General features: G+C 33.2%; 1 protein-coding gene across 1 annotated transcript in view; it reads left to right on the top strand.

Annotated features, from left to right (window-relative positions):
* Positions 1–134,940: 134,940 nt before the first annotated feature.
* Positions 134,941–144,179, top strand: part of LOC118203641 (uncharacterized) — a 32,558-nt gene continuing 23,319 nt past the window's right edge. Inside the window, exon 1 of the mRNA XM_035375922.2 lies at positions 134,941–135,097. Coding sequence (XP_035231813.1) covers positions 135,083–135,097 — 15 coding nt within the window. The 5' untranslated portion in view covers positions 134,941–135,082. The remainder of the gene's footprint in view (positions 135,098–144,179) is intronic.

The raw sequence follows: 144,179 nt of genomic DNA, 5'->3' as shown, positions 1-144,179 counted from the left end.
TTTATTAGTCCAAAGGGACGTATTAGTATTTAAAACAATAGTCCGTGAGAGACTATTGTTTTAAATACTAATACAGTTTTCGTTTTTGCGATTTTGCGTTGAATCACTAGAAACGGCGAATCACTTTTCAGACTGTTGCCACCAAATGTTATTAGTCCCGCATTACATTTGAAGTAATTAAATAATGAAAATCTGCGTAAATGTATGTATATTTCTCGCATTGTGATAAAAAAAAGGTTTGAAGAAAGGCCATCCAAGTTTGAATGACGTAATCCTCCTACGAATATGGGCATGTGGAAGACCAAATTTGAAATTTGGAATTTGTTTTATTATCTATTTCATATTTCGTGAAGCTTTAACGAATTTTTGAGTAACAATCTCAAAGATTTCAAACCAAGCAATAGCAACACTCTACGGGAGTGGAAACCTTTTTATCTCTAGCGCGCGGAATTGTGTACCGGAAATTCTAAATATATGCTCATTTTAAAATTATCGACATTGCTATTGAACTGAATTTTATGGTGTAAGTGCAAAGAACATTGTATTTAATAAATAAAGGTAGCACACAAAACGTTAAAGAAATGTCCTTTTGAACGTATTTTTTTTTATTTTTTTATTTTTATTGTTTTTTTTGAATATATGTTGTTGGCGAATGACGCAGTAGTCGTGTATAATCTGAATATTTAATAATAATTTTTTTATTTGAAATGCATAGAATTCTCTAAAATAGTAGCATTCTTAGATTGAATATTGTCTAAGCAGGTGCAATGATATTTTAACTTCATTACCATATCAAATACAGTTTCTTTTTAATTTAAAAACTTCGGTCTGAAGCACCTTTTTGAATCATAGTATGAGTTTTAATAAAATTTGTAGTAGTCCGAATTTTTAAAAGTATTTAGAATTACTGAAATAAAAAAAGCTAACATTTTTAGAATTTCTTTATCAAAGTATTACATCTTAGGCCAGCAAGACTTGATTAGTAAAATCTGGGAAAGGATCTATGATTGTTTAATAAGAAGTAAAAAAAAAAGTACTCTAGGTCTAAGCAGTAAAAAAAAGCTTGTCCCTCTATAGAAAATTGTCACGTATGTTAGAAAAGATTTTGCAAGACATTAATATTTTAGCTTAAACATGATTTTTTTTTAAATTTAGTCTCTTGTTTTGGAGATGGTGTTCAAGCATTTTACCATAATTTTATTTTCAGATGTGCAGAATTTTTATATTTTTTATTGATTGCTGTATTTTTAACTTCCATAGCATAAATTAAAGAAATACACATAGCAACTTCAGCCATAAACAGATGACTTAAGAGAAATTTGTTTTGACATATTATGTGAAAGACTAAATAAATATTAAATGCTTTTGCATTTATGTTACATGACAGTAATTAGAAAACAATAACTGTAGATGCGCAAAAAACCTGTACTTATAACCTTCTGCATTTTTAAAGAAAGTACAAAATAGTTCAGAATAGCAGATGGCTTTCAGATCATTCAGTAATGTCATCGTAAGTATATTCTCTTCACGTTTCGGAAGAACTGCAGTAGTTCAGATTTGTCGTAAAAGACTAATTACACCCCTGGGGATTGGCGTACTTAGGGAACGGAAAAACAAGCTTTGAAACATACTCATACAAAAGTCCTACCTTTTCTTCGACAGATAAATGACAGATGTGATATTTGAACACATGCTTTCAATTAGTTGTTTCCTTCTAACAAAGCGTCTTGCGCGGCTAGCAGGATCCTAGCAAAGTCTTGTAATAGTCTCTTGGTTTAAATATGCTGTGTTCGAACTCAGACTCAAAGACAGGCATTTAAAGATTTTATTAATGCTTTCTTTTACATTCGGCGATTCAATATTTATTAAAAAAATAAACACATAAATAAACTTGCATAGCTGATCAAAATTATGTTGCTGTGGAAATGTTTCATCAACAGTTATTAGTAGTTATAACAGCATAACTAAATAAGCCCATTTCGAAATATGGATGATATTGCATTCATTATTTTTAATCTGAAACAATATCATGTTGTTATTACAAGATAAAATGGCTTAAAATAAGCTGACACATTATAAGAAAATTTTTTAAAATGAAAATTGGATTCACTTTCTTTCACATAATTTATGACCAGTTCTTCCAAAATATTTTAAAGCTTTACTTTACTACATAATAGAAATGTCTCCACGTTCGTTGTTTTTAGTTAGTTAGCAATTTGAATTGGGGCTGTTATATAAGAAGGCTATTTATCGTTGTTGTTGTGTTACAGTATTTATTTTATTGTATAATGCAAATTTTGATCAATTGGTTAATTTTATAATGTATAGAGGAACTTCAAAAAGAAAAAAAGTAATTTCCACCGTTATAATATGTCCTTAAATGGTTCCCCCAATAAAAACATAGTTAACTAAGTAGTATACTACATTATATTAATTAATTTACTAACCAAATAGCAAAAACATTTCAAATTCGAAATCCATCTTTTTACTAAGTACTTTTTGCAAAGTAACAAAAATTCTAATCCATTTGCTGTTTAAATTAAAGATAAACAAAAAAAAAAATTTTTTTTTCCCATGAAATGCTAATTTTATGTTATTTGATAAAAACTGGGAAGTGCAAAATCAAAATCCTGGCGAAATACATATATTTATGAATGAACACAGCACACAAACATTTCTTCACCCTAAGCACGAACACAAATAATATTTTAAACAGCTTAAAATGAATCCAATTTCAAGGTATTTAATTTGTGATAGATAATGACAGCTGAAAACATTTTCCAATATTAGAAGATAAAATTAGGTTATTTCACACATAGTTTCACAAATAAACTCACAAAATAAAGAACGCTTTTTTAAATTTTTAATTTGCAGTATGTTAAATGCTTTATTGAAGAATTTGCAATAATATCGTTCCGATTTTCATTTTATCCAAGATTGCCATTATTTTTTCCTGATGAGCAACTTGCTAATTATTAGTCCAATGTAGAGTCCTCCTTCTGTTTTCTCATAAAATCGCCTTTGTAAATTTAGAGTTTAATTTAGCAAAACATTTTCCACCTAAGTGGTAAAATGTCTTCGTAAAGGATTCCCTAAAGAAATGCCTTGTATTTATGTTGCATTTAGGGATATTTTCAAAAACAAACGCTGCTAATTGTTATTTTTAATAGGTGAACAAAAGAAATATATTTTTAAGAAAGAATATAACTTAACTGCAGCGCTATATCTTATTCCTAGATAGCGAAGCTTGATTACAAACTCAATTTTTAAAATACATTTAATTATCTTTATGCTTTAAAAAATGCCTTGTCTGGTAATTGTAAATGCATAAATCACGTGTTTTTTAAAACTAAGTGATCCACTCTAAGTTGAATAATTACAAATAGCATAATGTGAACGATTATTGAAGCTAGAACCGCCAGTTTATTCTTATGTAATTAATAAAAATTTCATTGTTTCAGCATCCTAGTATCTTTCTTGTTCCATACTAAAGCTCACATTTAATCTTTAGAAAATAATCATATTTCTTTCAATTACCATCCCTCAGTGGAAACTGATGAATAATAGTTTTCATGCATAACAAAGGTGTTTTACTGGGTATTCGGATAGAAAAAAAAAATTCTCGAATAATCTGAGTTGTTAATATATTTTTGGATAACATCCTGAGTGGAATTCATTAATAATAGTAAAGCGATGAAACATGTAAACTCAAAACGTCCTTGGAAGGATCAAAATCACGATCGATTCAGTTATTTAAATAACGCAAAGCTGCGAGGGCTACCTGCCTATGAGGAAGGATGCCTTCGTGGAGGACATTTTGAGAGAAACTAGCATATTATACAGGGGGGAAACCACAAGAACCAAACATGCAGCCGGTCAGTTCGCTTATGATCGAACCCAAAACAGGTCGAACTGCCAATATTCAGAGGTGTATCTTAACCACTGATGAGGCTTGGATCACAATCATGAATCTTCAAAATTATTCATCTAGACGTGCTGTCAATTTAACTTACAAGGGCACCCCCCCCAAAAAAAAGATCATTCCTTATATTCTCCTCCCTTAAGGACCGGGATTCGAACCACAGATCTTCCAATTTTACTAGCTGGATCTGCTACTACTTGCACCACCACAGGACGCAAGGTAAACCAGTAAGTCTTTATAAATGTACTAGCACGACAGCATTAATTATATGAATTGTTGAGCATTTTAACTTCGAAAATTAGATAGAATAGTATTTGAAAATGAATATTATGTTCAATTATTTTTAAGTTTGTTTGTAAACTGATCGTTGCCTTTCCAATTCAAAAAAATTTCGAATCATACTAGATGCTAGATATATCATTAAAACATTTACTTGATTTGGCCACCCACTTAACTTACACGTTGACCATTTAAATAGAGCACTACCAATTGGCACATTCGCATCTCTTTTCTGTTTCGCATCTCTTTCTCGGAAACAAATCTACCTCTGTAGTAGATTAATGTATAGGTAGCAGACATTCTGTCACTGTCAGCTGAGCGGTAAAGTCGCTGAATAGTCGCAGAATACCGAGTTCTGACTTAAGTTCGATTCTAGGAGAACGGGCTGGCTGCATGGGCGTTTTCATAGTTTTCCGCATATATAACATATATACGAGCAGTTTTTTTAAAAAGTCCTGGGGCCCACCAGCGGCCGAGCGGTAAAGTCGCTGAACAACACTGGTAGTTCGGTCCGAGGTTCGAATCCCGCGAACGGGTTGGCTGCATGGCTGTTTTCGTGGTTTTCACTATGTGTAACGTGTATACGAGCCAGTTTCCCTTAGAAAGTCCTCCACGAAGCCATCCTTCCCCTTAGGCAGATAGCCCTCGAGGCTTTGCCCTAATTAAATAACCTAACCTTTAAAAAGTCCTCCACGAAGAGACCCTCCTCTTAGGCAAACAGCTCTAGCATGCTTTGATGTAGTCAAATAAGCCAAAACATTCTGTTGGCGAAAAAGCAAGATTGCATTTATCGTGAATAATTTCTAATGCAAAAGTTATACTTGTTACTAAGGAAAGAATTTATTTTTGTGTAAAATTCAGATTGCCTGAATTTTAACAATTCTCAGAAACGAAACGCAAATAACAAAAAACTAAAAAAATATTTATAATTAATTAGGATATATAAACAATGTAATCATTAAGCATATTTTTAGTAAGAAAGAATATTTTGTAATAAATAAATGAAAAATATATTTAATATTAAAGAATCCTCTATATATCTCTACAAAGTATAAAAATTACAAATATTTTTCAAGGTGCATGTGTATATGTACCTGATAAAATGATTTACATTGTTTATTATTCTAGCGATATTTTTAACCAGATGCATATTTTCCGTGAGGCATTTTCCGGAGATTTTTTTCACCGATATACATTTTCAGGATATTTTCTTGGCATTCGTTTTACTCATGTGGTTATATTAAAGTGTTATTTTGTATGCTGTGAAACCTAACTAGAATTTATTTTCATTCCATAGTCGCTTCACATAAATTTTCGATTTCATGTAATATTCAGTTTCATAATGGCATTTTGAGATTTACTATACTTTTCAGTTTTTTTTTTTTTTTATTAAATGTCGTCTACAACTACTTTCAATAAAATACTGATATATAATAGGGAAATATAACATACACGCGCACTCATGCTCACAAACATACATCACCATATGTATACACAGTGTTTTGTTCTGTGTGTTTACATATATATATATAGTTTACATACAAAACCGTTTTAATAATTCCTACGAAAAATGTGATAAATTTTCACGAAATAAACTGCTTGCGCTTTCTATAGTTTAACATAGATGAAGATTTTAAAGTCTGAATTTAAATAATGATATTGTGTTTATATGTACTGTAATTACTGATGAAAGGATGTTTCTGAATTTAAAGCCAGGGTAGCTTAAATTACTAACAGACGGCAAATACACAACTTGAAATCAGTCTTTGGAAGAAGCAATAAATTTAGAATTTACGGCAGCTCCATTTCTCGTCATAGTTAGCAAAAGGAACAAACTGAGAAAGATCAGAATTATAGATTGTCCTTGCACAAAGGTAATGATCTCCCATACAAAGTAGAAAATGTACAAAGGTGGTAAGCTTTTAGTTCAGTACCCCCTGGAGGTATATTTACGTTGAAGTCAACTTGAAGATTCCGCTATTAGGTGTTTTTTTTTGAAAAGGGTAATATCTTTTTCAGCACATAACCAGAAATAAGAGTTTATGTTTTCATTACTTAATCTTCAAAACTGTATAATTTGGAGCATCTGCTCGGAAAACTGTTAACTTATTCTTCATCATTTATGAAAAGAATACACACCTGCGTAAATGTCTTGGAGAAATAATATCGTTAACAACTTTGCTACAAAGAATTTTTTTTTGGTTTCTATTAACATCTCGATAATGCACGTAGTATATAAATACTTGCATTGTAACTCTTATATAGTTAATTACAAGGAAACTGCATTGTAATTCAAACTGTAAAATTCAGTTCAACAGCAATATCTCAAATTACATATCTTTAGAATTTCCGATACAGAGCCTCGCTCTGGAGATAATTTTTTTCCCCGTACAGTGTTGCTAGTGCTCGCTTTAAAATCGTTTCGTTTTTTTAATCAAAAATTCGTTGAAGGGTTGCAAAATCTGAAATCGATAATAAAATAAATTTCAAATTCAAATTAGGGCTTCCACGTGCCCATATTCTATGGAAAATTATGTTATTCAAATTTGGGTGGCTCTAGGTACCGTTGTTTTATCACAATGCGAGAAACATACGTACATTTATTGAGATTCTTCATTATTTAATTTCTTTAAATATAAGACAGAGCGATAATACATTGTGGCAACGATTTCAAAAGTGATTCAGCCTCTTAGCAAAATGCCAAAACGAAATTAATAGTCCTTCAGAGCCAACCTGTACTTTTGGACTTAAAAAAAAAAAAAAAAAAAAAAGACCGAATGGATGTAAAATGCACAATTTAAGGGAAATTTCCTTGCGTGACAAGGTATTCCTATTACCTAAGCTTTACCTAAGCTTAAAGGTAATAATTTTATCAGATTTTAAATAATGAGAAGAGGCAATTTAGACTCCCAGGTATATGATATACTGATGAGACAAATAATATGTACGTATGTCTGATCTGTAACAGAACTGCTATAGGCAAATATTAAAGTTAAAGTTATAGGCAAATATTAAAGTTAAATTAAAGTTGCATTATACATAAAGTTTTGCTTAATTTAATAACATATATAGTGAGACATCAGATAAATAAACAGCTAATCGAACAACTAAGCAGTGAAGAAAATCACGTCATATCATATACTCCTTTTTAGAAGGTGGCTGAAAAACCGGCAAAAATATTTTGTAATTATGTTATTACATTAAAATTGCATAATTGAAATGGCGATAACCGAAGAATCGAATTATCGCAGTTAATTTTATATACAGTTTTAATTTAGCTGTATTAAAATTTTTAATACTTATAAATTTCATTACATTATAAGGTATTTCTCCCGCCTTCGTGGTATGGTGGTCTGCACGCTCAGAGCGTAATTGAGAGGTCCGGGGTTCGATTCCCGGCAAAGGCGTTGCATATTTTTCATCACTCCTGCTTTCCAAAAATTACCTAATTTCTCTACAGTGGCGCCCGAACTAAAAGGGTGTTGGATGATGATTCTCCTTCCCCTGGATTAGGCGACCTAAAAACCCAGTTCCCAAATCCCACCTTCTTGGTATGCCTTCGTGGTGTGGTAGTCTGCACGCTCAGCGCATAATTGAAAGGTCCATGGTTCGCTTCCCGGCATTGCTTATTTTTCTTTTTTCTGCTTCCAAAATACCTAATGTCTCTAGAACGTAAAAAATAACAAAAATTGTGTTTATGATTTCTCATTCATGAATAAGTTTTTTGATAAAATTATTCAAGCTAATTTGTTTTAAGTGCATTCTGCACTCTGATTTATCCCAGTTTGGAAAGTGTGTCTAGAAGCAAAATATTGTTTGCATTTTATTCTCCTTCGAAAAAAGTTTCAACACTTCAAATGTATTTACTGCCTTTTTTTATGTCATACTTTCTCTGTGTATGTATATCGTACTTCCTCAGAACGATATATGTATATAGAGGACTGTCGTACTTCGTCGGTCCTACTTTTACATCGCACTTTATCGGAAGCTCATTTGATTTAACTGTAAGCGATGAAAAATACTAAGGTTATCTGCCTAAAGAGCGTAATGCTTTCGTGAAGGATTCTGTAAGGAAACCTACCTCACATTTGTACTCTCTATGGAGAAATCCACAAATGCAGCCAGGCATTTGCCATGATTCTGGCCCAGGTCGAAAACTCAAATTCTTTGGGCTTATCCAATCGGCCACCAGAAGGCCCAGTTTTATAGAAAATTACTTGAATCAAGTCATTGAGAATTTAGTAATTTGTTGTTACATAGTATCTGCTAAATAACTTAAAGATGACATAGATTTAAAATTCTAGCATAGTACAGCGGTAATATCTCTGAACACTAGTACTTCGAGCCAGTGTCTAGTTCTGGCGAACAGGCTGACTCCATGGAGGCTTTCATGGTTTTCCTTATGTGTTAACGTCAGTGCCAACCAGTTTTCCTTAAGCAGTTCTCCACGAAAGCATGCCTTCATTAGGCAGATAATACTTACGAATACTTGTTTTGCCGCAATCAAATAAATAAAACTAAACTTAAAACACTTATGTGTTTTTGCCACCTTTTAAAGGACGTTTTACACACAACATCCTCCTGTAACAGCAATGAGATAATTTTACTTGATCGCATATTTCATATTGATATATTTTACCCGTTCCAATATTCAAAAGGATAATTATAACACTATTTTGGCTGATTATAGAGTTAGAAATAGATTATAGAACAGATGGACATAGATGATAGAAATCGATCTTTACACAGAGCTTGTATCATTGTTACATTGTAGTTGAACTGACTGCTTATATTATATACAGGTAGATAACACAAATTTAAGCATACCAAATTTATGAGTAAAAATATTACTTTAGAATGAATATTACACAAATATTTTTCAGAAAAACAATTTAAGGTGGAAATATTGTGCGATATGCATTCTAAAACAATATTTTCCTCCTTAAATTGTCTTTCTGAAAACCGTAACTGGTTTTATATGTAATATTTTATAAAAGGATTTAAAGAAAATTTAATCAGTTATTCTTTCAAATTTCAACTTTCCTTGAAAAGAAAATGTATTTAATGTGTTTCTTCTCAAGGTATGCTATTTAGATTATTTCTTGACTTCCTTGTAGACTATTTACAAACAAATAAAGCTGATACATTTGAGATCATTTGATATTCAAACCATATATTTATTTATTTTGAAACATCTTAAAAAATCTGATGCGGACACCACATGACTTCCTTGTACGACAAATAAATGAAACGTAATTTTTGCTAACCTATTTCGTTTGAAAATGAGATATGATCTTCCATTTCAAAATGCCCCTTTGGCACTGCCGAAAGCAATAAAAAAGGGAGGTGCACAATTAGATGTTATACAGATGCCCCATACAGAAACTTTCAACATTCTACGGTTAACCGTTTTTGAGTTATGCGATATACATGCATACATACGTACAGACATACGTCGCGCTAAAACTAGTCATAAGTCCCAAACATAAAATTTCAACATTTTATGTTAAGTTATGCGTCATACGTACGTGTAAACGTCATGATGGAACTATTCAAAATGGAAATTTCCTTTGAAATATGAAAATCGAAATGTTTCGCGATTACAATACTTTATTTATTTCTCACAAGTCAAAACGGTGTCATAAATAACTAACTACTAATAAATTTATGATGCAATCTAAAGAATCATTTAAATCTAACACTTTAAACTGGAATAAACTTATAATATTTGAAAATTAAATATAAACATAATACTAAAATAAGTTGCGAATAATTTGTATTCGAAAAATTGGAACACGAGAGAAAAAAATTCTCACAAACTCCCTTTGTATATTAAAAAGTATTTCCTCAGAAAATAAGGATAAAAAAAAATGCAAGATTAATTTTTCACCATTATCGAAGCAATTCCTTAAAGAAACTGAAAATTTAAAGCATTTTACGTAGTTTCTCTTACTGATGTATATTGACTAACTTTCTGTATTCGGCACACATCTTGATTTAAGGTACGAGTAATATATAGCATATGTGTTAGTGTGCAAATTATAAAGTAGCCAAATAGGAGATAAAATACTATTTTAGCAACCAGTCTCGTGACGAAGATACCATAGGGAGAAAAACTAATTTCACTCGCTAAATTCAACGGAGGGGAGAATTAGCTTAATTATATCCACATGGTAAGGGGGGCCCGCTTTTGAAGCAGTTTGAGTAAAAATGCTTGCCGCTTTTGCGACAGTCCTGGTAAGAAAACACGATTATTTTTACGTCGTTTTCTGAAAAAACCCGTAACGCTCGGGGGGGGGGTTAAACCAGTGCTACCAGAATCTCGTTTCTCAGAAAAGTCCTGTCTAGCAGGGACTGTAGCCATGTGTGGTAACCGCTTGAGACAACAAGTGTTTGGCAAAGTTGTTAGAACAGTTACTGCTGTTGAAATGACAGTTTTTCAAGATTTAAGTGAGTTTCTTATAATCGGTGCTCGAGAGATGGAACATAGCATCTAACGAGGTAGCGATAAAATTTGGATTTGCGCGTACGACCATTTCACAAGTGTACCGTGAATATCAGGAAGCCAAAAAAAACATCAAATCTTCGACATCGCCATGAAATCTTTCCTCAAACTCTTGCAGATTCCAACGCTGGGGCATCAACTATTCAAACGAACGTCATTGATATGAGCCTTTGGAGCCGAAGGCCCACTCTTGTGCAGTTGTTGAAATGCATGACACAACAGCTTTGTGCTTCGCCTGGGCCTTCAACACCGCCATTGGTCTACTAATGACTGTATACACGTTTCCTACTCTAACAAATCTCGTTTCCAACTGTATCGAGCAGAAGGAATATGTATGGACAACCTTATAAATCTATGGACCCTACACGTCAACAGGGGACTGTAGGAGCTGTTTCCGGAGGCTCTGAAATGGTATAGGGGCTGTGCGGTTGGCCTGATATGGGACCCCTGATACGTCAAATACTACTCAGTCAGGTGACAGATACGTAAGCATGCTGTTCGATCAACCTCATCCATTCATGTTCATTGTGCATTCCGACAGACTTGGAAATTTCCAGCAGGACAATGCGACAATCTGCACATCGAGAGCTGATATCAAGTGATACAAAGAGCACTCATATGACAATTTAGACATGTCCACTAGCCACCTAGGTACCCAGACATGAACATTATTGAGCATATCTGGCAACGTGCTGTTCAGAAGAGATTTCTACCACTTCGGATTCCTATGGATTTGTGGTTTGCTCTGCAGTATTTATAGTGTGAATTACCTCGAGCACATCTTTAGACATTAATCCAGTTCATGCCACATCGTGTTGCGGCACTTATGCGTGTTGGCGGAAGCCCTACTCGATATTAAACAGGTGTTCCAGTTTTTCTGGTGCTTCATACATTACTTGCTTGGTGTTTTAGACTATTTGAATCGACTATTTGTTTTATAAGTACGTGGATACGTTACAGAGGGCTCATAGCCTGACCCTCAGGCCATATATGACATCGTTTTAACCACCGAGGAGATGTTTTATCAGCTGTGCAGGGGAAGGCAATGTCTCCATAGGAGGACAGCAGCTAAGTGCTTTGTCATAATCAAAATAATATAAACTAAATATTCATTCTCCCAGCAGAAAAGTTACAGCAGCGTCAAACTGCAAATTTTTTATATGATGTATCAAGGACATTTCAAGTATAGGTGACCTTCAAATTTTTGTAAAAAAAAACGACTGTTCATCGCTTGAGAAATTTTTTTTTCAAGTTGAATAGGATTATTTGTGTTATACAATACTTTTTAGTTTGAATATGCTAAATTATTGATTATCCGTAATGATATGTGATCGAGTACATGTGCATGGATAACCGAATTTTTTAAAAAATCTAGAAATTCCTCTGAAAAAAAAAGTAATTAATACAAGAGTTACGAAAATGAACAGAACTCTTCAGAAATTTTAAATAAACGACTTAACAGTGTGCTGTTTAAAATCAGATTTGATTAAATTAATACTTTGTTTCATAATTATAGTACAGTGGATTAATTTATTTTCTGGATTTTGCAATAATTTCGTTAGTGCATTTTAAACTTCTAGGTAGGATACCTAGGCTCAGAACCTGTGCTTTCCCTATATGTGTAAGCTTAAAATCATTAGGGCCATCGTTCTTCATTCCTTCCAGCATATCTTGTTGAAGTGACTAAACGTATTATCCAGTGTTTCTGGGTTTAATTTAAATCATCTACTCATATAATTATTATAACAACCATACTGCAAATTGCAACAACCCATATTTTCAGCCGTGTTATTTGACTTTCTTCCTTACCTTCCTCCAACATTCTCCCTCTTTTTAAGTCACTGCAAAAAGAATGTCTTGATCTAATAAAGTGCTATAAGCATTCTCAAATTTTGTGTTTCTCTAACCGCACTTCTATATCTCCTTCGCTAATAAATCACTTAATCTAAATAATCTTAATTTTATACCCTTGAATACCTTACATGATTTCAGCGAGAATCCCCGTTACGTCCTTACTTCACGATGTGGCGTATCCATTTTTCCCAACCGTCAGTGAATTAACATTACATTTATGACTTCATTTCAAATCTTAACAATAAACATTCGGTACCTAGAGCCATGGAATTTTGAATAACGCACGTATGCACCCGAATATGAGCACCTGGAAGCCGAAATTTGAAATCTGGAATTTGTTTTATTATCTATTTCATATTTTCTAAGACGTTAACGAATGTTTTATTAACAAACTCGACGTTTTCAAAGCGAGTAATGCAACACTATACGGGGGGTGGTGGAAGCTATCTCCATCGCGCGAGACTGTGTATCGGAAATTCTAAAGATATGCTCATTTTAAAATTATTTTGTAATATTGCTGTTGAACTGAATTTTATGGTTTAAGTGCGAAGAACATGATATTTAATAAATAAAGGTAACACACAAAACGTTAAAATAAACGCCACTTTGGGGTAATGTAAAATATGATAGCTTTCTGATTTTTATATATATTTTTTTTCTCTTTTTCATCTGAATTCCGTAATTGCACTTTCTGTGCTATATGTTTAAGTAGAACATCCATACGAAATACGAGGAAACTCCTGATAAATTTACTAATGTTTTGAAGAGATTTGATTTAGTTTTTCAGCAAAAAGAATTCATTTATGTAAATCATTAGTTATATAAATAATTAGCTTGAAAAAGTTACTTTTGTCTTAAAGAAGATTTATTTTCTCACGAGTCCTTGGTTGCCTTGACGAAACGTATTCTGCATTTTTCCTCATAAAAAACAAAAACAAAGGATTTTTATATATATGAAAGACGATTTTAGTTTAACGATCATCAACTAGTATACAAGTATGTCAATATTCTATGTCTAGGACTTATTGTGATAGAATGTCAAAACAAGCTACATAATGTTTTTTACTTAAATATAATTTTTCCCTCCGCGTACTCACCATCATAATTGGAGGGGGGGGAGGCGGAAATGAAGAAAAATAGTACTGTCACCTGTATGATGCTCAAGGCTCTTGCCAACAACAGGAGCAATCTTGCACTCCTTGCCACGCTGAATTTCGTGTTCTTGACCTGATGCTGCTGTCAGAAAGTGTGAAAAAGTCACAACAACAACATATCATGTGTATATGCTATTTTACCTTTCTTCTTATTATTATTAAAAAAACAAGTTTTTAATAACATAATTCCTATTAAAAATAAGTTTCAGTGTCAAAAAGGTTTCAATTGTAAATGCTAAAATCTAATTAACTACATTGTATTTTTTATTTATTAATATGAATTAATTATTAGAGCAAAGGGGCGGTAGCCCGAAATAGCTACTAGTCTCAAATTTTCATTTTTTGCCGTTTCACTGCAAACGGCGAATCGCTTTTTAAATTATTGCCACCAAATATTATCGCCCTGTACTATATTAAAAAAAATTAAATAATGAAGAATCTGCGTATGTATGTTTCGTGCATTGTGAAAAACGAGGGAACCTAGAGCCATCAAGGTTTGAATAACATAATCCTCCACCCGAACATGAGCACCTGGAAGCCCGAATTTTGAATTTTGAATTTATTTTATTATCAGTTTCATATTTTGTAAAGCTTTAACAAATTTTTGACGATTTCTAAGCTATCAACGGCAACACTATTCGGGGGGGGGGGTATTATTTCTAGTCCGCAGGCAGTTTTTAAATATAGTTGCTATCCACCTATATCTGCTATACGCTATTCTTACCTGGAATATATTACTTGATAAACAAATAATAAAAAGAAAAGAATTCTGAAAGTTTTCAGATTTTATATTACGCGGGAATGGGCATTTTTTTAAACTTTTTATATGTTACATATTTTGTGATATTGCTGTTGGATTTAAATTTATGTGGTTTAAGTGCTAAGAACATGATGTTTAATAAACAGATGTAACACATAAAAAGTTTAAAAAAATGCCCATTCCCGCGTAATATAAAATCTGAAAACTTTCAGATTTTTTTCTTTTTATTATTTGTTTATTAAGTAATATATTCCAGGTAACAATAGCGTATAGCAGATATAGGTAGATAGCAATTATACACATCTGCTCTTGATAAAGAAGGACTTGTGTCAGACTTCCCCAAACGGGAAAAACTTTTCATCGATGTAATGTTGAATTACGAGCTGTTTTAACGCAGTGTTGATTTCATCATAACATAGTCTGCCAATAACGAAGTATGCATTAGTTAAGAAAGAATTGTATCACGTATTACGCCTAGAAATAATTAAAAGTGATAAATGAATGTTTGCTACCATTTCTGTAACAAACTTCTCTTTTTTCTCCTTGATATTCAGTTTTTTGTATTATCTATTTTTAAGAAGTGGTTAATAATTTTAAAGTATAGTTTTATACTATATCAAGATAAACCCACATTTTTCTATTAGTATAACGGGAACGTTACCAGAATCTAAATGTTATCCCTCCTTTACATTAATTTATATTATTATTTACTTCTTTAGATATTTTTAGCTTTTCTTCTTCAAAATTTTTAAAGCTTCGTTTTATTTAATTTTTTAAGATCCTTTTAGTTGCGTTACCTTCGAGAAAATTCACATAAGTGGTGCTAGATAGCGCCTCTAGTTAATGCACTAGCATCATTCATGTACAATTGTAGCATTTACGTTTCTTTCGATTGGAGATCGGTAGATGGCGCCATTAGAAATTATTACTAGCAACCGTAGAGCAGACTTGAACAAAGCCGTAAAGAAAAACAACTTTATAACCGAGGAAAAGGCAGCTCCTATAACATTTTAAAAATTAGTTTTTATTGCTTACTCTCTAGAATCATATATTATGCATATATTTTACTACACCAGTGTTCCAATATTCAAAACAATTTATTAATTTCATGCTTTTTATGCTAGCTGGAAATTCATCTAAATTCTTAACGCAATTATTAACTTCGAATTATCGCATAATTCTCCAATTTTTTTCATTGAATATTGTTTTTTTTTTTAAAAAATTTATTTACACCAATGATGCCACAAAGTGAAATACGAGCTTTCCTTTTTGGGGGGCGGGGGGGGGACTAGAGAGTGTAAATGTTGTGAAGTGTTCTATAATTTATGCATAAAGATAAACATAACTATAAGTTAATGCATAAATTATCAAGTAATCATTAATAGTTATGCAAATTTATTATTACCGTTTATTTGCTCTGTTTTCTTTGTAGGAATTTCTTTTATTTTTTGCCTTTTTTTCTTTTCACTTCAATTATATGCGTACAACTCATGGAACTAAAACCTGGAAGATATTGCTATATGCTGTGCAAGTTGCCTCACTATATTTCTTTTATGCAAGATCATGGACTATGCATAGTGTTGGCGCATGATTTAATTTCTGTAAAATATCAACGATGATGAGTGTTTTACGTGATTAAAATTTGTATTGTGCTAAGAGAATTTCCTGAAAGTGCATAAGGTATTATAAACGGAGGCATCAGATGTTTCAATAACTTATGAAAACACCTTAAATGAATTTTGTATTCGTACAGTTTTTACTGCTAATGTATAACAAAACAGAAAGGAATTTCTAAAACTGTAAATTTCTATTATTTAGCGGACATTCAAAAAGAGTTTATTAACTGCACGCATTTTTATTCTCAAGTTGCATGCAACTTACACAGACTAATGAGGTTATATTAGCTGAACAATTCTCAAGAAGTGAAAATTCTTAGTCTTCAATATTCGAAGAATCTAAGATGAAGTAGATAAGAATTCCGAGATGATCTTCAGTATTCTAAGAATTTGATTGCAATACTAATGAATTATTACGTTGAAGCAAATTTTTCAGTATCTTTGAAAATTAAATTTTTTGCTCATTAATAAGTAATCATTAATGGTTTTAGTGCATCTGAATTTGCATTCACAAATGCTTTCACAACATTGACCCTCTACTAATGCATTAGCTTGATGCTCAGCTTATTAAGATTCATTTTTTGACCAAAGTACAATTATACGGATTTAATTTTTTTTCTCCAAAGTAAAAACAAACCTCGGTGACAACTCTTCCTTTATATAAAATGTTATCCAAGGAGTATGTAATTAATGCCTAAAATTGCCCCTTAACTTTTTTTATATACCCTTGATATGTAACATTTTAGGACTCAAACATTATGATGTTATCGAATATTTCTAGAATTCCATTTCAAACTAAGAGCATAAACAAGCGCATTTATAAAATTTTGCAATAATTTTCTCAGTCACATTGAATGATTAAATAAAAGAAGTAATTTTAAACAAAAATAATTATATTTTAAATTTCTAAATAAAAATTACTTCTGAGAGCCTTCTAGGATGATGTCGTATTACAAGGTATTTTCTCCTTCCTTTCCGCATGCCTTCGTTGTGTAACAATAACGGCGCGTATTCGAGAGGACAGGTTTGAGTTCGGGAGAGGGCATTGCTAATTTTTCACGTCTCCAGCACCAAATAACCTAATGACTCTAGTGGCGCCTGAACAAAAAAGGTGGTGGATGATGATTCTTCACCATCAGGATTTGGCGATCGGGTCTCCTAATTCCCAGTCGCCCTTTAAAAGGGGGTATATAAGGTGTTTTCTCCCCTTTCTGCATACTTTCATGGTGTAATGGTAGAACACTCGACGCGTATTCCAGAGGTCCTGGTTCGAGTCCCGACGACATTTTTCACGTCTCCAGCATCAAAATAACCTAATGACAGTATTACGTAAAACCATAAATATTGTAGAATGTGAGAAAATAAGTGGACTCCCTGATATAAATGTAAAATATGAGCGTTTCTGGTACAGTTGTTAAAAAACATTACTTTTCTATACCGAAAGCAATACGAAGATTTATAAATTTTGTATAAAATCAAAGGTTCTATTCAAGTTCTTCAAATTTCTTTCAATTCAAATTTTTCTTAGTAGCTTACTTATCATATTTTTAGAATGGAGCTAATTATATGATAGTTCTCATATAATTTATACTTAACTTTTTGAGTATATTTTAGTCTTACACACTGTTTCAAATTAATAGTAAAAATCGACTTTTGATATCGATTTAAATAAAACGTGTTCACACAATTCGAACAAAACGTCTTTCACCTTTAAGCGCAAATTATTTTATGCTTTATGTAGATTTCCAAGGAAAGGTTGAGATCCACTAGAAAGATCGTGTAGCATTTATTCAGAGGCTCAAAACTGTTCATACATTAGTTGTTACGAATGACAGCATACTAAAAATAAATATATATTGATAAAGATTTTATCTACATCAATGTTAATGAACTTCATCGTTTGCTCATACAACCTTCCGAAGAATCAACAAAGCTTTAATTTCCTATCATTAACTATCCAGAACATGAAGTTTTACAGAGAGTTGGAAATACAGCAGAAATATCGCATACAGCTTTTTGGAGGCCTCGAAAACGTTTCATAAGTTGGGTGCAGTGAATGATTAAAAACACTGGAGATCTTATCTACATTCAATGATGACAAAACTAACAGAGAAACCCCAACATCATAAATGTTACCACCACTACGCAAAATCTGTAATTTTATTACAATTAATTATTAGAATTCAATGTTAATAATATATGTGTTATCCTCTAATTAGAACATTATTCTAACTAGTTTAATAATATTCGAATCTGGCAAAAAGTTGTTTCGAGAAATACGCGTTTAAATGTTTAGTATGAGCTTAGATTTGAGAACATCTGAGTTTTGATTTCTGCACAATACATCTCATGTATTGGTTTCGTATGAAAGTGCGAAATACTGAAAAATAGCATCGAAAATAGATGTAAGAGAAAACAGGAAATAATACAGTTTCGCGAATGTCATTGAGAGAAGAGCGAAATAAGGAGAACGTAATGCAAGAATTTCCCTCAGATGCACATCTAAGGAGGCAAGAGTCTGTATAAAACAAGAAAATAATTTTAAACAATAAACTATAGTACCCTAGCAAATTATTAAAATTTGATTTAGTCGATTTACATTAAATACGTTGGAAGCCAAAATCTGAATAAAATGCGAATTTGCTATGTAAAAATTAAATTAAAATAAATAATAAACTATTTAACTCTTTCGCATCCAGAGAAGCCAAAATCTGTTCCCCTGAAAATCTAAATGTCTATGTATATGAATTTCTGATGAAATTGATTTCCTTTTCTGATTCTGACTGCTACAACGTTAACAATAACCTGCTTAACTCTTTCACAATCAATTCGCCCCACACGTCCCTACATTGAAACCACCAGAACCGCCCCAAAACGGCCTAGATTGTAATCTTGTTTTCTTCCCTTCCCCTAATGTATGCAGTAGCAGGTACAGTTTCCCCAAATGCATTGTATCAGTTTGCTGCAGGCAGCTTGTCCTAAGAGGTTTATTATCTTTTGGTTGCTCGTGACATTTCATTGTTGATTCTTTTGTGGTACAGTGTGCTTTTAAGCTTTAAACAGCAATAAAAGTGCACTTTAAAAATTTAAGGATTATATTTATTTTTAATCAATTTATTCCTTCCTATAAAATTAACAGAAATAAACAAAATCTCAGTCGTGATCATAACAAAGCCAGAAAGCCTTGTTGGTCTGACCTTCACAATAGTTTTATAAAGAACGGGGTCAAAGGCTAATGGAATCTTAGTTAGAAAGTACAAAGGATGTCATTCGAAATTTTCACACCTATCTTCTGCATTAATGGACAGGGAAGGGAGGAAATTGCTGTGAAACTGGAAAAGTATTTCGGGCGCTTCAGTATTTTGAGGATACAGGTTAGCGAAGGGTTAAAGATTTCAAAGAGTTAAAGGAAGTGTTTACTTTTCTCTTGGGGATCTTTGTGCAGTTTTCCCTTAGAACAGGATTGCAACTGCGATCATCATGTGCTGAACGTTGACGCTAAGCCAAGGAGAGGGGAAGTGCATTCAAATAAAAGAGTTACTTAAGTAGCTTGGAACGAAAGGCTGCATGTCATTTAGAAACCTCCAAAACAATGAACCATGCACTAATGTGATGGAGAAAAGCACCAGGTAGAAAATGAATGTAGGCGTTTGAGCGATCTGCCGATGTCTAAATCCACGGGCGTTAAGCAACTTCATTGTGAAAGAGTTAAATTTATTTCATTAATTTACGATAATGGGGCACCAAACATCTAGAAAAATTAAGAAATTAATCCGAAACTAATAGCAAGAAAATTATTTTAATAATAGTTTAGAAAGGCAAGCAATAATGCAAATTTAATCAATTTGCATTATTGCTTGCCTTTCTAAACTACGTAAACTGCATTGCTTAATTATAATAATCCTAATATTTAGCTGTGGCCAGAGAAATAATCAACTGCCAATTTTTACAAGCATAGCAGATGTACAACCTCATAAGTTAATATAAAAAGAGCGTTGCCATTTCACACTCAGTAATAATAAATTGCACTCATTGTTTTTAATTAATGTAAGCTGCACTTTGCTAAAGGTCAAACAGAAACGAAATAACAAAAAATAACTGGTTAATTAAATGAAACTCTAAACTTCTATGTGATATCCATATTAAATTTCGTATGAATTAATTTGTCTCGCAGTCAAACATATAAGCTTGATATTGATTTGCTTTCTAGCAGTTATTAAATCTTAATACTGTAAATAAATTGCATGTTATTCGTACCAGATTATTAATTAAATTTTCAAATATCTCCGTTTTTTTCCTACTTACAAGATAGTCATAAACTTATTTTCGTAAAAGAAATCAAATTACTTTGCACTGTAACACAAGTAAAAGATTTTATTTAGAAGGTAGATTCCTGAAGTGATCCATACATCTGCCATATTTAAATAAGACATTCAAGAGAAGTAAAAAATTCAAAATTCATGATCGTTGCTAGAATTTATTTAACTCTTGAAAATTTAACTCTTGACTCAAATGAACTATTATTCTACAGGTTACATAATTTTTTCCTTGACATCTTTTGTCATCATATTTATCATTTTTTAACATCATCTTTATCTTGACATCAATAGCTGTATAATGTGTGTGGGCTTTCTATTTATAATTTATATTTCTTTTAGGCGTTGACGAAATATTATGAATTGCAAGCATGGTTTGAAAGTCTGGAAGAGATTCAGCCGCTGTTTACCAAATTACAAAACCGGTATACCATGGAAAACTTCTGAAAACTAAATTAATTTTCTCATCCTCTTAACTTTAAAGAAGCCTATTTTAATTCCATTATTTAAAAAATATGCAAGGCTTAGTACTATGGGTGGGTGAGTTTAATATTATTCATGAAAAATATACTCATTAGTTTAATATGTATGCTGTGAATGTACAAAAATAGATTTAATGTTACTAAAGCATCCTTTCTTGAATTTCAGAATAAGTAAAATATGTTTAGTAACATAAGCGCTACTGTTAACTACAATGTAATAAGTATTTAACAAAAACTTATTAATATTAAATTCATAATATTATTGCTTAATGGCAATTGAAGAAATTACTTATTCTTTTTCTGCTGTTGTGGCACATTATCGTAAGACAAAATTTACATTATAGGTAATGATTACATATTGACAATTAATGCTTAATTAATATAGAAAAGACTTAAACCTTTATAACGATATTACGAATCTAAAAACATTTTCCAAAATATCTTTAAAATAATAAATTTACCACTGTGAATTAAAAGGATTTACCGTGTAGATGACTTTTTTAACCTTGCTTAGACAAGAGGGTGGTAACATGTAAATAGCAGAAAGCATTTTATGTTCTTTCCGTTTGCTCAAGGTATAAACCTCTTTTTATTCTTGATTTAGCAAAGAAGTACAGGTGGTCGGGAAACTAGTTTATGTATATTTGAAATAATAAATATTGAATGCGCGATTTTTTATGCTCAGTGTGATATCTAGCATTGTGTCTAGGATGTATACTTTTCAAAAGAAAATAATATGTATGTATATATATCCTCTGCAACTCGACTGCAGGAATTATTTAATTACATTTCTACTTTCTTTACCTGATATACAGTCCATCAAATCAAAATGATGGCTTGTTTATCTATTTACTCATTAAAGTCACAGTCAGGTGGCGCTGTCGCTTATTTATCAGAAGACAATGGAAATATAATCAGAGGCATATTCAATAGCGATGAGCTGTAACAAGCAGCAATTGTAACTGAATTAAATCTATCTGGAAATATGAATTCAAAATTTAAGTCCCCTGCAACTTCCAAAGGGACAGTGAAAGAGACTTATCCTCAACAATAATCCATAACCTTTACCATTCAAACTCAGCAATTTGAATTAAAGGCCCCATAATACGGGCGGGTAGACGGTTAATGTACAGCAAAGCTACCTATGCGATCCGCGGTGAAGAATCTAATGTCCCACTTACTTCTATTTACTTACCTATCTACCTTATCTCATTGAACGATGTGACTTAAAAGCAATCAACGCCCTCCTTAATTATGGCTATCATATTTTTAATACTTAATTTAAATGGTTTATGATATGTTTAATTTATTTGATTCATAAAATATACAAATGAATTTTTATAAAGGTAAAGCTGTTAATCTAATTAACAATAGACATTTCTAACGTCTTATATTATTATGCATATCAGGAGAAAATAACTGTTTAGAGGCCACCTCACAAAGAGCTTTCATGCAGTAGAGTCGCTCATTGGGTATTCTTACGAAAATGGAGATATGCAAATAATTTTAGTGAAATTGGAGTATTTTGGGGGCTATAATCTAAAGTGAGAATCTAAAGAAGCGAAATTTTCGTGGAAAAGTGCGTACACAGGGACAAATCTATTTAAAATTGAGTAAATGGCTATCTTGCGACGATTTTGGCGACTAATTTTCGTCACCAAATTTGGAGAGAAATCTCCAAAAGTTGTCAAAATTGGCGACCTATTGGTCCGGTCTCTATATAACTGTAATGAGAATCGTAACGGAACAACTGTACTTGATACCATATGTAGCTGGTCCTCATACGCCTTTTATTAATTTTGGGAAGTGGAAAGTACTAGAGATTTCTCGGAGGCTGAGGGGAAATTATATAAGACTTAAGAGAACATCAGTTTATCAGTATTAGCTGTTTAGATCAGCGAACTACCTGATCTGCTGCTGTTGATTGTTGCTGAGTTGATCTGCCGTATTGTGTCGGAATCTGCCGGATTGTGCCGCATCTACCGATTGTACCGGATCTGCCGGAATACCGGAAAACTGCCGATATTATTCCGGGGTCGAAGTGAAATACGACCTGGTTAATCCAGTCGCACGCAAGTTATAACTTCAGCATCGGCTTATCGAGACCCATGGAATCACAAAGTCAAGAAAGATTATGTTGGCAAACAGTGACATTAAACCCATAATTCATTTAATGGAGTCTTAAACAGGAAACATACCTGGCAGGACATTTTGATCTATAGACCTACAAGAAAGCAATATTGGGCTCTCTGGGATTCATTCCATATTCGAAACAGCGTCTTGAACCGGAATTTCGAATCGATTGATGGAAAGACATTCCAATGCCAGCTGATATTTTCGAGATACCGAATCCCGGACGTCCTTAAAGAAATACATAGCAGTCGAACATAAAGCCACTTCGGAATAATGAAAACATTGCATAGAGTTCCAAACCGCTTCTGCTGGAGTAATCTAAGGGCTGACGTACAAAACTGAGGCCAATCATGCGATGCTTGTGCAAGTCAGAAAGAGCCAAAGAAACGCAGCTAGAGGAAGCTACAGCGTTACAATGTAAAAGCGTTTACAATGTTAAATGTTTACTGCCCAGGACGTGCAGCCCTTGGGAAAGGGGCACCGTTACGAACTTTCTGCAATTTTAGTGAAATTATATGGTGTTTTTTTGTTTTGTTTTGTTTTGTTGTATAATCTAATATGAAAATCTAAAAAAGCGAAGCTTCTCGGAGAAGCAGGAATATGGGGGGGGGCAAGTCTGTTTAACTTTGATTTAATAGCTATCTTGCTAATCTGGCAAGATATTGCTCGGCTGGTGACAATTTTGGCGGCTAATTGTTTTTAGTCAAATTTAGCAAGTAATAGCAAAAAGTCTAGAAAACTTAGCAAACATTTGGCGACATTTTTAGTCCGGTCCTTGTATAACTGTAATAGGTATTGTAATTTAATATTTGTAATTTACCCTATATGTAGTTGTAACTGTATACAATCCTCGTGTGACAGAGATTTCTCAGCGGCCGGGGGAAAATTATATTCAGTTCTGCTTGCGTCCGGAGTATTGCGATATCTTCCCGTTAGCTTCGCACTTTAGATGCGCTTTGCCTTACGTTGTGTTTAACGTTGTTCGTAATTTAAAGTATAACTACTAATTGTACTCCGCGATACTGTGAAGAGCTGTACAAGTCTTTTTGAGGAAATTTCCAGAATTGTTAAGTTTTGGTTTTGGTAAAGATTAATTTTATTAAGCTGTCATCGGTTTTGGGTCATTCAATCTGTTACGAAGCTGCAGGCACGCAAAATTATTTTAAACTAATACAGTAATGAAGTTATTTAAAGCAGAAGCACACTTTTAACAACAAAGATATGAAATATTGTGTTTGCTCGTGCATAACAAATTCACAATGAGAAAGCTCATGTCGACAGATAATATTCTAATGTTATGATTTTCCATTTCTGCAAAAAAAATTGTGCGCATAATTTTAAGGAAAATATTTCTATTAAAGAAACATTTGCAAGATAAATCTGTGTGGTGTCCGCCGAAAACGTCGCTGCAGAAACATCGCGGGCGAAAATGTCGCAGAGAAAACAACATAAGGAGAAAACATCGTGGTACGAAACATCGTGAGAGAACACATAGCAAAGAGAAAACATCGCAGTTCTAAAACATCGTAGTACAGAATATCGTGATCATAAATAAAACGGTTCAAACAAACAAAGTTTAAAAACATCGTCGTCGAAAATATCCTGGTAAAAATAAAGTATCTACAAATTATCGTATGACAATAACATCGCACACATGCGTTTTCAGGTTTTGATAGTTGTAAATGCATGTTCGTATAAAGATCGTAGAGTACAAGAAAGAAAGAGGGATTCTTTTACTTCTAAATTTCATATATTTGAAGAAACTAATAAATTTTTGCTGAAAAAATAAGAAGGAAACTTAAGCATTTAAAACTTGAAAATGAGTAGAAAATTAATGCAACTTAAAAAGCTTAATAGAATTTTTAATTAACAAAGGTCATTAATAAATTAAGCTTTTTTTAATAAACTCATAACTTTTCATGAAAAATACAGTCAAATGCTTAGAAAAAGAAAGATAGACAACTGCAAGAGGTTACCTCTATAAAACTTGCTTAGTTAATGATCAAATTATTTGCTTTCACATTTGTTAATCTGATACTTTTTTATGAAAATTACGTATTGATTTGTTTTCGTCTATTATTAAAGTGTCGTTAACATTTTAATGTATGGTGTGCAGTAAATGTTTTGGAGGTCGATTTGTTAGTTATGACGAAAAGTCAATTACATATTATGTCACTTTGCGATTTGAAAAACGCATGTATGCCGTGTTATCGACATGCAATGATTTGTAGGTACTTTATTTTTTACCACGATATTTTTGAAGACAATTTTTTTAAACTGTAAATGTTTTTAAACTGTTTCTAAACTGAAGTTTTTGAACCGCTTTATTTTGTACCATGATATTTTAGAACAGAGATGTTTTCTCCCACGATATTTTGTACTACGACGATTTCTCCTTGCGTTGTTTTCTCTGCGACGTTTTCGTCCGCGATGTCTTCGCTGTAACCATCTGTCTGCATCATTTTAAAGAAAATATTTCTGTTAAAGATAAATATTTTTATTATAGGTTTTTTAACTTTTATTTAAAATCAAAAACTGAAAGCAAACAAAATTACTTGCAACTCGAAGAAAGTTACTAGTATTTTATTGGCTTTTTTTTTGTGTGTGTGTATTTAATTATGGAAAAGCACACGAGGGCTATCTGCCTAAGGGGAGGGAGGCCTTCGCGGAGGACATTCTAAGCGAAACTGGCTCGTATACACATGGGGAAATCCACGAAAACGCCCATGCAGCCAGCTCGTTCGTTATTGGCTTTTTGAAACGCCTTTGTTATTATCAACATTAAAACAATCAAATAACAAATTTTAAAATTTGAAACGCAAGTAGTACTGGTACAAAAGCCTGCTGGTCACGTATAGTAACTTCAGAACTTTGTTAAAATTTAACTTTATTAATATTCAGAATTTAACTTTGTCAATATTGAACATAAATTTACCAATAACCCAGCATTTCTAACGCAATAGTAGTTTTAAACTATAATTAAGACTTGTGTTAGTTTCAGTAACATTTGGGAAATATCTTTATGACAGGTCTTATGCGTCAGTGAGAGTTTGCATGGAAGATTAAGATTTTACATTTTGAAACTCAAGAACACACATCTCTGGTTTCTTTACGATATGCTTGAATATTCCGAACGATATCGCTGTACAAATTCAAAGTTTGAACAAAATGTTTATAGATTATATAACATGATAAAAGGGGAAATGAAGTTATTTTCTTTTTATCTAGCCTTAAAGGGTGAATTAGTTTGTACAGGGTGATTCTTTTAAAATTGATATAACAAGTATCCGATTTTAATGCTTTTTGCGGCAAAAGATTCAGGAAGAAGAACAATTTAGTGGTTTTTCTTTTTTTTTTTTTTTTTTTTTTTATGTGCAAGAAGAAATAAGAAATAACGAAAACAGTGAAATGCCTATACAAGAAAGGAGGGCTTGTGTTTATAAAACGTTATTAAAAACTCTGGTTGCCATGTAGCCATACCAAACGTTACTATTAATAGTTTGTAGAAGTTATAAAAGTTTATAATTACTTACCTACAGTAGGTGTTAAAAATGGCCGCCTTCCTGGCGTAGGCATAACCGAACTCGCCGCTCCATGTTGGCTGTAATACTCGGCAATGTGTCGGCAATGATGTTTGGAATTTCTCTAGAAATGTTAGCTTTTAATTCTTCCAGTGTTCGTGGTTTATCGCCATAGACACGCCCGTCCAGAAAATCCCATAAGACGAAATCTGGTGACCGCGGAGGCCAAAAACCTTTAGAAATAATGTGGTCCCCAAAGAAACTCCTAATCAAATCCATACCTTGTTTTGGCGTGGGGCATGTGGTGAAATGTCTGACTGTTCTGACTTCAACAATACGCAATCCCTCTTCTGTGGAATTTCGCTTCCGTTATTTCTTCTTTTTTTTTTTTTTTTTTTTTTTTTTTTTTTTTTTTTTGGCGGGACATCAAAAAACAGGACGAATCACTAAATTTTACTCCTTCTTTAATCTTTTGCCGCAAACCGTATTAAAACCGGATACATTTTAATAAAACTACAGCCCAATGAAATGCGTCTATTCTAAACAAATCACCCTGTATGATAATGTTTCATTTTAATAAGCATAATTGAATTCAGTAGCAGTTCTATGGAACAAATTGAAGTTTATAATACCGAAACACCCATGCAATAAAAACTCGTGCATTCTGCAGTAAAGCTCAAAAAGCAGTTTGAGTGTTGGCTGGAGTTTCATTCCAATATATATGTCCCAAATTTTTCTCTTCAGACTTTGCCCATTCTTGATGAAGTACTATGTGAATAATTATACAAACATATTTTTCAGGGTAATTATCTCGGTAAATATCTTAAGTTGCCAACTGGGTTTGGTATAATAGGGCATTAATTGTTATGAACACTGGGTGAGCTATATCATCAGTAAATTTGATATCTCTGATGTAGACTTAGATCACTAGTGGTCGACTAGTAAAGACTTCAGAACATTGGCAATTCTGGTTGGGTTCGAACCCAAATAAGGAACTGATTGCGCGAGTGTTTTCGTGGTTTATAAACACGAAATAAAGTTTATATGAATACAAAATGAAGTTTATATGAGGTAGTTTTTCCTTCTAAAGGCATTCCCTCTTTAGGTAGCTAGTTTTCGTGTGGTTTGCCATGTTCGAACAAACAAACTGATTGTGGGTTGTTGATGCCTATGAAACTAGAATACGTGTATCGTAGCATTTTTTTAGACGTTTCTATCTATATTACGGACAAATGCACAACTGCAATGCGGTCTAATGTACTATTGTCGCTTTTGCGTCCCTATCAACATCTTTACATAATGTTTTGGTAGTTAATAATTATCCGATCATGTCCATCTAATATGCATATTTGTCTCAGGCTACAGTTTTAACCTAGACTTATTATTTGCACGTCTGTATGTCGTTTTTATAGTCGTCTGTATAATCGTTTTTCGTTAAAGACTGGCATTAGTGGAACTGACGAAGAGAAATTTCAGACGCATTCTTTCCGGATATCAAAGTCTAGTCGAAAAATGGAATGAAATATAAATGCGATTTTTTATGAAAAATGAATTAAGATTCTGGCCACAGTATATATATGTTACGGTGAAACACCGAAATCTGGAGAATGTCGACTTTCACCGGTGAATGTCAACATTCACATAGTCTCTTGGTGTATGTCCGAAATATTTTCCAAATACTCTTATTTCTGACTTACACCGGTCAATGTCGACATTCACCATGTACTAATGATGAATGTTGAACATATAACAATATTATATTTTCTTCTCCGTAATTCAGTCGCGAATAAACGCACTTGAAACTTGAAATAAGAACCTAAAGCACACAATACGTTCAAAATGAGAAAGGAAAATAATAGAGGTTAAAAACTTAAATTACACAGTACGTTCTAAATGAGAAAATAAAATAGCAGTAATAAAAAACTTACTAAATTATGTCACATCTTATTTATTGCAACAACTTAAACTATTATGGCACTTTATGACCTCTCTTTTCGACTTTCACCAGAGCATACCCGTGATTGTCGACATACACCGGTGAGGGTCCGAATATACAAGAATGTAGTGAAATATTTGGTCTTTCACCGACGTATTTGGTGAATGTTGATATTCTCCGGTAAATGTCGACATTCTCAAATTTCGGTCTTTCACGGTAACATATACATATATTTTAGGGAAATTTCCTCACAGATTGATTTGGACGAAAATTTGAGCTTCTCCCTCAGACCATTTTTATTAAATAACATGAAAAATGCGCAAGATTCGATATAAAGGTTCATAAACGTTCCAAAACTCTTCATGTTCTTTAGATATAGGAAATTCATAAAAAAAATATTTAATCAAAGTGTCTCATGTACGCGTCAAAGTCATCATAAATGAGGAAAAAATATACAGTTTCTTCCAAAATCCTTACAAGTAGTAACCTTACTTTCCCCACTTGCACGACATGTTCGGGCACGTTTTCTTCTGATTTATTTAAACATTCAATATGTATATAAAAGTGAACTTTCGTCATACCGTCGAATGTCCCTACATGACATATTCATGCTTCTTTATCTGAAAATTATGCATTCAAATCTTTACTTGGTCAAATTCCTTCTGCTTTGTCTTCTGTATCAACCACTAAAACGGTGCTAGATGATGTTCATCAGAATATTAGAGAACAACTAGAAATGTTTTTGAAAGCACGATTTGATACTTGTCCGAACGTGCCAAAACACACAAAAACTTTCACATTTAGTTAAAAGATGATTTTGCTTACTAAAAAAGGCGAAAAATCACTTTTCCCTCATTGTTCCGTACTTGAATTTTCATAAACGTGACGTCATGCGCTCGAATCATTGTCCTTCTGTCTAGCAAGGATTTCCTGTATTTGCAGGGCATTTTGTCGCACGCAAAATGAATGCTGAATGCTCTGTCTGAGGTCAGCGTAGTTGAATTATTACTGAATCCTCAGATGAAAAGAAGCGAACCTGTGTCTATGTCACGTCTTTTGCAGTAAAAGTGATTTCGTTTAATTAAATATTATAAATTTTTTGTTTCCCATATTGAATATAAGAAAGGTGTACTGTGTTTTATAGTGGAAGATGATGGAGTTGTTTCCGACGGCAATGTATTTGTATAACATTCTATATCCATAAATTATCAATTAAAATAAATAACGCAATGAATGTTCATTGATACAATTGATCGTGGTGATAGAACTAAACAGAAGCAGTTAACTGTAATTTAAAACGTGGGATGTTAGTCAAAACCTACGTAATTTAAATATACACGAAGCCGGATGAGTAACCCTACCACCGCATTAAATTCAAATGTCGGCAGCTCTACCGCAAAGCTGAATAATTACAACCTAACAAAGCTGGCAGGAACTAAAAGTCGCGTGCCCGCGCAGGCCAGAAACACGCTCTTTCTTGCAATCCAAAAACTTCAGTTTAAATACTATCTAACTCATTCCGGTGAAGGAACGGAAAGTAGAAGTAAGAGTAAAGACTAAAAATATAAATAATTGGTTAATGTAAAATGGTAATAACCGTACAAACTCAGGTTGTTCAAAATGAGCATCGCTATTAACTTAGCCCAATATTTATTTTTTAATTTAAAAATTGTCTATAGAGAATTACTGTTTATACGTAGTTATTGTTTACGTTGTTTTGATATTTTATTATTACTTTTTCCATATTTTAAACAGGAAAAAAAATCAATTCCTAGCCAGATAATACAGTTTTATTGAGAATGAAACGTTGCTTATAGCAAAAGATGTTACATCAAATGTAAGAAATATTATGTAGAATAAAATTCTAACTAAATAGGAAAAACAAACGCTACGAAAATTTATATAATTTAAGCAATATCTTATAAAAGTACCTGCTTTGCTCTCCAAATAATTTCATGAAAATATCTAAAATAAACGAAGTAAGCGTTCAATAAATCATGGAAATAAATTGTTAGTGAAAATAAAAGTTATCCTATGAAAAAAATGGTAATTTTTTGTTGTTGTTGTTATTGTCTTCATAAACAAATTTTTTTTAACATTTCAAAATGAAGAAACGTTTTTTACATCAATTCATAATCCTCTTCTCAAGTGTGAAAATAACTGAGTAATTTAAATGCTTACTTGTGTTTAAGCAGATAAAAAAATGTAGTAAAAAATATAACATATATTACGTCAAAAGGGGCGTTTTTTTTAACGTTTTGTGTATTACCTTTATTAAATATTATGATCTTTTCACCTAAACCGCATAAAATTCAATTCGACAGCAGTATCATAAAGTATTTAAAAACCGCATATCTTTAGAATTTCTGATAGAAAATATATGTGATAAATGGTATATATATGATTTTTTGGTACAGTATTGCTATTGCTCGTTTTGAAATCGTTGAGTTTGTTAATCAGAATTCATTAATGTGAAATAGATAATGAAAAAATTCTAAATTCATATTCCGGGCTTCCCGGTGTCCATGTTCGGGTGTAGGTCTACGTTATTCAAAATTTAATGGCTCTAGATATCGCCGTTTTTTCGCAGTGTGAGAAACATACGTACATGTATGCAGATTCTTCATTATTTAATTGCGTTAAATATAATATAGGGCGATAATATTTGGTGGCAAAAATCTAAAAAGTGATTCGATGGTTTTAGTGAAACGCCCCAAAATGCCGTTTTGAGACGAATAGCCCTTCCGTGTTACCACCGCTTTGGGCTAAATATAGAAAAATCATAGATATTTCTCTTTTTGTATTTAAGAAAGATTTATGATAGAAAATTATATGCTTTTAATTTTATTAAATAACATGAATACACGAAGTTAAGAATAAATTCTTGCGGTCATGGAGTTGTTGTTTTATAAGAAGAAGTAAAATTATATTTGTAGAATTTTATCCGAAAGTAAAATGATAGTATATAATAAAACTAATTGATGGAAAATAAAAGGAAAACTAAAACTCCTGTTCATCTGCAAATTTCTTTATTGACTTCAAGTTATTGTGTTACTTAATTATTCATCTGGTGGTGATAAACGTGTTTACTCCAGCTAACCTACATTTTACATAATAATACGCACCCATTTCAGCCTTTTACATAATTTTTACATAATAATACGCACCCATTTCAGCTCCTACTGATAAGTCAAGTTCTGGCTGCAATCACTTTCTTACTTTACGTGATATTTTCAAGCGCTGTTGAACACTGTCTGAATAGTTTTACGCTTTCCTGGTTTTATACATTTTTAACCAGTAAGCAAATGTTTACTTTTGTAAAGAGAGAATTCTCAAATTTGTGCTCAGTTTCATTTCTAGAATTTTCATCCGATAATCCTCTAAAATATTTCACAATGAGAGCTACTTTTTCCTTTGAATTTAATATTCTGCACCCAATTTCTTGAGTTATAGAGCAAAATTGAGGAATAATTATGTACATTTTCACCAAAATGGAATCAGACATTAAAGTAGTGTGAAACATTTCACCATATGTACGTCCAAGTCACAATCTGGTTCCATTAATGTTATCGTTAACTTTAGGATATTTAATAACTAATCGTTTATTACACATTCAAGGAAAATTTCATTTACTTAAAAAATCACTGCAGGATTTTCGAATGTTATAATCTTCCAAAAACATGTATTATTTGATTCTATAAACTGCATTAATATAATAAGCAATAAATATGAAGATAATAGAAACAATCGACACACAGATGATTTTCTGAAAATATGATACTAACATACTTTTATATATAACATCTAGTGTTACATATAGTTTCCTAATATGTTCTAAAATACCAGGTACGTTTTTTTGCTTATCTATGTTTTCAGTCAAGCAACATTACCTGTTCGAAAATTAGTGTAACACTGCTGACCTGTAATATCGATGGAAGCGATTAATACAGGGTTAATAGGGTTAATATCTTCATTTTCGTTTGAAATAATGTCTTGCAAAAATTATTTTTTAATCAGGAAGTGAAGGTAATTATATTCAGTGATATTATTTAAAACCAAACTTAACTTTAAAAACATGAAGTACTGGTTAATATAGCCGAGTAGTTTCGTAACTAATACAAGTCCATGATGAAGGTGAGTAAAATTATTTACTCACCTTTATCATGGACTTGTATTAGTCATTATGTTTATTACTTGTATTAGTCATATGGACTCGATCCGGGCTGCAAATGTTTGGCAAACTGTGCTGAATTAGATGGTTGTAACTCGTTTTCGTGGTTTTCCTCGTGTATAACATGAATACGAACCAGCATCCCTTAAAATGTCCTCCATGAAGACCTATTTCTTTTTTGTGTATTTAAACTTTTATTAGGCTTCTTGATGTGCTTTGCCTGATAAATTAATCCAATTCGGTTCATCGTAATTAACAAAGAGGAATAATAATGTTACTCTAATCGTTTTAAACGAAAGAATGACTGTGTTTTAATGTACGAAAAATTTGTTAAAAGAAATATTTTTAGAAACTTTACTAAAACTAAAAGAATAAGATAAATTATTAATAGCAGCAATTTAAATAACTGTGGTTTTGAACAAAAGCTGGTCTTCGGGAAGAAACGGAATTTACGTGAAGAAAACGGCACTAAGATACCATTTTTTTCATTTCCTTTGCTGTCATGTTTCATCGCGAAGGCGAACACAAGCTGAAAAAGAGAAAGAGTTCTGAATACATTTAAGCAAAAACAACTGTCTTTTCATCAAAATAGTAAAGAGTTTAATATCAAAAATGAATTGAATGGTGCAATCTATAGATTTTCAATAATTGGTAAGTTATGTGGGATAATCTATATTGCCACTATGTGTAGGTAATCACAAGACTGAAAAGATTTCGAAGGCCTAATAGATCTCTTTGATTTAAGGTGAAATGTTTCAGAAAATTTAAAAAAAGACAATATTAAATAACTTCACTGTGAAAAATAATTATACACACACTGGCCAATGAATTAGAAACCTTTGAGATTTCCATTTAAATGCGTGCTAGGTATGCAAATTTTTTTATGACGTGAGTTACACGTATTACGAATGCTAGTATAAGTAAGGTGTAAGCCTGATTTTCACGATGAATGAAGTAAAAGGGGAAAACGACAGATCTTTCACCATTTGAAAAAGGGATTATTGTTGGTACCTATTTATGAGGGGCCTCGATTTCGAAGACAGCAAATCTCACCGAATTCTCATTAGCAGCTATATTAAAGGTTTTCAAATGTTGGAATCAGAACCCACAGTCTTTCTGTAGAAGACATGACTGAGGTTCGAGCACAGTTTTCCAGAATAGTGATTGCCGTTGTCTCCGACGAATTGTACGGCAGAATAGGGACTGTGCTTCAACTGACACAGATAGTGTCAGCACAAAGAAGTACAAGGAAGCTTTAGCTTGTACCACAGTACTAGGAAGTACACTAGAGTACAAGGAAGCTTCAACTGGCCGTACTGTGCTTCAACTGACACAGATCGTCAACCAAGGCTCTTCCCAACGGATTTCAGCTTGAACCATTCCCAGAGAATGGCAGAAGATAGGAACATATAGTCGAATGCCTGTGAGAAAACCACTCATTTCTTCCCGATCTGCAAGAATTCGCTTGCGGTGGTGTCGGGAAAGAAGATACTAGATATCTGAGGACTGGAAACGCGTAATGGGGTCAGATGAATCACGCGACACCTTAGTTTTCACTGATAGGAAGACATCGAATTTGGCGAGAACTCCATGAAGCGATGATTCCATCTTGCCTTACTCGCACTGTGCAAGGGTCTGGTGGGAATACCATGATATGAGGCATGCTCTGCTGACATAGAAGTGGTGCCCTGGTATTCCTCGAGGATTAACAAACAGCCATGATGTACCTAGATATACTGGCAGATCAAGTATCAAGTAGACCCTGTAATGTTGCATTTTTACCCTGATGACGACGGATACTTCATGGACGGTAAGGCAACTATACATCGTGCTTGAAATGTTCAAAATTAGTTCGTTAAACATCAATCTGATTTCCAACACCTTCCCTGGCCACTTTATATACCGAATCTTAACCCCACCTAGAAAATGTGTAGGATATGGTGTCAAGACGCATCCGACGGCCCTCGCTTTTCCCATCTAATTTACAAAATTTAAAAAGCTGCATAGCCAATGGATGGTATTTGCTGGACATAAATGCACTCCAAAAGCGTGTATACTAGATACCCAAACGAATCAGAGCAGTTTTACGTGCAAAAGGTGGTTCAGTAAAATATTGATCTTGGGTTTCTAACGCCTACGACTGAGATAACCCTAAATAATGTTTTACAATAAGTAGAAACCATGGCTGAATTATAAATGGGGAAAACAATATTTTGGAATTGTAGATAGTGCAAAAGATTATTTTATGGTGCTCATACAGAGCAAATCTAGTTAAATGCTTGGCATAGAAACATTTATAAAATTCCCAACAATATAATGAAACTGTATCAGAGCACTTGACAAAGATACTTTAACACAGTTAGCAATATGCTTGTATGAGATGGTTGGCATGTTAGTACTTGAAAATAATATATGGAAGAAAAGTATGCAAGTATGAAGTTTAAATTTAAAAACCTTCAATTTGAGATTGATATTGGCTTTAGAGAAAAATCTATTTCTATGGACATTATCATGTGTTCCAATGTTTCGAGAAGCTAAGATATTCTAAGCATTCAAACAGACTGAAAAAAAAAGAAAGAAGTAAAGAGTGTCCCACATAAAAGTTATATACGGTTTTAACAATCATAAACTTAATATATTTAAACATTCCATTTACTATCAAAATTTAAAATAACCTGCAAGAGTAAATACTTTTTAATCAATGCTTGTTTTTTTGAAATGTTGCCTCAATTATTCTTTCTTGAAACTTATGTATCCTCTGCATATCTTACCACATGCAAACTGCACAAATTCCACATGCAAAAATGCACTCTTCTATCTGGATTATTTTTAGTTCTTAGAATGTTGCATTCGATGATTATAAAATTTCTACACCACGTGCCGCTTGCCTCAGAAATGTTTTTTCATAGTTCTGCAAGTAGTATGTTTCTATCAATGCATTCCTGTAAAAATTCTGAACCTGTCAATTGTTAATGCATGTGTAAAAATTTTGTGATATCATGTAGCAATAAAGGAAACTTCAATTCTAATGTTCTTCATTAAACAAAGTAGAAGCGACTGGATTGGAACAATATTTAAAATAATTTTAAAAATTTAAAACATACCGAGAAAATCTGAATTGGAATTGAAATTATTCAAGGAAGGTGATAGATGTCAGTGAATGAGAACTTCTTTAAGAAAATGTAACTTACAAGCTGGAACAATGTTTATACAGTTTTAGCTAGAATAAAAGAAAAAAGAATGATTAGATATTAACAAGCATTCATAACAGATTTATTCATTTTTCTTTCAGCACGCGAAATTTAAACACCACCTTAACGTGACCAAGCTTTTTAACGTAGGATTACGTTCCTCCATAAAAGTCCCTCGAGAAAGCAAAAATTAATACGCAATTTCAGGTGTCCGCAAATGCTTATATCTTCGAAACTAGTATAAATGTTGCAAACAATCTAAATACTTCAGTAGATAGACGAAAGAGCACATTAGCAAACACTTTTTTTTTTTTTTTTTTTTTTTTTTTTTCCAATTCGAAGAGGGGTATATACATAGGAATGCGTCAAAAATAATAAAATTTTGGTCTTTAGGTGACGCATGCGCGAGCGCTTGTGAGTGGCAAGTCTGGCAGATAGTCGCGCATAGGCATTCAGTATGTTCGAGTGATGTTTTTGTATTTTATTTTATTTCGCCAAGGTAATGGTGTTGCGATTTATAGAAATTTGATGAGTGCAGCAGATTTTACACTAATAGAATTTACTGTTAAGCAGTGTGAGAGAGTACAGGATTCAGAAATAATAAACAATATTTGTACAGTTGATGTAATTGTTAATGGACAGTCAGGATTTAGTCTAGCATCTGTATATATCCATCCAACTGTTCATTCAAGGAGATTTAAAGATGTTCTTGTTCAGTGCGTTAACGAAATATCCTGAGATTATTGATCGATGAAGCGCTTACTGTAGATACAAATGTTCCTATTATTATGATGGGAGATTGCAAAATGTAGACGTCAAACGAAGGGAAGTGGCATTTGATTTAATGAAATGTCATTTTAATCTCAATATGTGACACCAAATAACTATCTAAGTACCATTTGGCAATTCGTTTATATATTTAATGGTTACTAGGAATATAACTGCAGATTTCTTAAATGTTATGTATCTTATTTCTCATGTCATCGACAAATTTTACATAAGATCATTTTGAATGAATAAATGTAATAAATAAAACATAAAATAAAATGTTTATGTGTGTAAAATCTTTTGTTCGTTTCATTTGTCCTATAATGTCCTCAAACTTCCGTTAGTAATTCTACATATTAAACACCAGCGCCTCCTTAAGCTAAAAGAGAGAGCCCACTGTCAATCTTTTTAAACATTTTTAATCAAATTTTATCTTTTGTGGGTAACAAAAGCTCTTTATTTTCCCTAATTTATTTTACATAGTAATTTGCATTTGAAACTACCAGTAATGCAGAAAATACTTATAAACAAAACAATATTCTGCCTACACATTGGAGCCAGCTTCAAAGAATTAATATACGTCAAAGCATAATAAATTACTCTAAATGTCAAAATAGCAACGCATCTCTTTAAAAGCTGCAGTTAAGTACTAATTGCATTCATATATTTAAATAAATCCCATTATTCTATTTAAAAATTATTTAAGGACTTAGAATGATATTTTAAAACCTATTTGTAGATATAAATAAGCTTGAACTTTTAAGAACCGTATTTGATTTTTTTTTTTTTTTTTTTTTTTTTTTTTTTTTTATAAATACTTGTTGGCAACTCGTCAGAATAAAACTGGAATATGCAAAAGCTACGTTAAAACCTACTTGTGAAAACCTAATATAAAAGAAATAATCGGCTTTCCACAGGAAATCCAAGAGAAAGGAAGTCTTTTTATCCTTTTCACAATGTAACAGAAAGGGAAAACAAATTGTTGAAATTGTCAGAAGTAAAAATTGTCAGAGGTTGAAAAAGTGTTTCTCTAAACGAAGGCTCTACTATCCACTATAAATTGCTTGTATAACCTTCAGGGACTAAATGAAAAATCTTTAGTAGATCTCTTTTCCTCCTTTTTACTTAAACACTTTGTTAAAATTGACAAAATACGAATAAATAATTTTGAAGCCCTTACTATTCTTTTCGTCTTCTTATTCACAACTTATACATAACACTAATATTTTTAACCTGCGAAAATCTTCTATACTATTAAAATGCTGTGCGCGTCTATCTATTTGTTTGTTTGTATGTGGCAATATTTACTCAGGAACTGCTGGAAGTTGAGTTTCGAGAGAGTACCCCGGGTTTTCAGAAATTCGTGGGAAGCCAATTTCGACCATTATCATCTTCGTAACGAATTTAATCTCCAGAGATATTAATTAAAACCTCTAAAAATGCTAATTTTTGCACTCATTTTTCCGAGTGGCAACAGTCTCGCTCGCTGGAGATAAAAATCTGTTTTATTTCGAAAAGTGTTGCCATTACTCGCTTTCAGATCGTAGAGTTTGTTAATAAAAAATTTGTAAGTTTTATAAATTATGAAACAAAAGTAGCATTGCCAAACATTAAACTATTATTATTATATAAGGTCACATTCTGACGTTGAAGAAAGCACGCGATTGCATGTGACGTCACTGTATGTGGAATATTGTTGTATTTTCGTTTACCCATTCAGCATTTTAAATAAATAGCTTCTTTCGGTAACCTTGTAAGGATTATGTTAATTTTATTAACAGTTAAATTTTAAGTTAAAGTTCCTTTCCTGTCAAATTCTTAACTTCAACTTACTACTTCCAGCCAGAACGTAGTTTTGGAATCTTGCTGAATATTTAATGAGGAAGGAGCGGTATTTAAACCACGAAGTTACTTACAGAGTCAGAGAGAATCAGAGTTTCTGATTTACGCGCGTCTGCCTTTTTGGCCACTTTCTCTCTCAAAACTGTTATGACGCTCGGCAATACTCAGGCCCTTGCTAAGCTTCGTAGTCAAATAAGTTAAGGGGCCAACTCGATTTGAATCTTGATAGCTTCGGCTATATTTCTTTAGTTAATCTTAGTTTTAGTTTAATTCTTAGTCTCTTAAGTTCAAGCCCAAGTGTCGGTTTTGTTTGTACACTCCCAGGCGGAGTTTTGTTAAATCTTATTGGAATAATAAAGGGTTAGTTACCCTTCTATCTTGTTTCTTATCACACGAACTTATGCAATTATTCGCCATCTAGTTCTTAAGACTCGTCACTTTCTACAGTAACTGAGATTTACACAGTGAAAGTCTTACAACCTTTTTGTTTCAGGTTAGGATAATTGACACGATGTGTTTGTTACACGTTAATTCCTTTATTGATATTAAGAAAAAGCTGTTACATTGTATTAAATTTAAATTATGATGTCATACGTATGCGTATTAACCTAAAGTGTCAAAAGTTTTTGTTTCCTGGCTTGGCAACAAAAAAAATTATTTACGAATTGTTTGTTGCTTGGAAAGACTGAACTAAATTCATTCACATTGAAATGTTTTTATACACGTTTTCTTCCAGGTATTCATATAAATTATAAATTTTGCTTTGCCCTCAGCCCGCTAGTGTAATATTAATTTTGATTATCTTCAAAACTAATATAAACTTCCATGTATTCATATAACTTATAAATTTTGCTTTGGCACTAATTAATTTAACTGTTTGAAATGATTTTCTAAAACTGCTTATGGATTCTGAAAATACGTGATTACATGAAATGATTTAGAACAATCGCAGCAAGATGATACTAGGCAAATCATTATTGGGCAAAACATAAAAAATGATATCAGTAAATTTTTTTTAATTGCCATAACATTTTTTTATTTATTTTTTTTTTTTTTCAGAATTTACTCTTTTTCATTATCCATTTTTATGTTTTCTTACCATTGTTTGTTTCAGCTGTGTTATAACACATCACTTCGAGCATAACAGATAATGTAATGTCTAGGTCAGGAATTCTTAACCTGGGCAATTCCCCCTTGGGAAGAATTTCATGGTTTCAGGGTGGGGGAAAGAGATCAACCTTTTACTTAGTTGGTCAGTATTTAATTTTAGTTTATAAATATAAAAAAATATCTTTATTTATGTTTTGGTATTTATCACTATTTATATATTTTTGTTATTTAATAAATAAAGCAAGTTAGAAATAATCGAAATTTGAATAAATGCATACGAAGTTTTCAAGTTTCGGGAAGGATGGGAGGATGAACTTCGAGCAGTGGTGTAAGAGGAACAGGGGACACAAAATGTTGAGAACCCTTGCTCTAGGGGCAAATGTCAAATTCCTCTGAAAGATAACAACTAACTGAACTAACTGAAACCTCTCAACTAACTGAAGTCTCCGTAAGTAAATTGTATGTTGATAAATACTGGGAAAGTATTGTATGTTGATAATACTGTTCATCTTTTAAAACATAGATGAACAAAAATATCCCAAGTTTACCACTTACGCTTAGTTTCAATAAACCTTGAAGTTTTGTCTAAAGAAACTCCTATCTCCCGTTAGATAATTAAATCTGAATTTATGCAGCAGTAACAGAAAGTTAACAACTTTACTCACGGCTACAAATAAAACACCCACATGCATTCTCTGTTTATTAACCTTTACCATAAAGTGAGGTCACCCGCACGAATAGAGCTATCTGTCAATTCAATGGGTGGACGTGCGTAAAGAATGGCGCTGAAAGCATCCTTACTATACAGTGCCCTTGCTCATTGAAAAATAATTGTGAATGAGAGTGATAAAAAAATTCTGTCGTTTTTCGAAGAAGATTATCGCTCTTATATGAGAATAAAGGCAAAAATTGAAAAACGCGTGGATTTCATCTAGATGAGGATAATGATGTGTACAGTTAACCTTGAACGTTGTAGCTTTCTCACGGCGACGTTCATAAAACGGGAAAAGCGATGACTCTTCGACATATTTCATGCATCATGAGTAGTAGATGGATTTCGTATACAGCACCTGTCAATGATATTCAAAATATGAATCAAAATGAACAAGCAAGGGTGATAGTATTCAAATATAATTAATAACAAAGCCAGCTAGAGTTCAACTAATATGAAAGTTCAGTTAATTTTGAAGTTATTTTATTGATGTGGAATGGAAGTAAAATTTGCATTTAAACAATTTAATTTATAATTATTACAGATTCTTACAAGTGAAAGATCACTATTCTTGAAAACACGCATTCAAAAGTATTAGAATTTGGAGAGATAATACTCGTACTTAAGAGTTCCTTCTATGACATACTAATATTTATGGATCTTATAAAGTATGTATTTTTCACTTTAAATGTTGTTTAAAACTTTGACAGGTAACCCAGAAAGTTATCTTGTGAGAAAATATTAAGATATAGATTCTTGAATCATTTCTTGTTATTTATATTGAACGAACATTATTTCTATTGAACTTCTTAATCTCAATATAATGCATAATTATAGTAATCTCCATGATCAGGAGGCTAGTTTTAAAAAATTCTAGAAAATCATCTAATTAATATTCTTATCGTTCTTCTTTTAAAAGAAGGTAAAGAATTTGTTTTATAATCTGTAAAAATTTCAAAACTTAGCAAATAATGAAATTTTGGATGCCTAAAATTTAAAACACTCAAAGGGAAAAGGTCGAAATAATTTATTGATTTTCGGAAAATCGCTAAAAATCAGTGAAATAGATTCGAATTTCTGCATCAACTTTATTTAAGCTATTGTTCTCCTCTCTATCCAATGTCAAAAGCAATAAAACTCTGAGATTTTATTTTATTTTGTTAACATAAGTAGAAAATATCCCTAAAACAACGTTTGATAATTAAATAAAAGCACTCTAAGCAGAAGAAACATTTATTGTTCGGACAGCATTTGCTCAGAATTTCGTAAACCTGAGCCTATCCGTCTTTGCTCTATATGATGAACTCTCACATAGATTCTTCATTTCTTAATAACAGAGGAAAGACATTTAACATACAGAAAGGTAAATTTAACGACCTTGTTGTTCACATAAGTTCAAAATTTCAAAGAAACTCGTCGCAATCAAATATAAATTTGTTTTTAGTCTTAATGAAATAATTAAAGAAAGCAATCTGATGTGGACACCACATATGACTTCCTTGTACGGCCTATTAAATTATACACATCTTTTGCTGCATTTCATTTAAGCTTATTTCCTCGAATTTCATTAGAAGTACATTTCTCATTCAATTAATTCAGTTCTCACTTCGTGAAGAGGCGAAAATATATAAAAACTTAAAACATCTTCACTAAATACTGCAAAATACAGGAAAACATAAAGCAACAAATACAACTAAAATAGTTTAAGAAACGGCTTTTACAATTAAAATGCAATTCGAGTTTCTACTCAAAAACAAGCAATTCTGCCCGAGGACAAAAAGGGCAGATTTTTCGGTATACAAAGCTGAAAGTTTAATTTTGGTCCCATTCGATAAAAAGGAAAGACGCTGAAGATGCAGAAACTGCCTTAATTCACTAGTCTACTAAGTTTCAAACGTAAACAAATGGCTGCTCTGTTAGGCTTAATAGCAATTAAACAAATTTTTAAACTATTGATAATTCTACAGCTATCGCATATAGATTAACTAAAGGCAAAAATCCTTAACCGGAAAATAAGAACAACATAGCTAAATCCCATTTAAAGCAAAAAGTTCACACTATACGAACATATCAGGCTAAAAACCATTGAGCTCATCGAGCCGAGTAACAGAGTGAGTATATATATACATATATTTATATATATATGGTGTCATTTCCAACCATTTTCCATTTGCTATCCATTTTTAAGACGTTTCTAGGTTTCACTCTGGGGATCCTCGTATTGTTGTACTATTACAGGTCATTAAAGCGTTGTTCTTTTAAATCTGATTTCAAAATTAGTTTTGAAACTATTAAAATGTTTAAGAGCGCAAAACATAAAAAATCAACTGTACCTTCTCCAAGATTCAAGCCACGAAGCTTCAAGTACTAGCTGGATGCGTTGATCACTTACACCGCAAGAGCCCGCATGAGGAATTGTGATAATTACTTAGTTTTATGCAAACCACATATTTCTACCCAGGACAAATTCAAAATTTAAAGGTCAGAAGCAACGTGATTACTTAAGCGTTTTTATCATTTGTAAATTTTAATGAATTTTAACAAACACACTGCTAATATTTTGATGCGATTATTCAAAACATCCCGGAGAAGTGTCACAGGCTCAAGGGTTCTGAAACTTTCATATGAAAACGAACCTAAATGTTGTCTTATAGCTTGTTAAACGTCTTATAGCTTGTTACATTTATTCATATCATCCAGAAGAATCATTAACAGCTTCCAAAACGTAATAGGCAATTAAAATGGCTTCTATAACAGTGGCGAAGAATAAATTGTTTGACATTTAGATAAACTTTTATTTTAGTAATTACTTCACCTTGTTTAGATCCCACTTGTTTGGATCGATAGGAAACAAACCGATGCAGTATAAAAAAGACAAAATCTAAAATACCTTGAAAAAAATTTGACGTCAGCATAATCGATTGATTTTTTGGTAGAATAAATATAAATAATGATAGCGCTTCTGTGCAGCGGAAAGTGTCCATGAAGGTATTAACTAACTAAAGGCAGGAATCTGAGCGAACTATTCAAATCAGACTGTTTCAAACCGTTAGCATTTATTTCATTTAATTTTGAACGCATTTTCTCCTTTTTAATTTGCATCAAATGCTTTAAAAGTGTACGATTTTTAAACTTTCATTCAAACGTACGTAGTTACATATATATATATATATATATAAAGCAATTGCTTTTATTCTGCATTTTTCCGTAAATATTTTCTTCTCGTTAATTTATATTCAAAATTTCGTGGATTCCTGAATCTATGAATCTGTTACTGCCTGTGAACTTTTAGGACCAGAAAAAGTTTTAATTTCAGCCTTTTTTTTTTTTTTTTTTTTTTTTTTTTTTTTTTTGTTATTTAATAAATTTATCCCAAACTAGCTTTTCATATTAAAATCGGAAGAACTTCTAATGTTGTTACTTGGCCACTTGTCAAAAGAAAAAAATTATTTCATTAAAATTAAAATTGATTGTATTAATTACTTTATTAATTGAAAAAAGGAGAATTTTTTTAATTTTCTAAAATGTTTCTCCATGTAGAATGCAATATTAAATAAATTAAAGGTGTCACAGCGTAATATTTAAGCCCAAACTGCCTTCTGTTAACTTATATAAGTTAGTTTTGCCGAAGAACAAGATTTGAAAGCGTGTTTTTCCTTAGTTAACATGACACCTTTAATATATTTTTATTCTTTTTAAATATTTTTAGCTTGCATGTATCGGAAGCAAAATTTAGTTTCAGACTTAAAGCATTTTCGAAACAAAAAAAAAATATATTTTGATATTTTCTTTCCGAATATCACATTGTGAAGTACAGTATTTCTTCTCAGACTGTTATCGCGTGAATCGGGTTTACCAATCATAATTTATCTTCGTTTTATAAGCTGTTGGCATGAGAGGGAAATGTCCCTGTGACATTCTTTCCTTAGTAGTTCCGATTCATCGCCTCAGGGAAAAATCAGCACTCTAAATTTAGGGTGGTTATTAAACCCTTTTCATCACCCATATTATCGCAAAAGATTGGATTAGTTTATTTAGATTATGGCAAAATTTACAAGGGCTATCTGTACGCTTAAAGATAGCGCCTCCTTTGAGGACCTTCATAAGGAAAATTACCTTGTATTCCCTTTACACAAGGAGAAAACCCGAGAAAACTGATACAACCACTGTTTGCTAAAAGATCTAAAACCTGGCCATCGTGCCCGACTGGTACGCTTGAGAGAAACCATCCATTTTTAAAATTGTAATGTAATCTAATTTGTAAAATTTTAAGCTCAACTACCAGAAAATTGACAGAAAATTCATGCAAAATAGAAAGCTAAAGAAAACAACATTCTTAACTCTTAGCTTCTAATGTTGGGTTTAGATTATTCTTTGCATTTTCCTACATTTACTAGATTTCCTTACAGAACTCACCTTTTTGAGTACAATAGTACTCCCTTATGCGTTGATCCAATGTCCGCAGTTCAATAGTATACCAAAAACAAAACAAGAACAAAAAAAAATTTAGAAATTTTTTAATTCTATTTTTAGAAAATAATATAAATTCCATACATGTTTATTATATTGCTAAGTTAAAACAAATAAATCATTATCAGTGGTGAAACCGTAAAGGCACGGAGTGTGGTTAAACTCCAAGACAAATAAATCATTATTTGTGGTGATGTAATTTAATCAATAACAGATATTTAACAAGTTGATAGAAGTAGTCTAAGACTACAGGGGCAATAAATTCAACCATAAGCTGGCTCAGCTATCTTTACCGGCGCGTAAGTTTCAAGCAATCGGCTACGAGAAAATGCAAAAGCCAGGATAGTATCCTTTAGACTGAGCTGGCAAAATTCTAACAGACCTACGCGAGTCCCAAAAGCTCTTTCTTTCTCTCTCTCTCTCTAAGATCCAAAATCCTGAGCTTAAATACACTAAAAATTTATTTGCATTCTGGTGAGGAATATGAGAAGAATAAGTTAAAGTAAAGCTCAAAATCGTAACAACTGGTTAACTAACATAAGAATCTGACAACATATCGTATTATAGTTCGCAATAGAATAAGCAAGCCGAAAATTCTGTTTGCAAGAGATGTTTGTTTTCGCTAATATATCAGTCCTTATATAAAACATCCAACGTTACATCGTTTCCTTGTACGGAATACGCCTCACACAATTTATCTCCGGTCATGGTCCATTCCCCACATACTTCTGCGAAAGAAATCTCTCTTCAACAAATGTGTGCGTATGTGGGGAGATGGGCGACCCCGATCATTACATCCTACAATGTCCTCTGACTACAACTTACCATGTGCGTCATCCCACGAACCCCGGAATAGAATTCCTAAGGTTACTAATCAAGCGGAGAAATGTGTATGAGAACCTTCGAAAGTTAGTAGACACACTACATCAATATGGACACGAGCTACGCTCCCCAGAATGAGAAACAAGCACAAACCCCCTAACGGTAACGTGATCTCAAAGACTGTATCTCATAATAACTGTCCTCAAAAAGGACTAGCTATAATGCAAGCTAACAATTTATATTGTACCTGTGCCTGCATCCACTGGTACTATTCCATTGTCTCAATGGTAAAGTGTTCACATACTCCACAAGAGGAGAAGTGTATCGTCACAGGGGTGCCTGCAATTCGTCAAACACCGCCTTAAACAGGTAACAGAATCTACACCAGGTAGAACGTACCAATTTCACATGTGTACTGAACAGCTGACCACTGCATCAAATGCAATAATTCATCAAAGTACATGTCAAAGTAGCGCACCCATGGACCGCTAAAATCTGAACACTGAACTTGGACCAAATGGAACAAACACTACCTACCTAATTACCGCAGTACAACATTCAATACATAATTCAAATAAAACACTTTAGGTATCATAAAGCATATTCTATGCCAAAACCAACAAGCTTTATAATGAACATAACCTCTTGCATTGTAAATAATCTGTAATAGTATGATAATGCTATGTCCTATGAACATAATTTCTTGCATTGTAAATAATCTGTAATAGTATGATAATGCTATGTCCTATGTGTTGAGGTATGTTGTAACAGTATGTTGCGCTATGTCCTATACATTGTTAGTGCTATGTCCTATGTTTACTGCAATCAGGCCCCCTGTGGAAGGTGCGGTGCCAAAACCAACAAGCTCTATAATGAACATAACTTCTTGCACTGTAAATAATCTGTAACAATATGTTAATGCTATGTCCTATGTGTCGAAGTATGTTGTAACAGTATGATGTGCTATGTCTTATTTGTTGTTAGTACTATGTATACCGTAATCAGGTCCCCTGTGGAAGGGGCGGTACTCTAGAGAGGTAGTGCATGGGGGCTATACCATTTTTGTCAATGGCGATGGCGTGGTGCCCCCTGTACTTGTTCCTGTCCTGTCCTATCCTGTACCGAATACGAATTTTTTCTGCATTTCATTATAGGGATATACTATTTCTCATTCATTCAATTCAGTTCTCACTTCGGGGTAAGGCAAAAATACATAAAAATTCAAAGTAACTTCATTAAAAATTGAAAGATATAGAAAAACATAAAAACCCAAATACAGTCAAAACAATTTTTAAAAATATTTACAATTAAAAGTGGAGTTTCTAAGCTAAAAACAAGCAAATCAGCCACCAGGGAAGAAGGCAGATTTTTCAGTGCTAAAACTTAAAGGTTCTTTTGGTTCTACTCGGCAGAAAGACACTAAATGTGCCGAAAGACTTAATTCACTTTTCTGCTAAGTTTCAATTGTAAACAAATGTAGCTAGTATGGTAAAAACATTAGGCTTAGAAGCATGCAAATAACTTTTAAATTGTTGATAATTTTACAACTATTTCATACAGATTAACTAAAGGCATAATATACTTAACCGGAAGATAAGAACAACATAATTCAGTCATTTTTAAAGCAAAAAATGCGTAATTTACCAACATATAAGAATAAACTAACTGAGCTCACTGAGCCGAGCAACCGATGGGGTATATAAATACATATATTTGTATACTTTTGGTGTGGCCGATTGCAACGAAAAACGGGGATGCGAGATACATACATACATGAGTAGATATGCAGAGACGCCACGAAAAAATGTCTTCTGAATCCATTTTAAATCAGTTTTGTAATTCGTTTGGAGAAAAAGAGTTCTTTATTCTTTGCTTACGTGCAGATGTCATGCAAAAACATCGTTAAATTGCTTTCGATAGCGGTCAAAATTGATATTATCGTGGAAATACGATATCGGGCATTTTTCGTGATAACCATACTTCCTTTGCTTCGTACAAGGAAGTAAAAACTAGTTATAAAAGGCCTTCATTAAACTAAAACTTGTGGATTTTGTTTTATTTTAAACTTAATCAGTTTTAATTTACACTAATTTAATTTACAACAGCTAACTAAGTTTACAAATCCTTAGAATGATTAGCACGAACGTATTTCACAATATGACGATTATTACAACTGCGCATTTGATTTTGCTGTGTCTTTCACGTATGTCAGAGAGTAGACTTGGCAACAACGGCAAAAGCAATCACAGTTACGGTCATTTTGAGCGAACATTAAAAAGTTTTCAAATGTTAGAGAGTATCTCGTTCTAAAGTTAAAATTTAATTTTTAACATAGTGTTATAAAATGGAGTTCAAGTTGGAAGTTCCACTGACTTCGTTAGAGACCCAGAGATTCTGACCACCGTGCGTTCGCCTTTTGGCTACACTTTCTCTAGCTATTATTACGCTCTGCTGTATTGATAGCTTCGGCTAAATCTTTTTAGTAAAGCATTAGTTAAGTTTGATTTCTTAGTATTCTTGAGTTCAAGCCCAAGTGGAGGCTTTTCTGTATGTCCTGAGAAACGGCCATCTGCAAACTTTATTTTAAGCAACAAAGGGTAATTAACCGTTCTTGAGTTTCTGTTTTTTGAGCTAAAGCTATTATTCGTTTACCAGTTCTCAAGGTTCCACACACTTAGCTGTAAATTCTAGTTTGGAACATTAAAAATATTTCTTATAATTTCGCCAAAGTCCCCAAATCCCGTATTTACCGTACACTAGGTTTAAGCCCCAATCATAGTATGTTAATTTCTTTACTAGGGTTCTTTAGAAAACCACAAGCATTCTATTTCAAAAAGAAGGAAAGAGAGAAAGAAAATGGAATTTAAATAAATGTACACATTTTTCATTATATGCTTAGCTTTCATTTCAAAATTTTGTTCAACAAAAGCATAAATACTGTTTGCCAGATACGAATTAAGGTCAATTGTTCATAGAGTAGACTTCATTTTTCCCACAAACGTTCTTTTGATTTTGTCACACTCTGACTGGCACTTGCGTCAGCCTTGGGCGAGGTCTCCGCTGTTTGTCAAACACCGGAACCTCCACTAGTGGGGTTTCTCCAAAAGAATTTTCGTACGAAGAATGTGAAGAAAGGTGTCTGAATTTCAGTGGTAGAAGAATTTTCTTGTTAGAGGCACTATGTCTTTTGCACTATTTTTCTTGTTAGAGGCACTTATCTTGACAAACCAAATCTTAAGTTTCCAAATACAGTTGTTGGTGTTTACGTTAACACTTATCATAGAACTCAATAAAAGATGCTGATGCAAACCCTAAACTAGCTTTTGCATTTGATAGCTGTTAAATAATGATCCCTTTTTAAAAAAAGAATAGTATAATATACATGAAATGTATGGAAATTAAAATACGCTCACATGAGTGCACCCGCTCACATTTTTTTCTACTTACAAATTTTCACACTAGTAAACAGTTTAAACTTTTTATGCTTCAGTTATTTTAATAATAACTCATTTATATCATTTATATCAATTACTATTTGAATAAAATATGTCTTTAAAATAATTTGCGTCGAGAAAAATCAGTAGAACATGGGTAGGCAATCACGGTTCAAAAACGACTTTTTTTAATTATGTCGTCGCAAGATGTGATGGTGCTCATATAACGTGTTTTGCGATGTCTCTATTGTTTGCCAAAAAGCGATGGGAAAACCCTCGTCCCAAGTATCAATTTTTAAAATTGCATTTTATGATATAGATTCTTTATCTTTTTGGAAGCATAAATCGTAGACCCTACGTAGAAGACGAAGTAGCGAATTCTCGCTATGTCTTTAAAGAACAGATACTTCAGAAGGAGGTTTTAAATAACTTTTTTATTTTAACTAAGTTTAACAAGATGCACGCACTTGGTGTTCACAATTCACCACCCCTTGTGGATAAACTAAATTAAACAGAAAATAAAAAAATGTAAAATATCACAATAAAATGGGATGGTTAAACGACTGTTTCCTCAGTTATCTAAACCTCTAAATCGGCTGCACATAGCAAAGCCGAGCCTAGAATATCAATATAATCTTAAAGGTGTCTAAAACCAACTGGAGAGTTAATTCAAACACGCAGCATAAACTAAGAACTAAATGCGCTACTGCTCCTCTCAAACTCTTGAAACCGCAGCTTAAATACTGCTTCTGAACAAAGTTAGATTTTACATACTTCGTCATTCAAATTTACTTTCCGGCAGGAAACTGAAATAAGGAGGGAAGAGAAGTCGAACTAAAAATAATTAATTAGAATTATTTATATATAATATAAATGCATAAATAAATATAAGGTCTTTACAATGCACATACTTTTTTTAAGTATGTTGGCGATGAACAAGTAGTCACAACAGCCATGCATGCGAATGAACTAATGAAAAGTAAAATTTACATGTAAATTTCAACAACAAGGGAAAAAATCAATGATTAATCAAACACATTTTTGAATTTACAGCTTTGGGTATATTTTTATTTTTATCGTAAACATTGCGTTGTAAAAAACAATTATTAATACACATTTAATATGAGACATAAAATCTCAAATGTTCGTTTGCGATTATTTTATTCAAATTATATTCAAACTCACTTGTGGCAATCTTTAATACCGAATGCAAATTATCATCAGTAATTTGCGACCGACATTTATTTTCCGAGAACTTCATTGACGAAAATGTTCTATCAGATAATTAGGTCGATCTAAATAAAAGTAAACACTTCTTGACATAATCGTAAAAATTTCTGAATCTATCTCCATTCAGCGAACTTGAAACAAAAGCCATTTTGCTTGCAGGAAACTTTTCATTTAATAAATGATCCGACTGCAAATCAATTGATTCTAACTGAATCTCATCTGCAGCATCATTTATAAATAAAAATTAAGTCGTGAAATGTTCTTTCTCTAAACTCCCTTTTCTAATATCCATTATCTCAATAATATTCATATTTTATTGTCTTTCTCTTAGCTCCCTTTTTCTAATGACTTTTTATCTCAACAATATTCATATTTCATTGTTTAATTTCGAAGTCAATACACATGCTTTTTAACATGTATAGTGCATAAACATAAATGCAATTTTAAATATCAGCGGTTTAGCTTGGACTGATAAGTCATACGCATATACAGTGTAAATAGCTGCTCACTCGTACTGCTGATTTCGGTTGTTTGTGCAAAAAATAGGGTACGAAAGAGATTAAACTATAGTTGCACAGGATTTCATAACGGGCAGGATTAAGAAAGTAAAAGGACCGGCTTTTGCCCACCTCATCTATAGAGTCTGTTATTTTTTCTGAGAAGGAAGCTTGAATATTCAGCGTCACTCTTGCTGAGTCTCCAACTCCAAATCTTTCGACTAAGTCGCCGGATATGCCAATAGTTATATCATGAAGCGAAGAAGAAGAGAATTCCTCATAAATATGCAAGTTTACCCGTTATTTAAAAGGTGAAAATTTCTTCCATTGTTTTATAACGTTGCACGCCTCTAACTAGCACGCAACCAAGAGGTGACTGTGAAAGCTTCTATAAACCACAGAGTCTTATAAAGGGTTTAAGTCCCTTTTTATTCAACGTAATAAATTACAATGGCGTCCTCTTGACGCTTACAGACTGTGCCCACTAGGCAGTCAAATAAAAATAATAACCTGAAAAAGAAAGTAAAGACAAGATTCTAACTACGAGGCTCTCTAAAATAACTAACTCACCGCGTTTTACAAATACCGCAGCTAATTCAGCAGACTTGAAGCTCACTGGAACAATTGCAACTACTTCCCGCCAAGCACATAGGCCGCAACGCGGGGTTCTTCAATTCTCGATTTCTACCTCCGCGCTCGCTAAGTAAGAATAACTCTCACCGAACTTGTTTCCTTCTATTTAAATCAGAATACTTCCGCTGATAATTTGAATCCTTGCGCGTTCTACTAAAATTTACATATTCTGGCATTGGCAGTTCCAGGGGAAAGTAAGGATTGACAGGAAAGATAGTTTAAACTTAAAATAAATGTTAGTTAAAATAAATATAAATCCTACATTTGCCGCTGCCAGAATTTGGAAAACTTGGAAGCAGGTCCTACAAACGACCTGTTGTAAGTTTATCTAATTCTGAACTAACTGGCGAAAGCCTCGTTTACACAAAAAAAATCTTATGTAACAATTATATACTAAAATTCTTTTGCTCGTTACAAAGCTTTCTTCTTACAGCAACTTTTCCTGGACTTCATCAATCAATCTTGGTCTTTCCTTCCAGCATCTGGAAGGAATAAGTATCAGTATCTTTCTACATACATTATAATTTACACTTTCTTGATACAATAAATTTTTGTTTTTAACGTTTCGTTTTTCTTAGTTATTGCTTACTTCACATTCATTCAATTTTTCAAGCATTAATTTAACTTTACCCTGGCTCTCCACCGTGTGTGGTGTCAAACGGGAATATTCGTGTTTTAGTCTTACAACACTTCCCCTAACCACCATGATTTGTTAGAATTCAACGACCAAATAGACACACCTTACTCGATATTCTACAACTCAATGAGCTACTTTAATATTCTTAAAAATTCAAATGTAGGTGGAGAACCCTACAAAACACATTCATTCTAACTTCCCCCTCATTCATCTTTAAACATGCAGGCTTTCGCTCTTAAGCATGACTTTACAGTTTAATACTTAATTTTTGACTTCATTGCTTTTAAGCATTCACTTTTAGCATCTACAATTTTATGCTTCTAGACTAAATTCTACTTTTACATAACATGCAAGTATTCACATACATTTACAAAAGTTTAATACATATGCTTTTTACAATTTACCATAAAATGAATAAGAGAAAATAAATTTTTACTTTACTCATTCTTCGCCAAGCTGGCGGCACTGAAACTAAAATTCTTATTAGTACAAGAATACGAAGTTATTTTTATCTCCGGCCAAATTTTGGCTTTAACATAACAGAATTAGTCTTTCGACCAACAGAAAATGCTTGTTTTTAGCTTTTACACTTAAATAATACTTTTGCCTTAGCTAAATAAAGTAAAACAAAACTAAGTCTCAACCGAGACATATTGACTTTCGTCAAAACATAGAACTTCGTACTTATGCATAACATTTCGGAACAAAAGAGAAAAATATTTATAGAAGGTTTTAACTTATCTTTGAGTTTTCGATGCTTGAAATTCCGTCATCCGTTTTTGGCAAAATTGATCCCAAGTTAGAGGTTTCATGGATGTCAATCTTCTCCTTATTGATCTCCGAGTGTCGTCCCCGTTGCTTTTTCTTTTGCGTCCTCTACATGCTGGCCTCTTGACGGAGTAATCGTCTGGTTGTTGGCCTTTGCGTTTCTGCCTGGGACGGCTGGTCTTGACGTCCTCCGGTCTGGAGTCCTTCTTGAATTTCTTCTGTTCCTCGTATTTTTGTGCCTCCTGTTGGCGTTTCAGTTTCCGAAACGGCGGCCTTGCTGGCACCTGACTCTGTGGCCGTGTGCGCGTTCTCCTTGATGTGTAATTTCTCCTGCCATCTTTTGTAGGTGGTGTTTTCGTCTTTACCACGGTTTCTTTACCCGGTTCATCTGTATTTTTGTTTTTCTTAAACGCCGGAGTTTGAAAATCATGTTTTCTTTTTGATACCGACGTCCGGGTTGTAGAAGTGCTAGGTCTCTCTTCAGTTCTCCGTTTCTTGGGTGGTGGAATAGTTGTTGCAGTCTCTGGCCCTTCTATTTCGTTTAGACTTGAGTCCTGCAAGAAACTTTTAAGGATTTCAAAATCATTTGGATTATAGTATTTTTTCACCTGGTCGGGACTTGCTTTACAGATTTCCCCTCTCTCGTTTTTAAGATATAAGACTACTCCTTTGATTTCCTGAATTACATAGGGCCTTCAAACTTTGGAGCTAGCTTTGCCATAAAATTGTCTGGGGCACTTGATAAAGAAAATTTCCGCTTCAATACTTTATCCCCAACTTTAAAATCTGCTTCACGGCGTTTTCTATCATAATATAGCTTTTGTCTATTTCTTGCCGTATCCGAGGTTTTAAGCGCCTGATCAATCAACTTTTGCACATCTTGTTGTTTAAACTCCTGCTCTCTTTGTTGCACAAAGAATAATTTATCTAAAGGCGTAATTAACTTTCTGCCTAAAAATAATTCTGCTGGAGTTTTTCCCGTAGTATCATGATGTGCCGTTCTTAAAGCATAAGCTAATTCATTTATGTAGCCATCCCAGCGCTTGTGATGTGTGCTAACGTAACTGCGAATTATTTTTACAATGTTTTTATTAACTCTTTCTGCTATGTTAGCCTGTGGTCTATACGGAACCATTTTGATATGGCGTATATCAAGTCCATTGCATATGTTTTCAAATATTTGACTAATGAATTGTTTTCCGTTATCGCTAATGACTTTTATCGGTGCACCGTATTTTAAAATGTATCTGTGTAAGAATGCATCTGCGACTGATTTGGCTGACGCGCGTTCAAGTGGAACAATTTCTATCCATTTTGAAAAATGATCTACTATTACTAAAAGAAAACGATTTTTATTTAACTCGCTCTGGGGGAAGGGACCAAGGAGATCTATGCCTAAAATTTCATTCGGAAATGTAGCGCGAATGCTATTTAAGTACCCGGCCGGGCTGTAATTAATATCATTTATTAACTGACATTGATTGCAGGACCTGACATACGCCGTTACTATTTTGTATAATTGCGGGAAATATACCGCCTCGCGTACCCTTTTTAAAGTCTTTCTGACCCCGAGGTGGCCCGCTGTTTTTTTTTCGTGCAACTCCTTCAAAATGCTTAATCGAAGCGAGGCTGGGATGACTGGCTTATACTCAAGATTTTCGTTTGTTGTTTTCGTATAGAATAATAAATTATCTATTATTTCATAGTTTTTTGCTCTATTTCTTATCGCATCGATATCTGTATGCTCAAAGCTTTCGGGGTCTTTCAAATAAGCATAGATATTTCCAAATTCAGGATCAGCTTTCAGTTCAGTAATAACCGTATCTCTAGAATCTAAAATGTTTGAAGTCAACACAGTGCATTTAAGTTCATTACCTTCATCGTCCAGTTTTATACGAGAAAGTGCGTCAGCTACATTGTTTTCCTTACCCGGTTTATATTTTATTGTGATATTATATTCTTGGAGTTTTAAAGCCCATCTTATTAACCTGGGCGTTAGGTTTTTTCCCGAGTAAAGTCTACCAACAGCCGCATGATCCGAAAAGACTGTTACTGGCGATTTGCCGAAATAAACTCGAAATTTGTGTACAGCCATTAATACGGCTAATGTTTCTCTTTCTGTAGCTGTATAATTCCTTTGTGTTTGATTCAATGTTTTACTAAAAAATGCCAGCGGATGGTTATTTTGCATAAGAACCGCACCCACCGCATAGTCTGATGCATCTGCCGCAATTTCCAGGTTTTCATCCCCCTCAGGGAATTTTAAAACAGGGGCATTAATAAGCGCTTCTTTTAATCTTTCAAAAGCTGTGTTAGCCTCCGCTGTCCACGTAAATTTACTCTTTTTTCTTTTGATTACTAAGAGTGGTTCAACAATATTAGCGAAATCTTTTATGAAAGATCGATAGTAAGAACATAGTCCAAGGAAAGACGAAAGTTTCTTGGCGGTGTTGGGCGGTGGGAAATTCTTAATAGCTTTTATTTTTGAATCTTGCGTTTCTATACCCTTTTGCGAAATTTTATAACCGAGATATTTAAGTTCTTTAGTTGCGAACTTGCATTTTGAGGCGTTAATTGTAAGACCGGCCTCTTTTAATAATTTAAAAACTTGTTCGAGGTCATTAACGTGTTGTTCCAACGTACTACTCGTTATAATTATATCATCTAGATAAATTAAAGTTGATTTTCCTAGGACAGGCTTTAGAACAATGTCCATAGCTCTCTGGAATATTGATGGGGCCCCACACAACCCAAAAGGCATAAGTAAAAATGCATAAGTGCCCGATTTTGTTATAAACGCGGTTTTATGTATATCTTCGGGTCTCATAGCTATTTGATAGTAGCCAGACGTTAAGTCCAAAGTAGACATATATCTTGTCGATTTGATCTGTCTAATGATCTCGTCTATAACCGGCAAAGGGTAAACTGGAAATTTAGTTATGCTATTTAGTTTTCTATAATCGATAGCAAACCTCCAAGCCCTTTTATCCGAAGGAGGAAACTCGTTCTTTTTCCTACATAGTACGACTGGACTCGCGTACTCACTATTTATGGGCGTTATTATTTTATTCTTTAACATCTCCTGAATATGTTCTTCGATGATTAAATCTTTTTGTTTATCATAGCGATACGGTTTAGTCCTACAAGGTTTTTCGGCATTTAATTGAATCTTGTGAGTCACGATCTGACAGTTTCCCGGTTTTTCTGAAAACAAATGAGAAAAATTACTCACCACTTGCTGTATTGCTTTACTTTCCTGGTCATTCAAATGGCTAAGGTCCAATTCAGGTGTCTCCACCGGTTCCACCACCCTCTGGTCCATCTCCAGCACCACGGAACTATCTTGAAAATTTAATTTGGCCCTCGCGGCCCTTAAAAAGTCCATACCTAAAATAATAGAGTGTTGGAGGTCTTTCACCACAAAAATTAATACTTTGAGATTTTCCTCTTTTATCTGTAAGTTTAATGATACTTTCCCGATGCAGTGACATGTTTTTCCTTGCGCCGCTATAATTTCCGTATTTCTGGTTTTAAAGAGTCGTATCTAAAAAAAATTCTTTTTGAAGAACTTTTCACTCATGAAATTTCCTTCTGCCCCTGTATCGATGAGGGCTTCTACTGGTACATCGCCAACCAGGACTTGTATAATTGGTAGCTGTGAGTTTTTTACGATGACTGTATTTAGATGTCTATTTGAGGGTTCTTCTAAAACTTCCGGGGTCTTGACCCTCCCTTTCACAGGCCCCTCTAGTCGTTTAAAGCTTTCCTTTCAATCTGTGTCTTCTGGGTACGCGGATGCTTATTTTTAAATTTTCTTTTTGGGCCTTGACCTTCGAGTTTCGATGCGTTAGCTTGATAGTTCTTTCCCCCATATGAGCGATTTCCATTTCTGGTTTCCTCCTTCCTTCTGGTACTTTGAGAATATGTTTCCCCTCTCGCTCTTTCCGCGATTCTGCGATTTTGAAACTTCACCGCCAATTCGAAGAGTTCCTGCAATGTTCTTCGGTTTCTAATTTCAAAGTAGTCTTGGACAGCGGGTAACAATCTTGGTAATATTATTTCAATTATCTCCGCATCGGGTTTTTTCCCATACAACATATCCGTTAGTTTGATTTTTCGTAAAATAAAGTCCGTCAATTGTGCTGTATCCCGTTGATAGAAACTATATAGCTCGGCTTCCAGCCGTGCGCGATCTTTCACTATGGGGAAGGCCTTTACTAACGATTTTTTGAAATTTTCAAATGTATACGTCGGGCTTCCAAATTCACCTAGTAGAAATTTTCCTATATTTTTCCACCATAGCGCGGCCTGTCCTCTTAGTGCTGATGTGGCGATGGCAACTTTTTGTCTTTCAGGCACAGGGTAGAGCTGAAAGTGGTTTTCTATACCTTCTAAAAATACGGACACCGAATTTTTTCCGTCGAAATAGACGTTTGGCTTGATTGATGCTCTCAAAGCCTGGACCAGGTATCCAAATCCTTCTAACTGCGTTGTCATTTCTTGGTGTTGTCCAGCGGCTTCCATCCAATTTTCGGCCATTTCAGTTCGATAAGTGTTCGGGCGCCAATATAACGTTGCGCGCCTCTAACTAGCACGCAACCAAGAGGTGACTGTGAAAGCTTGTATAAATCACAGAGTCTTATAAAGGGTTTAAGTCCCTTTTTATTCAACGTAATAAATTACAATGGCGTCCTCTTGACGCTTACAGACTGTGCCCACTAGGCAGTCAAATAAAAATAATAACCTGAAAAAGAAAGTAAAGACAAGATTCTAACTACGAGGCTCTCTAAAATAACTAACTCACCGCGTTTTACAAATACCGCAGCTAATTCAGCAGACTTGAAGCTCACTGGAACAATTGCAACTACTTCCCGCCAAGCACATAGGCCGCAACGCGGTGTTCTTCAATTCTCGATTTCTACCTCCGCGCTCGCTAAGTAAGAATAACTCTCACCGAACTTGTTTCCTTCTATTTAAATCAGAATACTTCCGCTGATAATTTGAATCCTTGCGCGTTCTACTAAAATTTACATATTCTGGCATTGGCAGTTCCAGGGGAAAGTAAGGATTGACAGGAAAGATAGTTTAAACTTAAAATAAATGTTAGTTAAAATAAATATAAACCCTACAGTTTAAAGGATGAAAAGTTTCCATATAACAATACTGTCTTCATAGAGCAGTAGTAAGCTACGGCATAAGCAATTTCAGTGGCAAGTCCTTTTTTTCTCTCTCACCAATTTTTTAATATAGGCAAAGCAAATCACAATGGAGGCATTTTGAGTGAAGTTGATCCTCATATAATTTCAATCTGAGTTTAAATATAGGTGATAGAAATCTCACTGGACACATTTTGCGTGAAACTGACCATTAGATAGTTTCATTCTGAGTCGAGTGATATTAGGAAAAGGGAAAATACAATGAAATATCTCATAAAGACAATTATTTGATTTTTTTAAAGGGATCTTCTCATCCAAATAATAACGTCTTCTCCCTTTCGTTTTCTAATCACATTTCAATTATGCCGTCCACTTTCCCTACAGTACGATAAATTTGATCTTATTTTATCTATATCGCGTCTATCTTTTTTATCTTAAATTTAAAGATTTGCGTTGGTTTCCTGTCGTGAACGTGTCCACAGTTTTGCAAGTTTTGCAACATTTAAATTAGCAATCATACGTAGCCCAGGTACGAATTAATCAATTTAGCATTATTTCCTACAGGAAAATAGTTTCCATTTATGACATTTCGGATAATAAAAAGCCTTCAGAAATTAATTACATTCGTGAACCGAAGTTCCATAGTGTTCCATTCCATCCACCGAATTTCCATTCCATTTTTTTTCTTTTTAAAATATTTTTTAATTCTTCTGTCATGAAAATGCTTGAACTTGGTCAATTAATAAATTGTCAATATTTTTCTGAAGACGTGAAAGCAAACTATTACAACTAGTAATAGACAATATAGTGCTGTTTGTATCAATGCTTTTATTTATACACAAATGCCAGCTTTTCGGCATTTCTGCTTTTAGCCGTCTTTCCTCTCCATACTTCTGGATTACTGAAACCATTAAATGATGACCATGTGATTTAAATGCTGTTTATCAGTGGCTTGCCCAGAATCGGAAAAAGAGCGCAACACGCTGGAAAATTTCTGTTTCTAACGAAAAATAGATGAACATTAGGTCAATCATGTTGAGTTAATGTATAACATAAACAATTGTCAATAAATGCATTACATTAAGAAAATGTTTAAAAATTTAAATTATCAGGTGACATCAGTTGTCATCCTTAACAATAACTTAACTATTACTTCAAAGCGAAAGCAAAATGAATATTATCATCAAAGATTTTAGGCCAAAAGCCTGTTTGAGTGTGTGATTATTGCAAGGAATAAATTGTATGAAAGCAAACAAAATAATCTGAAAGCTTTCAGGTTTTATAATTAAGCTCACACGCGTGTTTTTTCATTAAAAAACACATACACGTTTCGCGACCATTTGGGTTTACGCCACATTGTGTGAAAAATGTTTATAAACGGCATATTTTTAGAATTTCCGACAGACAGTCTCGCGCGCTGGAGCTAAAAATATTTTATTCCCTACAGTATTGTCTCTGCCCGATTTGAAATTGTTGAGTTTTTTAATAAAAAAATTCGTTAAAGTTTTACAAAATATGAAATAGACGGTAAAACAAATTCCAAATTCGGGCTGCCGTGTTGCCCATGTTTGGGTAGGGGAATATGTTATTCAAAATTTGATGACTCTAGGTACCGTCGTTTTTTCACAATACCAGAAACATGCATACATTCGTGTATATTCTTCATTATTTAGTTTCTTTAAATGTAATACAGGGCGATGATACTTGGTGGCAACAATTTCAAAAGTGATTCTATGTAAAGTGTCATTTCGAAACTAATAGTCCTTCTACCGCCCTTGTGTGCTAATAAAACAATATATAACAGACTGTTTCGATTGTATAACTTTGGCAACCGGGCGGAAATGTCAAAGCAAAAACGTCGAGGGAAAACAACTTATCTAGAAAACATCACCGTATAAAATATAGTAGTATTAAAAAAAGGCTAAGTGAAAACTTCGCAGTTACGTTTACTTAAAGACACGTGGTAAAACATAAAGCAGCTACAAAGCATCTAATGACGAAAACGTCCCAAAAATATGTTGTGTCTAACCTCTCTCCAAGACGATAACGTCTGAAAGTAATGAGTGCGTTTGAAAACATAAATTGACATTTTTACTAAACATCACCTCTCTAATAAGACAACATGCATAGAAAATCGAAAGCTTCTGCTTTTTCATTTTGTAGCTGCTTTGTGAGTAGTCTTAGAGGGAATTTATTCTGTTCAAATTAATACCGCATTACCGCATTGGCTAAAAAAATTTTTCGCAAAATTCTGAACTTTTCAGACGTATACAAATGAGTATCTGCACTCTTTTTCGATGCATGTTTGCAATGTTTTCGGTAACGTAACTACTTTATTTTTTACCACAATGTTTCATATTGCAATGTGTCCAAATTGCGAAATTTTGTCGCCAGTATAGTATTCGCATATGTTTTGTCCTACTGTGTAACAGAACTGTGAACATTTTTTTCTTTTTTCTACCACGATATTTTCTACTAAGACATTATCTCCTTGCATTGCTTGCTTCGCGACGTTTTTGTACACGATGATGTTGCAGCCTGTTTTTTCTGCAGATGCTGTAGTGGTTAGCAAAAGATGACTCACAAACAAACACGAGTCAGGAACACTGGGAAAAATAAAGTGTATTTTTTTTTTTTTTTTTCGTAGAGTGTTTTCATTGCTCGCTTTGAAATCGATGAGTTTGTTAATTAAAAATCTTTTTAATGTTTACAAAATATGAAATATATAATAAAATAAGTTCCAAATTCCAAATTTGAGCTTCCAGATGCCCATATTCGAGTGGAGGACTACGTTATTCAAAAGTTGATGTGTCTAGATACCATTGCTTTTTACAGTGTGAGAAACATACATAAATTCATACATATTCTTCATTATTTCATTTCTTTAAATATAATACATTGCTCTAATATTTGATAGCAACAATTTGAAAAACGAAACACCGTTTTATAGTGGACCAAAATGCTAAAACAAAATTCTGGCAAAATGACTTGGTTATATTTGTCTTAACTTCTTCACGAATGTAATATTTGGCTGTCCTCTGTAGTAAGCAAATTGGATAACATTTTTGGTGATAAGATGTACTAAATGACCGACAGATTCGGCCATTCCTGAAAATGAGGATTTACAAAATAAGCATTTTTTTTCACTCAAAAAACATTACGGTATTAAATTAGTTTTGTGCAACTACAGTTTTGTAACAAAAATAACAAAGCTGTTTTGTTTTGTTTTTTTTACTTAGAAAATAAATATCAAATGGGTCACATTCCGTCTTTACTTTCAGAGTAATCTCTTTCAAAACTATTTGTTTTATATTACTTTTACCTATCTTCAATAACGCTTCTGAAATACGACCTCAATTTAAAAACTCATCGCAGCAAAACATTAATTTTCTCTTTCAATCTTTTCCGCGTTCAACAGATTCAAAGTCAACTTTACTGCCAATTGTTACGACTTGTCAACCCTCCTGCAAGAGAAATGGAGGGGGGAAGAACAAGGTATTTATCAAATACAACACCTTCCACTGAATTCATCGTTCCGGAACGGCGATTCTATTTTCTGTGTTTGTAATATGAACAATAGTGTACAAGGTAAAATTCTGATAGCGGGTTGAAATGCGTGCTCTGTTGACTCCAATTTCTAATTGAGTATTTTGCGTTTTGTTACAATGCTTGTTGGGTTAATCGAAAGTTGAGTAATTTAAGTGCATGTTTTTGTTTGTATACATTTGTAAGGTGTTTATTTAGATTGACAGGTGATGTAAGTTTCAATTTTTACTTTATATACTGTCTTATATGGAAGTATATAAAAAGATTTTCTATTGCTCGATGTTAATCAATTAATCAACATACTAGTGAATCGGATATCCTTCGAACTCAGTTGCAGTTAGAATTTTAATCATCATATCATTACACCTTCCAGTCTTTCTGAAGCTGGATAGATTATGTTACCAAAGAATACGAAACTCTATAAACTAATGCATGTCTCTCTTCTATATTCAGTAAATAACAAAAGTCTGTGCCTTTCAGCTGAATAGTCTAACAAAAGTATGAAACTGCATTTTATATTTTAAATGCTACATATCAAATCACAACTGGTAACTTATAACATACTTTTATACTCAAATCACTAATTAATTCCAGTTACAAATGTCATTAACTAATTGTATGGATGCACGATATCTTCCTTAATTCGTAATCATCCAAAATATATAGATAGAATAGTTTGGTCACGAGGAAGTCAATGGAAGTTTTAGTCATTATCTCTTCTGAGCCAACCTACGCGAAATTTAAGCAAAAGTATAGTATAAAATTAATAAAGAAGTAATTCTGCAACAAAACTTGTACCAAGCATAAGGTATATTATGATTAAAAGCAGCAGAGAATTCGATCTGAAGGTCGGAGATAAGATGATAAAAGTAAAACGTGCACTTTCATGAGCGGATTATAAGTAATAAATTTTATCAAAAGTTTGAAATACCATATTTAGTTGCGAATGTGCAGGGTAATTTATTATTAATTCTGAACTATGAGGATCAAAGGATTTCCACCAATATTGATGATTTGAATTGATATGAAGGGGAGTACTGGCAAAATTAGTGTCTAGTGTTAATAAAAGTGTTCCTAAGTTTGCGCGACTTCAGACTCAGAAGCAATCCTGCCAAAGAATCTGAGCAAAAAAGTGTCGTGCTGCAAGTGTCAGAAGCGAAAGCAAGCAGCAAATGCTGGCGAATAATCTCCTGTGTCTAAACAAAGTAAGCAGGGAGTTGTAAAAAACGAGGTTGAACATCGGTGTACTGAAGGCGCAGCTGAGAAATGCACAGAGGAGCGGCATCAAAGACAAAGTGCAACAACAAAAACATTGACTGCGTCAAGTCTGTCATCTACATGGTAGAGGATCGGAAGTGAGTATCAAAGAGCGCAGGGGTAGCCAGGTCAGCACATGCTTTTTGCTCAGAGAAGAAGAGGAGGTGAATGCTCCGAGGTCGAAGAAAGATTACCACGATAATCGCAATGATGCAAAAAAACGTTTGAAGTACAGAAAAAGACGTTGTGGGGGGGGAAGCAAAGTAGGGAGGATAAAGATCCTATTCTAAAAGACATGGGAAGACCGAAAGATTTTCAGGAATGATGAGGGATCACTGGATTAAGGAGTAGAACTATGCAACTGTATTAGATATGCATCGATATTAGATATTCTAAAAGCTAAGTCAAATTTTTAGCATGAACATTGTAATAAAGATCACCTGTAATTCTGGCAGAAAAGGTGTGTATATTAAATGAGAAATTCTATTTTTGTAAATGAAATTTGGAAATTTTAAAGATTTTAAAGGGAATATTTTAGTCTCCAATACTCGTAAATAAGACACCGTTGGCTTTTCAGATATTAGGATAAGCAGAAATTGTAAGTTGTATTCGATATGAATCGTTTCAATACTAACGTTTAACAGAATGTAGATTAGGGTACACAGTAATACAATATGTACACTTTGTTTTTGTCCACACTATCATAACTTCCGTAGAGAGAGAGAGCGCAAATAGCACATTGTTATCTTGTAATGATAGAGATATATATTTCGTGTAGTGTTGAAAATGATTATTGTATATAAAGAGATTTCAGTAAATACAAAAGCCGTCTTTTTCTTTTCAGGTTCTCCTGGAAAGCATGTGGGAAATCCGAAAATAATATATTGTTAACATTGCAACAGATAAACAGACATTTATGATCTAAGTTTCACTAAAAATTAGGTTTATGTTAATTACTTTTCTATATGCCCTTCCTCATTACGATACTCGCTCAGATGCAGAAGTTTATGTAGCTCGCTCAGACGTTTATGTAAGTTTTACGGTAAGCAGCACAGTGTGATACTGGGGTGTAATCTTAACCGGAAACATAATTTGCTCAACAGTTCTGCCATTTTGCTCATAGTAGAAATCTAAGAACTATTGAACGTTTTGGCAGAGTCCAGTAAGTGCTAGAAAATATTAGCTATTTTCCCCCTCTGACCCAGATGATGTTATAGGTCTGAATAAACATATTGTTGTAATCGAGTAGTAACAAGTTTACCAGTAAACCCCTGTTGTTGACAGCTGACGAGACGTCGCGTAATTTAATGTGTTTTTAGTTTTAGTCGTGTTACCATGTGCCCACGACTAATAAAGTTTTATGTTTAAACTTTGTGGCATAGTTGTGAATCAGTAACAGAATTAATAACGTATCAACAAATAGTCGTAACTTTTTAAGGTCTGCAGTAAGATTAGAAAAAAATGCAGTTCCAAAATTGTTTAACCCTTTGAAAGTTACAAGTTCCTCATAAAATTTAATGCAGAACGCTTTGTTCATATGGCAGTAGAAGAGCCGCCACCATTGCCTTGAGCTCATCTTCTAATCTCAAAGAAGACATAAATCTTTGTAAGTGTATAATGTTTTTGCTGCGGGAGGCCCTTAAAACACAGTCAAGTCGAAACTCTTCTGAATATGATAATGTAAGAGGAAGATGGCAAGATGCTAAAATAAATTTACTAGAACAACATGCTGCAGGAAATTCTTTGGTACGTTCTTACTAACAGCGCCGCCTCAGTAGAGATTTATTGCCATATCGTTAAAGCCGTTAAAATTTACCAAGCGGAAAAAAGCCGCCAGATTTTTGCTTTGAAGATTTTTAATATACTCAAAAAAAAACAGGATTTGACTAATAAACACGTAATTAGATCTTACAATACTTGATACGTGAATTAACAACTTTAAATTATTATCTTTTTCAGAAACGTTCTAGAAATTAATTTTTGATTCTCAAATTATAATACTAAATTCATGTGAAGTTTGTGGTATTCATTCACCTGATAACTTTGGTGAATGTATTTTTGTCTTGAAAATAGTTGAGTGTAAACTTATCACGGAGCAGGAGTGTGCTTAGCCTCACGTCAAGTTGGCGCATTTAATTGAAGTTATGGGAAGTAAATGGTGAGCAAGGAGTTGGAGCAGAAAAATAACATTAAGTAAAAAAAAAACCTACAGAAACATAGAACATGATACATCAAGCCTGTGGTAACCAGACGTGATCGAAAAATTGTTTCGTTGTATAAGAAATTTCGGAAGGGTAGGGTTTTATAAGAATATGATCCATAATCGAGCCGTCTTACAAAATTCTGGCCATTAAAAATCTGGAATTTCCAACTGTTAATATGATATCAGATGACCTAAACTTCAAGACAAGGATATTTTTCAGCATATTTTACGCAGTGACTTGAGAAGAAAAGAAGTTAAATGCAAAAATTCGTCGATCACATGCTGGCAAAGGAAAGGATTATAGTTTTTTTTAGATTATGACAGAGTACTCGAGGACTACCAAAGGGAATGGATGCTGTGTTGAGAACTTTTTAAAGGTAATCATTTTACGCATGGGGAACGATGACCAAAGGTAAGATGATGGGGTTTATTTAAGTTGTTCGCTAACAGGTCACATATTAAAATAACCAATCTGAAGGACTTTAACCATGTAAGAATGGTAATTAAGCTTGGGAGGATCGTAGCATAATGACGGTAATCCAAGAATTTTCTATTTGTCACATATCTCAGAAATTTGGAGAGCCTTCACCGATATTACAGTGAGAAAAACAAGTTTATATCAGCCTATAGATATAACACCAAGGGTTTGCAGATATATCGTTTTTCAGGCTAAGCTCAATTGGCCCCAATCAGCGGGCAATATTGCTCAGAAGTTTCGTACAAACAATGGACGTCGTGTTTCAAGGTTTGCTGTGGCCAGTGACTTCCCTTAAAGTGGCCTATTTGCCTGTCATTCTTACTATTGCATTCCACTAATGTCAACCCATCAGTGGTCATTTTATGTTTGTGTAAAAAGAACAAAGTCTGTATACCCCAGTAGTAGGTTTCTGACCTCTTTACAGATGAGAATCCTTTCAGTATCACGTATGATTCTGAACACCATTTGATGCAGAGAGAGGTAAGGACATGGTTTCGTCCCAGTGACATCAAGGACAGAGACTGTTACAAGGGACCTGAAGTATTCATCTGGAGAGGTATTATGCTGAATGACCACACTGAATCCAGGGTTTTTATGGATATACCATTACTGGAGATCGTTGGAGTCGAGAAGTAATATTTAATTATTAATATAATTATACTCTAAGTGCTTCTCTTTCGAAGTATGTTTGTACAGACTCCGTTTTGTATAGTTGATAACTCCAATGTACCTCAAACATATGCTGTAGAATAACTGATAGAAAACGAGGATATCACTCGAATAAACTGGCCAAGTGTTCCCGATTTAAAATCTTTAGAACATTTATTGGATGCTTTGAAGGAACATTTTTCTGCACGATCGTTTACAATGCCGAACAACCAGCAACTGAAAGAAACGTTCATCGATTAAACGGCACTTTTACCTACAGAATTATTCCATCACTTAGTGTTGAGCATGAAACGATAGTAGTACAGCAGTTAAAGAAATCATATCCCTTGCTCCAGTTTTATTTGATTCCCTCCTGTTCATTTTTTGCATGAATTCGTCATCCTTCAAGTTTAAACCACTGAGTCTATATTCTGATTTTGCTGCTTCTACGTGATTTCTAGCAGTTAAAATGAAAAGTTAGACTTAAATCTCTTAAAGTGAAGAATATCGGTACAGTTACTGTGTAAAATGCTTAAATTAGGCAAGCTATTGTATATTTGAATATCTGAAAACACGAAATGGAGTATCAATTCATTTAAATACGAAGTCTGGTAAATATTATTGCAAATTACGATTTGGAGTATATTTGGCTAATTATGTGCAGAATGTGATGAAAATAAGTAAATATTCAGATTTATATTATTTTTCACTAACATATAAGCGAACAAGTCAATGCGTCTTATAGCTGTTGAAATAAAAAAAAAAATTCAGACGAATAATTTGGAACGTTTCGGCGGATTTCTAAGGCGATGTTGCAAATGGGAAAGTATTAAATTTTCTTGCATTTATTCAGAGAAATGTAAATGATTATTTAAAGTAAGATGAACGAAATAATTTGAAGCATTTGTGAACAAAAATGCTTACATATTGTATAAGTCCATTTCCTCTCATTTCGTGACAGCTGGCAACAGTTTGCGCTTTGTGATCGTCTGTTTAGAAGTCATCAAGTTGCGCACTTTACCTGTCAGAATAATCATTATATTTGTCTTCTTTGCATAGATGTTACGGTCTTTTGCATACATGCAAGGTTAAGGTTAATTCCATGTTATGTCTTCTTAAACTGCATGTATTTAATGATTTTTCTTGTCTCTTGACTTGCGAAGAATAAGATGAACTTGCGTATTTTGCCAGTATGGCGTAATTTCTAAAGTAATGGTTGAAGAGGGATTTAAAATCATTATAACTTGTGAACTTGAATATATAAAATTATCCGACCATGCGTCTCTTCTTTATGCCTAACCTTGAGCACAACTTGCATGTCCGAAAGGAAAAATACACCATCAAATTAATATTTACCGATATAACATGATAACGGGAAAATATCACGATAGAATGATAACAGGAATATATCACAATAGAATGATAGCAGGAATATATCACGATCGAATGATAACAGGAATATATCACGATAGAATGATAACAATAATATATCACGAATGTTTGGTATCTCGCAGTATCATATCAAAAGCTTTTGTTAAATTCACGTAACACGTAATTTTCCGAAGATACCAGAAATAATACTATGCCACCTATTTTTAGATATTTTATTCCAGTAATTATTCTTAATTATGGTTTGTGGGATATTTATTTAATTAAATTCAATTAATAATGTTTTTGAACTGGGATATTCCGCATTTTTCTTTGCTTAGTAAGAATGTTCAGGTAAAAAAAATCATAAGCTTTAAAATTTTCGGAGTTTTTTCGTGCTAGTGGATTTCCCCAATGTCGTTCCTGAATTTCAGAGTATTTCCTCAATCTTTTAATTATATAATTTAATTTATTTTAATTATTAGATTATCTTCATCAGTATATAACTTTGAATCTGTCTTCATTAGAATATACATGGGGAAATGTTATAAAATATAATTTTAAATTAAAATCCACACTAGAATTAGAAATGTTTGCGAAACATTGCAAAACTTCTTGATTATTTCCAGAATATGCATTTATTTTGTCCTGGAATAAACTTATTTCTGTATATGTGACTAATTAGTTTTGACTTATCGTATGAAAATTTCTCAGTTCTAAAGCTACTTTAGGTTGCTGTCTTATTCTGAGGCTATCTTACTCCGTCTAAATTAAAACTCTAACTTCGTGTTCAATTTCATTACATTCTTAAAAAAATTCTGAATATTAACACTGTTGCATATTAGTGTACGTAACAATACTCAAAATGTTTACTATAAAAACTACCGTATTGGTTCAAATTGAATTCACTCTCGTATTGCAATCCCAGTGAAACTTTAAACTGGAAAATTGGCAAGTGTAGTAAAAGGTAGTCTCTGTCGAATCAAACCCAACAAGACTAAAATTGAGAAAAGAAATATTTTAAATTTGAAAAAGTAATAATAGAAATAATTTTGTGATGGATATCAAAAATATCTAATTTAAAATTATGGGGAGAAGGAGAGATCGGCAAAAATAAATTGTTAAAATTATTCGCTCTGTATTTAAGCCCTAGTATAATTTTGCATCTGAAAAATTTGATAATTCGAATTAAACCTGCGTCCTCAGTTCGAAGTAATACGATATGTTTCTATCAAAGAACGAAATTTTTCTTGAATATATAGTTATCTCTTTCATTCCGCAAATTCATTTTCAGTCATTTTAGTTTTGTCAGTGAGGTATACGAGTGCTATCTTCCGCTAATCGGAAGAAATTCGAAATAGGGAAGAGAGGGGTAAAAACAAAACTGCTTTCTGGTTTTATTTTTGTTCAGAAGTGCTTAGAATGTTATGTTTAAAATGCTCAAGTATAGTCTTCTTCTTTTTCTTACCAATCCCTCTTATGGATTACATTCATCAGTTCATTCCCCTTCATAACTTCCAACACAAAATTAGGTCTTTTCAGCAGACCTTCACGCACCAAGGCAACCCAACTAAGTAGATGTTGCGCAGTAGTTTCATTGATTTTACATTTGGCGCAAGTGGGAAACGTTTTAGAGCTACGGGAATATGTGAAGTTCCTTAAATATCCCTAAAGTCAACCGAGTCAGAGCCTCTTGGCTTCTTCCCTCATCCTCGAAACCAATAGCACTACCAGAACCTATAGTACGATACTATAAGTGTGTCGATAGCTGTCTCCAGGAATTAATTAAAGCCTTTCTTCTCGAGTATACTTCAAGGTAGGTCAAAGGTTCAGTATAAACCTGAGGCATGAAAGTACCCTCCTTTGCTAGCCTATTACCTATTTCATTATATTTTAGATTTATATGCGATGGTATCCATTATAGGTGGAGAACAGAAGAATGAGACAAGGTATTGAGTTTTTCCATAACTTTAATTCTTCTCAGGTCTCTAATATTTCTCCGATTATCTAAGTATTGGATTACACTGTGGCTATCCGTAAGGAACCAAGTTTACACAGATAAACGTAGCTCTAAAATATAGTCCAAATCCATTTGAACAGTTTGTCCAAAGCCATATTTTATCAATAGCAGTCAAATCAGAGCTGAAAACGGAACAGAAATTAGTATTTCTACGCTTGAGAGATATTTCTCCCACTCCAAATTTAACAAAAGTTCCATTACTAGTGTGCCCATGTTCATTCTTACTGCCGTCCGTAACCACTGCCTTAACAGATATGCTATTAATCACTTCCAGAGCAGTCTGTCTTAAGTATTCAGGACTTATAGTCAATAGCTCTGTATGAAAAGCAAAGAGTTCATAGGAGAGGCGATAGGCTTTAAAGAATTAAATTCAACAGAAGACTACAATACATCCAACTTCTTAACATGACCGAGGGGTATATCCCTTTTTTAATCTTTGATCATTTTTCCAACCAATAAAAAAGATTACAGTGCGATGTTGATCACGAACACTTAAGAGTTTGCTCAAGTATGGTAAGATTAGGAATGCTTCTCAGCCACAAGGATTGCAAATCAACTCATAAAGAACGAGTTCAGCTGGAGTACTGTTGCGAAGTCCTGTAATAAGACGAGTTGCTCTCATTTGTACCCGTTCCAGATTTTGAAGATTTGCATCCGAGGCGACATGGCAGATTTGAAAACTATGTTCAAGAATCGGTCTTTTAAGGTCTTAAGGCAGATATAAGATGCCCTTAGGGTCTTGTCGTCTAGTTGATCAAGTCTGGCAAATTTACCATATTTCAAACCTTCCACTAGCCACAGCCACTTCCACTAGCCACTGTCAGATAACAAATTTCAATCTTCGGTATCGGTACAAACAAACGTTGAAAACGTTGTAGATGATGAATGTTTGCTTAATTTCTGATAATGGTCTAATTCAGACACAAACAGCTATTACTGAGTCATCTTCTTCTTTCAGTTACAGTCTAGTCTCCTTTCAATTACTGATGCTACACACAGCGATTCAGATTAGCATACCACCGTCAACACCATTGTCGGAAGCAACTCAATAGTTGTGCAAATGTAGTTTCCTTAAAGTTATTTTTCATGATTTGGCAACACTGCATTTTTAACTCTAAGTTTATGTTTAGCATAAAAAGGAAAAGCAGAATACGCTATTTTTTCATACTAAGTTGAATTGAGTGTTTTATTTTGATTATTTTGGTGAACTGCCTAATTTATTTTGATTAATTATTAATGTTTTAAGTTTTTTAATGGAGGAACGAATAAATGAATGAAATTCAAATAGATTCTTGCAACAACCACCAGTTTTCAGCTGTCTCCCATCCTCATCGTCTTCCAGATTATAGAAAATAAACTAAATAAACTTGCAAAGTTTAGTTCTATTTTGTGTAAGGGCGAGTTCATTTTTATTTCTGTTTTTTCTTTATGTTTACCCTATTTTAAGATTAAAGCTCAATTCATATCATTTCATAGAACGTTTATGAAGTTAGGAATTTCTCAAAAGCAGTTCTTGCAATTATTCCTTTCCATAACCAAATAAATAGTTCGTAATTCCTATTTCACTCTATACTATTTCGATATACGGAAGTTTGAAAGCGAACGCTTTATTTTTTTATAACACGGAAAGGGGACTTCTAATTACTAATTTTCTTAAATCTAAAAAAGTACCTTTTGCTAAAAAAATATAGAAAATGCTAAAACTTCTATAACACTGCGAAACAATTACCACGAAATATTTAAACTATATTGGTCTGGTAGCTGATAAAGAAGTCTGGATGCGACAATGTAGACTCAACTCACCATTTAAAGTTCTATCAGTGGATATTGTCGCTTTCAGATACTCTCCTTTTGTATCTATATACGGAGTTTTATGGCCCTTCCATTTTACGAAAGATGTTTGGAACACTTTTACCGAAATACTCTCAGTTCCTGTTTCAATTTACATTCGTTAGAGGACCTGTGAGAAACTTTCATCCCTTCAGTGTAGATTTTAAATTCTGGAAAGAGTCAGATATCCTATAAAACAGAAATTTACGTTATTTGAAAATGAAAGGAAGTATAATTGGGTAATTTCTTATTAGATCAGAAAGATTCTCGTGATTAGTCTGAAAACTCTCATGATTAGTCGTGAGTCTCGTCGAGTTACTTTCAGATAACATAAGAGATTTGTGTCTTATTCATACAATAACCGTGTAAGGTAATTCTACGGCATTCTTAGTATGCCTTCGTGGCGTAATGGTCAGCATACTCGGCGCACATTCGAGGGGTCTCAGGTTCGTGTCCCGGCGAGGGCATTGCTCATTTTTCATGTCTCCTGATTCAAAATAAACCTAATGTGTCCGCAGTGATACTCGAATTAAACAAAAAGGTGATGGAAGATGATTTTTCACCACCAGAATTTGGCGATTAGGTCCCCTATATCCCAGTCGCCATTTAAAAGGGGGAGTACATAAGGTGTTTCTCCAGCCTTCTTAAAATGCCTTCGTAGTGTCATAATCAGCATACTTGGCGCGTATTCGAGTGGTCCAAGGTTCGAGTCCCGGTGAGGGCATTGCTGATTGTCATGTCTTCTGATTTAAAATAAACCTACTGTATGAACCTACTGTATGGGTCTACAACTGTATGAATAACGCACAACCTCAGGTTATCTTTAAATTTCTTATGATACTCCTACTCATCCCATCGCATCTTCATCGTATGTCATTTGTAAATTATAACATTTCAGAGGCTTCTATTACGATTTTAACGTAAAATTCCGCGTTAATATAGTGTTCTGAATTTGGAGCGCCGATTTTCCCTTCAAACTGCGTTCACGAAAAGCTGTTACTTATACAATATCTCGTGGCTTTCGCTATGTGGAATATGAACTCGAGTAACAGTTAAGCAATGTCTATCTCTATCAGCTTAAACTTTATATATGTATTACATTTTTTAATAATTTCTGATAAATTCGGAAAACGTGCTGAAAGAGCATTTCAGATTTTTGTGAATAAGTTTGCGCATATATTAAAGGTCTTTATTTTCCGACTACTCTTCGATATAACTACATTCCTAATCTCTTCCTTTATCTGTGGCTTTAAAATAAACCATTCGTGTATCATATGTTGCTCATTCATCTTTATAAAAATGAAGAAATTTCATCCTACGTATCTGTATTTATATAAATTGGGTTCCAGAACCCGGTAAAGAACTGCAATTGAGTGGCACAAGACAATTCACTTGATGCCCAAATGCGAAGTTCAGATAGCAAAGTAAGATTGATGAAACAAATTCAGCGAAAGACACCCTTATTCGTTTCCCCATAAAATACATGATGCGAGGGTTTCATGCTTCATAGTGTTTTATAAAAACAACCTAGCTGAGTGTTCAATACAGAAAATCCAGCAACAATAAAAGAAAGTGTTAAGTGCTACATTCAGGATTGCAATTCACAAAGGAAGATTAATCGAAACACATTATGTCACTCGCATCTTCTATTTTGCTATGTTAAAAGCTAAGAATACTTACGATTTTCTACTAACGAATAGTAATTGCGTTGAATGCCTTAGATTAAAGTAAGAGTAGTGGGTTAAAATTCATCCAAAATTTGAAATATTACGTTACAAACCTTTGTTTTAAAGTCTTTCTTTATCGTTGTTTATTGTTCAGACGAATTTTCAATCAATGCGATATAATGCATTCCAAGAGAATTCTGTTCAAAAGAAATTAATCAGTCGATTTTTTATATAGATAGAATAGTTGTCCAAAATTTGCATTTTGTTTCATCATGTAAAATAAACTTCAGAATAGTTTACGATAATTTCATTATTTGATTTCGATCTCTAACGCAGAGGAGTTAAATATAGTTTCAGATTAAATTGCACCCATATATGTCTAAATCTGAATTGGACACTTCTCAGAAAATTATATTATAATATCAACAATACATCGGATCAACAACAATGTATCAACAATACATCAGAGCGCATTTTGAGCACAAAAGAATTAGTATAGAGATGAACTTTTTGTGGAGGGGAGGGCGGTGGCACAAGAATAAATTTTATTTTTAATTTTCTTCGCTAAATGCCGTAGTTAATATCACACTAGTAGACTACTGACAAAAATTAAGATTATACAGTTCTGTGTTAATTATATATGATATTTAGTACATCCAAATTATTAAGACTTCCTGTTTAGGTCCCTTAAGCACTTACAGGGAAAGCTAAATTTCACCTCAAAATCTGACTTTATGGTCAGAATTTAACTGTAAAGGTTTTTATAGATAGTTCTGGCTTGAGTTTCATTACATAAAACATGCCATTTCTTTAAAACATGCCTTTAAGAAATGTAAATAAATGTAATATAAGCGAAAAGAGGGAGGTGTACAAAAACTGTATTTCAGTACAATGCATTAAATGAACGATTATTCTTGCTTTTTACGCTACCTATGCGTTTAGATTTTGTGACATCTTTGAGCACTTTTCTGTGGAAATTACTTTTCAGAAGCAGTAAAGTTCGAGTTATAAAACTACTATTATTAGTTCAAAGAAGGCTGTCCCCCTGAAAGACTATTGTTTTCGTTTCGGGATTTTGCGTTGGTTCACTATAAATGTCCGTTTCATTTTTCAAACTGCTGCCACCAAATGTTAGAGTCCTGCATTATATTTGAAGAAATTAAATAATGAAAAATCTGCATAAATGTATGTATATTTCTTGCACTGTGATAAAACAGCGGTACATAGAGCCATCGAATTTTGAATTTATTTATATTCATTCACAACATATTAGATATTTTTCGGTTGCCATATGTCCAGACATCCCTTCTTAAGACAGTGATTGAACAGCTTTATTTGTTTATTTAAGCACGTATAATTCATTATCTAGTGATACAATTTCTTCATAGCATCCTATCGCATACAACTCACGTCCACAGTATTCTACCATAAAGGTTTCGTGAAGAATTTTGTGCGGACTGTGGAAATTCAGAAGATTCTCGAGTTCCGATTTCATCCCTCATCAGATTGCTGGCATTAATCTCTCCTGCTTGGCTTGTATTAGTAAGAGATTGTTTTATGCATCTTGTTAACAGTTATTTAGCATTCGAAATGATGGTCTTTCCTGCTTGGCTTGTATTAGTAAGAGATTGTTTCATGCATCTTATTAGCAGTTATTTAGCATTCGAAATGACGGTCGTTTACTTTGGTCATTTCAGTATTTAAATTCATTCGTGTTTCACAGAAACAAATGATTAAGCACTAACACTTTTTACCTGACTTACAAATCTTACCTTGCATGGCACAAAATAAGTTAATAATTTTTAGAATTAGTGATGCAATACTGTTATAAGGTTCAAGAGCCTTTCGATAATCTAAAAAGCATAATTTTAAATATTGGTAAGGTCTATTTGGTTGGATTTTAAATCCGTACGTTATTATTTCTCTGAATAACTTTAAATTTGCTGTTATTACAAAAGTAAGGGATTTTGTTTTTATTTGATTGTTTGCGTATTCCGGTACGTAGGATTCATTATCTAATGATAGAATTTTTAAAATAAGCATGTGAGAAATTTCTGTGCTACTAAGTTATCTAACTTCTATAACTATAATTTATTACGTAACGTAATAAATTATAGTTATAGAATTATTATTACGTAGGTAACTATAATTTATTACGTAAACATAAAATTCTGAATGCACCCATATACGAGAAGTCGCATCTGTTATCAAAGTCATCAAACATTTGTTTTAAAGAATACGCTCTAAAATTTTCTGTACTGTGTAAAATAGCATAACGTTATATATATCTGTCCCTTAATGCTTTTAATTTAAATTTTGTTTTTTAGCTGTGTTCTTTATGTCTGTTTGTTGAAGGTGTTGTTTCTAGCTTGCTCTGGCGCAGCTCGCAAAAAAGCCATAGGGCGACAAGTATTTGAACCATGAATGTAGAATACGGAAAAGTATTTTTAAGGGTTGTTCTTTTCTTCGTACTTAAGACGGTCAAGCAATTTCTTCTTATGTTAATGCACACGTATCTAGCTAATAAAGCTGAAATAACGTTTCGTATCTTAATGCATGCATCCCATTTTGGGATTGAGAATCATTCTAACTTAGGATCAAATTGTGAAAGGATATTGGTCCATTTCGTTAGGACAGAATATGTGATTTCCTGCAAAAACCTTACATTCGATCATTTTGAACTCAAGGAGTTTCTACAGAGACATATTTATTACGGAATCATATTCTGTTTCTTTTGATATAAGCAAATTATAAAGTATTTTCTTCCTCTTTCATTTATGCCTTCGTGGTGTAACGGTTAGCACATTCGGCGCGAATTCGAGAGGTCCAGGTTCGAGTCCCGGCGAGGGCATTGCTCATTTTTCCAGTTTCCTTGCTTAAAAAAGCACTAAAATGATTCTACAATGGCGCCAGAAATAAAAGGTGGTAATGATGATTCTTCACTTCTGGATTTGGCGATTGGGTACCCTAATCCCTAGTCGCCGTTTACAAGAGGGAGTATATAAGGCATTTTCTTCCTCTTTCAAGCACGCCTTCGTGGTGTAATGGTTAGCCCACTCGGCGAGTATTCAAGATGTCCAGGTTTCAGTCCCGGCAAGGGTACTGCACATTTTGCACGTTTCCTACATCAAAATAACCTAATGACTCTTCAATGTCATGATTAAAAAAGGCTTATACGTTGATAATTTTTACAAGGTCTGATAGTTATATCCCAACGTGGAGTTCCATAGTAAAAAAGCTAAATTCTCGCTCATATGGGTAAAATATTAATCAAAATTGCACGAATCAAACTGAATCTCTATGCAGAACTAAAAGGCACTTCTCAAACTTCAAAGTGCAAAATCTAATTAAAAGCAGATATTAAATATTAAGTATTATTTCACTCATATTTGTTCACGGTAACTGCGAAAAAAAAGCTTTTTAATTTGATATGGAAATATCATAGATTATTATTACCACACTCATTAAAATTAATTCTTAACTTTAATCTAACATTAATTTAACGCAGCCAAAAAACATCCGGTCTAGTTCGATAGCCATTCATGGAAATAGCTCTTCATCCGTTTACATTCAGGTATTAAAATAGAAGATACATCTGTTAGGTAAAGCACTGCATGACAAAAGGCTCCGGCGATACAATTTTGTGACTATTGTAACCGCAGACATTTCGTGTTCGCATTACCCTGATAGTAGATTTTATTGTTACAAAATGTAACCGAGTTCTTTCATTTTCTGCATCTGACAGAAATTCATGACATTTGAAATAACATTAGTTCCTAATCCAGAGTCTGCTGACCCAGTTTTCCATAATAATTTATTGGTTGGTAATAATGCATTTATATTTCAAACGTAACAAATATAAATTATGTAACCATTATTCAATTACCTATCAAAGATAATACTATGAAATCACTTTACAAAAATACAAATTTTATTGAAAAAGACTTGTTTGGAGATTTTAAAGTTTTTAAATGTAAGCAATTAATAAAGAATCTTAGATGTTATTAAATTAAGCATCCATGCAATACACTACACTTTAAGCTTCTATTTATCGTAAAAACTGCAAGAACATCATTTACGAGACCTTTGACCAATAATATAATGAACTGATTGAAGAAATCATATGTCATTTTAAGACTTTAAAATATAAGAAATTAGTAAAGAATCCTATATGTTATTAGATCAAGCAATTAAACAGTAGGGTACTCTTTAAGCTTTTATTTATCATAAAAACTGAAAAAATATATTATTTTGAGTACAAGACACCAAAGTATAGTAAATAACGGAAAGATTTAATTGAAGAAAATATATGGGATAATAACTTTATGTACATAAAAGTTAATTTATCTTTCAGTCAGTTTTCATTGTAAAACTATATCTCGTTACTACAAAATCCAAATTTATTTTAAAAGTAGTGGATTTCCTTATCTTCAGCATCTTGCAGGAAGATTGTTTAAATTATTGTTCGTTTACATAGTACATAAGAACGATCCTGCAGGAAAAAATTAATAAAAGAAAATAATAAGGAATTTTTCCTAAATTTGAACCTTTAGTGCCAAATTAAAAAAAAAGTCAAAAATAATTTGTTTTTCACATATTTTGTAGAAACGTTTTACCACCATCATTAAATTAAACAACTTTTCTTACAATTTTCTATTTTTAAATTAAAATTAAACAGTATTAAAAAAAATTAAAATATCTTCCTCGAGAAAAGGAAAGAAACAATTGTATATCCTTATATTTAAATTAGTTGTTTTGTATGTCACAGTCTAACAAAAGTATTGTTTTTGTTTTCAAAAACCAAGCTGCTGACTGCCTTTGTCTCTTTAGATCTGCAAAATGACTATAATTTTGAAGTACATTGCGTTGTTTCAAAGGTTAAGCATTAAAACTTTATATACGTAGAAAACACAAAGAAAATAATAAACTGACTTAAATGGACTAATAAGAATGTGAAAATCATGTCTTGTGAAAAGTCTGAAAAATGATACCCATCACTAAAGAATTATGAGGGTCCAGGGTAATACCTTTCTTTGCAAATGCCGATCTCTTCCTCACAGCATATGCAGAGACTTCCATCTACTTCCATACTACTACTCTGCCTAAAAATGTATTACGTATCGAAAAACATTAAGACGAATAGGCAGCAGCTTTCTTCGTCAAGACAGCAGCATTTGTCATATCTGCTGTAATAATGAGGGCCCCATTGTAACACCATTTTACTAATTGCTATATAGTAGTGCTATAGTGCAAGGTTTAACGGATAACAATAGACTTGTATAAGAAATGGCAGGAGAGCAGATTTTGTATCTAAAAGGATCAACGCTTTACTAAATTCGTGCTGACGAGTGTGTAGTGCTGAAAGTCAAGCCGAATAGCCTTGATCTCAGCTTCAAAATGACTAGTGTATTTATTGCAATAAATATGTAGAAATAAAACAGATCATTAAAAATACTTTTCTCAGCTTCATCACCTCTGCCCTGCAATGAGCATCTGTCGACGCATAAAGGTACAGACCATCTAGTATACAGCGACCTCCAATAGTTTCCATTCCGTTAGAGGTGCTGTAAGTGCCTCAATACGCACTCCAATTATTCTCAAAAAGCAAACAACTGTTTTGCTATAGAAATGGTAATCATTGTGCTCTGGGGAACACTTAAAGTATAGAAATCTTATGAAACTTATATGAAAGTTACAGACAAATGTATGCGTTGTTAAGGTAAGTTTCGTTTGTTAACATTGATTGTAATTTTCTTTCTAATGCACAAAAAATAAGATACATATATAAATGACTACAAATGCAAACTAAATATTACTTTATTTAAAATGAATTTCAGCCGTTCAGCCAGCTCCGACCGCAGCAGGGTGTTCATATGCTGGAACGGAATTTCTCTAAAAGAAGTTAATTTTCAGCGTCTGAAAACTGGAATTTGCGGCAACGGAAAGCATCATCAGTTTCAAACTTTTATGAAAAATAAAAATACCATAACATTTTGTGCTTTTATGGCCTTGGTAATAAAAAAATATTTATTTCTTTTTAGATGAAAATGTTTTCTTCATTCTGATGATGTCATCTATACTCATGTCTTAGTGTTCTAAATGAAAGTTATACGGTTGTTGTATAGTATTGCTGTAACAAGCAAACATATTTTAAATTCTAACATATAAATATCATTTGCACTGATTATTTTAAAATATAAATGTTTATTAAAACATTGTTTAAAATTCGAATAAAATTTTAAAAGCTGTAAAATTTTCAGTTTATTTATTTATTTATTTTTCTTTTAGTACCCTTATCTCCTGTTATTCATTGTATGCGTGTCTTATTTCTCTTCAAAAATATCCGGCAGATCTACATTTAGGTCAATGAGTAGTTGCAATTTCTGTCTAATTAATTGTTTTTAACTATTTTTAAAATTAGTGTTTTATATTTCTTTACTTTGAATTTATAATATCAGATTTTTAGTGCAAATGATTATTGATTTTTCATCAGTTTCTTCTCATCTCAATGTTTTAGAATGCAAAATTTAATGTATGCATTGAAACCTCGTTCGCTACAGATGCAAATCTCTGTAATAGCAATGTTAACATTACTCATTAAAAATCTCTGCAATATCCATGTTAATAATATCCATATCTCTCAGTTAAGGCTAAATTTCATGACTTAATCATATAATTAGTATCAAAGAATGATCAGTGCCGCATTACGACTTTCTGAAGATCCAGGGAAGGCAATATTTGACGTTGCCTGATAAAAATGGTTCTAATTTATACGGTCACCAGATCAAAACAATAGTTTGCAGAATTATATAGTTCGTAAATAAACCAGTCCGTTATGCAAAAAATTTGGAAAATGTATTCCAGATATTAAAAAATAAATAGAAAATTTAATGATACTTATTTCCTTAATTAGTTATAGAGGTATACTCTTTGTATCAAAATATTATGATTTGTTTCAATCCGTTTGTTCAAATTTGGAAAGCAATAGAAATTAATACTGCAGTATTTAAATATGACAGAGAGCAAGATGATTATCTTCTGCAACGCCCAATGTTTAATCGGAAGCATTCTTGAAGATGGAATCTACAGTTTCATACCTCTCCACCCCTATATTCAATTTCTCATTTTACCCAATCATACTTCTTGTTTCAGTCATTTGGCTTTTTATCACTAAGATGAGACCTTGTGGAGATTTATTTAATTTAACTAACAAATTAGTTGCTTTTATTACAAATTAGTTTGTAGAGATATTAAGGGTTCTTTTTTCTTTGAAGCAGTAGATGGGGAAAATGCGCATTGCCTTCGCCTGGCTTCGAACCCTAGACCTCTCGAATAAGCGCCGAGTGTGCTCACCTTTACACCACAGAGGCATGCTGGAAGAAAGAAAATACATTACATACTCCCCTTTTTAAATAGCAATTGTGGATTAGGGAATCCAGTCGCCAATTGCTGGTGGTGAAGAATCATCATCCACCATCTTTTAATTCGGGCGTCACTGTAGGAAATTATGTATTTACTGTAGGTAAATTATGTTAAGTAGGAAACTCGAGCAATGAGCAATTCAGAAAGTAGGGAAAATATATCTTATGAAGTTAAAGCAATTTTCCTTTCAGTCTCGTTCTCACCTACGCTTTCTTGCCAGAACGTTAATAAGCTAGCGCGCGTATATTCAAATGAGGTAGAAAGAAGTGGTACTTAAAGAAAGGTTTGGGAAGGTGATTTTAGAGCGTGTTATACCTGTTTGAAGGCCACGTTGTTGCCTTGAATTACTAGCGATTAGATTTCTGTGGTGTTGAGAGCTTCTAGCAATTAGGCGTTTTTCGCCGACTTCTACGAATAAGAGTCTCAAATTAGCCTGTAAGCCGTTAGGCTAAACTTATACATTTTATTTTAAGTTCATCGTGAACTGTTCTGAGTTAAGCCAGAAGTGTTGGCTTTGTGTACGCCCTAGTGGGTCCTTCTGTGAAATTTTATTGAATGAATAAAGGGTTCTTTACACCCTTCTTCTGACTTTCTGTTGTAATTAAGACCTGAGGATAAGCCCTCATACAGACTTTAGGTCTCGTCAGTTTATGTTACTTAAGAACACGACTGTAACCTGATAAGTTTTATATTAGAACCTTGCTAATCAGTCGGGTTTGTATGAGATATGAAATCAATGTCTCAGAATTATAAAAATGTTTCTTTCAGATTTTTAATATAAAATTTTAAATCTATTATAATTAAACTTCTTGACTTCTTTTCGTAGTAAAATTAAGATATTTTAATATTAGTTTTTTTCTTATTGTCTCATAATTTTAGCAGTAATATATGTTAATTATAAATACAGTAATTTAATAGTATTACCTTATGGTTAGTTTCCATTTCTTATAAATACAGAAGCTTATTCACAGTTATTGTTTCAAAATTCTGTACTATATGAGTATATTTGAGATGATACAATAATATAAATTTCATAACAAAAGGCTTTCATTACAGTTAAAATGAGAAAGGAAGGAGAATAGGCGGTTTCCGTTACCTTCGTTATATTTCCAAAATTACACCTGTGATTGGCTTAAAATGAGGTCAGCTTGCACCAATCCAGCTGTAAAGTAGTAAATCATAGCAGCAATCATCTAAGGTCGGAAACTTGTAGCAACATTTTAATCTTGATCTAATACTAGTATAAAAACTTTCGCTTTTGTGGTCTATTCTCCCGAAAACATAAAGGCGAGCATTTAACTTATCCAATTAACTAATACTCAAAGAGGAATTGTTGAAGATCCAATCTTTGTCTACGAGTTCATAATTCATGTGCTTTGAAATATAGCATGTACGTTTACAATGGGCCACTCGCGTTCTTGGAGGTATTGCATCTGACCCCTTGTTACACAGTAAATGAAGCTTAAGGTCATAAGGTAAAGTCACATAATATTCGTAGATTTGTGTCCTAGAAAAATGAAAGAGTAAATAATAATTTCAATGAAGTTTATGATTCGTTACTTCCCATAAAATATATATGACTTAGCAGCTTTGTTCATTTGTTTGGATCGAGTTTGCTTCGAAAACAGTGTCCTTGAGAGCAAATGCTTCAAATAATACTGTCATTACATGGCATTACAAGGTTATTTAATTATCAATAAATGTTAAAAATATAATGAATTTTGTAAATTTATTTAATAAAACAAAGGAAGCTCTGATTAAAAAATTGGCTTTGTTTGTTTGAACTTTTATTACGGAATTTTAGTGGTAAAAAGAATAAATTTAAATAATATCAAATGGTAAAAAAGCATGAAATCTTTTAGACTAGGTTTTCATACCATATATATATATAGGCATTACTTAATATTTATAATTCACAATTAATGCAAAATTAGCTTAGGGTATAGGAAGGATTTCGCAAATTTTTCACAAATTTCTTGCTTAAACTAATTTTTACATTATAATTCTCTTTCAGTTTAAAAATTCATGTTTAGTATTCATACTTAGCATAAAAATGCGTCTTAAAAGTAACTGCATTGTAGGATTCTCCACTGTATATTTCTAAGTTACAATTGAAAGTGAAGAACCTTAAGAACTAATAAGCGAATAATCGCTTAAGTTCGTGTGACAGGAAACAACAAGATAGATAGGTAAAGTAACCCTTTATTATTTCAATCGAGTGTAACAGAACTCCGTTTTGGTGTTGTATACAATAAAGCCGACACTTGGGCTTGAACATAAAAGTTAACTAAACTAATAAAGTTAACTAACTAAACTAGTTATATTAAACTAAACTAATCTTAACTAAAGAGATATAGCCGAAGCTATCAAAATTCTAACAGAGTTGGCCCCTTAACGCTAATTGACTGCGAAGCTATCAAGGACCTAAAGTACGGCCGAGCGTAATAATAGCTTACGGGAGAGTAGTCTAAAAAGGCGAATGCGTGCAGCCAGAATATCTAGTATCTCTCTAAGACTGTAGAACTTCGCGGTTATATACCGCTCTTCCTCATTAGCATTCAAACGTGATTCTAAAACTATGTTCTGGCCAGAAGTAATATGTTGAAATTAAGAATCGATAGGAAAGGAAGTTTAACTCAAAATTATTTGTTAATAAAATTAACATAATCCTTACAGCATGTACCACATTCATTGATTCAGCTGATATCAATCTAAAGCAAGTCTTGCATAGGATAAGTATAATGAAGTTCATATTAAGCTAACAAAATGATCAAAAATGGCATATATCTTATTGCATTTAAGAGCAAACATACTATTGCAAATAGATAGATATATAATAGCATATATATATATATATATATATATATACTAATATGCTGCATTTAAGAGTAAACGTACTACTTCAGATACATATCTATAAATGATATTTGGAGAATAAGAGAAATGTTTGTTTAAAACATGCTGACTTTCATTTATTTAAAATCTTGATCAAAACGTTGTTCATACACAAAACACAAACTTTCTAGTTTTCTGGAAAACAAGCCAGTAATGTTATGCTTTTGACCTTTCTCTTTAGGGCTTTTTATCGTATCAGTAAATTATAGTTGATATATATATATTCTGTATGTATTTCTGCTTATGTCTTAAATAACTTTTGTGTTTATATTCAAATGTTTTAGGATCATTTTAACGTTAATCAATATTTTACTTCCAATTTGATTTGAGTTGTAAATTCCCTTTTCATTTGTCAATTTTTTGTGATAATTTCATTTATCTTGTATTTAAACTTTTAATTGCAATTTATATTAACTTAGTGTTAAAATTATTCAAGGGACCCACAGTAATAAATTTGCTTTAAAGCAATAGAATGAAGAATTTTCTTTTTACCTTGTTTTCTAGTTTTTTTTTTTTTTTTTTTTTTTTTTTTTTCCAGCTCAATGAGCAAAGAACTATAATATATATATATATATATATATAACAACTTTAGAGAGAGTGCATAGGAGTCCTTAGTGTTTGCCTTCTGGCTACTTCGTTCTTGAATCTACTACGCTCGGCAGTATTGACGTGCCTGTTGATAATCGTTATTACATGTCTGTTGTTATCATATTGTACGCCCCTGTTGATAAAGTTAATTTAAGAGCCACTACGTTAGGCATTTGTGTCAAGCTTCGGCTAAGTCTATCTCTAGTTTAGTATTAGATTAGTTTCTTACTTAGATTAGTTTCTTCTTATCCTGATTTACAAGCTCGAGTGGAGACTTTCCTGTAAACCCGAGAAGGGGCTATCTGCTACTATTTCTTTGAATGAATAAAAGGGAATTTTAACCCTTCTCAAGACTCTATCATACATACTTGAACTCAGCGATAATTTGATACTCATATCGCTAGGTTCCTTGACATTTTAACATAGACAAAGTGCTGAGGAACATTACATTCTGAACAACCAACAGGACTGCTAGTGGTTCTCTCTTGGTAGCAGTATGATTTCATTGAGTTGGATTTTTTAACTTCAGACTACTTTCACTTTTTCAAATTCCTTAATATTTCGTTATGAAATCTAATATTTTCTCCTTTTTCTTTAAGCATTTTTGTAGTTAAAAGTTTTTAATATAATATATAATAATATATATATATATATCTTAAATTTAGAAATTTAGTATTTTGATGACATTAATATTGGAAACATAGACTGAAGTTTTATAGGCTACTTTCTATATCGAATATTGCAATCAAGAAACTGCGAGGTTCCCAAAAGCAAATCAAAAACTGATAATTAAAATCTAACTTCTAAGAAGAGAGCTTAAATAGACACAGAACACCGGCAAATCAATCAACTATACCTTTAATTCAAATGAGAAACGCTAATATTGTCATTATGAAAATTAATTGCTAATAATTCGTGCATTTTATTTCTTCGGAATTTAATATGTCACTGCAACATGCAGAAAATGTATTAGCCTCATATTTGCAAATTTATTCTTCATAAAGAACTGCTCATTGAGTGCGAAAATTCACGAAGCTTCAAAAAGGCATTTAAATGCTATAGCTTTGGAAATTATTTCTGTAATCGGTGGAGTCATTACCTATCACAGAAGCAATTTTTAAAGATACAATATTATCAAAACGTAAGATACAATATTATGAAACGTAAAAATAGCAAAATGACAGATTTTTAATATTGTTTCTGGTTTATAATAAGTAAATTAAATTTCAGATTAATTTTCAGTAAGAAGTTGCAAAAGTTTAATTAATAGCAAAAATCTAACAGGGACACACACCATAGGACTTCCTGGAACGGCCTATTAAATAACGCGCACTTTTTACTGCACTTCATTTAAACTCCTTTCCTCAAATTACTCCAAATCGAAAAACTAATTCCTCAAGACTAATTGAAAATGACATCGGAAACTGCAAATTTTAAAATAAAATATCCCGGTCAATTTTTGTCGTGGAGTCAAACTTCTTATAATTTTATTTTTTCATAGCGCGTAAAAGCTTTAACGAGTGCAAAATTAAACTTATTAATTTATAAACGAGTACAAAATATACCCAAAATATTCTAAAATATTCCTTCCGAGGAATCGGAAGACCGCATTAAAGGTTTTCGTTATTTGTCTTAAATTATTTGTATTTATTTGGTATTGCCCAAACAGGAATATTTTCATCATTTAAAACTCTTCTGTAATTGGAAGTATGTGACTACGACCAATGATTACGAAAATAAAGGCTGGGTAAGGACATTTAAGCTGGTAAGGGCTGTATATATTAGAAATATATACTACATATAAGTTTGGTATTACCGACTGCATTAAAAACGAGAGGTGCGCAACTAAATGTTATGCAGCCCCATATACATAATTTTAACGTTCTGCAACTAATCATTTTTTAGTTTTGCGAGATGCATACATACATACGTATCTACAGAGGTCGCAAAAAGTCCATTTTGAATCAGTTTTATAATTCGTTTTGGAAAAATAAGCTCCTTTTTTCTACGTAGAGATGTCACACAAAAGAATTGTCCAATTGAATTCAGAAACTGTGAAAATGGATATTTCTGTTGAAATATGATACCCGAAATTTTTCGCGATTACGATACTTTCTTTGCTTTGTACAAGGAAGTAAAAATGCAAAGAAATGAAACGAGGAGTTCACTAGATATTAATTTCTGATTCTATGTCTTTCTTTAATATATTTCCGCAATTGTCATGTCTGAAATGGTGCATGAACCCTGTTTGAATGTATGAAGCAATAAAATCTAATTTTCAAAGATCGCGTAAACAGCAGATAGTATGTATCTCGAATCAGATTTTGATTATAAATTTTTTAATTTTAGAGTTGATTCCAAATCAAAACTTAAATATTTTTATTGATCTAAGCAGCATGATTTGAGGAACATATTAAAGAAAGCATGCGGGGACTATCTTCATACGAATATCAGTGCCATCCCTGGGGGTTCTCTATTAGAACGTGGATCGTATTTGTAATACACGGGGAATAAACCCCAAAAATCCCCAATCCTTTCCTTGTAAATTCAACCGGAATCAAAATATCAGTGTTTAGCCGTCTTTTCCATTCAATCATTGTTGACACTGCTCTGAACAATGATTATTATTGAATATAGAGAATACTGCTACTGAATATTATTTTATTTCCTGAGAACAAAATTCTTAAAATGATTATAAAATGATATGACAAGGAGGGCATTATTGTTCAGATATGTTTCTCTAATATCAAAGTATTTAACACAATTATATAATTCTTAAGTTGTCTACACATTTCTCCAGCAAAATTTGATATTTATAGTGTTTTGATAGTTTCAAATTTGTCAAATAACTGTACTTTCTGCTTTTATTACAGAAGATGCTATGGCAAATGCGCTTCTAGGAAACTATTTTTTTCCACATAAATCTCTACCCCGTTTGTCAAATATTAATTGTTTAAACGTTTCAATTTAAGTTTTCATTTAAAGCACATACTAGCATGATCATATAATACCAATGATATCTTTCTTATTTGTAAACTAATGCCTAAAAACGCCTTTTCCAGGGACGGAACCCCAGCCCCCTCTTTTGAAAATACACAACAACGTCCTCAAAACTATCATCTTATAAATCAACTGCTTAAATTCCAGCTGTCATAAATCTATTATACTCTAGAAACCTTGACCAAGTTGGGGGAAAAAACGCTTTGGTATTACAGACCTTGGTAAGATTGAAGTTCCGACAGAGAAAAGTCCTTTTTCTATGGAGTTTTCCACGACGTTTTTAATTGTCGTGTTTTGGCGAAACCTCAAGGCTATTATCGTCTCCTGTTTAAAAGTGTTAATGATTAACTGTTCCTTAAGATGAGTGAATGATTTTGAAGGCTTATAGATGTTATTGGGAGGTTTCTCAACGGAAGTTGAACTCAGAAGACCGTAGCTAAGTGTTATTTTATGACTTGTATGTGAACGTTGAAAGAGGTCGGATTCTGATACAATGGTATTGTTGGCTTATTGTTAAACATGGACAAACAAGTAAATGAAAAGTTGGGGGAATATGGATATTATCTGTACTCTCTTAATACTCCTATGAAAGATTTAAACAGCAGTTTTACAAAATTTAAAATATAAACTTTAAAATGAGGTTCAAAAGAACAGAAAAAACAGAATTCTTTCCTTATCTTAACAGCTATTGTCTAAGAAATACCATTATTAATATTTTAATTCTTTCTAAACTGACAGAAAGAGGAAGGAACTTATATTTTTGTGAAAAGAACGGGAAAGTTTAGAGAACACATCAAATGTAAAGGAAGACCTGATGAAATCCATACATGGCTTCTTCTGTCTATTCATTTTAGGAAAATGATCCTCGGCCAGATAATATCTTCTATTCAAAACAGTGATAGGTTACAAGACTTCAGCCTCAATTAGAATAGGAAAGGAAATTTTTAGTAAAATGCATAAAAGAAGTAAGCTTTTTGCGACATCTGAAGATTATTCAACTACTTTTAAGTCCTATCTACTCTTGCCCTTATGCAATGCTTTATCCTCGATTTATACAGTTTAAGGCTGTATAAATCGGGGGGGGTGGAACATAGCTAAAGCTCATGGCTGAAACTGCTTTGTTTGAATTCTAATAACCCATTTTAGATTTATTCTGCTCTTTTAAAGACTTAAAAGTTTTCATGTATCATTTAATTGTTAAAAATGTAGAATGTTTCAGATGTTACTGTGATATCGATTATATAATAGACCAGAACGCCTGACAATTGGTAAATCATTAAGCATAACGCCTTCTAGGTATTCTTTAATAATGTTAAGAAACTTACTCAAAATTTCTTAGGACGCATGAAGGAAATTTATACTATCTGCTGTAATAAGATTGTTTACTCAGTAAAAGACATGACGGCATTTTGTGTAAGAACACATACTTTCACATAAAGCCAAAGGAAGTTCTCCCAAAGGAAACTGGCTCATACATGTGAAGAAAATGTGAAAACGCTTATAATGTTAATTCTTCCGCTGGATTTTAAGTCCATTAGCATTCTATTCGGTTATTGATGGGCAGAAAATCACTGGCGGACTGTAGAAAGAATTGCAAAGTGTTCACGGTATTTTTATTAACCATGAACATGGTTTCTCAAGAATTCTTTTTAAAGCTTTATTATCAAATACGTAGCTGAATTGCGAAATTTTTTATAAGGAAAGCCAAATTTATTTTGCGAAGCTTAGGAACAAAGAGTGTGATAAATCGCCAAATATAGAGCCCTTGTTAAAAGAGGTAAGAAACTCGAAAACCATACTTTTAACAGTCATTTTTTTTTAAATCTCTGTAAATATATTTTATTATTTAGGACATTTTTAATGGCCGGGCGCTTTATTTAATAGCCATTTGCCTTGCGCCACTACAGGGTCTGAAAGGGGTAGCCATTTCATTATAGAAGCACCTAATAGGTGACCACCGTTGCCTCCCATGAGGAGACGAACAGTTAAAACCATGCCTTCTCCGGGATTCAAGCCCGGGCCCGTCGCTTCCGTAGTCAGGGACACTAACCACTTTTTTTAATTGATTAATATATTGTACCTAATAACTTTTCTTTTATAACGTTTTTCACTTCCATAAAATAAGTTGGTCCCTTATGAGACAGTCAAAGTCTTTATCCTAGTAAATATTTAATTAATTTAAGAATTACAAAAAGGGTGTCCTCAGGGATCTTGTCTCGGTCCTATTTTGTGCACGATAGTAGCTGACTCTCTTTTGCGACAGTTTGATGGAAAGTCAGATTTGAACTCATAGGTTTTGCAGATGATTGAAAAAATTTAAGAATTAGTTTTCTTAATTCTTTTTTTTTATCATCTGAGAGCCAAGTTATTATTTACAAAGCATTTGCTTCTGTGTATAATAGTAAAATTGTGTATATATTACTTCCCAACTGAAATTTCGTGATTGCCTTGTGGATAACTGCGACAGTGTGTGCAAATTGCTATGGACACACATAATGAGGTGTGCAAACTGTTAAGGACACGAAATTATGATTTATCGAAGTGGACAAGTAATATTTACGTTAACAATGAACTTAACAAAAGTGTTAGAATCCAGTTTATATGAACATAGAATAGTCTACACAATATCATATACTTTAGGCTATGGAATTATCAACTGCCTGAACTGATGTGCCTGGCCTACTCTGTGGATAACTGCAACAATAATACTGACACACATCATTAGCTGTGTAACTGATAAGAATATGAAGTTATGACGTATTGAAGAAGACATAGGTTTAGAAACTGGTTAATATATAAGTTCCACTCTCCACAACATAGATTCTATCCACGACAATGTAATGATTAATTGATTGTATATTTATTTTTCATACGGATTATTATGTAACAATTATTGTATAGATGACATTATCAATTTAGCATTGTAATATTACTATCATGGGTTCGGCATAACTCTGATTGGTGTAGAACCTTAGGTCGGAGGTGTATGCTACGGCGTTTCGGCCACTAATGACTATATCGGCTAGGCGGCATTATTAAAATGCTCAGATCATTGTTGTTATCGGTAAACATTTAACTCGTTACTTAATAATTGCTACTTCAAGAGAGAGAAGTTGCACAAGGCTAGAAATCTTTAGTTTCCTTCAGAATGCCTTCAAAAGAGAGGTTTTTTCCCCAACAACTTCCCCACCTCAGGAATTTCATAAGATGAAATTCTAAATGGTGACATGCAGTTGTCGGTAGTATTTCTACTAATGTCTAGCATTTTGATTTTCTCACAATCATTAAATCGTTTGAATATGTGGGTCTTAATCTTATCCCTGAATATGTGACTTACTATGAACTTTTCAGATTTCAGCTAATTGTTATGCAGCATAAATTTTAAGAATCAGAATATATGATGCACCCTTTATTTATGCTGTGTTTACAGATTTGGAGATTAGGTATTTAAAGGAGATTACAGCTTGGATATTTACAGCTTTGGATATTAAATATATTTAAACCTATCGGAAGATAAGGTATTTAAAGGAGAAAGAAGTCATTGATCTCTCGATATATGAATACTCGATATTGGGAAAAGGATATATCGCGGTTAGTTTCTCGTTTAGTAAATAAATGCTCGTCTTTTTTTCGGGCAATTACTGCAAAGGAATTTTGTTGCGCTGACAAGATTAAAAATACGTAACAAAGCCTTTATCAATTCATTTTAAGACCGAGTCGTCTGTTGGGTATTTCTAAGTCAACTTCGTCATTAACATTTGTATTACGTGAGAGTTACAAGCTTTGGGTTTTTTCCTAAGTCCGGTCGCCACACTCGGCTCCCTAGATTAAGATTTAACGGTGAAATTTTGAAAATCAATCAAGAATTTAAATATTTAGGTGTTTATTTGGATTCAAAACTCAATTTTAATTATCATTTTAATTATATTCAAAAACGAACTGATTTAATTTTAAATTTTTACAAAAGAAATTACCCATCCAATATCTTGAATAAAAGAAACGATATTTTAAGACTTCTTTATAATAATGTTTTTATACCCATTGTTATGTATGGAATTACGGCTTGGGGTCGCAGAGCAGGGGAGTTACTACACCTACGTACGAAACTCAATTCAATTCCATTCAGCGGAGCTGGCTTCTTCCCTGACCATAAGACCAACTTGTTTGGTTAGGCGGGCCGGGCTGCGCCCGCTACTGATACTGATACTGATACCATTACCCGACCTGTGCAGCTGGTCATCCCCCTGGAGGTTGACCAGGGTGGGGAGAATGTTGCGGCAAAGTCAGCGAACTATTAAAAATAACATTACCCTTTTTGTGAATGGCATCACTTACGTTTTTGCATTCATAAATGTCTTTTTGCTTGTTCTATACTTTATGTTTATGTTAGTAGGAAATAAATAAGTATAAAATAGTATCTCCTAATAAATTTTAAATCGTCATTTTCTAAAAGCTATTCAGATCTTTTCTAAGAATTTTTTGCTCTTATGAGTTTTATTCAGCTTTAGAAATGGTGCTACGTTTGCTTCTTCCCGCTTTTCTTTCATCTTGCCTAAATTAAAATGTTGTACTTCCGCCCTAAAGGGTTAAATACTTCTTCTCGTTGAAGACCCAGGCGCTCCATACCTTTTCCTCTTTTTTTTTACTCGTGACTTTTGTCTTGTTTTATTTTGCACATATTTTTATATAAATAGAAAAATTGAGTACATTTGTACTACTGAATATAATAATTAATTTTAAAAAGCAGTATTAAAATTTGGGGTAAAACTTATTTCCAAAAATATATCCTGCCTGATAAATTAGCTAAATGAAGGTTTTGAATTTTGAAGTAATTTTGAAACCGGTGAAAATTTCTTGCTTATCAAATTCACATCTAAATAAGAGCTATGTGTTAAAAAAATAGTCTAAATATTAACTCTATGAAGGGCGCATTACAAAATAGTTTTCTTGAAAAGGATTTTGGTGATCATGCTTCGAAAAATAATAAAACGTTTGTGGGAAAATTGTATAGAATAAAGATACTTTACACCCCTATTTGAAATTCTGATGTCCATCAGTAATCAGTAGCACATATAAGCTTTTCAAAATGCCTCTTCAACCTCAGATTTAAATATAAGTATCAAAGCCCACAATAGTATCAAACTCTTATTCAAATCTCGGAACTATACTCTAGTAGTAAAGCTCATAACAAAGAACAAATAGAGAGCTTGAAGATTATGGGCTGAAAACGATCAGCCGAAGCCAAAACCATTTCTTTTAGGTTTGAATAAAAAGGAGATTGATACAGTTTAAAACATATGAAAACTGGTCCTTACAAAATGAGAAACTTTCCTATGGATGAATGAAATTTTGAATGATTTGACGATAACAAAAAATAATTCTTCGACTGATTGCTTGATAAATGAAAGAAATATCAGTAAAAAGCTCTCATTGTCAGTCTTTATGCAGGAATCTTTCTGCAAGTGGCTCTATGCAATAATGAGTCTATTTCGGTAGTAATGTTTCTGGTCACTTGCTAAAAATAAAATAGCATTCTCTGTATATATTTAATACAAAATTTTACAAAAATAAGAGAAACCACCCAGAAAGTTCCCTAATCAACCACTAACTATTCCTTAAAGATGATTACCCAAAATATTCATTTGCGGTTTTTGTAATTCATCTTGATAGGAAAAAAGGAACATTACAAGCGCTCCCACGAACACGAATGTAATGACGAATCCGAATTTTAAATTCGGGATCGCGAATTTTAGATTGCGGATTTAAGTCTGAGTTTCTATAAGATGAACCTAAAAGGAAGTTCCGAAGTTTATCTAAATTCTTCAAATAAAACCTAAAATGGTGATATACCTAATGTTTGTTTTATTGAATCTAATAAATTAAATCGGAATGTACTGAAAACTTTCTTATTAGAATGCATCTAAGCTCGGAATGGATATTTTTTAAGATTTAAAGATATAGACATTAAAATAAAATGTTTGTCATCTTTTTATACTTTGTAAAATTTATTCCACTTTTCTAAAATAAATGACTTAGATTATATTATAATAATATTTGTGGAATATTTATTAGTTTTAGAGGAAACGCCTAGGTGTTTCCAAATGTATAGCTGCTATTTACATGTCGTAAACACATTAGCTAAGTGCTAGAATAAAAAAGTCACACTAAAATATTACATGAAAAGCGCAAAATATATGACGGAATAATAGTGCCAAAATGTTGTGTAATGTCTAGACGGGGTGGTTCTATATTAGCTAAGCGTAACTAACTATCGTCAATTAAACAAGAATTTCGGTAGCAATATTAATTGTCTATTATAATAATTTATGATGTTTATGGTTTTTCAAATCACAAAGAATAAAAAAATTTAATATTAAACAATAAAAGTGCGCAGGTTGTATTAAATGTACACTGAGGGTACTTGAATGACTTAGCCGCCAAGAGCATGGAGCTTACTCTATATTTTGTCATTTCTGCTATATTTTAAAAATGCCGAGTTGCCAGTTTCATCAAAAAGTAAATTTAAATAAAAACATGGGAAATATGACATAGAATGGGGTATAAAATGGGGCAGAGAAACGTTGATTTTACAACATTTATAGAAACGTGTGGATTCACCTCTGACCGAAATGCAGCTTTGCAGCGATTTTCATGCTATGTATTAGTGTGTAGGATCTTCGGCGATAAGTAGATATATTCGCGATGAATAGGACCTTAAGCTTCTGCAGAATGCTACGTAGAGGCGAAAGTGATGTACTTCAGCGTCCTAGTACGCCTCACACATTTTATTAGATTTAAATCTGCATAATATGCTAATCACTCTGATTCTACATCCTCACGATATGCTGGATTCTAGTTTTAAGTTCTAATACAAATTGATAACTAATGCAGCAGGATGGGGAGAAGCATTACCGTCAAGAGGACGTTATTTTAATTTCACCTTCAAATAACTTGACATAACGATAAAGAACCTCATTTCTGTAATTAAGACACAATAACACGCCGAATAAATACTAATTCAGAAGTCAAACAACAAAAATCAGCGTTATATTTACCAAATTTTCACAGGACTAGTTTCGATGGTTTTGGTGGTTCGGTAAAACCATCGAAACTAGTCCTGTGAAAATTTGGTAAATATAACGCTGATTTTTGTTGTTTGACTTCTGAATTAGTACTCATTTCTGTGTCTTTCGGCATTTTGTATTGCACTAATAAAAGTGGGTAGATCAATACGGCCATTCAGAATGATGCCGCCCATATTATCAGATTTGTACCGATGACTTCATTGCGTGTGTTTTGTTTGGTCCAGATAGTATCACATCTGGAATACTACTCCAAACAAAAACAAGACTCGTCAATAAAGAGAACTTATCTTCAGCCCTGGAAGTCCAATTAGAATAATCTCTCCGCCAATGCAACCGGGCATATTACGTATCCTATGCAGCATAAATCATGGGTTTTTATGTATTTTATGATATTGTTGTTTAATTGAATTTTATGTGCTTTAAAACCCTCTAAGCGGCAAGACCATATATATACAGCCTAGAATAATTTTGTGATATTTGTAAGAATGTATATATACGCGCATATTAAAATATGCCAAAGAAATTAAGAAGATATATCAAAAGAAAACAGATCCAGGTAGGAAATACCAGAAGAGTTTTTACATTAAAATCAAAAAATAATTTGTTCTCATAGAAGTTTTGGGAAATTAATGTTTTCTTAGCTGAAACCCTGGCCACTCAGAGGGTTAAATGCGAATAAGATGATACTTAATAAATAAAGATGACGCACAAAACGTTAAAAAAACACCCCTTTGGGCGTAATGTAAAATCTGAAAGTTTTCTTTTCTTTTTCTTTCTTTTTTTTTTTTTTTTTTTTTTTTTTTTTTTTGTTTTGGCATTTTGCGTTGGTTTACTATAAAGGTCGGTTCACTTTTCAAATTGTTGCCACCAAATATTATAGCCTCGTGTTTAAAGAAATTAAATAATTTATTTAAAAATATTTAAAGAAATTAAATAATGAAGAATCTGAATAAACGTATGTATGTTTCTAGCATTGTGATAAAACAACGGTACCTAGAGCCATCAAATTTTGAATAACTGTATATCTAGACCTGAATATGAGCATCTGGAAGCCCGAATTTATAATTAGAAATATGCTCATTTTAAAATTATTTTGGGATGTTGCTGCTGAATTGAGTTTTATGGTTTAATAGCGAAGAACTTGATATTTAATAAATAAATGTAACACAAAACGTTAAAAAGGCCCCTTTGGGCGTAATGTAAAATATAAAAGCTTTCAGATTTGTTATTGTTTTGTTTTGTAGCGGGAATGAAATGCACATTGTATCAAATTTTGATTTATGTAGTATCAAAAGGTTTAAAATACTTAATTATTGTTCATAAAATAGTACATTTTGTCATCATAAAATGTCTAGATTGTTTCGTCGATAGAAGTTAAACTTACCGAGCTCTAAAAGTGGTGTAAGTCATAGAAACTAAAAGTGCAATACATCTTCACATCCCATGCTTCGCGTGAAAGATAGCACGCAAAAGTGAAAAAAACAAAGAATCTTCAAGGCAACAAATGAAGCTGATGACGTCATCGTGACGCTAAATATCGTCTGCACGCATGTAACAAATTCACGAACAATGTTTACTCCTGTTTCGTTTTGGCTCTTGAACTCAACAACGAAATTTTCGTTGAAATCAGGAAGCGTCACTCTTTAAAGGGTTGCGGAAGCAGTGAAAGAGCATAATTAAAATGTAATAATTTTTTTGAGGAAGATGAGTTCTTTTATATTCTACTCATGAAGCTACTGCCTTCTGGGTCTTAAAAGTGATCACGAAAATGTGTCACCGAAATTAGTTTTCTTTTCACAACGTCTCTGAAATCTGAAAAATGTAACACAATGACAAAAATTAAATATAAAATGTAAACTTCACAGGAATATATCTTTCAAATTAACGAGGTTTTTCGAAAATTATTATCATAATTATCGAAATAGTATCAAACCGTTTCTCAGAAATTATCACAGTTTCTAGGAAAATCTTATTTTAAATTTTATGAAACGTTTTTAAAACAAGATGAAATTAAAAAAAAAAAAAAAGATTTTTTAAAAACATTATTGAATTGTCCTTACATTTTTCATACGATTTCTTGCTGTTCCGATATTTTCTGCACACATTCATGTAATTATTTTTGCAATCATAATGTTACAGTTGATGAATTCAGCTGCACAATGTTTGCATCAGTTGAGAAGATGATGGTTAATGTGCAATGAAAAGACAACTAATTTCAGTTCTTCACCTTCTCTTTACAAATCTGTTCCTGTTTCTTGAAAGTTGGCACCCTCAACTGATTTAAAGTAAACCCAACCTTAACTTAACTTCACAAAACTAAACTATGAAAAACCTAAGGGAAGGACCTAAATATAATTAAAATTTATTAGCATTAATAATCTAAACTTTTAAGATGACACAAATTTTTTATAAATTTCTCAACAAGACTTCTGACAACTTCGCAGGTTAAACTAGAAGCATATAGTAATTATTTATAATTACATTAAAAGGTTAAAAATACTTACAAATTTCGAGAGACAGATTTCATGGAGGAATTTCGCTATATACGTATCCTTTGAATTGTAGCGTCGAGGCACCAAACAATATAAAGATAAAATTGCTTTAAGCAAAATAATAATCCAATATATATTAGGGTATTATTAAGCCTTTAAGCTAATTATCCCCTCCGGGACTCGAACCACGGACTCTCGAATACGCGCCGAGTGTGCTAACCACTACATCACGAAGGCGGGAGAAATACCTTATATACTTCCCCAGTTTAAAGGGTGACTGGGGGTTAGGAAACCCAATCGCCAAATTTTGGCAAGGGAGAATCATCCTCCACCACCGTTTTTTTTTTAGTTTTAAATTTCTCAACAAGACTTCTGACAACTTCGCAGGTTAAACTAGAAGCATATAGTAATTATTTATAATTACATTAAAAGGTTAAAAATACTTACAAATTTCGAGAGACAGATTTCATGGAGGAATTTCGCTATATACGTATCCTTTGAATTGTAGCGTCGAGGCACCAAACAATATAAAGATAAAATTGCTTTAAGCAAAATAATAATCCAATATATATTAGGGTATTATTAAGCCTTTAAGCTAATTATCCCCTCCGGGACTCGAACCACGGACTCTCGAATACGCGCCGAGTGTGCTAACCACTACATCACGAAGGCGGGAGAAATACCTTATATACTTCCCCAGTTTAAAGGGTGACTGGGGGTTAGGAAACCCAATCGCCAAATTTTGGCAAGGGAGAATCATCCTCCACCACCGTTTTTTTTTTAGTTTGGGCGTCATTGTAGAAACATTAGGTAGTTTTGAAGCAGGAGAGAGGAAAAATGAACAATGCCGTCCCCGGGAATCGAACCACGGACCCCTCGAATACGCGCCGAGTGTGCTGGTCACCACACCACGAAGGCATGCTAAGAAGGCAGGAGAAATACCTTATATAATAATTAGAGGCTACTCATCAATAAGATAAAATAAAGGACTCTTAATGTAATAACCTTTAGTCATGATTAAAATTGACCATTAGCAAAAATTAAAACAAAATCTTACAAATAAATTCTCTTGTGAAATTACAAGAAATGTATAACTACTTGGGAGACCTTCATTTCTTATTTAGTTTATAAAAGACACTCAGCGATAAAATTTTCAATTAAAATTATACAGGGGCAAGAGAAATTGCAATAAATATTTTTTATCGTCTATTTTGCATATTGCAGATCTTGAACATATCCGTTAAACTTAACATATATACACATATCCGAAAGGAAACTTAAAAGAGTTACACGTATTTCTAACATACGTAATTTTTTATCCAAAATAGCTGCCATTTCTTTCTTATCCATGTTCATAATTACAGTAAGTTTTAGTGGTCGGCATTTATCAGAGTTCAATTGTATTAGATACAGAGTCATTAGGTTATTTTGAAGCAGGAAGACGTGAAAAATGTGCAATGCCCTTGCCAGGACTCGAACCTGGACCTCTTGAATGCGCGTTGAGTGTGCTACCGTTACACCACGAAGGCATGCAGAAAGGAGTGTGAAAATCAAGAAGCGCGCCACTTAAGAAGTCGCTCGAGGGCGGGAGAGACGATGCAAAAAACTTCTGAGGACGGTAGAGAGGGCCGTAACCTCAGAAAGAAATGAGAAATGTATACGTGAGTTATACCCTATAGCAGTGGTTCTCAACCTTTTGACTAACGTACCACCTAAACAAAAATTGGAAATCTTTAGTACCACCACTATATTTTACAATGATTATTTTTCAGTTTCTGAATAGAAATATTTTTAAAAAAATATTTTGCCGTTTGCACAACGTATTGGATATTTGCATTAAATACGCGCACATAAAAAATATTAGATTAAAAATTGGTTACCATTTTAATTATCAAAATTTAATTTATAATATTTTAATTCTAAAATTTGCTGCGAAATCTGGGCCTATTTAAGAGAGATCAGTTAGATTGTGTCTGGTCTCATTTCACTTAGTTTTAACTCTAAATTAGGATCCACTTTTAATTTTATTCTATGTTCATTCTTTAAATATAACAGGGAAGAAAATCTTTGTTCACACAAATACGTTGAGAAAAACGTCAATAAAAATTTAGTAGCTTTACTTGAAAAGCCTTTATTTTTTCGGTTCGGGCAAAAGTTAACAAGTATGTTATTTTTTAAATCTTCAGTAAGAGTTCGATCACAGGAAATTTCTGTGAATTCTTTTTTTACGAGATTTTTGAATTTAATATTTTTGTTTCTTGGAGTAACACCTATTTTTCTCTTGCGTAGCACCAGTGATACGCGTACTACCGGTTGAGAATCGCTGCCTTATAGGTTTATGATTTGAAACTAACCAATTATTCTGATTTAGACCTTTACTATAGCTTTTGCATTCGGTTTCCTTACCACAATGTAAACTTACTAGAGAGTATTTTAGCTAAGGTTTCTTGTTGTACGTCAGAGCGTGTTTCTGCCCTTCGTGGCCAAGTTGCATAGTTCGTGTCAGCTCTGATTGTAGATATGTAAGGATTATGTTAAATTTTGAGTTAAAGTTACTTTTCTATCGCTTCTTAATTTCAAGCTTACAACTTCCGGCCAGGACGTATTTTTAGAATCGCGGTTGAATTCAAATGAGAAGAAGTCTTTAATTGTGAAGTTCTACTAACTTCTTGAGAGAGAGAACCAGTGATTCTGACTAGCGCGCGTCCGCCTTTTTAGGCTACTCTCTCCTAAGGTATTATTACCCTCGATCGTACTTTAGGCCCTTGATAGCTTCGCTGTTATTTAGCGTTAAGGGGCCAACTCTGTTAGAATCTTGATAGCTTCGGCTATATCTTTTTAGTTAAGATTAGTTAAGTTTAATTTTTCAGTTCCTAGTACGGAGTTCAGGCCCGAGTACAGGCTTTATTGTCAAACTCCAAGAAGTTCTACGAATTTAATTTGGAATATAAAAGGGTATTTAACCCTTCCTAAGTTTTATTTTCTGTCTCATGAACTCAAATGATTATTTTCTTATCAGTTCTTAAGATTCTTCAACTTTAACTGTAACTTAAAAGTACACAGTTTAGAATCTTACAGAGACATAAGGTTATTTCGAAGCAGGAGACATGAAAAAATGAGCAATGCCCTCGCCGGCACTTGAACTACGGACCTCTCGAATACGCGTGTTTTTTGGCCAATTCACCTGTAAGGCATGCTAAGAAGGCGGGAGAAATAATTTGTATGATAAGTTCGTAATTATTCGGCTTTGCGTTTAACTGCAGACATTTGAATTTGATATGCCGGTTCTAGTTTTTGAACCGACTTATATTTAAATTAAACTGTGTTGCCTTTGAGTCCTACTCTACGTTTAAAATTTGAATTTGGTTATTATTTCAGTTGCATCGCCACAGGTAGTGTTTGATCCTGTTAGAGAAAGAAGTGCGTTTGTGTTCAAAGTTCTATTTTAATGAAAAGATTCTGTGAAAGCTTTCATTAACCCATTCCCTGTCATAATCCCCATATGGGGATCGTCTACATTTGTATACATTGGGACGTCATGCTGCACCTGGGTTGTCCCTTACGGGTGGTCATGCTTTCCTTAAGATTGCAACTAAGGGTAGAAATCTTAAACAAACACTTGGAGTCAGTTAGTTGAGCTCACGAGTTTATTTTTCTTGCTCTCTCGTTACTTTTCACGAGAAAAATAATACGGTTATTTTCAAAGCACAAAAAAGTTACTTAGGAACAATTATTTTTGTTGTACTGAATTTCCCTTGATCATTGGTAAGTAATTAATGTATTTATATATTATTTATCCTCATACTGTAATTTGGATGGGTACAATGAACCTAGATATATCGATCCTCATTTGGGGATCATGGCTGATACTGACTAAAATTGTAAAAAAACTGTTTTCTTTTTTTTCAGGAAATGTCGCCTAAAAGATATCTTTCTTTAAAAGAAATAGAAGAAATTGTAAATTCTGATAATTTTTTTTTTGCATCTGACGATGACGACGATAATAGCCCCATAGATATTTTTGAAATTCCAACGGAGCGGGTTTATGAGATTTCAGATAATGAGAACATGGATGACAACGTAATTGATGATGAAGAATGACTTGATGTTCCCGGGTGTGTTCAAATTCACCGTGTGGCAGGATTTGAGGAAAATGTTTTAGTGAATGCAACTGAATCTTCAGCAAATGAAGTAACAAAAGGTACCGGCTTACCACCTGCTAAAAAAGAGAAAAGAAGTATTGACTTGAAATTGGAAAAAAGAAGCAACCTAAGTACTCGAAACTATATGAAAATTCTGACGTTACAGAGACAAGGTGAAATGATGTCATTAGAAAACTCAGGGAAAAATTCCCGGTAGAGTGTTTTGAAATACTTTTTGATAATGAAACCTACCCTATATTGTCCAACAGTCTATAATATACACCATACAGAAAAACAATCATCAATTTCAACTTTCTAATAACTGCCTAAAAACATTTATTAGAATATTTCTTTTCACTGGCTATCATTCACTTCCGCAAGAACAATTATATTGGTGTGAAGATGAAGACATGAACATTCTGTGTGTTAGAGCATGCATGAGTCGGAATAGGTATCTGGAAATTAAACGGTACCTACATATCAGTGACAACTCCGATTTAGAAAACATTCCACTAGGTGAACGTGATAACCTCTTCAAGATTCGCCCATTGATTGACAAGCTGAATGACAAATTTCAACAATTTGGGGTGTTCTCTGAAAGTTTGAGCATTGACAAGCAAATGGTTCGTTACTATGGGCCTACCTCAAACAATTTATACGTGGTAAGCTAGTGCAGTTTGGGTTCAAACAATGGGCTATCTGTTGTTCACAGACTGGATGTTGTTATCAGACTCAAGTGTATGAAGGCAAATCAAAGAAATTAGGAGATGATGAAAGCATTAGTAGGATTGGGACATCTGTTGTCCTTCAGATGGTATCTATTCTTCAGACACCAAGTTTATTTCGACAATTTTTTTCACAGCATTTTCTCTGATGAAACATTTGCAGGACATTGACGTTAGAGCAACAGGAACTGTTCGATTCAACAGAATGGACAAATGCGCTATTGCAACAGACAAATAGATAAGGAAAAAAGAACGCGGGGCATATGACTACAGATTTGATTCCCGTAATAAAATTTTAGCTGTCACGTGGAATGATAACAGTTGTGTAAGGCTTCTGTCTAATCATGAAACTGTCGAACCAATATCAGAGGTGAAGCAATGGAGTTGAACAGAGAAGAAAGATATTCAAGTACCACAACCCAAACTGATATCAGAATATAACAAATACATGGGTGGAGTAGACAAGATGGATTGGAATGTTCAAAAATACAGAATCAGAATAAGAGGGGGAAATGGTATTTTCCTTTGCTTACTAATGCCATCGACGTAACACTGGTTAACGCTCACGCATTGTATTGTATTTCAAATTATAAAATTCCATTGCTAGATTTTAGGAGGATGGTTGCTAGAGGATATCTTGCTTTTTCTTCAGAACGCTCAGATGCAAAAAAAAAAAAAAAAAAAAAAAAGGTGGAAGGCATTCTTTCACTAAAGCATCAATTAATCGTGTTCCTACTGTTATCAGAACGTCTGGTAATCATTATATTAAACGGACCGAAAATGGTAAACAAAGAAAATGTGTATGTGCAAAACAAATGCAAGAAAACAATGTAGAAAATGTAATGTTGGATTACATTACACGTAGACTGTTTTGAACGCTGGCATTAAACGTAGATAGTGTAATGTTGCGCGCTTCCAACCTGCACGCAACAATAGTGGTGACTGCTGAGAACTGGAAAGTAGACAAAGTCTTGAGAAGGGTTTAAGTCCCTTTTTATTCAACTTTAGAAATTACAAATGCGTGCTCTTGACGCTCACAAACTACGCCGACCCGGCGGTAAAATAGAAATAAGAAACTAAAAAGAGATAATAACAAGTTGCTCTCTAAACGAGGCTCTCTAAACGTAACTAACCTCACCACGTTCTAAAATACCTCTGATAGTTCAGCAAACTTCTGAATATTACGTTGAAAGCTTAACAATCTGCCGAGGCAAGCACACAGGCCGAAACGCGTGGTTCTTCAATTTCTAACTAGCCACCTCCACGCTCGTGAAGCAAGAAAGCACACCTTCGAACTCGTTTCTCTTCTATTTAACTCAGAATATTTCCGCTGACAATTTGAAGCCTTGCGCGTTCTACTAAAATTTACATACTCTGGCATTGGCAATTCCAGGGGAAAGTAAGGCTTGACAGGAAAGATAGTTTAAACTTAAAATAAATGTTAGTAAAAATAAATATAAACCCTACATTTGCCGCTGCCAGAATTTGGTAAACTTGTAAGCAGGTCCTAGAAACTCCCTGTTGAAAAGTTTCCACAATTCTGAACTAAATTTTAAGAGCCTCGTTTACAAAAAAAAATCTGTTATCTCACAAAAGGTAGAATAAATTTCTGTAGATACTTATTCAATTCTCTCTTCTTACAGCAACCTTTCCTGGACTTCAGCAATCAATCTGTTCTCTTCCTTCCAGCATCTGGAAGGAATAAGTATCAGTATCTTTCTAAATACATTATAATTTACACTTTCTTGACACTGAATAAGTTTTTGTTTTTGAACGATTTATTTTCCTTAATTACTGCTTAATTCACATTCATTCAAGTATTCAACCATGAATTTAACTTTACCCTGGCTCTCCACCATGTGTGGTGTCAAACGGGAATATTCGTGTTTTAGTATTGCAACACTTCCCCTAACCACAATGATTTGTTAGAATTCAACGACCAAATAGACACACTTTATTCGACATTCTACAACTCGATGAGCTACTTTAACATTCTTAAAATTCAAGTGTAGGTGGAGAACCCTACAAAACACATTCATTCTAAATTCACCCTCATTCATCTTTAGACGTGCAGGCTTTCGCTCTAAAGCATGATTTTATCTACAGTTTAATACTTAAATTTCAATTCATTTCTTTTGAGCATTTACTTTTAGCATCTAAAATTTTATGCTTCTGGACTAAATTCTACATTTACATAACATTCAAGTATTTACGTATATTTACAAAATTCTAATACATATGATTTTTACAATTTGCCATAAAATGAATAAAAGAAAAATAAATTTTTACTTTACTCATTCTTCGCCAAGCTGGCGGCACTGAAACTAAAATTCTTATTAATACAAGAATACAAAGTTATTTCTATCTTCGGCCAAATTTTGGCTTTAACATAACAGAATTAGCCTTTCGACCAAGAGAAACTGCTTGTTCTTAGATTTTATACTTAAAGAAAATAATACTTTTGCCTTAGCTAAATAAAGTAAAAAAAAAAAAAACTAAGTCTCAACCGAGACACATTGACTTCCGTTAAAACATAGAACTTCGTATTTAAGCATAACATTTCTGAACAAAAGAAAAACTTTTATAGAAGATTTTAACTTATCTTTCAGTTTTCGATGATTGGAACTCCGACATTCTCTTCTGGCAGAACTGCTCCAACGTTATAGGTTCCATCGACGTCAGTCTTCTCCTTAGTGTCGTCCACGTTGCTTTTTCTTTTTTGCCCTCTGCATGCTGGCCTCTTGGAGTGGTAGTCGTCGGGTTGCTGTCTTTTCCGTTTTGCCCCTGGACGGCTGGTCTTGGCGTCCTCCGGTCTGGAACCATGCTTGAATTTCTTCTGTTGGTGGTGGTCTTTTCGTTCCTCCTGCTGTCTTTTCGTTCTCGGGAACGGCGGCCTTGTTTGCACCTGACTCTCTGGCTCTGGAAGCGTTCTCCTCGATGTAGAATTTCTACTGCGATACGTTGTAAGTGGTGTTTTCCTCTTTACAAAGGTTTTTTTTACGCGGCGGCTTTGCTTTCTTGTATTTCTTAAATGCTGGAGTCTGAAAGTTTTCATTTCTTCTTTTCGGTACCGTCGCATGGGTTGTAGAAGGGCTAGGTTTCTCTTCAGTTCTCTGCTTCTTGGGTGGTGGAACGGGTGACGTTACTTCTGGACCTTCTACTTCTTTTACGCTTGAGTCCTGCAAGAAACTTTTAAGGATTTCAAAATCATTTTAATTATAATATTTTTTCACCTGGTCGGGACTTGCTTTACAGACTTCCCCTCTCTCGTTCTTAAGGTACAATACGACTCCCTTGATTTCCTGAATTACATAGAGGCTTTCAAATTTTGGAGCTAACTTTGCAGTAAAATTGTCTGGGGCACTTGATAAAGAAAATTTCCGCTTCAACACTTTATCTCCAACTTTAAAATCTGCTTCACGGCGTTTTCTATCATAATATAACTTTTGTCTATTTCTTGCCGTATCCGAGCTTTTAATCGCCTGGTCAATAAGTTTTTGCACATCTTTATGTTTAAATTCTTGTTCTCTTTGTTGCGCAAAGAATAATTTATCTAAAGGCGTAATTAACTTCCGTCCTAAAAATAATTCTGCTGGGGTTTTTCCCGTAGTATCGTGATTTGCCGTTCTTAAAGCATAAGCTAACTCCTTTATGTAGCCATCCCAGCGCTTGTGATGTGTGCTAACATAACTTCGAATTATTTTTACAATGTTTTTATTAACTCTTTCTGCTATGTTTGCCTGTGGTCTATACGGAACCATTTTGATATGGCGTATGCCAATTCCAGTGCAAATATTTTCAAATATTTGACTAACGAATTGTTTACCGTTACCGCTAATGACTTTTATCGGTGCACCGTATTTTAAAATGTATCTGTGTAAGAATGCATCTGCGACTGTTTTGGCTGACGCGCGTTTAAGTAGAACAATTTCTGTCCATTTTGAAAAATGATCTACACTTACTAAAAGAAAACGATTTTTATTTAACTCACTCTGGGGGCAAGGACCAAGAAGATCTATGCCTAAAATTTCATTCGGAAATGTAGCGCGAATGCTATTTAAGTACACGGCCGGGCTGTAATTAATATCATTTATTAACTGACATTGATTGCAGGACCTGACATACGCAGTTACTATTTTGTATAATTCGGGGAAATATACCGCCTCGCGTACCCTTTTTAAAGTCTTTCTGACCCCCAAATGACCCGCTGTTTTCGCGTCGTGTAATTCCTTCAAAATGCTTAATCGAAGCGAGGCTGGGATGACTGGTTTGTACTCGAGATTTTCGTTTGTTGTTTTCGTATAAAATAATAAATTATCTATTATTTCATAGTTTTCTGCTCTATTTCTTATCGCATCGATATCTGTGTGCTCAAAGCTTTCGGTTTCTTTCAAATATGCATAGATACTTCCAAATTCAGGATCAGCTTTCAATTCAGTAATAATTGTATCTGTAGAATCTAAAATTTTTGAAGTCAACACAGCGCATTTAAGTTCGTTGCCTTCATCGTCCAGTTTTATACGAGAAAGTGCGTCAGCTACATTGTTTTCCTTACCCGGTTTATATTTGATTATTAGATTATATTCTTGGAGTTTTAAAGCCCATCTTATTAACCTGGGCGTTAGGTTTTTCCCCGAGTAAAGTCTACCAACAGCCGCATGATCCGAAAAGACTGTTACTGGCGCTTTGCCGAAATAAACTCGAAATTTGTGTACAGCCATTAATACGGGTAATGTTTCTCTCACTGTAGCTGTATAATTCCTTTATGTATGATTCAACGTTTTACTTAAAAATGCCAAAGGATGGCCATTTTGCATAAGAACCGCACCCACAGCATAGTCCGACGCATCTGCTGCAATTTCCAGGTTTTCGTCCCCCTCCGGGAATTTCAAAACAGGGGCATTGATAAGCGCTTCTTTTAACAATTCGAATGCGGTATTTGCTTCTGCTGTCCACGTGAATTTACTTTTCTTTCTTTTAATTACTAACAAGGGTTCAACAATATTAGCAAAATCTTTTATGAATGACCGATAATAAGAACATAACCCAAGGAAAGAAGAAAGTTTCTTGGCGGTGTTGGGAGGTGGGAAATTCTTGATTGCCTTTATTTTTGAATCTTGAGTTTCTATACCCTTTTGCGAAATTTTATAACCCAGATATTTAAGTTCTTTAGTTGCGAACTTGCATTTTGAGGCGTTAATTGTAAGACCGGCCTCTTTTAATAATTTAAAAACTTCTTCTAGATCGTTAATATGTTGTTCCAACTTACTACTCGTTATAATTATATCATCTAGATAGATTAAATTCGATTTTCCTAGGACAGGCTTTAGAACAATGTCCATAGCTCTCTGGAATGTTGATGGGGCCCCACACAACCCAGAGGGCATGCGTAAAAATGCATAAGTGCCCGATTTTGTTATAAACGCGGTTTTATGTATGTCTTCGGGTCTCATAGCCATTTGATAGTAGCCAGACGTTAAGTCGAAAGTAGTCATGTATCTTGTAGATTTAATCTTTCTAATAATTTCCTCTATAACCATGAAAGGGTAAACTGGGAATTTAGTAATACTATTAAGTTTTCTGTAATCGATAGCAAACCTCCAAGCCCTTTTATCCGAAGGAGGAAACTCGTTCTTTTTCCTACATAGTACGACTGGACTCGCGTACTCACTATTTATGCGCTTTATTATTTTGTTCTTTAACATTTCCTGAATATGTTCTTCTATGATTAGCTCTTTCTGTTTATCATAGCGATAAGGTTTAGTCCTACACGGTTTGTCGGCATTTAACTGTATCTCATGCGTAACTATTTGACACCTACCAGGCCGTTCTGAAAACAAATTTGAAAAAGTACTCACCACTTGCTGGATGGCTTGACTTTCATGGTCATTCAAATGGCTAAGGTCGACTTGCGGTTGTTCCACTGGTTCCACTACCCTCCGGTCCATCTCCAGCACAATAGAACTGTCCTGAAAATTCAGTCTGGCCTTCGCGGCTTTTAAAAGCTCCATACCTAAAATAAGTGGACTTTGCAAATGTTTTTCTAGAAAAATTAATACTTTAAGGCTTTCATTTTGGACCTGTATCTTTAAAGATAGTTTTCCGATACATTGACAAATTTGTCCTTGTGCTGCTATGATTTCTGTGTTTTTATTTTTAAATAATCGTAACCTTTTAAAGTTCTTAAAAAAATATCACTCATAAAATTACCTTCTGCTCCTGTATCGATGAGGGCTTCTACTGATACATCGCCAACCAGGACTTGTATAATTGGTAGCTGTGAGTTCTTTACGATGACCGTATTTAAGTGTCTTCTTGAGGGTTTTTTCAAAACTTCCGGGATTTGGACCCTCGCTTTCACAGGCCCCTCTACTCGTTTAAAGCTTTCCTTTCAACTTCTGCCTTCTGGGTACCCGGACGTTTGTTTTCAAATTTCCTTTTTGGGCCTTGACCTTCGAGCTTCGATGAGTTAGCTTGATAGCTCTTTCCCCCATAAGAGCGGTTTGCATTTCTGGTCTGCTCATTTGAAGATTGCCTTCGGATACTTTGAGAATACGATGCCCCTCTAGCTTTTTCCACTATTCGTTTTGATTTTGAAACTTGACCGCCAATTCGAAGAGCTCCTGCAATGTGCTTGGGTTTCTAATTTCAAAGTAATCTTGAACAGCAGGTAACAATCTTGGTAAGATTATTTCAATAATCTCCGCGTCGGGTTTCTTCCCATACAGCATATCCGTCAGCTTAATTTTTCGCAGAATAAAGTCCGTCAACTCTTCTATATTCCGTTGATAAAAACTATGTAGTTCGGCTTCTAGCCTTGCTCGATCTTTCACTATGGGAAAGGCCTTTAATAACGATATTTTGAAATTTTCAAATGTATATGTTTGGCCTCCGAATTCCCCTAATAAAAATTTGCCTATATTCTTCCACCATAGCGCGGCCTGTCCTCTTAGTGCAGATGTGGCGATGGCAACTTTTTGTTTTTCAGGCACAGGGTAGAGCTGGAAATGATTTTCTAGGCCTTCTAGAAATATCGCCACCGAATTTTTCCGTCGAAATTTACGTTTGGCTTGATTGACGCTCTCATCGTCTGGACCAGGTATCCAAATCCTTCCAGTTGGCTTGCCATTTCTTGTTGTTGTCCCGCAGCTTCCATCCAATTTTCGGCCATTTCTGTTCGACAAGTGTTCGGGCGCCAATGTAATGTGACGCGCTTCCAACCTGCACGCAACAATAGTGGTGACTGCTGAGAACTGGAAAGTAGACAAAGTCTTGAGAAGGGTTTAAGTCCCTTTTTATTCAACTTTAGAAATTACAAATGCGTGCTCTTGACGCTCACAAACTACGCCGACCCGGCGGTAAAATAGAAATAAGAAACTAAAAAGAGATAATAACAAGTTGCTCTCTAAACGAGGCTCTCTAAACGTAACTAACCTCACCACGTTCTAAAATACCTCTGATAGTTCAGCAAACTTCTGAATATTACGTTGAAAGCTTAACAATCTGCCGAGGCAAGCACACAGGCCGAAACGCGTGGTTCTTCAATTTCTAACTAGCCATCTCCACGCTTGTGAAGCAAGAAAGCACACCTTCGAACTCGTTTCCCTTCTATTTAACTCAGAATACTTCCGCTGACAATTTGAATCCTTGCGCGTTCTACTAAAATTTACATACTCTGGCATTGGCAATTCCAGGGGAAAGTAAGGCTTGACAGGAAAGATAGTTTAAACTTAAAATAAATGTTAGTTAAAATAAATATAAACCCTACAATAGTATCAGCCATGATCCCCATTTGGGGATCGGACTTAAAATTTCTGAAAAAAATTGACATATCTATGAGAAAAACATGTTTTTCTTATTATTTAGATGTAAACTAACAGAAATAAAATAAAAATTGTTGAAATAAAAATTTGGCAGTTAATGGGTTAAAATAGAACTGTTCAAAAGGTGAAAAGAGTTTGGATCTACTTTATACTCCCAAAGTAAGTCCAACTCTGCAGGTTTATTGAGAAACATGGAATGAAGCTCAAGAGGGGCTGGAATTATTTTTGTTTATAAAGCTATTGCACATATGTCATAAAAACTAATAAGATTGACTCTTCATAAGATCATATTTATGGTTGATAACTGAAACTAACTTTAAATACACTCGAGCTAAAAAAATTAAACAACAAAAGCTAAAAGAAAAGATACGAATGTAAAAAAGGGAAACTAAAACACAATTTACGTATGAGGTAGCATACCTAAAATACCAATAGGCAAATGCAAATAGGCAACCAAAATTAATATAAAACGTAATCACGCAGTCATGCCACAAACCTTAGAAAGAGGCAGGCCAAACTTATATATCAGTACGTAAGCAGCGATAGTTCCGTCTAATACGAAATAGTCAAAGCGGGAAGCATGATCCGAAGGCACCATTTGCACGATTAAATGCGTTGGAGTGCTGTCGAGATGCTGCAAGACAATTCGCTGTTAAGAGAGCATCGCAGAGTCATCAATAAGCAGTAGAATCGTTACCAAAGGCATAAAAACCCTATAGAAGCCGGTTACAGCCGAAAACATCGCGGCAAAAACATCGCAGACGAAAACGTCGCGGAGAAAACAACGCAAGACGAAAACATCATGAAAGAAAACATCGCAAAGAGAAAACATCGCAGTTCTAAAACATCGTGGTACAAAACATCGTCGTCAAAAATAAAGCGGTTCAAAAACTTCGCAGTTTAAAAACATCGTCGTCGAAAATATCGTGGTAAAAAATAAAGTATCTACAAATTATCGCATGACGATAACATCGCAAACATGCTTTTTTCAGGCTTTAATAACTATACATGGATATTCCCGTAATGATTTGTGAGCACAAGATGGAAAGAAGGATAATTTTTACTTTCATATTTTTTATTAATTAATAAATTTTTGCTGAGAAAATAAAAAAGAAACTTAAGCATAGAAAATTAATGCAACTTATAGCACTTAATAGAATTTTAAACCGACATAGTTAACTAACAAAGGCCATTAATAAATCATTTTTTGTAAAGTTTTCACTGGTAATTTTTCATGAAAAGTATAATCTATAAGTTGCATTTAGTTTTCTATGCTTAAGTTTCCTTCTTACTTTTTCAGCAAAAATTTATTAGTTAATAAAAAAAATGTGAAAGTAAAAATTATCCTTCTTTACATCTTGCGCTCACAAATCATTATGGGAATATCCATTTACAATTATGGACCTGAAACCTGAAATCCTGAAAAAAGCATATCTGCGATGTTATCGTCATACGATGATTTGCAGATACTTTATTTTTTACCACGATATTTTCGACGACGATATTTTTAAACTGCGAAGTTTTTGAACTGCTTTATTTTCGACGACGATATTTTTACCGCGATGTTTTAGAACTGCGATGTTTTCTCTTTGCAATGTTTACTCCCACGATATTTTGTAGCACGACGTTTTCGCCTTGCGTTGTTTTCTCCGCGACGTTTTCGTCCGCGATGTTTTTGCCGCGATGTTATCGGCGGACACCATAGAAGCCGTGTGTCTGGACGTCAGAGGATTATCACAACGGCAAACGATCGTTTCCTGTTGCTAAGTGCAAGATGCAGTTGATCCCTAACAGCACGACAGCTAGTGCCGTATCTCTCTGCTGTTGCGGGACTACCTATATCCCTCCAAATGTGTCATGTTGATTGCATGAAAGTGGACTGTACTCCTGACGACCTGTGGTTTGTGTTCCTTTGTCCTCATCGCATGTCATAACGTGGTTGAATTGGGCCCGTGAACATCGTAATTGGACACTAGAGCAATAGGGCGACGTACTCTTTATGAATGAGTCTCAATTTAACATCTAGAGCGATTTCCAAAGGGCAACGATGTATTCAAAGGCAGAGAAACCCTATCAGGTGTCATATATCGTCGAAAGAGACATTTATAGAGGAGAGGCTTACTTGTATAGGCTGGAATAACAATGAACGGCGGCACTGACTTCTGCGTGATTTTTGGCTGCTTCGACACAGCCGTCCGATAACGCGACGAAATTCTACACCCTCTTCTGCATCCTTCTATCGCTCCAGTGGGTACGGATGCCATATTTATGGACGATAACGTCCACCCGCCTAGAGCTCGTGTGCTGCAGAGTTATTTGGAGAATTAAATTCTTCCTGCAAGTGTGGAACATGCTGGAAAGGCGGATAACAGGTCACAGCATGCCCAAGGTACCTCCACGAGCTCCGACATTCATTACTACAGGAATGGGCGCTACTATCACAACAGGCGATCAACGACACCCTATTGTGAACTTGTCTTGCGGTTACCAAGCATGTATTTCAGCTAGAGAGTATAATACTCATTCTTAGCATGATGTTTCTATTAAACTTTCTACCTACCCATTTGGTCTTTCGTGACGTGATGGTCGTAATACATGTGATTTTATAGCTTTGTTCTATTGTTCGCTAAGTGGTTTAGTAAAAACACACCAACATTTCACACATACATTTCACACACAACATTGTATCAATTTCACACATAGCCATTAAACAGTTTTGTTTCATTTTGTGTTTTGCCTTGTAAGTTTTGCTAAGTTTATTTTATTTTAAAACTTTACTATCACTTCTTATTTTCCACTTCCGGCCAGAATTAAATGTGTTAACTTGTTTATGCAAATTGTACTTGCTAACGCCCAAGTATTTAAATTGTGGCTTTTTGCCAAGAGTTAGAGAGAAAGTGAGCCGCCTTGCTGCTGTATTCCGCACGAGTTTTCAATCAGCTACTGTCCGCCTTTAAAGGCCAGAAGTTTAGTCCTCTTGATAATTAAAACGTATTGTAGTTTCGGCAGTTTGCATACTACATACGTAATAATTTAAAATCCCAGTCTTAGCGTTAGGCATTTGTAAACTAATTCTAAGTTAGTTCGTATTTAAAATTTTAGTAGTCTTATATTTTTACGTTCAGCACACAAGTGGTTGATCTCTGATCCCGAAGTGCGGGAGCACCTGTAATCTTATAGAGAATAAATGGTAAACTCAACCCTTCCTGCTTGTGTTGTCCATTCCACATCTGCTTTGAACATAGCTTGAGTAAGCTCCCTGTTCCCATTCAGAACACATCATGTTTACTTAGCAAATCAAGAGAAACACAAGTCCTGATAGCCTTTGTTGCTTATTTCTTAACAGAAGTAAAATATGCAGTAAATGAATTTTAATATGGAAACTGGTTATTAAACACAATGAACTTCCGGCAATCCTCAAGAATATTAACCAGCTTGAGTATTAAACGGGCCCTATTTAAAAAAATTGTTTTTTTGCAAATCGAAGAAAACATGAAAACTGTCTGTAGGATATATAGAAAAGTAAACAGCAGTGACGGTTGATATCAAAGTATTTTGGAACTGTTTTCATCTCCAACCAAGATAGTAATTTAATTATGTATAATCAGAAACAAATAAAATTACTAAATCATCAATTAAAAATAAACTGCTCAAATTTAGAAGCAAGTCAAGTCTTCTGCCTCTATTTTTCTGTTTCCTACTGATTCCTATCCAAAAACAGGAACCAAAAACAAACAGTATCCACAATGTGAAGCGGAAAAGAAACATAGACATGGATAAGAAGAAACAGAAAACAGAAAGAGGATGCAAGCACACTTGAGAAAGAGACAAATTTTTTAATACTGATTTAATTTACGTATTTAGCAGAACTTGTAATCTCAGCAAAACTGCTCGAAAATACAGGTAAATTACTGACAATATTTGTCTGTTATTATAGTATAATCGGCTATTCCTTTTTCTTCTGCTTTCTATCTTATTAACTGTGATTAAGTTAAAAGTAGACATTACTTGCGATATAACCCAGCTTAATCTAGAGCTGACTATACAAACATTTCTTTAAAGAGTGTTTATATCTTATTTATCCATAAAATGGCAGAACAGAGCATATTACAGCCACTAATTTTAAATTAAACAATCGGATACAGAAACTGGAAAGCTTGCTAAAACAGACTGCTTTCTACGGTACGTCTGAAAAAATAAAAAAGCTGCAGACTGCATTTACTTTCCACTACTTCTAGATACAGAAGCTCAAACAGTTGTAATGTTTCTAAAAATATAATACAAAATAATCTCATCACTAAGAACAAGAAGGATCTGTGAATGGTTACAGCCGAAACATCGCGGCAAAAATAATCGCGGACGAAACCGTCGCGGAGGAAACAAGGCAAGGCGAAACCGTCGTGATACAAAATATCGCGGGAGAAAAAGAAGCAAAGAGAAAATCATCGTGGTCGAAAATAAAGCGGTTCAAAAACGTCGCTGTTTAAAAGCATCGTCGTCGAAAATATCGTGATAAAAAACAAAGTACCTACAAATCATCGCATGACGATAATATTACGCACATGCGCATTTCAGGTTTTAAATGTTGTAAATTCATTTTCGCATAATGATTTTAGAGCGCAAGAAGGAAATAAGGTGAAAATGTTAACGACACATTAAGAATAAACGGAAACGAAACAAGATATAATTTTCACTAAAACAGTAACAGATTAACAAACGTGAAAGTAAGTAATTTGATAATTAACTAAGCAATTTGTGTAGATGTAACCTCATGCAGTTATATATCTTCCTATTTCTAAACGTATTTGGACTGTGGTTTTCATGAAACATTATCAGCAAAACTTTATAAAAAAAAGATTGATTTATTAATAACCTTTGTTTTAAAAACTATGTAAATTCAAAGTCCTATTAAGTGATATAACGTTGCATTATTTTTCTACTTATTCTCAATTTTAAATGCATAAGTTCCCTTCTTACGTTTTCAGCAAAAATGTATTAGTCCATTGAAAGGTATTCAAATATGGAAGTAAAAACATTCCTGTTTCCTTTTTGCGTTCCCAGATCATTATGCGAAAATGTACTTAACGACTTTTTAAACTTGAAAAACGGATATGTGCGATGTTATCGTCATGCGATGATTTGTAGGTACTTTATATCTTACCACGATATTTTCAATGACAATGTGTTTAAACTGCGAAGTTTTTGAATCGCTTTATTTTCGACCACGACATTTTGTACCACGATGTTTTTTCTCTTTACTTTCTTTTCTCCCACAATGTTTGGTACTACGGCGTTTTCGTCTAACGTTGTTTTTCTCCACGTCGTTTTTGTCCGTAATGTTTTTGCCGTTTTCGGTGGACAATCTGTAAATATTGTAACTTGTGCATTTTTATATGCTGCTGTTTGGTTTACTTATTTGAAGTAAAGCGATAAATCATTTTTTTCTAACACCTTATATAATGAATGTCAAATTTATCTTATTCCCAGCTTTAAAAAAAGGTTTCTGAAACTGATATAAATAAGCACTTTGTTCCGTTCAGCGTTTTTTATTATTCTCACTAGCAGTCCTTCAGAATGAAAGAAAGAGATTTCTCTTTATTTGCTTCCTTAACACATAAGATACAGAAATCTTGAAGCTAAAGTAAATGATGCGTGATTTGAAGTCATACATCAATTGTCGCTGCGAATAAATCTGTTTATTAACAATTGTTCAACTAATAGCATACAAGTGTTAAACACAAGTTTTTGAAAAGAATAAACCGCAAGCATACGAAATGGGTTTCTTTCTTTGAAAACTACCAGCAGTTAATTGTTGTAATCGTAAATACCTTTGAAGTTTATCTGATAATACTTTGACAAAAGGATAATTTATTACCTTCATTTGTATAGCGAAGAAAATAAAGTATCACGTAATTCATGTAACTGTTCTTTGAAGGTTTCACACTAAGATAAAAGATATTGGTTTTCAATAAAATTTTTAACATCAGTACGTTTTACCAGACTTTTTCCGTGTACTATACAACACCTGCATGTATATATTTTTCAGTTCAGTACCTAACTGACTATTTATTCAGATTTAGTAATCAGCCCTTATGATGACTTCCGAACATGGTGATTAGTTAAATGGAATTTGGTGCACCATTTCAGGGTATTTATTTAAGATGTGCTTGTAATGCAGATACGTGTTACCTTATATATAGATATACTAGCAATTACATTAATAATGTTTAATTGCTATACTAAACTACGTCATACAGATATACTTATATCAGTATTATTACATTATTGTATGATTCAATAATATTCTAAAAATGACAGACTGATTAATTATGAGCATCTTATCCGCACTTCCATCTGAAATTTCTAGCACATTATTAATAATCCAATGCACCTTTTACTGTTAATGACGCATGATGTATGCTTATAGCCTCAGAAATTCTCTTTGGGGTACTGTGTTAACAACAGTGTTTTTGTTTCAAGCAGGCTAATTAATGATTGCAGGTGTATCTAGATGCTCCTGGCTGGCATATAGGCAATTATAAACTAGATGACAGAATTCTCCTGCTCTTTTGCACTGGCACTATCATTCTCTTTCAGCTGAAATCGGAACATTCTGTTGTTAAAAACTCTATGTCTCATAAGATACTGTATTAGTGTTATGCGGGCACGCAAGAGTATGCGCCTGCTTGTGACAAGAAAGAGTATATTACCCTTCCTGCATTACCTCCTTCTTATCACTTCAGAAAGAGACACCTATAAATTATTCTTTAGAGGCCTGACAGGAGTGGAGGAACACATCTAGCCCAAAAACATTCGGAGGAAGAATCATTGCTCTAGAGATCTCGTCCTCCTTTTCATTTCCCGTGATGCTTGTATGGCTAGAAATACAGCATAGATATGGTTTGGTTGAGACAGAAAATGTAAGGTATATGTCTTTTTCCTTTACTAAGGGACTTCTGTTCCATGTTCCGGTGAATGTTGCTGTGTGCCGAATCCATAAGCTGGTGAAGAGTTGTCAGATCTTATAGCCACCAGTTCTGTTTGAAGTGCAATGCTATGGGAATATAGACCTCTCAGTCACAACAGACTTACCATGCATGATAATGTTGTTGTTACCAGCTTCAGTTCCTTCTTCAGTTATGTCAGTAAGTATAGAAGTACCCGAATTCTCTGTGTGAAATAATGTTCATTGTACTGAACCAATTGTTTAATGCAAGACTGCACAGTGGTCTGAATTGCGTTCTAAACGAAAATTGCTTGTTAAATTATTACATTAATTAATGCTTGTACCAAAGGGCATTAGCCCAGAAGTCCGCTTCACTTTTCAAATTTTGGCCACCAAATATTATCGCTCTCTGTTATATTTAAAGAAATTAAATAATGAAGAATCTGCATAGCGTCTTTCTCGCATTGTGATAAAACAACGGTACATTGAGCAATCAAATTTTGAATGATGTAATCCTCCGCCAAACATGGGCATCTGAAAGTCTTAATTTGGAATTTGTTTTATTATCGATTTCATATTTTGTGACACATTAATGAATTTTGGATTAACAAACTCAACGATTTCAAAGAGAGCAATGGCAACACTGTATGGAAATGCAAAGATATGCTCATTGAAAAATTACTTTGCGACATTGTTGTTGAACTGAATTTTATGGTTTAAGTGCGAAGAACATAATATTTAATAAATAAAGGTTAAGACACAAAACGTTTAAAAACACCCCTTATGGACATAATGTAAAATCTGAAAGCATTCAGATTTTTATGCTTATTTCTTTTATTTCTTTTAAAATTTATTTAATGTATATTCGTTTCTAAATCACTTTGATATAAATTGAAGCATAGTAGAAAAAAATTTTCAAAACACAAATCTACAGCAAAATTCACACATGCCGCGCTTGTGATATGTAATGAAGCAAATTTAAGATGGAGTATATTTATAATTATGTTCATAAATCTTACTATTGAAAATATGGTTAGTGTATAAGCATATTATATGCTATAATGTCGGTATTTGTGAATTATCTGAAAACTTTCATTGAAATTTTGATATGAATTATAGTAATCCAAGCCTATATGATCTGACAATTTGAGTTTTTGCAAGCTCTTTAGATTCCTTTGTGAAGCAGGTTTAAAACCACGGATAAAATCTCGCATATATGATTATCTCACTTGGCACTCTGAGTCCTTATTATATTCAGGCTAATGTGGTATACCTTACAAAAAAAATTGAAACAATTCTATTTTCTGCCGTTCTACTAGGCCGTTTGACAAAATTTAACTTGAATGTTTCGTGTCTCGAAAGCTCGACTTAAAAATTATATATTAGATTTTTACGTAGCATTGTTCTAACATAGGTATTTTGACTCAAAACCGGACAATTTCTGAAGAGGGGTACCTATTTTTCCCTATTGCGATCCTATGGCTCAAATTATGTTTAATAGTTAAGTTTTGTAAAAATCGCACGAGTAGTTTTTAAAATATTGACTCTCAAAATTTAAGCTCATCAGTATTAATTTAAATTGGTATATATTTATTAATATATCTTTATTTATTAAATTTACTTTCACAAATCGAAATTTAGGTTCAATCCAAATAAATTTCACAGATATTTTCTGAATTGTTTATAAATTTCGACTCTTTAGTAGTGTTTATCAGTTTTTCAAAAACATATTTGAATTACAAACTATACAATTTTTACCATCTTCTTAAAGTTGATACATTTCTAGGCAAACCTGCAAAAAATTACAACTTTTTATTTAAAATTTCCCAAGATATACGTGATTTTATATACTAGCACATTTTGAAATTTGCCATATTTGTTATAAGCGATAATAACACCAAATGTTAAATACGCAAAATAATAAACGATGCACTTCTTTTTCTGCTCCTTTGCTATGAAAAAAGAGAAAGGAAAATAGATTGCAATAAATTGAGCTTCTAGTCAAGTGAATTATTATTCGTTGAAAAGATTTTTTTTAATTCTCTGTAATTGTCTCACCAAATTTTACAAAATTTGACATTTGGGTGTAATGTGAGTCACAGAATCAAAATATGGATACAACATTGTTATGTCATTTCAGAAAAAGTCCGATTTGGGGCCAAAATACCTATGTTAGAATAAAGCTATATATAAATCTAATATATCTCCAACATCACGCTTTAAAGACATGAAAAACACAAGTTAAATTTCGTCAATCGGCTCAATAAAACAAGAGTTATACCGAGGGATGACCCATGGTTAATCCCTCAGTTTGCTTGTAATATTATTTTGGAAAACAAAATTCGTTTGTTTCAAACAGAGTTGCCGCGAACGGGCTGGCTGCATGGGCGTTTTCGTGCTTTTCCCCATGTGTAACGTGTATACGAGCCAGTTTCCCTTAGAAAGTCCTCCACGAAAGGCATCCCTCCCCTTAGGCAGATAGCCCTAGTGTGCTTTGCCATAATTAAATACACCACACACCACCACCAAACAGAGTTGAGTGAGAGAGATTAGTTCATCAATTTCGATGCAAGAGAAATGAAAAAAGTCTGGTTTCTCGACATCTTAATGCACCCTCCACTGGAACATAGGTGAATAATGATTTTACATCAAAAGAAACCATGAGTAAATTTCTAGGAGAAATTTTTTTGACCTTTTTTACAAACTCTATTGAATTTTTTATAGTGTTAATGTTATTGTCTAATAGATTTGAAAATCTAGAAACTAAATATTTAGCTAATGGACCTAAATTTAATACAATACGGCGGAAAGGAATACCACTTTTATGAATTTTGGGAAGAGCATAAAATCTGGCACGATTCGCAACAGATGGGATAAGCGAATGTTTTAAGTTGCTTGAAATTATTTGTGAAGATTTGATAACAGTTTTTATTTTTGGCAGGTTCGAAGGTAAAGGATCTGATAATTTCACAATTATTGCATGCAAATTAACTAACGGCAAACTTTAACTGGAGCACAAAAACACCTTAATTCAATCCCGTTTAAAGTTTAAAATGTACAATTTATCAACATATATAAGAATGAAAATGCTGACCTGACCTAGCCGGATAAAAGGGTGGAAATATATATGTATTTCACGATTACAATACTTTGTACGAGGAAGTAAAGCAGGCTAAAATATTACTATATATCAAGATTCGAGCCTTCGCAAAAGAAGATGATTGGGCAGGGATCTTTCTTCGTATAACAAGTTTCTACGTAAAACATAAATACGTGTTTAAGAATGATCTTCGTATACTTTATCTTGATTGGTTACTTCAAACAAAATGTTAAGGAGATTAACGTCTACCAGTTTCTTTTTGGTTTCTCCAAAACTTTATCATTCTTAAATAAATTAATCAAAAAGAAATATATAGTCATAACTGCAACGAAATATACTTATTTGATCACTTTCTCTAAGAAATAGCATAGCAGCAAACACTTCGTAACAAATTCACTATAAGATTCATAAAAAATATCAATTTAATCTGCATATTGATAAATATTAAAAACTTCGAAATATCTCTACAGTTATATATAAATATTAATGAGTTTGGTTGAAAACTTGTATCTGAAACTTTTCGTTTTTCAGCACGGTCTGTAAAAGATAAGTAACAGAGGAACTAAAAACGAAAGTTATAAAAAGATAGCATTTCGTCATTTCAATATTTGAAAGCTTTAAGCATTTAAACAAGAAGAAAAATGCTAACTCTTTTTTTCAATGGGGAGTGGCTAAAAATGCTAAATTTTTTACTCACGTTTAAATTATTAGCGTACACATGATGTGGCGAAAAAACCTCAAACTCCGGGATTACATTCTGCGGTCAGTGATAAGCAAACAAATATTCTATGAATTTATAATGAGATAAGCACAGTTTGAAAAAAAGGCTTAATAAAATGATGCAGAAGCTGCCTCTGTATCCACTTGTTACTAAGAATAGTGTAAGGAACTCCGGCATTTTTTTTTTTTTTTTTTTTTTAATTTTAAAATCTTTTTTTCGCGGATGGAGGGTCTTAATCAATACGTAGCTTAATCTATTTTATGGTTGTTTATAAATGAAACTTTCTGCTCATCTAAGTTAAAAATTTCGAAGTTGAAATTAAATTTACATTACAAAACTCTAAGGAAATATTATGCGCTCAGAAATTTTAATTCTACTTTCAAGTAAAGATAACCTTTATAAATGAAACCAAAAATCTATGGTAGTTTCCCACTCTCTCTCTCTCTTTTGCATTTTGGAATAAAAATGAAGAGAATCTTGCATTTGTCCTCAAAGTTATTATAATTTAATTGCACAACACTCTACTCAACTTTCTGAGAAATAAAGCAACTATAAAGGCATACAAATTTATTTTACAATAATGATCATATGCTCGTTAATAATGCTCACTGAAATTTTGTGTACAGAGGTGTAAAAAAAGAATAAAATTTTTATTACAATAAATTCTAAAAACAAACCTTTTTTTCAGGAAAAAAATGAAAATTTATTCAGCGATCATAAAAGAATAGAATTTTAATAGTCATTTGGATTTTCGCGAAGAGGGTTAGTTTCCCAAAGGTTTAAGTGACTATTAATATATTTTTATACATATATATTTTTGTAACAGTGACTTTCAGATTTTTCTTCCAGACTCCAAGTAAGTGCTAGATATTTAAGTTTATTACTCTTAAAATTAGTAACCAATAGTGGATAAAAATAGCTCTTTGTTAAAGATCAAAATAATTTCCAAAATGTTACAAAAAGTAAGGAAAAATAGATTTAATTTATAAATCTTCAGAAACTGTGTCTATTTTAAAAGGGGTTTCGATGATTATCTGGTGGATAAGTATTCATTTTACTTCTATTGAGAGAAGTGCATAAATTTTTTGGAAAAATCCCCACTTTTCGTTTCATAAATGCAAAACCCAACCCTTTTATAAAACGTGTACTTTAAAGGTTAAAAATTTAGAAATATGTTCAGATTAAGGCTTTATACATATAAAAATTTTAAATGTTCTTGCCTGATTTTTTTATTTTTCAGTTTCTTTTATTCTTTATTTTTGTGTAGCATTAGCTAAAGGAACATAGAAAATCAATTTAAATTTTCATTAGAGATTTACTTCACTGTTGATTCAATATATAAGGTATTTCTCCCACTTTCCTAGCGTGCATTCGTGGTGTAGTGGTCAGCACACTGAGCCGGTATTCCAAAGGTCCGTGGTTCGATTCCTGGCGAAGACGTTATTATTTTTTCATCTCTCCTGCTACCAAAAATACCTAATGTCTCTGCAGTGGCGCCCGAACTAAAAGGGTGTTGGATGAGGTTTCTCCACACCCAGGATTTGGCAATTGGGTCCCCTAAAAACCCAGTCGCCCTTTAAAAAGGAAAGTATATAATGTATTTCTCCCACTTTCCTAGCACGCCTTCATAGTGTAGTGGTTCTGCACGCTGGGCATGTATTCCAGAGGTCCGTGGTTCGATTTTCGGCGAAGGCGGTTGCTAATTTTTCATCTCTCTGGCTTCCAAAAAAATTCTAATATCTCTACCAATATATAGACTTAAAATTTACGAACTGTGAAATAAAATTTGGAAAAGATTGAAAATTTACTTGAATATTTCTATGAAACTAATGCTAATCTGCAGTAAAAATTTTATCTCATTCTAAAGCATTTAGTAAGTAAATTTTAAAGTTTCCTAAAAAAGATACAAAACTATATGCAATGCCATTATGTCTCATAATAAATTATTATTCAAGCGTTCTGGTCTAATTAAAAATGTACACTTTCAATTAACCCCAACTGAGACTACTTTCAAGTAAGCTGAGAATTATAACTTTCAACGATGTAGTATTCCGTTATGACTTTCAAACGGATAAGAAGAGTAAAATTTCTATTTAAAAGTATAATAATAGCAAAAGAAACTAGTAAATTAAATTTCCTTTTATAACCAAAGAGCAGCTTGCGTTTTTCAGATCAATATAAAAACGTTTAATGAAGATCCTCGTTAAAAGCTGATCTCCTGAAAACATACCATTATCTCAACAAATAGGTGCTATATTCAGGAGAACTGTCTCATCGAGGAATAATACTGCAAAAACGATCGATCAATAATAATATTTTCGAGTCACGTAAGCTGGTAAACGCACCTTATGGTACTTCAAGGTACTATAAACTACACCTTTACTCAAATGTAACTTTCATTTTTAATATACTATACTTAATTTAAAGGTCTAATTGCAACGGAGTTTGAATATAGTGCTTAAAGTTTTATGAAAATATAACATATACACTCAGCTCTAATCTAGCTTTCTTCGATGCTATGAATCATTGTAAATATAGCAACACACTCTAATTAGTTTAAATCTAAGTTTAATGGATATGGCTTACAGAAATTAATATAACACAACATTAGGCTCATGAGAAGTCCAGCATCATCACGTGAACAGAAAACGGTTACATGAAAAAATATATGTTCAAACCAAAATTCTGTTTGATTTTCTGTAAGCTTTTTACTTCCTTGCACGAAGTAAAAAGGAAGTATTGTAATCGCGTAAAGTTTCAGGCAGCATATTTCAACGAAAATATCCATTTTGACCGCTTTCGAATGCAATTTAACGATGATTTTGCGTAATATCTAGCTTACTTAAGGACAGAATAAAAGACTCTTTTCCTCCAAAAAAATTATAAAACTGCTTTAAAATGAATTCTGTAGAGAATTTTTCGTGGCGTCTGTACGAACATATGTACGTACGTACGTATCTCGCATAACTCAAAAACGTACAGCCTCAGAACTTTGAAATTTTTTATATAGGACTACTATAACATGTAGATGTGCACCTCGTATTTTGGTTGCAATCGGTTTAATTCAATCCAATAAGTGTTTAAGATTTACTTAAATTTTAAGTGTCGCTATGGTAAACAAATAAAGTGAATTTTAAAGAATGCATTTATTCTATTGTGGTTTATGCGCTGTCGGCGAAGTAGATTTAATTCAATCCAATAAGTTTAAATGAAATGCAAATTTAATATTCCGTACAAGGAAGTCATGTGGTGTACACATCAGATTTTTTTATGTGATAAAGGCAATCAAATTAACACAAACTTACCTCTAGAAACGATAACGCGTAATAATCACAGTCCCACTCAAGTGTTCAAACTGGCTCAGTATTTCACATATATCATTCACTCTTTTTTTAACATTTGAGTAATTTTTCTTCAGTTTTTTTTTTTTTTTTTTTTTTTTTTTTTTTTTTTTTCTTAAATGAAGTCTGAGTTGGAATCGCCAAGTATTTCTTGGTATTAAGATGTCCAAATAAAGTAATCCTGCTTGCATGGAATAATATTAAATATTTTTGGAAGATCCGAATTTGATCGATATTAGCCAATGTTTCCAGGTTTCCGTTGAAACTAATAATCTCATTTGCCCTCAGCTTCAAATTAATTTGATTATTCTAATTACAATTTGTCAGTAAGTTCGTATCTATTGATGAATAATAGTCCTTTGAAAATGGCAATATCTTTAGAACTTGTTAAATGATAACAAGATTACTTTCCTGCTCATTAACGATAAATGTATTCCATGACACATCTCTGCCAAATGCGTATAATACTCAGTTCAATTGCAAATCAGATTTTATATTCATTCTCAAACTGTTTATTAATCTATGAAGGATAGCATCGGTAAAATCTCAAAAGATAGAAATTCTGAGCGAAAGCTTCATGGTACGGATTATCTGTATAGGAATTTCAAAATTGACTTTACAAAAAAATTACTCATATGTTCTTGGAAGACGATAAATTGAATTTTATGGATTATTCCTGTAGCTCTAGATTTATCTAGCTGCAAAAAATATTTTAATGATTTTTATAGGAAACTGTAATTTATGAATACTTGCAAATCCTTTTTAAGAAAGTTAAACTTCCTGTTTCTTAAGAGATGTATAAATCAAATGTGTTATTTATGTATAAAAACACCAGCATATTTATAAAGGAATTAAATGAAAATTAAAGATGAGATGCTCAAATCTTTGCATCTCGTAAACCTTTGGAAAGAGTCAAAAAATAGAATTTTGATGATTTTTTCGTCTTAAGAATCATTCGAATCTTAGGCTAAAATCCAGTTAATTGTTTTTACTCAAAACTTTGAAAAACATTAGTTTTATTGGCATCCAGTAGAAGTGTTTATTTAAAAACGAGACGTTGAGCATCTGAGCTGGATCATCAACATGATCTCTTGGTGGCCAAAGATTTTATTGCTATGAGACTTTTGAGACTTCAATGTTTAGTGTTTATTTGCGTAACTCTTGAAATAATTCTGATCACTTCCAAATGCAAACTTAAATATATACGGTAACTAAAAGAATCATTCCGTTACAAATGCAAATTTTTAACTTCCCCTATTTACTATGACGCATCAAGTTAAACTTTGGCCCTCCAAGCCTTTTGTAGAACAATACTCAAGGTCAGACGCCTTTGTCAATCCACACACATCCAGTCTGCAGTGCATTTTATTCCGCACATATTAAAATGTACCAGATGCAGCATGGATAGCTGGGTTATCTGGTTATGGCAAAGTACGCTAGGGCTAGCTATATATGAGAACGGACGCTTTCGTGGAGGACTTTCTAAGGAAACTGGCTCTTACCTACGTCACACATGTGGAAGACCACGAAATCGCTCATGCAGCTAGCCGATTCACTTGGAATTAAACTCAGGTCAAACTACCAGTTTTCAGCAACATTACCGCTCGGCCGCTGGTGGCTCTACAACATGGATAATGCGGATTTCAAATTCTCATTGGTGTCGAATGAAATTAGCTGTACGAAAACTACATCGTTAACCTCCCCGACGCACATATCGAAATAATTCTCAGCCACGTAAGAAACGCATTATCGTTTCCTTCTTTGGACTACGAGTTGTGTTTGTGGTTGCATGATAAAAGGATCTTATATCTATGATAAATGATAAAAAAAAACTTGGATAGTCAATTTTATGTATCATATGTAAATATACGTTAATAATATTTTCTATTATAATCATTTACAGCATTATATTTTTCCTTATACTTGCCAAATTATATTGAGCAAAATAAAACTTTAGATTCAAGAGATTTAATTATGAACATATTTTAGTAAATTATTTTTGTATCTTCTTATTTCATAAAAATACATTTTCAAAACTTTTATTCTAAACATAATTCTTCAATAAATAGAGATTTTCAGTTTTTATTTAATTAAAACATTTTAATACGATTTTTACTACATTTTTTTCTTATTTCTTCTTATTATTCTCATATTGATAAAATACTATTGAATAAATTACACGAACCTCGAGAATTTGGATTTAAAAAAATGATTTGCCCAATGTCTTATCAGAACGAAAATGCCAGTCAATGAACTTAGTTTGATCTTCAAAATCGATAACATTACCACATCAACGGTTGGTTATCTTCGGATACTTTTGGCATCACTCCAGAGATCGAGCTTGCCATTTCCTCCGGTTTCCAAATGTATATTTATTTATCGATACTTGGATAGCTTATTAAAACAGCCATCAATATTTCATACTTTTGCTTGAAATTCGCTTTAGTATTCACGTTGGATATTCCCGTTCGCAAACGCTTTGAAACCGAACAATATATGCCCTCATATATTGACAAAAAAATCGATAAACTATCACTCAGCGCTCAAGCAAGAAATTTATGTTTAACTTCAGTTATTACGTCTTGGGTTTCCCACTCTCAGTGTCACGGCAAAATTTTTATTAATAAATTTTGCATCAGGTTTTTATTGTTCAGCATCAATCACGAAGCCAGAAACTATCGTCGAGTCCTCTGGAACAACAAATTTAATAAATAAGCGTAGCATTTATGGCAAGTTTGCACGCCAGTATTTCTTCCATATCAAAGAACTGTGACCCGAAAGAAAGGTTTATGACACTATAACCAACCGGCCGTGAATATTTGCGTGAAATGTTGAGATCTATAAAAGTCGTATGCTTGAATTTCCACTGATTTCATGGCCATTGGTGAAGAAGATAGTGAAACACTAGAAAGTTCTTACTTATTGAATGACACAAATTTTCTTTCTTAGATGTTTACTTACTTACGGAATTTCGAGTAACGAATTTGTAGACGGAAAATATGCTTTCAATTATAATTTGATGAATCGGCATCATAAATAACTACAAAGACACTGAATACTTCTTCGCATATATCATAAACATTTTGTTTTGCTGTAAACAGCTTTTGTACAGGTATGTTGGGTACAAATATTTGAAAGTCGTATATTGCTGAACGGCTGCTTCTATTTTTATTTACGTGCTTTTTGACAGCTTTGGGAAAACGTGAAGGAAATTAAAGGTTATGAAGAATGTTACAGATGTCAAGTGTACGCCACACCATGAATCAGATCTGAGTAAATGAATAAGACATTAATCCCTTTATGCTGTGCCTGAGCTAGGTATGAATGTAGGAACAATAATATTAAACCCACTGTAGGCATGGTTAATTAATGCAAGGATACACGCGACGGCTTTTGGAGTTTTCTGGTGGTCTTTCTAAAATAAACTGGTTCGTGTTGAATGGGGAAAACATGAAATCACCACGTAACCAGCCTATTCCGCCTGGATTGAAACTCGGGTCAAACAATTAATCCTCAGCGGTCTTATTCTGTGGGTCTCTAGTTGCCTCATTTAAGCACGCATAAATGAAGAATATCTACAGTTGTTAAAGATAAACAAATACAGGGCTATTCAAAATGATTAATCTGACTTCTGTTGAATATAACTGTCTTTTTATTGTATATTAACTACCCAACAGTGGAACTCAGAAAAGCATTAGATCAACTTCTGAATTTATCCTTGCCAAGTGCTCACAATCTTACTACATAAAAAAAATAAAATAAAATAAAAAGTCATTACTCTGCCATCTGCTAAAATCTGCCCTGATGTCATTTATTGGCTCTCTATCAATTAAAATATACCTGTAGATCTCCATTTGGAAATGTTGCCTATATGGAAAATTTTTTAAAGTAAACCGTCTTGTATTCATGTTACACAAGAAAGTCACAAAACAATCACGTAGCCATCCCGTTAGCCAGTACTTGAAACCGGCCTAACTACAAGAGTTCAGCAGTCTTCCCCATTTGGTAACTGGTACCTGTAAAGCCTGTTAACTGGGCTAAATGTACCTGTAAAGCCTGTTACTTACCTGAATGAAATATGCCTGTAATCAGTGTCAATGTAGATTTGAATAATAGCTTTAATATAACACACATTAAATGAAAAAAAGTATAGATTTTCTCCATTTTAAATAAAGTACAACATACAGAATAGAAAATTGCATTAAAATAGTAAAAGAACACTAAAAGAAAGAACCATTCAGATATTCTCTACCCATGTAAAAAGAAATAATATAAACACTGAAATCTTTCCACCTTCCAAAACAGAAAGACAGTGAGCGCGTGAAAGGTTTAGGGGTGGTAATGGTCCCTGACGATTTTCATTAACCAGAACTTCGGAAATTCAACAAAGAAATATGGTGGATCTAAAGTATAGGGGAAGCAAAGTTAGGCCATTATCGTTACATGTAGTCGCTATGTCTCCATTTAGTATTCCTGCATATTCGAGTACCAAGGTTCGACGTCTCTCGTGTGCTTTAAATAATATGATTAGCTTGAAATATAATCAATACGCTAATCATACTTTTCTTTATCGTGCAATTTCGGGCAGACATTTAAAATATTCTGCAAAGTTACTCTAAATCTAAACCTTCTTTCATAATTAAGATCATAAGTTTCAAAAATATTGTATCAACAAATACTTCATTCTTTTTTCCTCTTTTTCTCTTTCTTCTCTAAATTCAAAAATCATCTTCAAACTTTTTTTGTTAATCTAAACTAACACTAATGTGGAATTTGTGTAAAAGGGAAATATCATAAAGAGGGCATTCGTAAAATGCCAGATTTAAATAAAAACATATCATTGTTGTCAACGTGGACATTTAATAAATGATTTGTAGAAAAATGGCAACTGCTTAGCAAATAGTAGCTTTATGTATGTGCTGCAGTTTGTCAGATTTTAGTTGATTATCATCACTCTGAGTCAGCTCCATTGATATTACGGAATTATTGATTTATTACGAAATTCATCATTATCTTTTAAAATCATTTGCAATGGTACGGACACGGAAGCGAACTCCTTATTTCTTACCCAAATGGTTTGGTTTATTTAATTATGGCAAAGCTCACTAGGGCTATCTGCCCTAAGGGGAAGGATGCCTTCGTCGAGGACTAAGGGAAACTGACTCGTATACACGTTACACATCGGGAAAACCATGAAAACGCCCATGCATCCAGCCGGTTCGCGGGATTCGAACCTCGGACCGAACTAGTGTTCAGCAACTTTACCGCTCGGCCGCTGATGGTGGGCTCTTTCCCAAATGCAGCTTCAGCTTTGTATGTCACAGTGTACGTGATAAGTCAGTCATCCTAGGTTAGTGGATATTCTGGTTTAGTAGATCTTATGCCAAGCAATTGTTTTTCCAAGGATACGTTTAAGACGTCTCCATAGCAGTTTACTGACTAACCTGTACTATCTCAAAAACTTCATTATTACTGCCGTACAAAAAGTAGAAAAATGTGTATTTAAGCAAACTGGAAAGAACACCGTTTCTATCTCGATATCCATTGCACAATTAAAGACAAATACATAAAACTGCATTTGTGAATCAAATTTGTCCTTTCTCGCATCCTTTGGCATTCTATGCACTCAAATTTTTAAAAAATGATACAAGTCAGTCATTTAAATAATCCTCAATATTAAGTGCCTAAGCAATCACAATAATGAATATGAGTTCGCAAAAGTAACAGTAGAAACGGAAAAGCTTCCGGCTTGAGGCATAGCAAGGAAACTGACATTAAAATCAATAATGTTAATGCCCAGGAGACAGTAGTAAAACTGAGACAATTAATTAATTCGAGAGACAATAGCACAGATGTGAAAAGGAAACATGGCTAAACAGCAAAATGTGGCTGCATGAGGAGAAAGGAAAAATGAAAATGTTACTTTTTTCATGGTACTTCCACAGGAGGATTCCCCAATACCCATTTACTAAAAACAATTGAACTTATGTAGTTGTTTTCGGTACACAAATGTTAAATGAAAGGATCATTTGCAAAAGAACATCTGTCAATTTTCTTATTCATTCTTCATGTTTTAAGTAGCAACGCACCAATTTTCCTTCAAAAACGATGACTGCCATTGTGCATTTTGCCGCGATCATTACCAACTGTATTTGAAATTCAAACTCCCCTCCTAGATTCCATAGCGATAAGAAACTGACAACATAGTGACTTTTATCGACACCAAGTCCAACATAAGTTGTTTAGAACTTCCTGCTATTTGTTTCTCTGAGCATGATCATCCTAATTGTAAAAAAATAACCCTCATTTTATTTAAACTTATAGTTTATGCAAATGCTTTTAAATTAACAGTAGAAAACCTCCCCATATAATAAAAAACTGAAACATACAGCATGCATGAAAACTTAGCGAGACTTTTTTTTGTGGGTAGGAATCACGAATTATCAACGATGTGTTCGCCGGGAATGGATCCAGGATCTCCCGTATGACTCAACCTAATGGATAAGGCTACCTAAAACTGCTAATTCAATCCAGGTTCAAATATACAAAAGGACATGGAATTTTTGTTGTTTCTCCCTCTGTTAAGTCCATTCTTTCGCCTAAGAAGAGATCTACCCCTCTTGTTAAATACTAGATAAATCTAGAGTTCTTCATATGGTCAAATAATCTAATCCAGCATTATCTTTCACTTATTTCTAGCTATTACATCCCAAGGATACAAAAAAGGAATCGCATTCAGTTCTTTACACAGTGATAGAAACAAATTCTAGTGAAAATGCTTCGGATAATTTATACTGAGCCACAAACTCACATATAGTTTAATTGATTTAATACCACTCTTCTTCAAAAAGTACTTGCGGTCTTGAATGTAACTACGTTATTACGATCGCCGGTGAGCTAAACTTATATCCAAAATGAAACCAATTATGAGTCATAGATTTAAAACTTTATGAAAGGTAAAGTTTTCCTAGATAAACGCAGCTTACGAAAACAAATTAGTTCACACCATAGATATAATATCACTAATAGATTGTGTATCGTATACTGAAGCCTCTCATCGCTGTTTCCTTCCGGCAAGTTGATAAAAGGAAGGAACAAAAATCAAAATATACAGAGTTTCGTCAGTACAAAGTGTGGGGGGGGGGTCTAGATACATAATGTTTTTAATCTATTTCAAGCCCATTTGTATGTTATACTATTAAAATGAAAACCCTAAAGGAAAATTATGAATAGAAATAAAATGAGTCGGGATTTGTTTTCCCTATTTATATCCTGTGCTCTAAAAATGATTTTAACATTTTGATTAAAAAAAATAATTAATTTTTTATTCTTAGAAGTTATTTAAGTAAAAATAATAAAAAATTCATAATAAGCATTCAGTTAATATGCATTAGAACTTTCCTCAAATAAATATTCATATGATATTTAGTTGATGTATGCAGAACTGTAATAAAATGGTTGAATATTACTATCAAAGATATCGAAATAATAATAATACATACTTATGCAGCAATATATATATAACTTTGCTAACTTTTCCTGTAGTAATATTGCAACGAAAATAAACACAGCTTTCAGAAAAATAAGTAACTGAAAAAGAGAAAGGGGAATAAAGGTAAAAATATTCAAAATAAATTTATTGCATCGAGTTATGCACATATTAAAATTACAAGGGTTGAGCATGAAGCTGACTACTTTTCAAATATTGCAGTTCATAAGAAAACAAGTTCAAATAGAAGAGAAGCACGCTTTAAATGACAATCGGAACCAGATTGTTTCAAACGATGTCACAAGATTCTTCACTGCTTAGTGATTCTCTGGTTTCCTGTTTACCAGAAAACCCTGACTCACTTGTCTAGATGCATTCCATGTTGTTGGTCCACGATCAATAAGTTTCTGTCCAAACTCAGAATAACGTAACAAATTTTATGCCTGAAGTCAAATAAATATACTTCCATTATCTTATCCCAACCTAGCAAAGAGTCAAACACCTAGCAGAGGAAATTTGCTGCATAAGTATGTAAATACTGCATCATCCTCTTGCAAAACCATTACTAAGTTCTTAATCATGCCTTTCTTCTTTTTTGTAATGTAAATCTTGACACTTCTGTCCTACTCACACGGGAATCAGCAGTATTTCGAGTAACCTTTTTGTAAACTTAGCAAAATTCGAATAACTTTAAAATCCCAGCAAGTTTTCGATCCAAAATCTATTATATTCCATGTACCGAAGAATTGCTTTCATGTTTTCATAATTTTTCTTAATGGGAAATGTCTAAGCAACAAACATTGAGGGAAGAACATTACTGTTATACAGCAAAATGTTTTCAAACAGAACATAGAAGAGTAGATAAAAGACCCTTAAATAAAATAACCTTTGTTAACCTTATGGGCGATTACGTTGTGAATATTTCCATGAATGCCTTCGCCTTGCTATTGCACACTGCCGTATTTTCAAAAGTTTTTCTGTACATAAATAAACATTCCATTCTATTTTACCAATCGAAATTTTTAATGCCATTTTCGTTTCAGCACCCAAAAATTAGTGAAGACTGGATACTTATGCAGAAAAATGTTCTTAAGATGATGTAACACAGCTACGAAATGGAGGAAAGGAGAACACACATATAGCCAAGACTTACCCGAGAGTCAAATCCACATTCTTGATTTTGAATTAGCATTCCGCCAACAATTATACAAAACAATGGGACTACATAACACACCTATGTTATCTAAAACCGAAAGTTTGTCAGTGAATTAAACATATTTTTCTATCTTAATATTTATACAGAAGAAACCAAATGCACGTAGGTGGATCCAAAGAGAAAGATGAAAAGTAAATATTGTGGAGGGAATATTTTATCGTCAGAGTGTAGGCAAAGGCACTAGTTGTCCAGAAGAGGTTGAGAGGGTAGGTAGATTAAGTCTGCAGACGCATCAGAGCAATTGCAATGCTAAGACGTTTAAAAACTCGTTGTCCTGATCCAGTATCTGGAGTGTGGTCATACTTTTGCAACTGATCGTTATTGTGCCATTAAGACAAGGCTATGCGAAGCCATCCGACGCAAGCGCCCTGGTATGTTGAGTGATGGTATCATACTCCTGCATGGCAATGCCTGGCCCCGTACTGCTCTCCAGACTCAGTTGCTAAAAACGTTTAAGTGGGAAATCTGTAGTCAACCCCTTACAACCTAATGACTATTTTTTTCTTTGAAATTGAAGGAACATTTATCTGGAATGAGGTTCTCTTCAAACAGTAATGTGAAAACAACCACTGAGAACTGGCTGAATTGGAAGGGACGTGAGACTTCTACAATACCGGGTTAAACAAGTTAGTCCTTCGTTCAGATAAATGCCTTTGGTGATTATGTAGAAAAATGATAGGCAACTGTGCCCATTGACTCCCTTTTGTATTTTTTGTCTGTTGTCAATAAATAACGCTTTTATTAACCTTCTAACCATTTTTTTATCCATCTTCGAAAAAATATTGAAAACAGAGTACGAATTCACTTATTTTTCGATTCCGATGAAAAACTGCATATTGTTAATGCATATCATTTATTAAAAACATTTAACTGAAAGGAAAAAAAAACGTGTTCTGTGATTTAGAGTAGAATTCTCAAACTGCGAGGTAACAGGTTGAGATAGGTTCTTTATTTCTTCAAAGCAGGTAGTAGTAAAATAAAGTTTTATCTTATAATACAGCTTCTAAGAATAAATGGTATTTATTTAAGACTTACTAGTAGAACCCGACAAAAGTGTTGGATATCTTTTATACTTTTTGATTCGACAAACCTAATAATCCTACAAGATGAACACCCGATGATTTTAATGCAACTGCACTATGTCACCAAAACGCTCTTCCCTATCAAAGCTTAGAAAGTCCTCCACGAAGGCATCCCTTCTCTTCGTCAGATAGCCATAGTGTGCTTTGCCATAATTAAATAAACCCAAACCAAACTTCCGTATCAAAGCAGCAGAATTTTACTCCCTAATAATGCATGAGTAAATCCCATTCATGTTTGTGGCACCAATTTCTCATACTAAACTTTAGAGTATATTAAGGTAACGATTTTTGAAATGCTGAAATAATAAGGCTCCCTATCTGTCCTTTGAAAATTTTATCTCTTTTAAATTTATTTTAAAAAATCTTTTTATAAATAACAAAATGTTACATTAAAATTCCTTTGTTGTATTTCTTAACAACTCAAAATGTTACTATTCAATGCACTGTAAACTGAAAGCCATTAAAAATAATAGCTTTATTAAAGATGGATTTGTTCATTTGCTCGGTGTTCGAATCCGCACAGTAAAGCTGGGACAACAGCCAGCATACTTTCACCATTACACCTTCAAGGGCGACATAGAAGAGGCATTATAGTATTAGTAAAATAAATTGTGTTTTGAGAATTTTGAAAATACTTCGGTAAGCCGAAACTACACAGAATCAACTAACGAAGGTGGCACTTATTTAAGATCACCGGTGAAAGCAGAATACATTCTCCTACTGAAGTGACCCAGACTTCAGCTTAAATACTCCTTTCCACCTGATTTGCATAAACAGTAATCCTGAAAACTCATTTTGGGAGGGAAACATTGGTGAAAATTTAGCATGTATGGGGAAGGCTTCTTCCAAAATAAAAATTAAAATAAAGCCTACAACTGTATGGTTGTTGTTAATTATAAACCCTACTCAGTTTATAAGGTATTTCTCCCACCACCAAATGAATTTCTATTAAAAATTCCCACATTACTGTTTCTAAAATTAGTAATTTAATTTTGTAGATTTTTTTCCTTAAACAAATACTTTCAATAAAAACACTTTACTTTCATAGAAAACGGACAGCCATTATAATAACTGATGATTGAATTGCGTATAAAAACTTTGTCAATTGTGATTTCAGTATTAATCGTTGAACAGTTTAAATATGGAAGGTGCCTTAGGAAAAATTTCAACACTCTTAATGGGAATAATTTTCTAATTTTTATGGTACACTTTATGAAGTAAGCGCAATGGAAGTTCCATACTGCGGCACTAATTATAGATGATTTTGATGCTCTAAAGAAGTGATAAGCTGAAATAACATAACTATTGCGATGCTTCATATCGTTATTTATTTATGTTCTCAGACATATTAAACACTTTCAAGTAGTTTAAAGAAATCTCAGTTTATTTTTATGTGCTTCAGAAACGTAAAGGAGACGGTTGTATTCTTCAAACATTAAATGATCGGTAGAAAAGAAAGGTATAACTTGGACATATAAACTTTTCTGTATGAAATAATTCTGATATATTATTCACTTATTTTTAGCTACTCATTCAAGTGTAATTGCTCATGAGTATTCAAGCAACAATTCCACATAAATTATTTGACTCTTTGTCTAATCATGAACACACTGTCATTCTAATAAAGGAAGCAATTTATCCCCGAAACAACGGATACAGTTTTATTGTGTAAACAAACATCTTAAATAACATTCCTCCGCTAAATGATATACTTAATAAATATAACTCTTAAAACTCAAATTCTATGCGTCTGATGTCAAGGCAACATAGGTACTTCCTAACTAGTGGTATGTCAGCCTTTCTATTCATGTTTCGCTGTTTTCAAACAAGAAGCTATTTGTACGCCCGCACAAGGCTGACCTAATGCGCATGCGTTGTTGTCACGGTAACTCTCCGCGACAGGCATGTTGCTTCCGTATAAATATGCCGATTTCGGTAAGAACCTTATTTAGGGCTGTGATATTTCACTAGTTGTCCATTTGGGGTTTAGTTGAAATTTTCATAAGTGGATGAACATAAAAGAGAGAAATCTCTTCACTCAGTTTTTTTCGCTTCTCATATCTTTGTTGTACGAAGAAAATGTCGCTACGATCAGTAAGTAAAGAAAAATCTATAATTTATTTATTTTTTAAATCTTAAGAATTGTTTGTTGTGAAACATTTGAGATTTTCTTTTACTGATTTTGTTAACGTTTTTGGTTTACATTTTGCATGCGTTTTTGTTTTTTGAAATAAAACTGGCTTTGATAAAATTAGTTAAAATTAGATTATAGTACGTAAAGACGTAAGAAAATTGTTAATATGGTAAGCAAAATTTAAAACTCATATTTCCATTACAGAATAACTATACCTAATTCCTAGATTTAAATTAGTATCTTAATTTTATTTTTTCTTCTTGTACTTCAACTTCGTATTTTAAATTTCATTGATTATTGTGATATTTTAAAGTGTTTTATTAATTTGTAAAGTTTTAGTGGTACACATTTTACTTAAATATGATCCAGAGAGTGTTCAGTTTAAAAAAATTTCCTTAAGAAGCAATGAAGCAATTTTTTAATAATATAATATTTTTTAATATATATACATATATATCGTGCAAAATATGCAGCTTTTAAAGCAGAAATTGTTACATTTCGCTTTTATGATTCTAATAATATCAACGTGTTTAATTTTTAGATACATACTTGCATCAACGAAACAATTTTTTGGATCAGAGTCTACATAAGCCTCATTGTTGATAAAGTGAAAGATTGTTTGTTTTCATTCCCAAAAATTAATTGAATTTCAAGAATAGGACCTTTAGACTTCCATAAGACTGAAAGAATTCTTGTTCTTTTCAAATTTTCATTTGTCTAAAAATAAATTGTTCTTTGAATTCTAAAAGGAAATTAATAAGATAAGGACCGAAATTTTTTCAGGGCTGTATTCAGTATTTTTTTTTTAAATTTGCATGTACGTTTAATAAAGTTTGTCTGCATATTCTTCGTTTACTACTTAAGAGTTAACAAATACTACAAAGTATTTCCTCCCTTCTTCCATCATGCCTTCGTGGTGTAACGGTAGCACACTCTGCGCGTATTCGAAAGGTTAAGGGTTCGGGTCTCAGCGATGGCAAATATTTTCAATATATTTCATGGAAATCTAATATACGATTAAACTTGTTTCTTCTTAAGCATCTAACTCAGTTATCTTTTTAAGTTACTTTAATTATCCTTTTAACTAAACCATAATAACTAACTAAACTAATTATCTTTTAACTAATTTAATAAAAGGTTTAATATATAACATTAATTCAAAAATAAGTTCTCGAATTTTGTTAGAAAGTAACCAATTCCTTATCGCTTGTTTTATCAGGCTATAATGTAATTCTCCAACTGACGGTCTATTTAAAAAACGTGCTGAGTCTAGTCAGCATAAACATTTCTTTCAGCTATTCAACAATCTACTAAGCATTGCAAAAATGCCTATTTCTCTAAGTTTTGTGTTTTCTTTATTTTACTAAAATAACATGCAATATTTATTCAGATAGTTAAGTATTTAACTGCTGAACCTTCTTCTATTTTTTATTATTATTAGAGGTTCTATGAGTCAAAATTTGCTTCAGTGCCAAAAGCGATTCCTCTTCAGTCGTGATCCATATAACCAATATTTTATTCAAAAACTAACTTTTCCGAAACCTTTAATAAAATTATCAAATTTTATTTTATATTTTGAACATTTCAAATCAACTTGTATGTAACCCACGAACTGTACTATTTAAATAAATGTCTAACAGACATTTTTAGGATAAGCAACTTTTAAAAGAAGGCTATTTGGTTTAGATCTCTGAATATTTTTTAAATACTGCTGATAAATTTTAATTCGGATTTCCTCAGAATCAACAAAAACTTAATTATCTACTCTTTATATTAAAAGTTTTGGCTTAATTAACTACTTTTAAGAAATTTGTTATGAACATGAAAAGCCTTTCTGAAAAAAATTAACTTTCTTTTACGCGACGCTAAATTTAATACATTAGGTTGTAAACTTTCATGTGAAATTTCATTGCTTTACATCCAAACTTACATTATAATCAAACAAAACGAAAAGAAAGTCTCATTCACACTTAGATATAATATACCCAGGATTCATTTCTTCGATTTGATACATTACCTTTTCACTAAGAACAAGAGGTTTTAAAGCGATAAATTTCTTTAAAAAATTCTGGTTTAGGCCATGAAGCATTAACTACTCTTGACAATGACTGAGGCAATAAAAATTTGAAATAATATGCAGTATTATATTTATTTAAGGTGATTTGCCTTATTTTCTAAGTTGTTTTTTTAACCCAAATTTCGTTAGTCCATAAGGGCTATTTGTTTCCTATTGGCATTTTGCGTCGAAATCTTTAAAAATGTCCGTTTCACTTTTTAAATTGTTGCCCCCAAATATTATCGCCCTGTGTTATATTTAAAGAAATTAAATAATTAAGAATCTCCATAAATTTATGTATGTTTCCCGCATTGTGATAAAACAACGGTACCTAGAGCCATTCAGTTTTGAATAACGTACTCCTCCACTGAATATGGGCATCTGGAAGCCCCAATTTTGAATTTGTTTTATTATCGATTTCATATTTTGTATCACTTTAACGAATTCTTGATTAACAAACTCAAAGATTTCCAAGCGAGCAATGGCAACACGGTACGAGAAAAAATTATCTTCAGCGCGCGAGAGTGTGCATCAGAAATTCTCAAGATATGCTCATTTTAATATGATTTTGCGATATTGCTGTTGAATTAAATTTTATGGTTTAACTGTGAAGAACATGATATTTAATTAATAAAGGGAACACACAAAACGTTAATAAAACGTTCCTTTGGGCGTAATGTAAAATCTGAAAATTTTTGGTTTTTAGTTTTATTCTTTCCCTTTTTTATCTTAATTTTACTTTCAACATCTAACAGTATTTGATAAGAAAACTCTTTTGCTTACCTTTCCTTTAAGAAATCCACAAGACACTTGGAATATTTTGCCGTTTTATCACACGGAAAATTTTATTTATAGTTATTATTTATAGTTATTTACAGTTCGTTTGCTTACAGAAGAAACATTCATCTTTTTCTCTGTCGTTGCCACTATATCTCAATCAAAAAATCTGCTAAGCGGTAAGAAAAGCAATAAACATAAAATGAAAAAGCTGCGTCCTCTCCTCACCAGCATCATGAAACTGTAACCAAGGATCGCTTACTTAAGTATTACAACAATATTCTGCCAAGTCTATTTCGCTTAAGATTCGTGCAGATTCTCTAACGAAAGCTGGCTCGTATTCATTTTCATTCATAAAACCTTCATGTAGGCTGCTCATTTTGTTCTCAGAAATCGAACTCTGAAAAAAACTACTAACCCTTTCTACTCTGCTATTGGTACAACGCCCATAAGAAGCATTCAATAAAAGTAATTTACCAACCGAAATAAAGAATTTCTTTATAAATTTAAATCAATTGTCCGTCACATCATTTTGTCTCACATCGATTCGTAAACCTTAGCAAGTTTTTATACGGAATGCCTCATTTTATCAACTGAGACTGAGCCCTGATTTTGTGAAAGGTAAGGAGTATGAATTTCCAATTTCCAATTCTTTTTTACTATAATAACAAAAAATTCCGGGTATTATACTTCACCGAAAATATTGCTCTCGAATCCAATTTAATGATGTTTTAAAGTGACATCTGTACTTAGAACACAATAAATGACTCTTTTTCCCAAAACGGAGTGTAAAAGGGATTTAAAATGGGTTCAGAATAGATTTTTTTCCTTGACGTTTGTACATACGTACGTATGTATGTATCTCCCATAACTCAAAACGAATAACCTATCTATATATATATATTTGAATTTAACAAATATTCTCTCATTCGTATAAAGCTAATTTAAATTTTAAATTATGAAATTTAATTGTATACAAATAAAAAATTAACTATTGCTGCGAACTAATTTGCATTATCATTTAAATTCAGAGAACATATGTAAATTAAGTTCAAGTATCTAAAACCATGAAAACATATTTAATAATTCAAATAATTAATCCTAAAAATTTAAAGAATTTTTAAGATTAAATTAATTTGCATAAAGTGAAAAATTGTTGAGCAGGCAGGAGAGAGATCTTTTCAAGGGGAAGTTGCCTCCAAACCTAACTCTTCAATTCCTCATTTCGTGTTTCGTCATCCATATAGGCATGGGTAAAGTATTATTCAAAACCAAATGTTGTAAATTGCTTAAATAAGAAATTTTAAGTATTAAAGAATTTCGAGAAATTTAGCTAGCAAATCGACTAGGAAACAAAATTATTAATTAGTACATTGCTAATGAAATTAAGAGTTGTAACAGACCTATTTAAGTGTAATTGAACTATTTTATTCATGTCATGAACTGTAACCGAACTATTTTATTTAAACGCCATCTCGTGGCGATATGAAAAAACGTCAGTCGACCTCCAGCCGCCATGATGATAGCTTACTATGCTATGTTATTCTCAATGTTTGATGTTCCATTTCGTTTATGTTTCATTTTTATATATATTTCTTTTGTTTGTAACCGTTCCTGTGTGCTCTGTTAATAAATCCTTTTAAAGCTAGCCGGCATTTGTGTCTATTGAGGAACGGCTACATCACATTGGCGCCCAACTAAATTTGAATCCAAAATGGCGCAACAAAATGTTTAGAATTTCTGTTTGGCTTTAACAAGCTCTTACTCCCGAATTTAACTTTTAATTGCTGGAGATCGGCTCAGTTTCTTTTCAGGTGTGGACTACTGGTCAAATATTCTGGAAACCAATTCTGGAATTAAAATTGTCATACCGTGCTGCTAGCACATCGAATCATCAACTGGACAATTTCAACGGAAAAGATAAGTTTCGTTTACATTATCGTTTAATCTGAGTTTAAAGTTCTTTTAAACTGATTATTTATTATAAGTTGCTTCTTAAAGCAAATGTAAATTCTTTACTGAAATCTCATTTATTCATACTACATAAGAGTATTAAACGAAAGCAAACGGCTTTCTGTTAACCAAACGTTATTTCTTGAATTGTAATTTGTTATTTTAAAATGTTAATGCGCATAGTAAATTAATTTGTGAATATTGTTTCACTGAATACATGTTTTGATGTTAAAGTTTGAATATATTCATGGACGTTTTTCATTAGAATTTATTAGTTTCGATTCTGATATACAGCAGCAGATGTTTCCCCCCCCCCGCGGAAATGTTTAGACTAGCGATGATTTATGATGTGTTTACGTCAAATCTTTTATTATTTTTATTTCCTTTGAGTACTGTTGTTCCTTATTAAATGTTTTATTCTACATAAAATAAAATATTGTACTTGTTGATTTATCTTTCGACGAACATTTTGAGAAAATGATTATAGTATAATACTTTAAGAAAATACGATTGTTTTCCTTTAATGAATGCATGTCTTGAAAATATTTCTTGAAGCGAAAGAAAATAATTATGAATAAAATCGAATGACTATTTAAATAAAGTAAAAGAGTTACTAAGTGTGTGTTGCTTAATCAGCTTAATATTTTGTTAAGATTAAGATTTCGAAGAATTCAGCTTAAATATAAAAGCTTATGGTAAGACATTTATGTATGTTTTGTATGTTTTGCTAAGTAGTAAACAATTTTTGAGCAATTTATTATATGTTATTTTCTTGATACAAGTTGAATTTATGAGGGCATTTTATGATATTTTTACGACTCCGAAATAATAAACTTTGTGAGTATTATTGTTTACATTTATAAATACTGTTTATTAGTGGTATATAAATGTACGAGTAACATTGTTTACATTCATACATGCTGTTTAATAGGGGTATATACATTTTACTTAAAGGTATAATTATTAATTCTAAAATACTGTATTGTGAATAAAATCGAAATAACAACAAATTCAACTTCATCTTTTCCCTCCCCCCTGATCTCTCATATAATTATGGCTTACCTTGCCAAAGCACGAAAAGAGGATTTAAAAACTCTCGCTGCAGAACTGGGTTTCACTGTAAACGACACTATGCGAGTAATAGATCTTAAAGATCTTATTGTCAATTCTGACACTTATGATGAGGATTTTACCAGGAATCTTCTGGAAACTTTAATCGAAACTAGACAACAAAAACAACGTGAAAGCAACGATCTGGAGACACGTCAAAGAAAAGAACAAGAACTTTTATTAGAAATGGAACGTTTAAAATTAAACCTGGCAGCTGCTAGCTCAAATCCTGGCTATGCCGCCTTTGCTTCAAATGCAGCTATTGGAACAAATATTCAACACCTAATCCCTAAATTTACAAGAACTTCTGACATTGCAACCTATCTGCAAATTTTTGAAAGACAATGTGAGAAAGTTAATATAAAACAAAAAGATTACATCACTCATCTCCTACCTCTTCTGCCTATAGACATTTCGCAAATTATTTTAAGAGAACCAAAAGACAAGTTAGAAGATTATTCTCACATCAAGAAGATTCTGCTACAAAGATTCAAATTAAATGCTGAATCATTTCGAATTAAACTTACTACACACCAAAAACACCCTGGGTCTTTATGGAAAGATTTTACTTACGAATTAAACAATTATCTCGAAGAGTGGCTCCATAGTCTCGATGTTACAGACTTTGAATCACTCAAAGACTTGGTCCTGACGGATCAGCTTAAAAGAAGAGTCAGTAGTGACGTTAAAGAGCATTTTATTGATACTTGGGGAAAAATAAAGAGTTCATCTGAATTAGTACAGAAATTGGATGATTATGAAGCTGTACGTGTTAAAAATACGAACTATAAAACTGAACTTCCTGGCAGGCGGAACTATTCTTACAAACCGACTAATCCATCCAAACACAAAGTAGAAAATCGAACAAGTGACGTACAGGGAACTCATAAAACCTTTTTAAATCGTAGTCAGCAACAAACAGAGGAAAAGCGACCTCCTTTAACATGCTATGGGTGCGGAAAAACTGGTTTTATCAAGTCTAAATGTTCAGACTGTAACCCCCCAAAGAGTTCAAATTCATCAAATTTTGGCACTATCCAAATCCGATCCTGTTTATCTTCCACTCGGACTGCTGTATTTCCAATTAGTATTGGTGGTGTTTCCGGTACAGTTTTCGCCGACACTGGTGCTAGTCACTCAATTGCAAGTGAATCCCTCTATCATATTCTGCAAAAACAAGATGCAGTATTTGAAAAGACAACACTACAGGTGTCTTTCGCTGATGGATTGGTATCTGAGAAAGAGGTACTTCGCACCGAACAAATCATTCTTCTCGAAGGCAGAGCGTTCAAAACTCCGCTCCTTGTGTTGCCTGATGCCAAGAATAACTCGACTTTGTTAGGAACTGACTTTCTTCAAAAAGCTAAAATTGTTTTAAATCTTGCTGAAAATAAGTGGAACTTTTCTGATGAACCTCGAAGAAAATATAGCTTCGTGAAACCTCATCAATCCCAAGTACTGGAAGAAACCCCAGTTGTTGTAAACAACTGCCGACTACGAGAAAATGAAGAACAGCAATTAACTACAGCCCAACGGCTTGCAACTGATGCATTGCTTAACAAATATCACACTGTCTTCAAAGTAGGGGGAGAAACCACTAATCAAAAGCCATCTGGCTTACTTCAAATTCCAGTCTATGCTCAACGTTTTGAAACCTTGTCAATTGATATTTTCGGTCCCCTTCCTGAAACACCGTCTGGTGAAAAATGGATTTTTATTGTGCAGGACTGTGCTACGAAGTGGACAGAACTATTTGCTTTAAAGGAAGCCACGGCCAGAGAATGTGCCACTATTCTTTTGGAAGAAGTTGCCCTTCGATTTGGGTTACCCAGGAAAATAATAAGTGATAATGGTACCCAGTTTACTAGTGCTGTTATGCAACAACTATGCTATATCTTGAACATTGATCAAAGTCTTACTCCTGTCTATCACCCACAATCTAACCCAGTTGAAATGAAGAATAGAGATCTGAAACCACGTTTAGCAATACTTGTTGGTAACGACCATCAATCATGGAAGGATAAACTGCCATTAATAAGGTTTGCTTTGAATACAGCCAAATGTGATTCAACTGGACATTCTGCTTCTTTTCTTCAATTTGCACGAGAGTTACGAACCTTAGATGATGTAAAGCATGATATAAAAGCCGTAATTGAGGACGATAATTTTGTTCCCGAAATTACTCCATATTTGAAACGTTTTGCAAGAAATGTACAACAGGTACGAGAAAGAGTCGAAATGCATCAAGATAAGCAGAAACGATATGTTGACAAAAAACGAAGAGAAACACCGAAATTCGTTCCTGGAGATAAAGTTTGAGTCACCCTCCATCCAATCAGCAAAGGTCCACTGAAGAAAACTGCTAAATTCATGCCCAAGAGAGATGGTCCTTATGTGATAGTGACTACAAGATCTCCAACCACTTATGATATTGCCGATCCTCATGAACCAGACAAAATTCTCGGCAAGTATCATGTTTCAGCCTTGAATCCATATCAAGATCGAAATAAGTTTCAAAACTTAGCTCGTGTAACTCCAGTGGTTCCCTTAAAGAAAAGAGGACGCCCGAAACGTGTAATATCACCCGAATCTGCACCTGTTGCACAAGGTGCTGGTGACGCTAAATTTCCTGCTTGTCAAACTGGAGCCCATTCATCTGATTCTCCGCCCGCTGCACAAAGTAGACAAAGGTCAGTTCCTGACTTCTTGCCGAGACGTCTACGAAGTCAGAGGGGGAGGATGTAACAGACCTATTTAAGTGTAATTGAACTATTTTATTCATGTCATGAACTGTAACCGAACTATTTTATTTAAACGCCATCTCGTGGCGATATGAAAAAACGTCAGTCGACCTCCAGCCGCCATGATGATAGCTTACTATGCTATGTTATTCTCAATGTTTGATGTTCCATTTCGTTTATGTTTCATTTATATATATATTTCTTTTGTTTGTAACCGTTCCTGTGTGCTCTGTTAATAAATCCTTTTAAAGCTAGCCGGCATTTGTGTCTATTGAGGAACGGCTACATCACAGAGTTTAAATCCAAAGTAATTTAGAAATTCTTACCTATTGGAACTTCTCCGACACGAATTATGCTTGTAAACCAAAATAAATGAAATACAATCTATAAAAATACACTAAAATA

This window comes from Stegodyphus dumicola, chromosome 1 (genome assembly GCF_044657685.1).
Source record: "Stegodyphus dumicola isolate Sdum_Otavi_A_Nest chromosome 1, ASM4465768v1".
NCBI lineage: Eukaryota > Metazoa > Arthropoda > Arachnida > Araneae > Eresidae > Stegodyphus > Stegodyphus dumicola.
Note: the sequence above shows the minus strand (reverse complement) of the source record. Positions and strands in the feature narration are given on the sequence as shown.